This window comes from Rhipicephalus sanguineus, chromosome 7 (genome assembly GCF_013339695.2).
Source record: "Rhipicephalus sanguineus isolate Rsan-2018 chromosome 7, BIME_Rsan_1.4, whole genome shotgun sequence".
Classification (NCBI taxonomy): domain Eukaryota; kingdom Metazoa; phylum Arthropoda; class Arachnida; order Ixodida; family Ixodidae; genus Rhipicephalus; species Rhipicephalus sanguineus.
In genome coordinates, this window is record NC_051182.1 from 34063286 (window position 1) to 34205594 (window position 142309).

General features: G+C 47.2%; 1 protein-coding gene across 1 annotated transcript; it reads left to right on the top strand.

Moving 5' to 3' along the window:
* Positions 1 to 5924: 5924 nt before the first annotated feature.
* On the top strand, positions 5925 to 92887 carry LOC119399384 (sodium-coupled monocarboxylate transporter 1). The gene is made up of 17 exons (XM_037666199.2): positions 5925 to 5978; positions 10727 to 10832; positions 12419 to 12810; positions 26683 to 26748; positions 32385 to 32436; positions 40488 to 40555; positions 40685 to 40842; positions 42075 to 42215; positions 44250 to 44379; positions 56658 to 56746; positions 58082 to 58191; positions 75341 to 75408; positions 76131 to 76217; positions 82248 to 82429; positions 91364 to 91467; positions 92605 to 92705; positions 92801 to 92887. Exons 3-17 carry the CDS (start codon positions 12472 to 12474, stop codon positions 92885 to 92887), a joined length of 1782 nt encoding a protein of 593 aa, XP_037522127.1. The 5' UTR covers positions 5925 to 5978; positions 10727 to 10832; positions 12419 to 12471.
* The last annotated feature ends 49422 nt before the right edge of the window (positions 92888 to 142309 follow it).

Sequence of the window (142309 nt, forward strand, 5' to 3'; positions counted from 1 at the left end):
GTTACAGCGGGTCGAAGGCATAGGCAAACATAACGGTTACCCTTTTCCTGCCGGCTGGTGATAGGAAGCAGTGACTGCTCGTCACACCAGGTAGTAATATTTTGCTGATTCTCACTGCCTTGCATCATGCAAACCACAATTAATCTTTGCCGCGGGATATCTCGCAGCACAGACAAGCTAGAAGAACTCTTCCAAGTGGAACTGTGTAGAAACACGACTGCCTCCAACTTTTCAATACAAAGATGCCCGCTTGCTGTAGTCACTAAAAATTTAATTATTTAATCTTAGTTAATTGGGCGGCTGACAGCAGTAATGTCTTACTTTGTGTCCTCATGGACACTTAACTTACCTGCAAAGTTGGTTTTCATGTTTTTCCCAGGGCTGAATTTTAATGCAACCATAAAGCACAATCCTGAATGTGTCAATGCTGCTTCCTTAGCTTTGTATTTTGTCTTTTCAAAGTCTATTGAGTGAGCGGCTCTCTCGACTCGTGCGTCATGTTTTAATTCATATCTTATGTGCAGTTATCATTTTTAAAATTGAACTTTCAATTTTGTGATAAGGCAGTAGTGCATCAATTCACTATTTTATTTTCACTTTAATATTCACCGTACATTTTGTTGTAATATCATTTCTAATCATACATATTTCATTGTCTTCCAGAAATTCATTTCCTAAGTGCAATCATGTGATGTCCTGCTGTGATGCCTAATCATATTTAACTTTGTTAATGATAACTTACAGAAGGCATTCTGAACTATTGAAATGTAAGTCTCGGCATTGGGAGATGAATGGTGGCGACATTTTTTAAACTACACAGTTTTATCTGCTTGCTTTAGTTGTGTGAAGTATAATAATAATAAGTGTTTGGATTTAACCACAATATGATTATGAGGGACGTCGTAGTGGAGGGCTTTCACCACCTGGGTTCTATAAGGTGCACCTAAATCTAAGTAGATGAGCCTCAAGCATTTCTTCCTCGATCGAAAATGTGGCCACCACGGCCGGGATTTGATCGCGTGACCTTCGGTTCAGCAGTCAAGGGTGACTTACAGTGTACTACTTTTGTGTGGGCTATAGTTTCCTGCTTCAAATTAAGCATGCTAAGTATGGCATTTTGGTGCCAACCACGCATCTTTGGTAGTGCACTGATGTTGTGTTTGCCACATTCCTAATTTATTGCAGTATTTAATTATTTTAGCATGCATTTATTGTGAGCAGCTCTGGGTAGTGCACTGTCGTTTGTCACATTCCTCATTTATTGCAGTATTTTTTATTTGTGTATTTATTCTGAGTTTGTTGTGAAGTTATGATTGTTCCACTTCTTCCACTCTAGGAGGTTGCATACATTTGTAATTAACCCATGATGCCCAACAAGTCACTCTGATACACATAGGTGTGCAAAGCTTATCTAAGTAGCCCATAGTGTTTATAATGCCTTGGAAAGTGCCTCTTGGTCATAAATTGCTGTCATGATGAGTTTCTTAAAACATTTGTTTTTGCTTTTTCCAGAAATGAATGTACTCTTCATTACCAAAAAAGATGCAGAACAAGTTAAAACTTTTAAAATGTTAATGATGTGTTCAGGCGTTATGGGGTTAAGGCTGATCTGTTAATCTTATTTTTCTTCAACCTCCGACATATGTACATTGCCAGTTTGAATATTGTCTATGAAGTGCTCTAAACTGTACAGTGTAAATGATAATAAATTAGTAATATTGCAGAGTTTTGTATGCATGTACGTCCAGTTATAGCAGCCGTAATATGCTGCATCATACAGGCAATGAAATGGCCTCATTTCTGGTCTGCGTCAAGGGTGGCTACTTATAGGACACATACAGGACGGACACTTTGAGGAGACAGAAAGTCAGCGGCCAAATCGCGACATCTGGGAGACATAAAGGACGGTTACATATCGGATACATACAGGACGGTCACAAATGGGACACATACAGGACGGACACTTGGGGGACACAGAAAGTAAGCGGCCAAATCGCGACATCTGGGAGACATACAGGTTGTGTCCTCATGTTGCCTCGGGGAACCATACAGTACACTTCCAGGACATCACCATTTTCATGAGGGTCAAGCGTGCCTAGGCGACGCCAGCGCAGCCAGTCTAGCTCTCTGGCATCGAGACGCTTTAACCATGACCTCCGATATCGCATGCAATCTCGGAGTAAGCGCTAGTAAGTGTCGATCGTGAAGCATTACTGCTTTTCACATCTCACAGACGGCGGCACCGTCCCGCTCCGCCCGCCGCGAAAGAGAATGTGTGAAAGATATAAGGCGCGTTCGCGCCGTGTCTACCATCGCCCGAGTTAGCTTAGTCGGTAGCACGTCGGGCGCTTGCCGTCGTCGCCGCAACGTCGTGGGTTCGATTCCCAGCGGGGGTAACTTTTTCTCGGTTTTTTTCTTTCTCACCCGTTGGCGTCCATTTTATCAACGTCATATCCGTGACGGATGTACTTGGTGGACCCCGGCATAAAACACTTTCGTGTTAAAAAAACCAGCAACTCGCCAAGGGAACTTTCCCTCCCAAGGCCACCTACGCATGCGCGCGCAGAACATGCGAGCGAGGAGCGAGGGGCGTGTGCATGCGGCGGCAGACGTCGTCTGCTCATGGGCCGCTACTAGCAGTTCGTTTCAAGCGCTGTACGGCCTATAATTCCGGCAATATCGATTAGTAACTGCAGCTAAAGTATCTGTCATATCTACCTATTGATGTTACAGACGGAAATCTTAGAAATTTTATAATGTATGAGGCGCTATCACGATTTTTATGCGTCGCGCCCATAGAAGAGCATGTAAAAGATGGCAACAGGCCGAAAGCGTCATCTGTCGTGCTTCGGCGTAACCGCATTCCGCCGTGACGCTATCACGCCGCCCTCGCGCGCTGCGGCGGCCGAGAGATTCTCCTCCTCAAATACTTCTTTCTCCGTGCCCATGGCATTCGTACAGTGCAATACTGAACCGATACCGAAACACAACAATGAGCTCGTGCAGAGGGCATGGAGGAAGCCAAATTTCGGCGCAGTCGCATTTTCAGCGCAGCTTAAGAAACTAGGGTCTCTAGAATTACGTATCTATGTATCTTCTATTAAAGGAACACACCACCTAATACTTACCTAGTGATGTTGCACCTCAGATATGCGTAATGTTTGCTTTTTGATCAACAATGTACACAGTATGAACCTAGTCAGCCGTTCATGATGGCAGGCCCTTGGGCAAGTGGTTCAGCTTTGGCCGAGTGGCTGAATCGAGGTACGTGCCGACAAACAAAAAGACAGACCAAATTTTCTGCGTTTAAGTTCCCCAAGAAAGACTATCGTCTTTAAAAGACCGATACGGTGCGCCCGTGATATGTTATCCATAGGTACGCTAGGGTTAGACTGGTATTAGAATGTCTGTTATTTTTTGCTCAGATTGAGCAGCAGACTCAGTGACAATATCCGTTACACCGTAAAAAAGTACATTGTTCCTACGAGAACGATCTTCTGCATCATCCAATCGGGAGCTTAGGGCTGCAGCGTCTTTTGTGATGCCTCCAACCGCCTCGGCCTCGTCACCGAGTTCATGATGCCATTTTTTAAGATGACCGGTCTGAGTTTCTACTTCATGCGGAACAAACAAGCGCTATGGAACAGGGGCATAGACAAGAGGCACACAGGACAGGCGTTCAACTTTCTACTGGGGTTTATTGAGCCAACGTGACAAATTTATACCAGCAACCAGCAAGAGCGATAACATATGTCAATCATTTCATTTGTCAAGTTTCAACGATCGCAAGTCTTGTTTTAATTTCAGAAATCGCACCCGCCACTGATTCCTGATGTGTTTTTAGCTCAGTAATAGTGCCGAGCAATTCTTTTTGGTTATCTTCCATTCTTTTAGTTCTTTGATTCAAGTCGCGTAATGTTCTCAGAACTTCGGTTAGCGTATCCGATGGTTGTTCTTTCGGGGGCCCGGGATGGCTTTCAGCATTGCCGCACAAAAGTAATAGCAAACGACAAAAACGAGCAAGCACTGCTTCTGGGCATGGAAGCACGATTATAAGTGGATCGTCAGATTTTAGTCGTGATATATAAAGGCAACTGACCTGCGGAATGAACAAGAAAGATGTGTGAGGCCATGATTCCTGTCGTGCGTCCATACCCACTGAAGACTGCGTTCGAAGCGCCGACTTTAAGTTGATTCGCCATCAGCGCAGATGATGACGTTGTAGATGCGCAGTGGATATCAAGCGATCGGCGATCCGTGACGCGCCGTTCCCGCCAGGGGAGGGCAGCAGTACACGAAAACAAGCTAACGGGGAAGTCATCCACCATCACAGCCTTGTCGCAAGGTTCAGCCACGGCACCACCGTCGTCGAAGCACTGGTCGACAGGACGCATCCCAGCATGTGGCAAGCAGTCACCAGGCCAAGACGACGCAGGTGAGGCATAGTCATCCAGAAAGCTTGCTTCTGCAGTTGCCAAAGCGTTGCGTAGCATGCCACCGCGACGAGGGACACCATGGCAGTCCGGGCCAAAGGCCAGGGCGCCAAATAACTGTTAGCTCCGTTAAGTTTACGCGCAGGGCACGAGTAACTTAGTTTATTGTTGAGACAACTCAGCCACCAGCGATGGCGCGAGAAGGTCCGATAAGGCTTGAATAAAAGCGGACGCATTTCACTGAGAGCTGACTGGTCGACGCCCGACGTCCGCACCTGCCTCTATCAATGTACAGCGTGTACTACTTGTAATTTGGGTGTATATTGTAGTAGCCACAAGTTCGCTCATTAAAGAGCTTTTATCTGTAAAGGCTTGTGTTCTGCGTGCTTCACCGTCACAACCACGTCGCAATATGCATCCTATTCATGCCACCATCTCTCAGTCACGTCCGTCATACATTTATGCGACGCCACGCAAACTTTTTGTTTACGGGTGAACAAAACGACAACGAGAGAACCAGGACGTACGCGGCTTCATTGATTGATTGATTGATTGATTGATTGATTGATTGATTGATTGATTGATTGATTGATTGATTGATTGATTGATTGATTGATTGATTGATTGATTGATTGATTGATTGATTGATTGATAGATAGATAGATAGATAGATAGATAGATAGATAGATAGATAGATAGATAGATAGATAGATAGATAGATAGATAGATAGATAGATAGAAAGGGCCTATGGCTTTCCAGGAATTGCTTCACATTTAGAAAGAACCTGGTCACCGAGGACTAGAGGTTCTTATTAGTAAGCTGGAATGCTATGTAAGGCACAAGATCTCAGGCGAATTACTGAAGTCAATCAAAACTTTACCTACAGTGCGGTTACCTTCCGGGCAAGTTATTTTATGGGGGGGAAGTCATATCTTCCGTCATCTAGACAAATAACTTTTACGAATGCAGTGCTGCTTAGACATATTTCGTTAAACAGATTACACGCAGTTTTTTAACATTTTCTCAAAAACGAGAGCTTGCCGGTAGAGCAAACTATTATTCGTGCGGTGAATGCGTGTATGGTGCTAGAGGCCTAGTCAGGTGACGTTTCTCTCAACATCACCTTTTGCCACAAGCACCATGACAATCTTGTATTGTTGCACAAATGAAGAAATAAACAAACAAAATAAGTGAAGGAGAGGTTCATATTTGCTCTTTCACTGCGTAACACATCATGGGATTTGGAACAATGCGAAATTCATTTATTCAGGACGCATAAGCTTCAGGGCTCACAACGGAATAAAGTTTACAGCCTACGATGGGCCTGCAGCTGTGACACTGTGGTTTCGCCATCACGCACTGGATTGCCTTTCCCTACCTTTCTCTCTCTACCACTATGCTGACGAATCGCGGATGCTCGTGTGTCACACATGTGGGTCGAGCTGGGGGAGAAAACCTTGTGTTAGTTATTTTCAAATGTTCTCCTGTTCTGGCCGCAATTGGTGGATCTAAAGAAGAGAGAACTTCAGTACGACCTTACGAGGGTACGTTGCTATCTCTGAAACGGGCGAGATTGCCTTAGAAAATGGAATTATGGTGTAGTGTTCTGAATATACTGCTAGAATGAAGCTTAGTATTCCTATAGCTTGAGTGATGTTATGGAATCAGCTGGTGTGTGTGTGTGTGTGTGTGTGTGTGTGTGTGTGTGTGTGTGTGTGTGTGTGTGTGTGTGTGTGTGTGTGTGTGTGTGTGTGTGTATGTGTGTGTGTGTGTGTGTGTGTGTGTTAACGTGCTCATTCATTCAAATCAAATTGTATCACCTACCGTAGTGAACATACCGCATTATCCTTTTCCCCTCACGGACATGATGAGTTGTGGATAAGCGCTAGTTCCAGATTATCATTGCAGTCAAGGCGCGTCGCTGCCATCCCTGTTCTACTTCATACTGTCACCCTACTGCCGTGTAACTGACATCCTTATGGGGACAATGTGCGATGATGACATTTTATCAGTGACGCTTCATAAATTTTCGAAATGTGCAGAAACTTTCAGACAGAGTACTATCACAGGGCAAAAGGTTCACGTGATGATAGGAAAAAGTGTTCGTCAGTATCTACAAGAAGAGACCGAATTGGGGATATGTTGTGTGAAGCAAAAGTTTTTCCTTGATCGTCGATTGCTGAATGTTTGGCTGATTATTGCTGGATTTGTCTCACTTGCGAGTAACGACTCAGGATGTCATGATGTGCGAAAGTAGCCTAGGCTGCGGTTATAACTGCGAAAATATGGACACGGGGAACAAGAGGTCTTCTGCATGATCTCTTGGGCAAATTCTATGTATTTGCGTTTATATCTTTGAAATATACGCCTCAGTCCATGGCTCTGAGGGATCTAATCGACAGACGTGCAGCAAGAGCAAACCCGAATTAGTTTATACAAGGTCGTCTCGAGAATCTGGAAACGAGAAACAGCTGTTTCCTCCTAGCCCTAAATCGTTGCTCTCAGTCGAATGACCCTCTGGGCCTCTATGTTCCTGCGCTGATGTTAAGGTGACGTAATAAGCATAATAATAAAGCGAACCACACATTTCACAAGGATGTGGCATCCCATCGCTCTCATGATGCGATGCTTAAGGACGCTGATTATACATGAATATTTAAAGCAACCCAAAATTTTAGAAATCACGTTTCACTCATGGCAAAATTGCATTAACTTCTTTCAACTTCGGGAAGGTTGCATGGGACGCCTGGTTTTTTTTTTCTTTTCTTTCATTCATTGACGCGAAATCTTATATGTCTCATGAGTCAAGAAACTTTCGATATTGGGCTAGACCTGACGATACTTCGTGGTATTTCACGAATGCCACAAACAACTACGTAAAGTCGGTCAAAAGTAATGTGACACTTAACTGTATGCAAGTGCCGTTGTGTAACAAACTCGTATGACCACAGTGTCACATGTCATTGTGCCGTGGCGTTACAAAATGACATCGACACACGACATCATCGCTGGGTAATGGTGAGCGATCCCGATGGCGGCGCAAGGAGTAGGAGGAGGAAGAAACTTATTCAGAAAGAACAAAAAAATGCCAAGCCTGCGCTGAAACCGCAGCACAGTCACAGCGAAAGCGGGAAGAGCGCGTTTCTAGAGTAGAGTAGAGTAGAGCCTGGAAGCTGTGGCTCATACCGAGCCCGTTAAGATCTCTTGGCGGCTACAATACAAGTTACACTAGAAAGGTACCCACTACGCCATAAATCACAATTTTTGTGAAGTAGAAGCACCTACTAAGCTATATTCGTCATTCTGCGGAGAAGCGAAGGCACCAGCTACACGTCTATAAGGCATTATGTGCACTTTTGTTGACGCGAACGACTGATGACGATAAAGAATTATGGCTCAGCACTTTGGAATTGGTTGGAATCTTTAAACGGCCCACCAGTATGTTTTTTGCATTGGGTGACACCTGATCGCTATTTCCCTCTCCCGTCATGCTGTATAACATACGTTGACGTGGGAGAGAGACGGGGGAGGGAGGCGTAGAACTTTACTGAGACCCCGAGGAAATGGATCATGCGCTTATGGGCTTCCTTGGCAACCAATTTCAAGTGCACTTGCGAGGAACCCACTACGCTATAAATCATTGTAGTTTTTGAGAAGTAGGGCAGCAGGCACTGTGCCATTTTTCGTCATTCTATGGAGAGCGTTGGTACCTGCTAAAACCCATGTGAGGCATTTTGCGCACTTTGTTGATGCTGTGCCTGATGACGATGAAGAATTATGGCTGAGCCCTTTTTAATGGATTGGAAGCTTTAAACAACCCACTAGTTACCTAATTCGCATTGTGTGACGTCCGGTCGTTATTTTACCCTCCCACCACGCTTTATGACATACGTTAACGTGAGAAAGAGAGAGAGAGGGGGGAATTAACTTTATTGAGACCCTGTGGTTATGGATCATGGGATGCTTATGGGCTTCCTTGGCAACTAATAGAAGTGCACTTGCGAGGAGCCCACTACACTATTAATCCTCACATAAATGACGCTTAGAATAACAGCTGAGCTAGCTGGTACGTATTCATTCAAAAAAGATACAGGGCGTGCAAACACGGACACAAGAAAGAGGTCAGGACACCACAAACGCCGACTAACAACTGGAGAGACGCACAATGGCTGAAAAGGAAAAAGGCACGAAAACTTATCTGCGCATGCCCATGCAACCGGCGAAGCTATCGGTCCGGCACGCGTGGTGGTCTACGTGGAAGATAACTGTTAAGGCATTTGATTTCATCTTTATGCAAGTTAATCGACGGTTGGCTCGCGCATGCGCTACCACTATTCTCGATATGCCATGCTTCAATCATCAGGCGCGTTTCTTCATTTCTGTGCCGGTACAACACGCATTCATCGAATTTTGGCGTGCAGTTACAATTTCGACAATGTAAAGATAGATTAGAAGGTGAGCCTCCTGTCAGCGATCTTTTATGTTCCAACAATCTCTGGTTAATGCATCGGCCCGTCTGTCCTACGTAGAAGCGGCCGCAGCTGAAAGGGACCTTATACACCACACTCGTACGGCAATCAGTGAATTTGTTGGTGTGTTTTGCGAAACATATATCGGTCCGCTTCTTGTCTTTTGCTCGCTCATTCTTCCTCTGCACAGCGGCACACACCTTACCTAGCTTATTTGCAGCCGTGAAAACAACATTAACGCCGTATCTACTTCCTACTTTCTTTAGCCTGTGAGATATGCAATGAATGTACGGTATACCTACGACACGTTTCTTCCTATCGCTTTCTGCAACCATGCTCGGACTTAACACAATAGACTTTTTTAAACGTTCAGCGACCGAGGCCACTGCATCACGAGGATACCCTACATCTAAAAGACGGGTAACTGTGCGCTAAAGCGATCACTCATTTTGTGCTCACACGACTTGGTGAGGGCTGACTTAAGGCAAGACATGGCGATGCAGTTTTTTACAACCTTCGAGTGCTTCGACGAAAACTTTAACAGCGGTTTCGAAGATCTAGGAGAATACTGCCAGCACACATGGTTCTTCTGGAACGTTAAGGAAATGTCTAGAAATTGTATTCCATTATTCTGAAGGCACCTCTTTAGTAAAGCTCAGCCCTCCTCCATTTAATTCAAATTTTTCGCTTACGGAAGTTTACCACCTTTTCAAGGTCCTCATCGCCACGCGTGCCGGATTGATAGCATGGGCATGCGCAGATAAGTTTTCGTGCCTTCTTTCTTTTCAGCCGTTGTGCGTCTCTTCAGTTGTTAGTCGGCATTTGTGGTGTCCTGACCTCTTTCTTTTGTCCGTGTTTGCACGCCCTGTCTCTTTTTAGAATGAAATCATCACAATTTTTGTGAAGTAGGGAAGCAGTCACTATGTAATTTTTCGTCATTCTGCGGAGAACCGTGGTACCCACTAAACACATGTAAGGCATTATGTGCACTTTGTTGATGCTGTGGCTGATGACGATAAAGAATTATGCCAGAACCCTTTGAAATGGATGGGTTGGAAGCATTCAACAACCTACTCGTTGCGCAATTCGCATTGTGTGACGCCCTGTTCCAGATTTCGCGCTGTGTGGCGCCTGGTTGTTATTTTACTCCTCTACCACGCTACATTACATATGTTAATGTGGTTCCTTCCCGACGTGAATACTGTATAGGGTCTTTTTGCAAAGCAGTTTCAAGCACTGGCACGGCTCTGGGGTAGAATACAGGGCTCCCACGCAAAGGACCCAGGTTCGAACCTCGTTCCATGCCGGATATTTCTTCTTGTTTTGTTTTACAGCGAAAGCTGTTATGAGAACAACAAAAGCCGTTTTAGGGCCGTAGTCGTCCGCGCCGCTGCCGCCGGTATCCGTAACCACTATCGCGCGAAATTAAAAAAACAACTAAATGGAAAAACATGGAAAAGCTTTTTCACGTTGTAAATGAGGAATGCTGAGAGTTCAGGTTTAAACGTGCAACCGAATGTGACCTGCCACAACCAGGGAAGTTGTACATTAGTTCCCACTAAAGAAGAAGTTATATTTTGTGGCAGGGAGGAGGGAATTGCCAATACTAAGAAGAAAAGAAGAAGTTGGCTTCTCGCTTCAAGTTCTGTTAGACGAATGCATAAGGGACCGCGTTATTATATTTTTCTTTATGGAAGCACACATGTCTTCTAGTCTATGTGCGGCTGTGTCGTGTCTCTCCTGTAATTTGAGAGAGAGCACGTATAGATATGCCTTATCCGCTCTTGCTCTGAGGAAACATGTAAAATTGAACGTATTTACAGCCAACCACAAACGTTTGCGGGTCACGCGAGTGCGTGCCAAACTGCCTGTCCGTGCCACCTAGCGGTGCGCCATCTGCCGTCGACCGCAGCGCTGGACCAAAAGCAGGTATTCTTGTTATAACCTGTTATATCAATTTTCTACTGCAGCGGAGCGCATTGCTAGTTCGTTGTTTTCAGCAAAGCGCTTACCTGCGGTATGAGCGACACACTTCTACTTTGATAGTAGAATCAAAGCTACCACAGCGTGCTTTGAACGGTGTGTCGCCGTTGGGTAGACATCGCTTTGTGAGAGAGATTGTGACTGATAAGTAATGCTGATAGGCTGTCCTCGAGACAGAAGCAAGTAGCCATGACTGCCGAACAGCACGTCGCGCTTAAAACTGAAAGGTGGAAAATATTCGCGCCCAGTGACAAAATAGCCAGGCTATCGATTAAGGGCTGGATAGTTCTTGGGCATAGCGCTGCTGTCGATCGCCGCTTATGTAACGAAAATATCTCGAAGAGCCTTCTGGCCACGCGCGCGTGTGCTCTGTAAACTTTTTCGGTTGACGGTACTTTTAGGATCTACCCTTGAAATAGAAGTGGCCCCGGTCGATATGAATGTTTAGTATTGTTTGTCTTTTGCGCGCCCACCCTTCTTGCCTTCTTATGACTTATGAATCACCGGATCCTTAGAAACCATACTGATCTATGTATATGCCGCAAAATGAATGGGGAAGAGACGCTTCGGTGCCCTGATTCCATGCTTCCTTTTTTTTGCCTTTGGACAAGCCATGCTGGTATATGTCACCTGTCTGTACCCGTACTGAAATATATATGAAAGAGACGAAGAAAAGAGAGCTTCAGAATTGTCCACTTACAAATAGTGGTTAGCGAAATAAGTTGGCGACCCATATGGCGTCGTGACGCCTTCCGTTTCGTTCAAAAATTACCTGCGCCACCCCCCCTCCCTTTTAACGTGTACTACGAGATGAGTGGAGTTGAACATTACATCATATGCAAAGGAACATTTCAGATGGCGTTCGCGCGTAACATGTGGATGGCGCCGCAGCCATGTTAGACTCGACGAACAGTGATGTGACAAAATGCAGATAGTTACCTGGCAGTTTGTTGTGACACAAAGCAACAAGTAAATTGTTGACATACTCTTGAAACACTTAACATTAGTGGCGTACAAAAAGAGAAGTTAATTTCATGTCGAACAGCCACACCAAATTATTTTACTATTGTGAAAGCCTAGTTAAAGCTCATTCACACCTACCAGTAGCACTGGTCGCTCAGCCACCTGCGACTGGCGACCACAAAGCGACTCAAGCCGACCGATGTTCACCGCTGCCTGCGAACTATACCTGTCGCCGCACTGAATTCGCATCCTTAAATGTCATTGCCCCTTAAATAGACACGCCGTTTTCCCGCATCTGATTGGTTCAGAGTTTCGAGACGGTAGTCGCGCATTCAGAAACCCGAGCAACAAGCGACTGTACCAACGCAGTCGCTTTCCGACGCAGCGGACATTTTCGGCCATTTGAGACCAGGTGCCACACGACCAGTACTAGTCGCAGGTGTGAACGAACATTAAGAGATTTGAATACACTGAACGGTAATATAAATAATAGCCTCTACAACTCGAGCTGTGACTGTTGATAATTATGGTCGTCTTAAGATGATTCAGTATCCGAATGTACTTTACAGGAACGACCGGAAGGGGCTCTGAGGACGGGAAGAAAGTGAAGACTACGTTAGTTATGAACGTCATAGAATACATCCTGTTCGGAGTACTGGTCCTCGCAAATTTCTGCTTGGGTCTTTACTTTTCCTTCAAAAAACGTCGGCAACCAGCTGGTTCAAGTTCCGCTGCGATGGAAGTGTTCCTAGGAGGCCGCAGGCTCATGATGCTTCCTCTGGCCGCTTCGACGGTGGCATCAGTTTACACGTCGACGGGGCTTGTCGGCTTCCCTTCTCACTTTTACGCCTATGGATGGCACCTCTTTTGGGGGTGCACTATGCCGCTGTTTATTTTCCCGTTGGCTACGCACGTATTTGTACCTGTTCTCTACGGTCTGGGCATTACGTCGATCTTTGAGGTGAGTAGAACGTTCTTTTATAGAAATTTGCTCGTGGTTAAATCAAGCTTGTCGTGCTATAGCTCGATTTTACTTCTTTTGGGAAAGGACAAGACCATTGGTTTGGGGAAGCTTAGCTCTATTGCATACGTTTATTGCTACACTCCGTGACAAGGAATCCAAAGCGTAGCACCACAATACAGCACACTCACGCTACTTGGCGCCATCGGTGCACTCGGCGCGAACTCACAGCGAACTTGGATGCAGCCAGCGCCTCTGGCGGTAGTGGCACGAAACACTGACCTTGAGTCCTTTAGATGTAAAAATATAAGGTGATTGTCTGTGCAATAATGAAATATTTAATTACAATCTAATTACGTCAATTTACGTAAACTACCACAAAGCAACATAATACTTCATTTTCTTAGCATGTAATATAGAGTGTCTTAGAATAACGCTGCGCGAACTTGACACGTTTGCAAGCATTGCATCATAATTAGAGCCTGAAGGGAATAAGAAAAAAACCCTTCTCTTTCATGCTTGAAAGCATCATGACACTTTTTCTGAGTCTAAATGTGGCTTAGATACTTTGAGTTTTAGAAGAATAAGTAAAGTAAAATCAGCATTGCATTTTTCAGCATGCAAGGCAAGACCTAATTGCTAGTGCATTCATGTTGCGCTGTGGTATGGCAACAAAGATTTTGTAGTGCGTGGTGCGGTGTTGGGTTCACCGAGGAAATGACAACGCTTTAAACAGGAAGAGGTGTATCATGAGCAAATCGGTTAACAAAAACTGCTCGCACAACAGCAGGTTGGCATTAAATCTAGCAATGACTGCTTCTGATAGATCTGTGAAGCTCAGACAGACATGAAGCAACGATAGTGAGAAACGAGGCAAAATATGTTAAATTAATATTCAACAATAATTTATTAAACTCCAGAGTTTTTTGATAGTTTATGTTCCATCCTCTCACTGTTGCCTCATTCTACTCCTGTGCACCACTCTCTTGACATCTCCTCTACTAGGTCATGTTACTAGAAATGTCTCAGCTAGCTATGTTTTACTATTTTAATTACGGTACCCTAAGCAGCAAAACTGCTCTCCGCATGTCTAATGCGTTGATAAAAATATTCACTGGTTGTCGAGTTCCAGCCGACCCAATTAATGGCGCATTTCACGGAACGCTTATGCAACAATAACTAAACGCTTTTACATTGCTCTCCAAATATATTTATGCACATATCTTCTGATAGTTCACAAGTTAACGTTTCTCTACTTCTCCGTAAAATGCTTCTGCGTAAAGGAAAGGTCCACAAGCGCATTCATTGAAACGATACGGAAAATACGAACCTGTGCCATTTCCTAATAACAGAGCATGGTCTAGTAGGCGATTATCATTGCGATCCCAAATACATGGACACTCTCGGCTGATTTTTGCCGTCGCCATCATGCCCAAGATATGTGTATGTATGTATGTATGTATGTATGTATGTATGTATGTATGTATGTATGTATGTATGTATGTATGTATGTATGTATGTATGTATGTATGTATGTATGTATGTATGTATGTATGTATGTATGTATAAAAAGGGCACAAAGAAAATTAAATCGAAAGAAAAAAATTCCGAAGCACCCGAGCGGGGATTCGCACCATCGACCCCTCGCTCCCCAGCCCGCTGCATTAGACAACTCAACCTTGACCCATACTTTTTTTTCATGTTATTTATCCCACTGAGTATTACAGTGCACAATAATAACACAAATGCAGCAAGCAAAAGTACAATCACATAGCGACAATAAGCGCTCAAGCGTTACTAAGGACACACTCGATGGCTAACACAACGTGCAGTAGAACGGTGAGAGTTCTTCACATCGTGTTATATCGGAAACATGCGCCGGCGAAATAACGGCGACCTATTTATATTCGCATTTTCGGACAGTTTCATGATATCGATAGCAGCAGCACGTGTTACACCCCAAGAAACCTCCGGTCACCTCAGTGATCACTCTCTAACGCCGAACTAGGAAGCGTGTTTTAAGGGGCGAAGCTCCTTATGCCGTGGGTCTGTCCATCCTTCGTTTGTTTGTAGCGTTGTAGTAGCCACCTCTAGCTCGTGAGAAGCGCGCGTTCTGGTATGCAGTGGAAGAAGAATACGACGTTGACGAGTGAGACTCTCGTGCGTGTTCGCCTGTGTGGCATTCTTTCTTCTTTACTGCGCGCGTTCTGGTATGGAGTAGAAGAAGACGACGTTGACGAGTGACACTCTCGTTTTGCGTGTTCGCCTGTGGGGCGTTCTTTCTTCTTTACTACGTCTCGTGTTTTCAACGTCACCCGAAGACAACATTTCAGAAGTAACGCGCCATGAGGCTCCCTCTTGGCACGCTTTCTCTTTAGCTCGGAGTCACCAGATGGAAGACAAGGCTGCGGAACGGAGGGCACGGAAGGCGGCGGCAGCGCGCGCTCGCAGACAGAATCCTGAGGTGAAAGCCCGTGAGGTCGAAGCTGCACGTCGACGCCGCGAAGCAGGTTCCGCCGTTCGAGCTCGCGAAGCCGAAGCTGCTCGACTAGCTGCACGGCTGCGGCGAGAGGACCCCGCCATTCGAGCCCGCGAGGCCGAAGCTGCTCGACAAGCTGCACGGCGGCGGCGCGAAGACCCCACCGTTCGAGCCCGCGAGGCCGAAGCTGCTCGACAAGCTGCACGGCTCCGGCGCGAAGACCCCGCCGTTCGAGCCCGCGAGGCCGAAGCTGCACGGCTGCGGCGCGAATCGGATCTTCAAAATGTGAAGGACCGTGTAGCGGCGAGAAAGCGCGCGTACCGGCAGGCAGAGCCCGAGGCTGTGCGAGCACGTGAAGTGGATGCAAAACGCATCAGGCGGGCTCTGCCCGAAGGCGCCGACGCGCGCTTCCAGCGGGACTTCCTTGATAAGTTTAGGCCATGGTTGCGGTGTGTGCAATAGATTGTGGTTCTCAAACAGTCAATCAGTCAGTCAATGAACTTTATTTATAAATTGTCCTGAGGAGCCGATTCCCCTCAAGAGGGAGGGTCGGCTGCGGGCCGCACCCACGTGGGGACAGGAAGAGCGAGCCCCTCCGCAAATTGCGGGCCCTCTGGACAGCCCGGATTTGGACCTCCCGGTCCGAGCTGGTGATTGCCGTCCTCCAGGCGTCCTCTGTGGTGAGATTCTCGCAGTCGCGCAGCGCCGGGCATTGCCAGAGCATGTGGGCTAACGTGCATCGTCTCTCATCGCAATGAGGGCAGTGCGCCTTTATGCTGTCAATAAATTTGCTGTACACTAAAGGCGACGGGTAAGTACCCGTTTGCAGCATTCTTAATGTGACTGACTGGATCCTCGAGATTTGCGGGTGCGGGAGTGGAAAGCTACGCCTGGCCAATTGATAATGTTTGCAGATCTCATTAAAGGTGAGGAGAGAATCAAGCTGCCGGATGCCATCCCCAAAATTAGATGCCGATTGCCCGTCACGGTGGGACAGTTCGCGTGCGCGGGTATGGGCAAGCTCATTGGCATTGGGGATAACAGGATGGACATCCTTGCCCATGTGGGCAGGAAACCAGATGATGTTGGCGCCGATTTCTGTGCAATTTGGTCTTTTGGTAAGAATATGGGCCGCCTGCTCACAGATTGACCCGGTCATGAACGCTCGTGCAGCAGCCCGAGAATCAGTGAAAATGCGCGTGCGCATGGGAATCGCCACGGCCAGTGCTATAGCAGCCTGCTCTGCCCTGGCCGGAGTGGTATCTCGAAGAGATGCTGCTGTGAGGAGTTTACCGTGAAGGTCAGTGACCACAGCCATGAAATTGGCTGTGCCGGGATACTGTGCTGCGTCAACGAACGCCACAAGTTCAGGGGTGGCAGAGGCGGAACTGAGGAGCGACCTAGCTCTAGCTGCCCGGCGGCCGACATTATAGAGTGGGTGAACGTTTCTAGGAATTGGTGAGACCGTAATCTGCTTCCTCAATTTGGGTGGAAGTTGTATCTTTTTGTCTGCTACCATAGTTGGTTCGCAGCCCAGAAACTCCAGGATGCGCCTCCCAGCTTTGGAAGAGGACAGTCGTGCAGCTTGTGCTGTTTGTTGCGCTTCTGCAATCTCATTAAATGTATTATGCATACCAAGAGCCTTGAGCCTTTCCTCATTAGTGTTGTTTGGAAGACCCAATACCTTCTTAATGCACTTGCGAACAATCGCATCCAGTTTCCCTTGTTCTTTCCTTTCCCACCTATGCGCTGCGGCAATGTAATTAATGTGACTCATAAGAAAGGCATGGAAAAGCCTCATGAGGTTGGCCTCACAAAGCCCTCCACGCCTCTTAGATACCCGAAGTATAAGCTTGACCATGTTCTCCGCCTTCGCCGCAATACGGGTCAGAGTATGAGAGTTACTTCCGTGCTCATCCAGGAACATGCCTAATATCCAAATTTTATTGACTCGTGGGATGGCCTGCCCTGACCGTGTTCTCAAACAATCTAGTCACAATATCTTCCATCATGAAGGACCACGCTCGCGCCAATGCCATCGCCGTGCTGCAGCACGAGTTCGCTTCGCCCCACTCATCATCATTCACCACGTGGATATGCTGATTTTTCAGGGGCCAAGCTCCTAAAAGCGGCACCCGTTCGTCCCCGTCGTAGTGCGTAACCAGTCTTAACGCTAGTACCAGATCTTGACCTCCAAGGTGGTACTGGTGGGAGATTTCTCCTGTGCGTTGTTGAACAATAAAAAATTCGCAGCGTGCGCGTTAACTAAAAGCCGAATTCTTCTGTCTCTCATTCCCCATTAGCAGCCATTGGCATGTTCCAGTAGGAAACGTTAGTAGAAGTAGAAGTGTAAGCGTTAGCTAAAAGCCGACTTCTTCTGTCTCTCATTCCCATTAGCAGCCATTGTTTACCTCCAAGGTAGTGCCTGGTGAGATTTCTCCTGTGCGTGATTAAACAATAAAAATTTTGTTCAAAACGCCGTTGATTGAAATACACCAACGAAAGACGCCAGATGTTTTCTAAAAGCAAAACGAAAAGACTCCACCGCCGCCGCCGCCGCCGCCGGTGTCCGTAACCAGTATCGCTCGAAATAAGAAAAAAAAACGAAATAAGAAAAAAATTCCAGGATTGAACGAGGTTCGAACCTGGGTCCTCTGCGTGGGAGCCCAGTATTCAACCTCTGAGCCATGACGGTGCTTGAAACTGCTTTGCGAAAAGGTCCTATACAGGCTTCATGTCGGGAAGGAACCACATTAGCATATGCAATATAGCGTGGTAGGAGAGTAAAATAACCACCAAGCGTCGCACAACGCGAATTCTGTAACCAGGCGTCAGACAATGCGAATTGCGCAACGAATAGGTTGTTGAATGCTTCCAACCCATTGCAAAGGGCTCTGCCATAATTCTTCATCGTCATCAGGCACAGCATCAACAAAGTGCGCATAATGCCTTATATGCGTTTAGCAGGTACCAACGCTCTCCGTAGAATGACGAAAATGGCACAGTGCTTGCTGCCCTACCTCTAAAAAATTACAATGATTTACAGCGTAGTGGGTTCTTCGCAAGTGCACTTGTATTGGTTGCCAAGGAAGCCCATAAGCGCATGATCCATTTCCTCGGGGTCTCAGTAAAGTTCTTCCCCCCCCCCCCCGTATCTCTCCCGCATCAACGTATGTTATACAGCATGACGGGAGAGGGAAATAGCGACCGGGCGTCACCCAATGCAAAAACATAACTGGTGGGCCTTTTAGAGATTCCAACCCATTACAGAGGGCTGAGCCATAATTCTTCATCGTCATCAGTCGTCGCGTCAACATAGTGCACATAATGCCTTACAGACGTGTAACTGGTGCCTCGCTTCTCCGCACAATGACGTATAATGGCTTAGTAGGTAATTCCCAACTTCATAAAAATTGTGATTTATGGCGTAGTGGGTACCTTTCTAGTGTACTTGTTTTGTAGCCCCAAGAGAGCTTGACGGGCTCTAGAAACGCCGCTCTTCCAGCTTTCGCTGTGACTGTGCTGCGGTTTCAGCGCAGGCCTGGCGTTTTTTTCTTTCGCCGCTCCCTCTGTGTTAGTAATGGAGCGCGTACAGTGTGTTCCATCAACGTCCGACGGCTGTGGAGCCGGTTCGCATGGCACACCGGGCACCTTCATTGAGGGGTGCAGCGCAGGATGCTTGCGGATAGATGACAGTACGTCAACCGGCGATGGGATTAGCGACTCGGTAACACTGGGGTGCTTTTTTCTGGAGAACCTTCTCGCCAAACATCAGCGTGCTGGGCACATTGATCTTCATTCCATCGATCATTTGCAAGTCTCCCATGACGTGCTGCGGGTCCTCTTCTTTCACTGCATCTGGTCTGACCATTTGAGGCTGCTTCTCGGTCCCTTTGGGTTCGCTTGCTACATTTTCTTGCTCACTTAGCACGAGGTGGCCATCGGTGCAGGCGGCGAATGATTGCGCTTCAAGTCGCGGATGTAGCTCTGACGAGTCTTGAGAAGACATTGCTGATGGTCATGCACTCGTCCGCCTTCTGAATTGGTAACCAGTCAAGCACGAGAGGAGCCGTCACGTCCAGGTCATCAAGGGAAGATGAGCTTGAGGCACGCTTTACCAACTGCTGTGGAGGGAATGTTGTCTCGACTTCTTTTCGTGTCGGACCTGTGCCGGACATCAGCGCAATGTCACAGCACTGCCCGAGTTCAGTGTTTTTTTGGGGGAAGTGTGGGAAGCTTACTGTCGATAAGCTGCACTGCGCAGTAGCAGCCTCGAGGTGGTGCCCCTCCAGAGCTGGATCCTCGGTAGCGACGAGACGAGGTTGGAATGGGCGGTGGCAGTGAGGTCGTTGTCAATCCACGAAAAAGAAGCGATGAGCCTTGGGCTCCACTCCGCCCAGGTTTGCTGCCTCACGCCTTCGTATCCGTGTCACACCGCGGCACCATTTCGAAGGCGGTCTATTGCCACCCGCCATTTATGTTGGTCCGTCCAGGCCTCGCGAGTTCCGAGAGCGTTAATGGTGGCCACACACTTGTCGGCGTGGAACTCCGGTAATTCGCAGAAAGCCGGCGATGGTGGGGCGGCAGGCTAAAATCCGGAGTCTGGCGACGCCCAGCAGGCCAGTTGGTCTGAGAGCTGCGTGAGAGTACGCCGCAACACTCTGCGGTTCTTGGGTGGGCTGGCCTCAAGGTCTTGTGAGGTGGCTACATCCAACATCGTGCTGATGGCACTCAATGCCGGCAAGATAGCAGGAAACAGCGCAGAGCTCGACGCTGTCATGGCGTTGACCGTGACGCGGAGTCGAGCGACGGTACGGAAACGTTCGGCGGTGCTTTCGGGCGATACACACGCGGAGATAGTGGTGACGTCGGAGGGGTAGGATATGATCAGTGTACTCACCGAGCCAGTATGACCGAGGGAGATTGAACGGCACCCCTAAGCGGCTCAGGTAACGATGACGTACTGAGCGAGACGTTCTCGCAACGGGAAGCGTGAGCGGCATTCCCGGGCAACGGTAGGCCGTGCACCTTCTTGGCGGCGCCGGGGCAAGCGTGCCCTTGAGCCACCGAGGAGGCCTGGACGCCGTCCTCGGATGGTTTAATGGGTAGCTGCAGCAGTGGTCGGGCCATGGTGTCCATAAGTGAGAAAGCGTGGACGGCGTTCCCAGGGTGGAGAGACCCGCGCTACCGACGTCCCGCGATGACAGGTGGCTCCAGCCTTACGGTCCAGTTTTCGTAGACCGCGCCATTGTAAGGAACAGAGGCGGAGATGGCACCCGATCCAGGGCCAGCTGTCCTGTTGATGATAATGATGTGCCTCTACACATGGCTCATACCCACACTGGGGGATTGGCCAAGAATTGTAGATATGAATATTTAAAGTTATAACTGCCGAGTTAACACAAAATACAAGCAAACATAACAAAGAACGAGCGCAATAATTATTTCTACATTCAGCCCAAACTTCCCATCCCAACTAGAAATTAGAATAATGAAATTAATGTGGTACCGAGCGTCTTCTTTTTATTGACTTCTTTTTTATTGATTCATCGCTACTATCGGAACACGTTTGCAATTAAGAACTTAAAAACGCATTCGTTTTGTTTCATGAAGGAAAGCACTAACAGCATCAAAAACATTCCTGTGGCTGACGCCCAAATCCGAAGCACCGAAGTTGAAAATAGCGTCTATTGTTAAGATTATCCCCAGTTTAGCACATGGGGTTTCAAGAAGTCTTTTTCTTTGTAATACGTAGCGACGACACGATAAAAAATAAAGCTGTCCTGTTGTCTGCCCCTCTTCTTCCTCTGCCTGAAGCAGCTCCCCGCGCGCCCGGACCCCAATGTCCTTCTTTGTCATCACAGTATATATACATATACCCATGGGCCGTCTGCGTGGGAGCCGACCAAATTCAACCACCCCACTAAATGAGAGCCTGTTAAAAACGCCACAGGTTCTCATTTGGCCATTCATTGTCAAAGAAGTGCTTGTAAACCTTGTTTTCATAAAACGGATATCTTGCATTGCCACAGAGAACAGCGTTCACATGAAATCATGGAGGCGTTTTACATGACACTTGAAGGTGATAATTGTATCAGTCAGCCTTCTTTGGCACTAACAGATGCGGAAGTATCATACCTCACGGATAGCTTGCGTCACGTCCACGTCTTATCAGCCACATAGCCTTTTGTTGTTTGTTGTGTCACATTCAGCATGCGCGATGGTTGTTTCCTTTCTTAGGTTTTCCAGATGCTATTTATTCACCTTCTTTTCGGAATAAATTTTAGTTGCAAGTCAGCGCTGCACTCTGTCTTTTCTATTATCGTCCTCGTTTTTTGTCGCGCTAATATTCGTTCGTGATGATGGTAAGCGGCAAGCGTAGGGTTTAGACCATCTTGTCATAAATGATCCGAAGACTATAAGTGCCACATCCTTAAAGGGACTGACATCTAATTGTTATGGTACCTATTTTCTTTATTGCAACTTAAGAGTGATCATGGTTTGGTAACGTTGAAAACTACGTGAAACATTTATAATCCGAAGTTTTCGGTCTGCGGCAACTATGAAGTTGTACATACAACACATGTTGCAAACAGTGCCTGGTGAGTGCGACAGCGGTTCGTGTTCCGGCGTTGCGATTTTCTGCTCATGCGTGCACTCCGCGCGCATGTGCCGCAGCTCGACATATTGTTGCCGCGACGGCAGGCCAACCGTCACGACCAACAATGCCAAAGCCGGCACATCGCTGCGAGGCGCGGGCGCGCCGCAAAAAAGAAACACAATCTCGTGCTCCTCTCCGGGCCATGTTGGTCGGGATGTCAGCACCCGCATCTGGTCATGTTAGCAGCTGCAGGGACCTGTTTATCTGCAGCAGATATACGCGCCGTCCCTGCTCTTCCTCCTCGCACGGCGAGGAGAAGGGCCGAACTGAAGAATGTAGCGTAACGAAAGAGCGAAATGAGTGAGGGCCGCGTTTTCATCATCTAACGTGTGTAACCCCGCTATTACGGCACCATTTCAAAAAAATTCTTACGGCTACCTGTTGGTTCAGCCTCGTGCTTGACTGCAACACCACAACTGAATTTCGACCCCTGGGTGGTTTGAGGGCCCTTTAAAACCCTTTGGCTACCGTAACAGAAGAATAAAGAACGTGCTAAATGATAAAAAAATTTTATTCGCAAATATTTAGAGCATTTTTTAAACAAAACGGTACCATTCCTTCAATTCAATGGGGTTCCTTTATTTCACTTATCACATTAAAAAGATAAATTAAAGGTGGCTTCACCGCATTGGCAATAAAACGAAAGACGAGACACAAATGGCCCACCATGGACAAGTGTGGCCATCTAGCATCGAGAAGCACAAGTACGACGGGTACAGTCTTCATTGGTTTGGTGTAGGACCACTTTAACAGCGAAAGCTGTTATGCGATCACAAGGGCCGTTTTCGGCGCCGTAGTTGTCCGCCGCCGGTGTCCGTAACCACTATCGCGCCAAAAAAAAAAAATAAGAAAAAAGATTTAGGATGGAACGAGGTTCCAACGTGGGCTCTATGCGTGGGCGCCCAGCATTCACCTTCAGAGTCATGCCGGTGCTTGAAACTGCTTTGCAAAAAGACCCTATACAGGCTTCATGACGGGAAGGAACCACATGTCACTGTATGGTACGGAACCACAGAGTAAAATAAGAACCAGGCGTCACACAACGCTAATTCTGTAACCAGGCGTCTGTCACGGATTCGGGTTGTTGCGAACAATGGATTCAAGTAGGACTCTGTTAACGGCAAAACATTTAATGAACACACGCACGTCACTCTAGAATATAAAATTGTACAATACAAATAAGAATAACTGCAAATTCTAACGAAACGTACACAAAAACTACACTAAACTAAACTGTCCTAAATAAAGTCAGGCAGCTCTACAGCTTGTCAAGCGGTCTTTGGTGTTGCCCCATAGACGACGGTGCCAAGCTGCAGAGCTGCCTGACTTTATTTAGGACAGTTTAGTTTAGGCCTTCTACCTGACCCGCCGAACCTTTCCTCCGCCCAGCGACAAGCTGAACAGGAAGCAGGCGGCGGCCCTCAGACAACTGCAGACGTACACGTACCCCAACCCCGCACAGTGTAACAGGCTCTACCCGAGTACATACCCGACAAATATATGCAAGGTCTGCCACACTGAGGTCGCCACATTAAATCACATGCTCTGGGACTGAGACAAAAATCCGGAAGGTGCTAACTCCGGAACCCTTCCGCCGCGGTGGGCCGCTGCCTTGCGCAGCCCCAGCCTCGGCGACCAACTTTGGGCTGTCCAGCAGGCCCGAGAGGCGGCGGTGAGGCAAGGCCTCGACGTCCCCACGTGGGAAACCTAAAGCCCAGTCAGCGAAAGCTCTGCCGGACCATCAATAAAGTTGTTACCAACCAAAAGCTCTACAGCTCTCTAACTTTAGTGCTACTCAGGTCTGAGGTTGGCCCTCATGATGAAAACGCTGACCTTACTTCATCCCGCTGATACGCTTCCCATCAATGTCCAGGATTGGTCGCGTCGTGTCCCATTGGCTGATTTCGACGGTCTTGACGACCATCGCCGTCCTTGCCGTCGTCGTCATCACGTGACGTTGTCGCTGACGTGGCGGAGGCCTCCGAGATTAGGCCTAGCGGCGGTCGCTGATGCCCGGTGCTAAGAGCCGACGTGGCCCACCGGGGACTGTCTTCGGCGGCTTGCTTCGAAGGGGGCTTGCGCCAGGAACGTCGGTGATGGTGATAGCTGCGCGCGGTTGCTGCATCCCGAGCCGCCTCACTCGAACCGGGTCGAGGTCTCCGGCCACCTCTCAGGACATCCGCGTCACAGGCTGCCGAGTCGCACTCCTGCCGCTCCCGTCGCCAGTGCGCTTGCTGGCGAGACAACCTTCTCCTGGCAAGTCCACGTAGACAATCCCAGCGCGTCGTTGCTAGAGTCCCGATCACAGCTCGGGTCACGCGCCTCCGGCTTCTCCACGCTATGGTGAGCGCGCTCGCGCCGTTTCGAACGTTTCATCGTCTTCTTTCTTGCTAAGGGCTCTTTCTTACTCATGACAGCGTCACACAGTGCGAATTGCGCAACGAGTGGGTTGTTGAATGCTTCCAACCCATTACAAAGGCCTCTGCCATAATACTTCATCGTCATCAGCCACAGCATCAACAAAGTGCACATAATGCCTTACAGGTATTTAGCGGGTACCATGGCTTTCCGCAGAATGACGAAAAATTGCATAGTGGCTGCTTCCCTACTTCACAAAAATTATGATGATTTATAGCATACCGGCTTCCTCGCAAGTGCACTTCTATTGGTTGCCCAGGAAGCCCATAAGGCTCCCATGATCCATTACCTCAGGGTCTCAATAAAGTTAATTCCCTCTCTCCCTTTCTCACGTTAACGTATGTCATAAAGCGTGTTGGGAGGGTGAAATAACGACCGGCCGTCACACAATGCGAATTACGTAACTTGTGGGTCGTTAAAAGCTTCCAACCCATTACAAACAGCTCAGCCATAATTCTTCATCACCATGAGCCGTCGCAACAAAGTGCACATAATGCCTTACAGATGGTACCTCGCTTCTCCGCATAATGACGAATAATGTCTTGGTGGGTGCTTCCCAACTCCACAAAAATTATGATTTGTGGCGCAGTGGGTACGCTGCTAGTGTACTTGTATTAGTATCCAGAATAGAGTTTACAGCGGATTCTAGAAATGCCGCTATTCCAGCTTTTGCTGTGACTGTGCTGCGCTTTCCGCGCGGGCCTGGCGGTTTTTGTTGATGACGAGCATAGTCCATTTTTTTTTTGCAAAATCTCATGACGGCTATGCTCGCCAACGGTAGCGAAAGAGTTAAAGGTATTGTGGTCTGCGGAGGAGCTACGCAGCTTCTCGCGCCTTTGTTTTTACAATTACCACTTCATCAATCGGTTTCGTGACATTGCGTGACCGTTAGCGCAACTCAACATAATGCACTTAGAATTCAACTGCAGCACGTGATGTGTAGCTTATTTTGGTCAGCCTGACTTCCTCTTGACGTCGCCACCCACGACACTTTCAATGATCTGCACCTACAGACGTTCATCCATTGGGTTCTGGTGTGACAGTCGGGACCGTAGTGGCCCAACGCTGTGGCGGTAGACAGCATGCTATCGCATATTCGAACCACGCGCTAATCATGCCTGAGTGTACGTGTAATCTTTGGGACCGAACACAATTCCCCTGTTACATGTAACCATCGCAGCACAGATACTTTGCTCACCCTTGTGCGGGCGGCACCTCCAATACTGATGAACCACAAATACATCCGCTTGCTTGTAGACGCACCTAATAAATCTGCTCGGCTTGCGTGCTCGCCTTTACGGAAACAACAGTAAAATGTCACTGTATGGTACGAAACAATAATGATGACGCCATGCTGAATGCATTTCGAGGATGGCAGCTGGCTTCGCGGGCTGCGACGCTGTCATATTTGGTCGTTATCTGACCTTGTTTTTTGCCCCTGCTTTCTTTTATTGTTCCAGAAACAACTTTAAATATTGTGATGTCTCGTCATCGTATTCATGTTATAGAACATAACTTCTTTGGAAGTGACCCTTCGTGTATACAGCACCAAACAACGGCAGGAAATCGTGAGCACAGGAAAAAAAAAGGACGTTCCCGAAGAGTCAGTGAACTGCTTTCATAACATTAAATTTTATCATTTTTCTTGGGAAGTGGGGTGTATGACAGACATTAGAGAAAAGTGGTCCTTCCTTCTTTGCTGTTCATTCGCATAACTTCCGCCTGCATCCTTGTCGCAAAAGAAAAATCGAATATGCGCAGAGTGTCGGCGCTGACTTGCTGTGTCCTGACAATGTGTTTATTGATTTATTCCTATACGTATGCTCCGTCGTCTATAGAACACTCTCTTTAGTTGAGGGCTGATCGTTTGCCAATGCTGTGGTTACTGTCAATGCTTGTTCGCGTCATTGTGTCATTAGTCGTTGTGCGATCGGCCCTTTAAATGAAGAAAGATCTTAGGAGCCTGGTCGCGCAGCACATCAGCCCAGAAAGCCACACGAGCCCTCCTGTGGCAGTTGAAAGCAACTTCATTGAGCGACCGCCTGTGAAACACGGCACTGTGCGTGTGTCGTGAAATGTGTCTATCCTTCTCTCTCTCTCTTTTATTCCCTTATTCCCCCTCCTCATGTGTAGGGTAGCAAACTGGACGCATGGTCTAGTTAACCTCCCTACCTTTCCTACATTCCTTCTCTCTCTCTCCAGTCGTTGTGCCTGGATAGTGCATTTTACCAAACGAAGTACTAAAAAAAACACCCACTAACTGTTACTCAGTTTACAATAACGCCATTTTTACTGTACCTTTTCTTTTTCGCAGTACATACGTCGGCGCTTCAACAGTGCGATATCATTGACCGCATGTGCCATATACATCTTTTTTACGGTAAGTGCAGTGAACATTCTAGCGAGCATAATCTCACTTCGTAAGGTGAGTTCTAACGATCGAGGTGAGTTCTAACAAAATCAATGCGCGCGTGATAAAAGTGCCGACGCAGTCATGTTTTCTAGATCTTTTTCCTCATTTTCTTTCGCCTGTGAAGTTATCATGGCAAGCACTGGGCATAGCTTTCTTCAACGGTTGTCTGATTATAAGTCAGACCGCTGATACGGATATTGGGCGCATACAGGACATGACGCAAAAACGTATACAGTCTCGATTACTCAAACCAAGAGCCTGGCAAAGCTGTGCTCGTTGGAGCTGGTGTGTGTCTAAATTGTATGAGCCTCCATGTCCGTGTCTGTATTCCGCTCTGTTCTACTGACAACGAGATTCGCGCAGTCGTAAGTGCGAAAAAAAATTGTGGAAGATAATCGTACGAATTGCTCTCATGCGATGCGGTCAGCAACTATCTACCTATGTCGCATATTTTGACTTTGAGCCAAGCACAACGAGAGGGGGATTAACTCCTTCGTGTAAATTGAGTAGAAATCACATACAACGCATGCTGCCAACAGTGGCAGATGAGCGCGATAAATGGATTAAGGTGCACATTAAAGAAACCCAGGTGGTCAAAATTTTGGGAGTTCTCCACTACGGCGTCCCTCATAATCATATCGTGCTTTTGGGACGTAAACCCTAACAAGTATTAGAGTATAAATGTGTTAAGGAGACGACCACGAGATCACTCAGACGCAGGCGGCTAGATAGATAGATAGAATTTGTGGAGCATCAATATACATAGAAAGACGGATTAACAGCGAAGTTGATTGGAGTTTCTGTTGTGGACGCCTGTCCAATCGTTTCTGTGGCACGAGTGACAGCAAACAGTGAGGTTCTTCCTAGACATCGTCTTTAGACGCATTGTGTGCTTTTTCTACCATTCCTCCCCTTCCACAAATCTCATCAGTGACCATCGGTCCTGCCTTTCCATAATAAAAGAATCTATCTATCTATCTATCTATCTATCTATCTATCTATCTATCTATCTATCTATCTATCTATCTATCTATCTATCTATCTATCTATCTATCTATCTATCTATCTATCTGTCTGTCTGTCTGTCTGTCTGTCTGTCTGTCTGTCTGTCTGTCTGTCTGTCTGTCTGTCTGTCTGTCTGTCTGTCTGTCTGTCTGTCTGTCTGTCTGTCTGTCTGTCTGTCTGTCTGTCTGTCTGTCTGTCTGTCTGTCTGTCTGTCTGTCTGTCTGTCTGTCTGTCTGTCTGTCTGTCTGTCTGTCTGTCTGTCTGTCTGTCTGTCTGTCTGTCTGTCGTCTGTCTGTCTGTCTGTCTGTCTGTCTGTCTGTCTGTCTGTCTGTCTGTCTGTCTGTCTGTCTGTGCCAGTCCCGCTTTAGCTTCAGTACTCGCGTTGATCCTGTCGACGCCTCTCCGCCTTTTCAGCTTTTTTCTGCGGCGTGTACGCACTGCGCCGTATCGGTGTGTTTTTCTGTGTTCTTTTTGTCTCCCTGTGCATGGCTTGCCAGCTGTGTCGCCTCCGTTTTCTATCTACTTTTTTTGTCTACCTAAGCGCGCTCCACCACCTGCGTCGTCTTCATTTTTGTCTAAATTTGTCTGTCTGCCTGAGCACGCTCTGCCAGATGCACCGTCGTCATTTTCTAGATATCATCATCATCGTCATCAGCCTGTCTACGCCCACTGCAGGGCAAAGGCCTCTCCCATGTTCCGCCAATCAACCCGGTCCTGTGCTTTCTGCTGCCACGTAATACCTGCAAACTTCTCAATCTCATCTTCTTGATTTCAACTATGATGTCCTTAACCCCCGTTTGTTCCCTGACCCACTCTGCTCTCTTCCTGTCTCTTAAGGTTACACCTATCATTTTCCTTTCCATCGCTCGCTGCGTCGTCCTCAATTTAAGTTGAACCCTCTTTGTAAGTCTCCACGTTTCTGCTCCGTAGGTAAGTACCGGTAAGATGCAGCTGTTATATACCTTCCTCTAGATATCAATCCATCTTTATTCTTTATTTATATCTCTGGAATGAGCGAATGCGGTCCTTGGTGGAGGAATGTGTGGCCCCGGCTATCTCCACTACTTGGGGCTGATTGCCACACGGGATTCCGCCAGGCGACCCGGCGCTGAGGAACTCGGGCATCGAGGCGTTTCAAGTGGTGGTGTTTGTCTCAGGCACAGCCGTGCAAGCCGGTACACGGAAGCGACAGTGAAGTGTCGTGACGAGGCAGGATGAGTGACGAGTCGATGGTGTCCGGCATGTCGACCGGCGATGCCGGAGGTGGTTTACACAGTGCGGCTGACGCTGAAGGACAGATGATGAGATTGAGAGCAAGAACCCAAGCAATTTAATGGCGCCCCGCAACATCTTTCCGAGTAATTAAATGACACCACTATCGAAGTTTACTGCTTCACGAATCGATCGCCGCAAAGTGTTTCTCAATTCTTACAGTATGAGCGGTGTTTCGTCCCAGCGAGCATGCTGAAAGCTACACAAGGGCGGATGACAATGGGCAGGAATCTGCGTCCGTACGTCGGCGCATGTCATGGCCTTGAGCACTTTCATTTATGTTTAATTTGAACGTGCGCCTCACTTTTAGTGTGATCAGGATTTCGCTATACATCTCTGGAATGGGGAGCGCAAAAACAAGGACACGAGAAGAAGTACGACACCACAGAGCGCCAAATTGCCCAAATGTCATTTCTTCTACAGGAACTCGTTACTTTAGAGCGCGGCGCGGGAATGTCGTGGCACTACGACACGGGACCGCGGTAACCATTGTAGGGTTTCGGAGCTGGCGGCTAGCCCGGAACCCCTCAGGGAAGGCACCGAGACAGACCAGCGGCCATCTTTATGCTGCCGATGCCCGGCCGCTACTGTTCGTCAGCGACCGCTTGCTTGCTTGCTTGCTTGCTTGCTTGCTTGTACCTCTGTACTGGCTCTTACCCACTACGGGGGATTGGCCAAGAAGCCGGCGGTTATTGTAAATGAAAAATTGCTGAGCGCGAGCCGCGAGCGCGCCATCATTCCTCGTTCTCTTTTCAGTCGGCGCGCTCGTAGCCGCCGAGTGCTCCCATACTATCAAGCTCACGACGCTCAAATCAGCTGATGACCATGTGCATGTGCTTTTCAGTAAGCGATGCAGTGGATTCGATGTAAATGACATTATTTGCATAGGAAAGAGCGAGCGAATTCTACAGGGTCTGTAAAGAAGTATCGGGAACAATTTTTTCCTGACGTGACTAGACGTCGCAGTGCGCTCGCGACGCGCACGCGCTGTGATGGGATAAGTGACCTTCAATAGGCGCCAAGTGCCAGTCGCCTGTGGGTATTCAATCAGGCTAGATCGTGTCCTTAGTGGACCGTTGTCGAGTGACTCGGTGCAAGCGCATAACGCAGCAAACGATTGAACAGCGGTACGATTGAACAACTTTTGGGTTAGCCTGACGATACCTGACTACCGAACGATAAACGACATCGCGACGTTTCCCGAACGCCTTACAGCCGTTAGTTGGCACCAGCAGGCTTTTTCCTATTCCCGAAAGTGAAATCCACCCTCAAGGAACACCACCATGAGAGCTATGTGTCGTCAAGGAAGCTTGTACGTGTGCCCTTAAAAGACCTTCCGAAATCCGCCTACTGGGGAGCCTTTGAGTCGGGGAACAGCCGCCGGCAAAAGTGTGTCGATGCTGAAGGAATGCACTTTGAAGACTTCTGAGGCATTATACCAATATCTCTAATCAATTTGTTTTTCTGGAACTTCTACCGATACTCTTTTACAAACCCTGTAGCCGAGCTTGAAATTTAATTGTAAACTCCATGCCGCGTGCTGAGCTACAATATTCGGCTCACGTGTTCGCGGGAGCTTCCACTACCAAATGGCAGTGTTTGTCTGACCATATTAAAAGTGTTTCAGGGCCCCTTGAAAGTCTCCGGGAGAACGGAAATGACGACAAAAAAATTGGCCGCGTATCTGCGTGCTTCGCTGCAAATGTCGTCTAAAGACGATAGAAGAGGCGCTGCGTGAGATATGGACGCCATCTGGCAATACGTCGGAAACATGAGTGCTGTGTTGCGGGCTGGTAGTCCCGGCGCAGCAGCAGGCGAAGACCGGCGGTGACCAACGCGACCGGCGGGGACGCCAGCCAGCCCAAACACGTGGTTTGGCGCGAAGCGCTGAAGCAGAAGAAACGTCCGCACTCAACGAGTACTCTCCACACACTCTTTTATTTACACGTCGCCTGGGTAAAACAGGAATGCCAGAGCGGCGCCCCATGGCATTCGTACAGTGCAATACAGAACCGAAACCGAAACACAACAATGAGCTCGTGCAGAAGGCACGGAGGAAGGCAAGTTTCAGCGCAGCTTAAGAAACTAGGGTCTTTAGAATTATGTATGTATGCACTTTCTATTAAAGGAACGCACCACCTAATGCATACCTAGTGATGTTGCGCCTCAGATATGCGTAATGTTTGCTTTTTGATCGACAATGCACACAAGTATGAAACGAGTCACGCGTTCAAGATGGCTGGCCCTTGGGCAAGTGGTTCAACTTTGGCCGAGTGACTGAATCGAGTGACGTGCCGACAAACAGAAAGACAGACAGACCAAAATTTCTCCGTTTAAGTATCCCAAGAAAGACTATCGTCCTTAAAAACCGTTTCGTAAACCTAATCGCCATGGAGGAAGCCAGAGAAGGAGCAGTAAAGGAATGAGACGAGTGGCAATGGGAAGGAGGAGGGAGGCATCGGCAGAAGTGGGCCGGTCGATAATGACGAAGGAGAAGGATTCGTACGGTGACAGTCGGGTGAAGGCAGATGGAGTTTAAGAGACGCAACGGATGTCGAGGACGAGGAAGGGACGAACACTGTTTGAGAGTTTGAGAATTGGGGACCCAAGACGCTGGGCCCCCAAGCTGCGTTGGGCAGCCTGCTCTTGCGTTCGGATGATCAGCAGAGTTTGAGAATTGGGGCCAACGCAGGCTGCGTTGGGTCAAGCGCACGGAGCGCCACGCGTGACGAAATTTAAAATCATGGGAGACGCGGGCCATACTGCGCCGTGGCCCGCGCTGCGTCTGTGTCTTCTCGCTGGTGACCCAAGACGCCTTGGGGCCGCACGCTAGTTTTCAATTTTTGCGTCTCGGGTTAACGCGAGCGCAAGAGCCCAAGAGTGGCTTGGGTTCTGCGCATGCGCCCGCGTGGCTCGCAAGCTTCTTGGGCCCCCAGCTCCTTGGGGCCCCAATTCTCAAGGAGTGATGGCTGGAAGTTGCACGAAATAGGCATGTCTGTCGGTCTAGTCCTATGGTAGTAGCATCGAGCTGCTGTGTTGGACAGATATTTGATTCTTTTATCCGATACTGTGGTGGCACTTTCTGTGATATTATGACCGTTCAGCGTCACCAGCAGCGGCGACTGTCATGAAAACCCGACGGTTCTCACAAATAAAAATCCGCTTTTAAGATATACCACGCGTCCTCAGGTGTTAGCAATGTAATGCTGTGAACAGAAAACGTTCCGTTTAATTAATGATCGTGTGTACCCAAGAAGTGGTTGTCGGTGCCTTTGCCACATAGGCTTGTTAGATATGTGACAAGTGCGTGTTTGTGCTTCCTGCAGCAAAGCATCGGTGCAATCTCTATTTACGCAGCATCATTGGTACTTGAAACAGGTATAGTAAAAAAATTTTCTTGACTATGTAGATTGCAAACGATGTAGCTTATAAGAGAGGAGCTGAAAAATTACTCTTAAACAAATAAGGCATGGAAGTGGTCCCGCACACAGTTGGCCTACCAAAAACTGTGTAGAAAAAGAACGCTTTCATATATTCGAAGTCTATAAGCACTCCATATTAACGATACAATGTAATTTTATTTCATTATCTCCACTGCACGACACAAGTAATCGAGTGAGCGAAGAAAAGGAAAGTATGGTGAATGCCATAAGTGCTATGTACGTTCAGTAAAATGAATTATAATCTAGACATACGGAAGTCTGAATAACAGTGACGATAGAAATATAGGCTAGCGATGCCCTTCTCTTATTCACTTGTGTATAGAACATTCGGAATATGATGTTGGGTGACCAGACCGAACGCCACATGAGCAATATTTAAAAAAAAAGCGGCAAACAACACGCAATAGACCTCATTTATTGGAACCAATTTTCGGAAAAACTAGTGCATTTAAATATAGTTTTTGCCCCAGAACTATAGGGGACTGGAATACACTTCCAGATTCAGTAAAAAATGTCGTCAAATTTCGTCCACTCTGGAAGAGCATATTAGATGCGAAGTATCTTAAGGTGGAGCTCAATCCGGTGGTGGTGGTGGTGGTGTGCGGCGTGACCGCCCTTACTGCGCATGCGCATACCCTCTCCACACACCTCCTCTCCCCTCCCCATCTCCATTCACCCTCTCCCCTTCCCCTCTCCACATACCCTCTCCCCTCCCCCTCTCCCTTACCGCTCTCCACTTCCCCTCTCCCCTCCCCCTTTCCACTCTTCCTCTGAAACGCGGGCTGGACATACCGAAATTCTCTCCTGCGCATCGCCGCGATGAGCTCGAGCGCATGCGCTCCCCTCCCCTTCTCTCTCCTCTCCTACGCTGCCCCCCTCTCGCCCGCCTGTCGACCGCGTTCCCCGCTCGCCCTGTAAGAATTAACGGCCAGGCTAGATGGAAGATACGACACGCGTAGCGTGCCTCTTCGCGTTCCACGACGCGAGGTCGGTAGCATGCTCAATGAACGCCAACGGAACGCGATCGTGCAAGTGCTCCGGCTTCGCATCACCTCATGGTCCCCTTTAGCGGGAGATGGTGTAATTTTTATTTGTTAGGTTGGAGGTTTTTTTCCTGCTGAGATTGTTTCGTTTTGCTATAGGGAGTGTCATTATTATTACACCGCCATTGTGTTTTGTTGATGTTATTGTTCAGCCTTTATTGCATTGTATAATACGGCAATGCTATCAATTAGTCATTGACTGCTCCATTGCATGCGCTAAACTGTGCTTGTATTTTTTATGTGTACTGCCCCTCCTCCTTGGGCCGAATTGACCTGCAGTATATTTAAATAAATAAATAAATAAATAAATAAATAAATAAATAAATAAAAATTCCTGTTTATTTCTGGCACAAGTCTGCATTCTCATGCAGTCTTAAAGGCACAACAAAATCATTTAAAAACTGTGGTACCATGCACCGCAGTATAGACTATATTTTAATAAAAGCATCCGGTGCGTTTGCTACGCCTCAAATGTGCTCAATGTACTAAAAGCCACAGAGTAATGGCTCACGATCGATGCCGTAGAATTGTATATCCTGGCTACAATAACTCGCATAAAAACTGCGCTTGTTCTGTTGGGTCAGCATATCCAGTCGTATTGACACGCTACAGAAATAAGAAATCAGGTACGATTAAGTTCTCATCTTTCAAGAGCACTCCTGTTGAAAGGAAAAGTCGCAGCTTCAGAAATTGCAGCTTTGTGTTTATCCGCTGACGACGCGTGGTGTTAACCGCTCCCAAGTTCCACGTGGTGATTTTTCTGCGCAACACAGGTTGAGGCGCTGTTCGGCGCCCCACCCCCTTCCTTTTTTTTTTGCTCTACATAGCAAGTATGTATTTTAATCAATTGCATTCGAATAAATTGCAAACATTGTATTTATGTTTTTTCTTCGCGCGTTTTTCGGAGGTTGAAATGCTAATACCCGGTTATCACCAACAATAGCTTGTTGTTACCTGTGATGGCCATGATTAGAAAGCAATCGAAGGAAATGCATTATACGCGGCCTTTGATGAAACATTGAGTCAGTGTTATATGTTTCTGTTACTGCATTTTCTTCTACAAGTGTAAAAGAACTAATCCTTTTACTTTCAAACTTATCAACCTTCGACACTCAATAGCTTACAAAAGCTGTTCAAATATCTTAGTCAAATGGTAAAACGCTCAAAGAAAGAAGTTTGTTACTATGTCGAGCTGACCGCTATCGAGCTGCGATCAGGTTATTATTGTAGCGGTCAGATACTGTAATTCGGCGGAACCAGAGATGTTTCCTACAATGAAATAATGCAGTTATAATGCGACTCACCGCTTCGACAAGCGGCTGTCGCTCATGCACGCCATCTGCTAAAGCCTCGTGATAAGGCACATAGATGCTAGTGTGTTTCACATTCAGAAGGATTTGTGCTAACTGACTTAAAAAACTACATTTATTTCAATGATAAAATAATCTAAACTGATCACTGTTCATGGGCATAATGCTTCTTTTCCGCATTTTAACACGTTCTGTCAATTAGCTGGGCTTAGTTCTTGCTGGTCTGATAATATAGCTACGTAGCATTGTGGTGGAGGCGCTGGTTGTTCCCTGTACCCATCACGAAGCTCCGCAACGGCCGTATCGTCGCGGGTCCGACCATGTCACAAGCTGAGGGAACATCGTCTTCACCGCCTGCCCCTCCCGTGGCTTCTACCTACGTAGTCCTACCTCCTGCTCGTGATCCTGGCGTATTTTCCGAACAGGATGGCGTTGACATTGACAAATGGATCAACCTGTATGAACGGATCAGCGCCAGCTATAGGTGGGACCCGACCCTAATGCTCGCCAACGTACTTTTCTACCTTGATGGCCCACCGCGGGTGTGGTTCGAGACGCACGAAGCAGACATTACGAGCTGGGAATCTTTCAAAGAGAAGATCCGCGACCTTTTTGGCAACACCGCTGGACGGCAGATGGCTGCGCGGAATCAACTGGCAACTCGAGCACAGACCTCTACCGAATCGTACGTCGCGTACATTCACGACGTCATCGCCCTTTGTCGCCAGGTTGATGAGCACATGCCTGAGTCGGAGAAGGTATCGCATGTGCTGAAAGGCATCGCAGACGATGCCTTCAACCTGCTTGTTTACACCAACGTTGCCACCGTCGACTCAATCATCAAAGAGTGCCGACGGTTTGAACAAGCCAAGAGCCGCCGTATAACTCAGAGATTTACGCGGCTTCCCAACACGGCCGCAACCTCATCTTGTGAAGCCGCTCGCCAGCCGCCCACCTATGACAACGTCACACGCATTGTTCGTCGGGAGATTGAAGCTGCCTGTCCTGCTCCCTTCCAACCACCAGTTTTCACAACACCCACCACTGAACCTTCACAGCCATCGGTGGCCTTCATTCAAGCTGTGGTCAGGCAGGAGTTTGCGAACCTCGGTCTTCCATCCGCATGTCCCCTGACTCGCCCTGCAGTACGGCCTTACTCCCCAGGCAACGCTCGCCGATCCTCTCCTACATTGCCCTTCCGCAACCCTACAGAATGGCGAACACCCGATGACCAGCCTATCTGCTTTTCCTGTCACCAGCCAGGGCACGTTTCTCGCTATTGCCGTCGCCGTTGGTCAATCCCACCACGCCAGACCTATCCTATCTACATGCGCCCTACCACTTCTATACGTTCAGCCGCTGCACCCTCCAATGTCTACTCGTCCTCTCACGAACCTCTCACCAATGACGCCACTTCGCCCGTTCGCCGCTACTCCCGCTCGCCGTCACCGCAACGCCGCCAATCCCGCTCTCCGCAGCCTCGACGCTTTTCCTCGGCGACTTTCTCTGGACGCTCGCAGCAGGAAAACTAGGTATTGCAGCTTATGGAGGTGAAGCTGCAATACCATCGACGCCTGCAAATCCTCTACTGACGCCCCTCCACACACCACAGCCTGCTTGAAGTAAAAGTCGACAATGTTCCTGTGACGGTCCTTGTTGACACAGGCGCGCACCTGTCTATTATGAGCGCCCCTCTACGTCGCCGTTTGCAGAAGATTATGACGCCGTCCACGACACAGGCAATACGTGTTGCCGATGGCGGTACTGTGGAAGTCATCGGAATGTGCACTGCTCGTGTCAGCATTGCCGGTCGTCACACCGTCGTCCTTTTCGCCGTTCTAGCTCGTTGCCCCATGGCCTCATACTTGGCCTTGATTTCCTTTCGGCACACTCGGCCTTAATTGATTGTTCTTCTGGCACACTCAGTCTCGATCTTCCTCTTCTCGCCGATACCTGTGAAAAGCCCGTCAGCCGCTTAAGCCCAACCACTTTTGTTCGCCTGCCACCTAGAGCAGTGACGCACGTTTGTTTGTCATCGACCCCTCCAGTTCCCGACGGCGACTACATCGTTACACCTATAACTGACGCACGACTGACGTGCAATATTACTGGGCCGCATACCATCGCCACTATAGTGGACAACTCCGTCTTCCTTCCGCTCCTCAATTTTGGCCTCATTCCCCAAGTGTTGCCCTACCAGATGTCGCTAGCCCAACTCACTGCTATAACCGACGACGATGACATCAACGTTGTCACCGTAACTGCTCCGGACCAAGCTGAAGTCTCACGGTTACCCGGTTCTGACGACGCCATTTTTCGAAACATGATTGGATCAGACCTTTCGGCTGATCAGGCCGACGCTCTCACCCAGGTTTTGGCCTCCTATAGTGACATTTTCGATATCCATGATCGTCCCTTGGGCCAGACTAAGATTGTCACTCACCGAATTAACACAGGTGACTCTGCGCCCATCCACCGTCGGCCTTACCGCGTGTCTGCATCAGAGCGAGCAGTGATTCAAAAAGAAGTGGCCAAAATGCTAGCGAAAAACATAATCGAACCATCGTCTAGCCCTTGGGCCTCCCCCGTGGTATTAGTAAAGAAGAAAGACGGCTCCTGGCGTTTCTGCATTGATTATCGGCACCTCAACAAAATTACCAAGAAAGACGTGTATCCTCTTCCACGTATTGACGACGCACTCGACTGTCTCCATGGCGCCACCTTCTTTTCATCTCTCGACCTCCGATCTGGCTACTGGCAAATTGCTGTAGACGACATGGATCGTGAGAAGACCGCCTTCGTTACCCCTGACGGCCTTTACCAATTCAAGGTCATGCCCTTCGGTCTTTGCAACGCTCCAGCAACCTTCGAGAGAATGATGGACACGCTGCTTCAAGGATTTAAATGGTCGACGTGCTTGTGTTACTTGGACGACGTGATCATCTTCCCACCCACCTTCGCCACACTCCTTGAACGCCTTTCGACCATTCTATCAATATTCCGACAAGCTGGCCTCCAGCTCAATTCCTCGAAGTGCCACTTCGGTCTTCGTCAAATTACTGTGTTGGGCCACCTCGTTGACGCTTCCGGTGTACGACCAGACCGGGCCAAAGTCCGCGCTGTAACGAACTTCCCCGTTCCTCGCTCTGTCCATGACGTTCGCAGTTTTGTGGGCCTGTGCTCGTACTTCCGCCGTTTCGTGAAAAACTTTGCGGCACTCGCACGCCCACTCACTGACCTTCTCAAACAAGACGTCCCGTTTTGTTGGGGTCCTCTCCAAGCTGACGCCTTTTCTCAGCTAATCACCGCTCTAACGACACCACCTATTCTTGCACATTTTGACCCAGACGCTCCTACAGAAGTGCGCACAGACGCTAGTGGTCACGGCATCGGTGCAGTATTGGCCCAAACTCAGCGGGGCACTGATCGTGTTATTGCGTACGCAAGTCGGCTCCTCTCGAAGTCTGAACGCAACTACTCTATAACAGAACGGGAATGCCTTGCCCTTGTCTGGGCGGTTTCAAAATTCCGCCCTTACTTATATGGCCGCCCATTCCGTGTCGTAACAGATCATCACGCGCTCTGTTGGCTTTCTTCACTGAAGTACCCTACTGGACGACTTGGCCGGTGGGCGCTGCGTCATCAGGAGTACTCCTACTCAGTTGCCTACAAGTCTGGACGCCTCCATCTGGACGCCGATTGCTTGTCTCGTTACCCTGTTGAAAAGCCAGACGGATCGGTCATCCAGCCTAGCCCCAGCGTCATGTCCATGTCTCAGTTTCTTCAGATTGGTGAAGAACAACGTCGCGATGCTTCCTTGCGATCACTCATTAGCCGTCTCGAATCTGCCCCTAACGACGCGTCACTCCGCATGTTCGTCCTCTTGAATGGCACATTGTACCGTCGTAGCGTTCTGCCCGATGGCCCCGAGTTACTTCTCGTCGTGCCTAAACATTTGCGTTCAGCGGTCCTGCATGAGCTTCACGACGAGCCCACTGCCGGCCACCTGGGCATATCTCGCACCTACGACCGTGTCCGGCGCCGCTTCTTTTGGCGCGGTCTCGCCCGGTCCGTTCGACGTTACGTGGCCTCCTGCGATAAATGCCAACGTCGGAAGCGACCTGCCGCACCCCCTGCTGGACTCCTTCACCCGATCTCCATCCCTACCGAACCTTTCTTCCGTGTTGGTGTAGACCTTCTCGGCCCTTTTCCTGAGTCCAACTCTGGCAACAAGTGGGTCGCCGTTGCTATAGACCATGCGACCAGGTACGCCATCACTCGAGCGCTCCCCACCAGCACTGCTACTGACGTTGCCGACTTTCTGCTCCACGACGTAATTCTACACCATGGCGCTCCTCGTCAACTGCTCACCGATCGTGGCCGTGCATTTTTGTCACGAGTCATTGACGATCTTTTACGCTCTTCCTCAACGCAGCACAAGTTGACCACTTCCTACCATCCCCAAACAAATGGCCTCACCGAGCACCTAAATTGCACTCTCACGGACATGCTCTCCATGTATGTCTCATCTGACCACCATGACTGGGACCTGGCGCTACCTCACGTGACCTTCGCTTACAATTCATCGCGTCATGATACCGCCGGTTGGTTGGTAACAACTTTATTGATGGTCCGGCAGAGCTTTCGCCGACTGGGCTTTAGGTCTCCCACGTGGGGACGTCGAGGCCTTGCCTCACCGCCGCCTCGCGGGCCTGCTGGACAGCCCAAAGTTGGTCGCCGAGGCTGGGGTCACCCTTTTATATGCTCTATGGCCGTGATCCGACGTTACCACTGGACACCCTACTTCCGGCTACTACATCTCCGCCGAGCGAATACGCACGGGATGCTATCGCTCGTGCCGACCACGCGCGTCAGATCGCCTGCTCAAGGCTGTCGGCTTCACAAGCAGCCCAGAAGACCCTCTACGACAGCAGGCATGTCGACGTTCGTTTCTCGCCTGGTTCCCTAGTTCTCCTGTGGTGCCCGGTTCGTCGTGTTGGCCTGTCCGAGAAGTTGTTATCCCGCTACATGGGTCCATACCGTATCGTCCGCCAGGTAACGGACGTCACCTACGAGATCGTTCCCGTCTCCGAGACTAACCCGCCTGCGAACACGCCCAGTGACGTAGTGCACGTCAGTCGGCTAAAACAATACCGCCCTCCTTCTGAAGAGCATGGTTAAAGCGCACCGAGACGGCGCTTTTACCGCCGGGGGTAATGCTACGTAGCTAACCCATCAAGAGCCAGACATTCTGCGTACAGAAGACGACAAAGAGGACTGGCCTGTCTGTCTGCTGTGGGTGCTGTCCTCCATCTTGATCGATGCTGTGCACATCAGTGTAAATACACTTGTAAATAGTCACGCCTCGTGTCATTTTACGTAACAATATTATTAAACTCCTTCGACGCTTATGTTTAAATATCGCAGTTTAATGTTTTGACATCGTATTGTCCTTAGAATTTATAACCCTAATGACTTCTATTTGCTAACCACTCGATTTTGTAACATGCGGCTGAAGCTAAAGTCAGGCCGATTTCATTGTTACGAGGCTAATTCAAAGTGGTGGTTATAATCTTGGTCCCTCAGCATAACAGTAACTTTGTACACTAAATTACATCCCAAATTCTTTCCAGTGTTCCACTTGCCTCTCCTCTGGTGCAACATTGTGATCGGATTGTCGGGAACTGTTTATACAGCACTGGTAAGGCACTAATGGGATTTTTCTGCCAGTGCATTTCGGTCATCTGGGCGGCGTCTTCTGCCTTCCTTGCCCCCAACTATAAGTACCTTGAAACCAAACATCATCTGTCCGTTCCACAATTTGTTTAAGGGTGGACTTCGAGGAGTCGTTTGGACGGACTGTGTGCAGTTCGTGATCATAATTTGTGCCCCAGCCGCCATCGTCACCAAGGTAATAATCGATTCTACCGCACCTGACTCCACAGTTCGTCCTCTCCGTGACCTCGAAATCGGTGATTACATCGCAAAGTAAGTGCTTAAGGAATTGAGAATAGACCTTCATGTATTCCCTAATTTGCCTGCCACTGTCTGTAAATCACGGTCAACGTGCGCTAGTTTGATATAATAACAAGCTTGCATAAAAAATTAACACTTCAGTGGCTCATCAAACAAAACTCCATAGAGAAAAGTAATTGGTGAGCATATTCAATCCGGCGACGTATCAGAGGGTTTAAGTGTGTCCGTATGTACTTCTCAACGTTACCGTGTTACCGGAATACTGAATTTCGTTGGCCGCGTTACCGGAACGCGTGTTTTAGGAAAGTTTTAGCTCCCCATGCATAAACATTTATGTACGAACGTAAACGTCTACGTTTGCGCAAACCGCTAAATAATAACTGCACTTAAACTATATTTAATTTAGATATGATTGAATCCTCGCTGCAGCGAAATGTTTTTAGCGTGCATGGTACTCCGGTGCACTCAAAGGGGTGTAGGAATACCGGGTTACCGGACGATGGTAACGACAGCTGTGTGCAACTGTAATTATAGACACGTTTGTTTTCGCCTGCTGTCGTTTATGGAAAGGAAGATTAAAAATGCGGCCCATAACCAATTACTCAGCTGCAAGGAATACACACGAGCAGAGAAGTAGAATACACGATGTTTCTGCAACAAGAACTCTGTGCTTGATTAGTTCATCTCGCCCCCGCCAGATTGCACCGCCTATCCGGCCTCTCACGTTTATCACTGCGGTTACCCGGCTCAAAAAACGTGGTCGCAAACTCTCGCAATTAGCGCTTGTACTTTGCCTTGTTTTCATTCTGCGGCTAGAGCCTCCTAAAGCGAATCTCGCTGGCCCACGAACGACACGAATTCACGAGGTAAGGTCGTAAACGAAAAGCGTATCCAGCGAGTAGCTTACGTTCCCTGAAAGTAAGTTTACGTTCCGTAAAGGCGCGTGCATGCGCAGATTTCATCCGATATTCCGAGAACACGGTAATGTGAAAAGTGCACGGACAAACTAAAAACCTTTATTCACTCACGCACGTAGACCGGGATAATTTGAAGTAACGTTACCGTAGTGACTTCGCTATATCTGATCTAAACTGCAGAAGGGTCGAAAGGAGGAAGTCTCCATTGCATGCGTCAATTGCTAAAGACATCGCCTCTTCAAAAGCTGTTTCCTTAAGGATGGCTTGAGTATTGGCACTAAAAAATAATTCAACGGCATCATCTAAAACATCCCATCGCCCTGACAGGTATAGATTGGACTTTACCAGCGAGGAAAATATGTGGAGTTGCTTCTTCGGTTCGGCTGCTCCAGCAATGTTCCGTTTATGCTTTGACCAAGTCGTGACACAAAGGTTGCTGGCGTCTCGAACACAAAGAGATGCCAAAAGGTAAGCTCCGTAGGTGATGTGTTCCTTACGTTAAATTATGAGACATTCACGCGGAATTGTGTGTGCACAACCGATTTTAATTCGTGTGCTTACAATGACATAAAAAGTTATTGATGTACACTGCAACAGCTGAAATGAATTTTTCGTAGGCCGTTTGATTTATTAACAAACGTATGCGAACGCGCATCTTGTTGGCGCTGAAAAAAAAAGTTTTATCGGCAATCACAACAACGGATGATGCGTTTCGAGAGCGGAATGTTGTCCGCTGAAAAGAAAAACGGCAGGCCTGCGCTGAAACCGCAGCACAGTCACAGCGAAAGCTGGAAGAGCGGCGTTTCTAGAGCCACTTGTAAGCTTTCTTGGGGCTACAATACAAGTACACGAGAAAGGTACCCACTACGCCATAAATCACAATTTTTGTGAAGTTGGGAAGCATCTACTAAGCGATAATTCGTCATTCTGCGGAGAAGCGAGACACCAGCTACACGTCTGTAAGGCATTATGTGCAATTGTTGACGCGACGACTGATGACGATGAAGAATTATGGCTCAGCCCTTTGTAATGGATTGGAAGCTTTAAACGGCCCACCAGTTATGTAATATGCATTGGGTGAGGCCCGGTCGCTATTTCCCTCTCCCGTCATGCTGTATAACATACGTTGACGTGGGAGAGAGACGGGGGGGGGAGCGAAGAACTTTACTGAGATCCCGAGGAAATGGATCATGCGCTTATGGGCTTCCTTGGCAACCAATACAAGTGCACTTGCGAGGAACCCACTACGCTATAAATCATTGTAATTTTTAAGAAGTAGGGCAGCAGGCACTGTGCCATTTTTCGTCATTCTACGGAAAGCGTTGGTACCTGCTAAACGCATGTAAGGCATTATGCGCACTTTGTTGATGCTGTGCCTGATGACGATGAAGAATTATGGCAGAGCCCTTTGTAATGGGTTGGAAGCATTCAACAACTTACTCGTTGCGCAATTCGCATTGTGTGACGCCTGGTTACAGAATTCGCGTTGTGCGACGCTTGGTGCTTATTTTACTCTTCTACCACGCTATATTGCATGTGCTGATGTGGTTCATTCCCGACATGAAGCCTGTATAGGACCTTTTTGCAAAGCAGTTTCAAGCACCGGCATGGCTCAGAGGTTGAATTCTGGGCTCCCACGCAGAGGGCCCAGGTTCGAACCTCGTTCCATCCTGGAATTTTTTTCTTATTTCGTTTTTTTTTTCTTATTTCGAGCGATACTGGTTACGGACACCGGCGGCGGCGGACAACTACGGCGCCAAAAACGGCCGGTGAAATGATCTCATAACAGCTTTCGCTGTAAGAACACTTTCGGTTTCGATATCGAGGGGGCGGCTTCTCAGTGACGTGTCATCGCAGGGTGACGTCACGGGGCGACAGCCACTCGCGACGTACTAGCGGCAGCTCTGTCATCTGCTCATGGTGCACGTAAAGAACGATGAGTGAATTATAACCCAGTGACTCCGACAACGATTTCTGTGATTTAGGCTGTATGCAGGACGCAGAGTTTGCAAACTCAGTGGAACTGTGTTGACGCGTCGTGATAATGTTCATTCTGATGGGGCTGGCTTGCAGATGGTCAGCGACAAAGTTTCAAAATCAAAGTAACATATTTGATACGTGCTGTCTGACTCCGGTGTATGGAGAGCGTTAGCCCTGCATACCATACAAACGAAAGACGTCCCTTTTACGATGTCTCAAAACCTGGTCAGTACTCATTTAGGAAAAGTACGCCTACCTTATCGCCGACGTTGTGGAAGGGTGGAAACTTCAGACAAGCGAGCAAACACTAAAAATTGAAAATGAAATATATTCAATTCATTTCTTGGATCAAGGAACATATAAACTGGTCAATTATTAGTGTCGTACTGTTCGTAGAAGTACAATTATCGTAGTTTTAGCAGGTTTCCGTGACTCCGGTCTGCGATTGTAACTTTCTACACGCTATCTGAGAACTAAATCTGATAGAAGATAAAACGCTGAAGCTTCTCTCAATTTTTGCAGGACTGTGGTTACCGGTTCCGTACTTCTAGTTTGCGTTTATACAACGATGTTATCAATGGGCGTGGCACTTACAACCTGGTTCCGAGGTTGCGACCCATTGTTATCGGGCGCGGTCGATCGTGTGGACCAGGTGAGTGTTCTCCCCATTGTCTTCAAAAATATTGTAACGAGATTTTTATAGTGATGAACGTAGCAATCGAACCGGTGAAAAGTGAGCTATTTGTTGGGCGAATAGGTGCCGAACAAATGCTAACTTTCCAATGTTAGCGTCGGTCGTCGAGGACTTGAATCTTCGGCGAAACGCTTCGGCCTCTCAGAATCCGCCTTTTTCACGTCGACCCCGCGCATGCGCTCTCCCCTAGCGGAAAAGTCGCTAAACGTCTCATTCTCTCAGAGCTTTTGCTTCTGGCAATACCGGTTGTCCCGGCCCCTACCAAACCCCTACCAAAACGGCAGAGGGCAGCACAAGAAAATGATAACAGCGGATTGCACATTCCAAGTTATCGCTCGCGTTGTCTCAAGCTCCATGCTGTACTAAAGTACTCGTGTCGTTTGCGTAATAGGCAGAACATTTCAAAATGCTGGAGAATGTTCTGAGGCGCCACCTGCGTTGGGTGATGAGAAGCGTAGCAATCTTAGCCAGTGAAGTTCGGTCACAATGAAAAAGTAAAACAATGTGTCAGTATTTCCGTTACTGGCTAGATTAGTTTCATACCTCCATGACCATGCGTACTGACCATGTGTCAGTGTTACACGTCTTCGTACGGGAACATGTGATGCGATATGTAGGGTCCCCTAAAGATCTCACATTTGAACACCTGACATGATGCTTCAGGATATATTCACGCAATATAGCAATAGCCCTATTGAAAATTTATCCACCATGTGGAATGGTGGATTCCACCATCCATCATTATGGTGGATTATGGTGCTGAAAGATGGTGGCTTATGGTGTATGCTGGATGCTGGCGTATGATGGATGCTGGAGAATGACGGAGCGTAAACCGGCTTTACAGCGTCAGGACCATCGAATCTAGTTGTCACACATAAATAATTGTATAGAGCTCGATGTAGAAAGGCTTAGTACAAAAAGAAAGAGAAAGAAAGCGGTATGCAAAAAAAAAAAAGATGGCTGATCTCTCCGTCATAGGAATCGGTATAACACGAAAGTGAGACGTGTCGTCACAGAAGTAGTTTATTGTTAATAGTGCTTTGGTATATGAGAACTTGTACAATGTCTACTGTTGTTGGACAGATGCAGCACCGCTTGATGTGGACGCACCGCACCCACGTTGACGCCTAGTGGCACGTCTCCGTACCAACGACAAACGCCCATGATCATGATTTAACCCTTGCGGTAGCTGAAGTTCTTAACATATGTACGTAGACAGCGCATATGGTGAATCCCGCGCAAAGATGGCATCAACAAGCACGTAATAAACACTGATTGTCGATATACATTCCTTCAAAGCGTCGTGAAATGCGAAAAGAAACGCTACGCGCGTCGTGTCTTCCCTCTAGCCTGGCCGTTACTTCTCACAAGGCGAGCGGGGAACGCGGTGCGACAGCCAGGCGAGCATCGGAGACCTATTTTTCGATATGGATGGCTGGTATTAGCGAGGCTTTAAAAAACGAGGCTTGGGCTAAAAACGCCACCTGGCGGTGTGTTAAGTGTTGACGAAATTATACTTGTAATGGAAACGCGCCGAATGGGACGGTCGTAGCAACGGCGCGTTTTTTTTTTTTTTCCGAGCCTGGTGCCACACGTGTCACCACCCCATTATAAGGGGACGCTCATAGCACCCATCTATCCATCCAAGAGCACTGTGAGAGGAAAGTGCGAAAGATAAAAGGCGCGTTCACGTAGCCTCCGTAATATGTTTGGCGGTAGCTCAGTGGGTTAAACGCCCGCAGACCATCGTCGTGGGCCGAGAGCTCATGGGTTCGACTCCCGTCAATGGAACTTTTTCTTAGTCTTTTTTCTTTGCCATCTGATGGCGTTCATTTTGCTGACGTACTTCCATGACGGAAATACGCCATGAAAGTCTTGGTAGACCCCGGCATAAAACACTTTCGTGTTAAAAAAATTGGCCGCGTATCTGCGTGCTTCTCTGCAAATGTCGTCGAAAGACGATAGTCTTCTGCCGGCCGTACTAGATGAGTCCTCCTCCTCTATGTTGAATCGCCGCATCTGGCTCATAGTGCCTCATTTGCAGCGCAGCCCAAAAAAACACTAGCATTTTCAGCGCAGCCTAAGAAACAATAGGGTCTTTAGAATTGCGTATCTATGTATTTTCTAGTAAAGGAACACATCACCTAATACTGACGCGTTGATGTTGCGTCTCAGATATGCGTAACATTTGCTTTTTGATCGACAATGTTCACAGTATGAACGGCGCTACCAGTTCAAGATGGCTGAGCGTTCAGCAAGTGGTTAAACTTTGGCCGGGGGGCTGAATCGGGTGACAGACAAACTGAAAGACATGCATGCAGACAGACAGACCAAGATTTCTGCGTTTAATTCCGCAGGAAAGACTATCGTCTTTAAAAAAAGACTTTCCCCAATGGGTGTCGAACTTGCCACCTTCGCATCCCGAGCCGAGTATTTTAGCACTACGCCACACTGTGTGTTTTTTTTATTTCATGGTATTTATTCAACATACACATGGCACTTGAACGCGATTCACTACAGACAAAGAACTAATATGTTATTATGCTCTTATCGCGACACAATGACTAACAGACGGCACTTTAGAAATCGCAATCATCTCGATAGCGAATACATCAAGTAACGCTATAGTAAAGGCCTTTCCAATTGTATGCTAGAACAGTGGTTAGGATATGCACCTTACCAATGCCGCATACCATTCTGGCTGGCTTTCGATTTGCTCGTAAACAGGATGGTCACTCAGCTCTTAGCTGAGTGACCATCCTAATGAAGTGGGGTGTTGAGGAAATTATCGGCTCTGCGTTTCTCTGCAACATGCGCGTCTTCCACAGGCTACGCATTCCAGTGAGAAGAAGCATGTCGAATGGTACGTCATTACAACTCGCTGGCAAGAGATAGCGCACGGAATGTGAATTTAGCACAAAGTCTTTTTGAAGAGTTCGTTGGAGCACATCTCAAAATAAGATTGCATCTCTGCAGCTTATAAAACAATGTTCAATTGTTTCTGGCACATCACACAGAGGGCAATCAATGGACGACACAAAAATATCTCTTGAACGAAGCCAAGTCTTGACAGGCAAGGTCCCTGAATGTAATTTAAAAAAAGACGTTTTTGTCGATGGCGTCAGCGGCATTTTACGTGCTCGATCTAAGACATCATGTCCTGGCAGTCCCAAGTATTTTGCACGATAAAGTGGCGGTGGAAACAGCATTGTTAATAAATCTCTGTACAGGTGTTTGCGTGACACACAGTACAAATATTCATTTCAAAACCTAAGTATTAAAAAACGAACAGAGAAATAAACTTCTCGCATAAATGCCCACAGAGATGGTCGTGGAGAAGAATCGGACGAAACTACTAGATCAAGTAGCACATTTACCAGGTTTACCTGCAAGAAAGCTCGAATAATAGGATGAGAAACGTCGCGGAAAAAGAAGTAGCGAGATACAATTTGCCACACGTACAGGTGTACTAGACCTAGCCCACCTGCACTAACTGGTCTGAATAGATTGTCTCGTCTCATGGATTCATACGTTGATGACCATATAAATGTTGCAAATTTACGGTGAAAGCTCTGAATATGCGATCTAGCACAATGCAACACTTGTAGTACATAGAAAAATTTTGTAGCCAAAAACTTTTGCACGTTTCCGCTTTACCGAAGATTGAAAGGTTATGTGGTATAAAAAATTTAGCATAACGCTCAAGGCGTGCCACCCTATTTTTCCAGTAGTGTGCGCTTGACTTGTGTGCACTTAGTCGAACACCGAGATATTTTGGTGGCACCACAGACCACTTGTAATGTCGATTGTTGTTGGACCCCATCAAACATGGGGACTGAAACGCCATTCTATACAAACTAACATCCACATCGCTCGAACTATTCTAGATTTTTGCTCGAATTCTTTTGACCAACTTGCATTACTGCAAGTTCACCTCGCAGAAGCATTTGATCGTGTCTCTCACTCGTTTCTGTTTTCCCTTTTACAGCAAGCTAATGTCGGCTCAACATTGTTAAAATGCGTGAAACTTTGTTATAATCGTTGTGCTACCCGCCTAACAGTATACGGTCACCTCTCGCAGCCTATATCTATCAGCTCTTCTGTTAAGCAGGGATGTCCTATGTCGCCCCTCCCTTTTTCTCTATACTTAGAACCGATGTGCTTGCGTATTATTCAGTCCGAAAATATTCATGGCTTCAGACTGCTAGAGAATGAAGTTAAAGTTTTAGCATATGCAAATTACATTGCCTTTTTTGTACTGACAAACCCAGCATTGAAAGGATTGCTGATGTAGTAGAGCAATTTGGTAGCGTCTCGGGCGCACAGGTGAACTATTCTAAGAGTTCAGGTTTGTGGTTTGGGTCATGGGGATCTACACCTGATCAGTTTGCCACTACGCCACACTGTCACACCCTTTACTTTCTGTAGAATGGCTAGTCGACATACTAGTACACCATTTGGCTTCAGCTTTGTATGCCTCATACTCGAAACAGACGCAATCTTCACCTCCTACTAAAATTTGCATAGTTATTAAACGCAAACAAACTGCTGCCGGTTACAAATGGCACGTCGATAATGGCCACAGCGCTAGCTTTCTTTTACAGTTCGCAACGTAACTCCAAAAAAATACCAAGTGGACCGCGGAGCGCGTATAGTTTACCGGCTGTTACTGCCAAGTTTAAGAGCCGTTTCTCGCTTTTTCAAAAGGCCGTCATGTGCAGAGGCTTTATGTCGACTCTAATCTCATTCGATAAATACGCGTGTACAATTGATTGAGTATTGTGATGTTTTTTTTTTTTTTTTCGCGCAACGTACAGCGCGGCCGCGCCAGCGCACTGATCCCTGACGTTGTATCATTAGCTACAACCGCATAACAGACGGGCGAAAAACGAGTGCAGTGCGCGGGAAAAATATGCCATTTGTTCAGTAAGGCGTACGAATTCACAAGTCTATGTTCTCGCATACGAGTTAGAGATGTGCCGGCGAGTACGACTGGCGGTGGTCGGTGACCGGAGGCGTTTGTTAGAAGCGCGCCGCATCGATGCCCATCGCTTCATGCGCGGACACCGTACACAAGAAAAATGCTTCATTTAGGTTAGCCGATGCCACAGCTGCGCTGTAAAGTCACTAGTACTCATCGGAATCGTGTATCCTGAAAACCAGAAGCGCCGATGACACATAGACGGACTCGGTCGCTACGCTATGCCTAACCTTTGGTGGAAATCATGGTGGTAGAATATGATGCTGACAGTCATACCTGGTGGGGCTTATCTCGACGCAGGCCGAAGTTTCGCATGCATTTTCACTGTTACCTTAAAGTGCCGCTGAGGTAAATGAGTATGCAAGAAACGCCAGAGTTGCGTTTCTAGCGTGGCGGTATCAAGCGGCGGCTGTTTTCTGGTCTACCCCCGGGAAAGGATAATTGCGCAGCCAGAGCTGAATTACTTCTCGACAGCTGAGCAGCGATGTAACACAGTTACTGTCGCTGTTCACACCGACACCTCTAGACTTGTAAATATCACAATACAGAAACACATCGCGGATGTAAACCTGATAAGTACGTGCGTAAAATGTAAACATTCACGGCTGCTGTGCTCCACAAAACTTGAGGCGGTTATTGATGCCGCATGAATAAAAAATCGTGCTATTAAATTAATGATCGGCGTTGACTTCTTTGAACTGCAAACATATTTTTGCGCACATTCAACAGGAAAACATTAGAAATGACAGTGCTTGATTTCACATACTGCCACGTGCACTTCCATCATGCCACCATCATCCACCATGCTTCCATCATACCACCGTCATCCAGCTTGTTCACCAAGCTATACACCAAAACATGTTTTGCATCGCCACCATCAGCCAGCATCTTCCACTTAACACCAAAAGAAGCTCGCCACCACCACCACCATCTGCCACCATTTTTTCCACTCTCGCCATCATCAGTCGTTATGACCACCACAGCTTCCACCAAGTCCACTATTCCTTCCACCTTGTCCACTATTATTTCCACCATATCCACCGATAATTCCAGCATGCACCAACCCACGATTTTCAATAAGGAGTGCTTATAATTATTTTTGCGATATGAGAACCACTTCGGCAATATAGCCAATCCACGTGTCAGAATGCATATTTTGCTTTACGAGTTCTATCGGAGTAGCTTTTCTGGCATTCAGTACCTTTCCTGGCTCAATTCCATAGCTTTTCTGGCATTCAGTGACGTGTGAAGACATTCCATTGAGAGAAGTTCACAAGTTTCTGGATCCCCGTTAGAGCGGACACGTGCCTCTCACTGTCTGTATTTGCTCGGTGTGTTTTATAGCGGTAGCTCTAATCGTCCCATTACAAACCCATAAAATGCCCCCATGGATGCATCTGACTTTCAAGCTCAGCCAAGGTCAACGCCAGCGAAACACTACCGCGAAATACTACTGCGACGCGCTCGCTAAAACAAACAGCGGCTGAAGGTGAGCCTTTCGCGCCGCCACCGCCTGAGGCGCTGCTTGTATCGAACTTAAGGAGGGAGGCAATGAAATAAGGAGGGAGGCATTTTACGACAATTCAATGGGAAGCGCTTTACTGTTTGAAGCGAGATCGGGTTGCCTTAGAACAGGTAGTTATAAAGCGAGATTCAGTAAAGAAGAAGAACAATGCACGTGCTGCGGGGAAGATCAGGAAACTGCGGAGCATGTTCTGATTGAATGTGGAGACATCCACCCAGGTGCACGTTTGGGCACGAGCCTACATGACGCCTTGGGTTTTAGAGACAATGGAAAGCTGAACACACCCGCGATTGAAATAAGTAAGAGACGGTTAGAGTATTGGTGGCAGAAAACTAGAGAGAAATGACAAAAATAAATAATGGAAAAAAAAAAATAAGGACATTCTGCCGTAAAGGGCACAGAACGGAGCTGAAAACTTAAGGTTTTTTTTTTCTTCTGGAGTAAAATAGTTTTAATTGAAGTAAAGACACTAGGCCAACGCTAAAAAAAAAGAAAAAGAGTAAAGGTTTTTTTTTTTCGAGCCTGGTGGCACATTTGTCACCGCCCCGTTATAAAGGGGACGCTCATAGCATCCATCCATCCATTGTACCTCTGATGAAGTCAGAGGTACAATCAGGAATGGATGTAAATCAAAGGACGGTGGGCCACCTCGCGTTGGGCGCTCACGGGAAGACGACAATTGAGGCTGTAAAGGGTGATATGGGATGGACAGGCTTTGAAGTGAGGGAAGCTCAGAGCAAAATGAGATTCGAAGAGAGGCTGAGGAAAATGAAGAAGAGTAGATGGGCAGAGAAGGTTTTGAGGTATTTGTATAGAAAAAGCGTTGGCACGCAGTGGAGAAAAAGAACTAGGAGGCTTACCAGTAAATATATGGCTAGCAGTGCGGGCGATATGGCAACAAGGAGCATTAAGCGGAAGGTCAGAGCGGCGCAGAGGACCTGTTGGATAGCAGCAATGGAAAAGAAGCCGGCTCTGAGTAACTACCGAAAGGGAAAAAGCTAAATAAGGAGGGAAAGATTTCATGATAATTCAAGGGAAAGCGCTTTGCTGTTTGAAGCAGGGTCGGGCTGCTGCCTTAGAACGCGTAGTTATAAAGCGAGATTCAGTAACGAAGAAGAACAATGTACGTGCTGCGGGGGAACTAAGGAAACGATGGAACATGTACTGATTGAATGTGGCGATATTCACCCAGGTATACGTGTGGGCACAAGTCTATAGGAAGCCTTGGGTTTTAGGGACAACAATGGAAAGCTGAACACGTCCGCGATAGAAATAAGTAAGAGACGGTTAGAGTATTGGTGGCAGAAATGTAGAGATAAAGTACAAAAATAAATAATGGGGAAAAATAAGGTCATTCTGCCTTAAGAGGCAGAGAGATGGACCGTGAATTTATAATTTTTTGGTATAATAACATAGATTTAATCAGTGTAGATAAGGTATTAAGCAAACTTGAAAGAAGGTAGTTTTTTTTTTCTTTTTTTTTCTTCGAGCCTGGTGGCAGACATGTCACCGCCCCGTTATAAAGGGGGCGCTCATAGCATCCATCCATCCATTGACCACGCGTTCGCGCCTAGAGAGCCGACGGCGCCAACCAGTGTCTGTGTGTTGTCTTGTAGTGCAACAAGTTAGCTCTCTTGCCGCGGCGTGTAGTCGCTGCGTGTAGACTTCTCGTCGTCCTTGCTTGAGCCAACATCACCAGATGGCGCAAAAGTCTCGCCGATAAGTTCTCACCAAGGTTTCACCGCAGTACGAGCTCGCTGATCACGCGCTTCGTTTCACGCGCATCGCTGCCACGACAGCAAAGAGGCTGTCTGGCAGCCGCTTATGGATGTTCTCTGGGCGTTTCAGCACTACCAGGCCAGCATGGAGGAAGAAGACGGCGCAGGCGCGAGGCTGTCGAGCAGTGAGCCGCAAGCTATCACTGGACAAACTTCGTTTAATCGCATTCAACCACAATTTTTAAAGACGATAGTCTTTCTTGGGGAACTTAAACGCAGAAATTTTGGTCTGTCTTTCTGTCTGTCTGTCTTTCTGTTTGTCGGCACGTCCCTCGATTCAGCCACTCGGCCAAAGTTGAACCACTTGCCCAAGGGCCAGCCGTCTTGAACTGGTACGGCTGTATATACTTGTGAACGTTGTCGATCAAAAAGTAAATATCATGCATATCTGAGGTGCAACATCACTAGGTAAGTATTAGGTGGCGTGTTCCTTTAATAGAAAATGCATACATATGTAATTTTAAGGACCCTAGTTTCTTAAGCTGCGCTGAAAATGCGTAAGAATGGAAGCTTGAGCGAGTTGGTATGCGTTCATCTTTGTTGAAACAGCGCTCACTAGACGACGACGAAGTAAAAGAAGGCACAGGACAGGCGCTGCCTGTCGTGTGCCTTCTTTTACTTCGTCGTCGTCTAGTGAGCGCTGTTTCAACAAAGATGAAAATGCGACTGCGCTGAAATTTGCCTTCCTCCGTGCCCTTCGCACGAACTCATTGTTGTGTTTCGGTTTCGGTTCTGTATTGCACTGTACGAATGCCATGGGTTGGTGTTGAAAAACTTTAGTTTTGAGAAGGCCAAGAAGGTGAAAAAAAATATTTAAAAAATGAAAAAGCAGCGTTGTGGGCGGCCTTCAGGCTGCCGGTTGTGGGCGCCGCTCTGGCGTTCCTGTTTTACCTAGGCGACGTGTAAATAAAAGAGTGTGTGGAGAGTACTCGTTGAGTGCGGACGTTTCTCTGCTTCAGCGCTTCGCGCCAAACCGCGTTTTCGGGCTGGCTGGCGTCCCCGCCGGTCGCGTTGGTCACCGCCGGTCTTCGCCTGCTGCTGCGCCGGGACTACCAGCACGCAACACAGCACTCATGTTTCCCGACGTATTGCCAGATGGCGTCCATATCTCACACAGCGCCTCTTCTATCGTCTTTACACGACATTTGCAGCGAAGCACGCAGATACGCGGCCAATTTTTACATCAATGGTTCTTTTTATTACAGCACAGCTGTTATGGTCGAGGTTTGCCGTGTGCCGTAGATAGAAAATTATAATCATGAACCGACACGCGCTCATTGACAGCCCAGGCATTCTGTACAGATGTTTAACAAGATAAGTTGAAACCTGGCCACCAGCTCTGCTGGGACCCAGCATTTCGCGACTTAGTGAAAGCTGCGCTCATTCTCTCTAACCTATATTCATGCAGTATAAACTGTGCTTTACGTTACTTTGTATGAATGCTAATTTTCTATTTATTCTTTCAATTAGATCCAACTGACTCGCCAGATGTCGTGACCTTTTCCTCTATTGTATCCATGATTTTGTGGCAGAGATATTAATGCGATAGCGTTAGAGAGCTCGTTTCGCAGAAATTCCGATGTCGGCGTCGGTGACGGCGTCCCTTGTAAGCGAAAAATCGAGAAAAATGCAAATAACCAATAAAAATCTTCGGTCCCATTGAGGATCGAACCCGCACCGTTTGCGTGGCAAGCAGATGTCCTACCACAAAGCCACGATGTTACTTGCAGCTGCTTCGAGAAAAAACACTACATAAATGCCATGTGGTGGAAGGAGTCTCCTTAATGCACTTTGTTCGGCAGGTGTTACGACAAAAATGAGCCCATTCGGCGATTTGTAGGCGCATTGGCGAGGCCATCAAACTACGTGTTTTGCTCGACGCCATGCGTCGAAAAAAGCCGGGATGGTGCACCAATCGCCGCTAAAAACACACCCAAACTTGCAAACAGCCCCAAAAATGGACAACTATGTCCATCTAGCGGAAAACATATCAAGCAAACATTAGATAATTTGCTGCCATCTGTGAAGCATTGTGAGAAACATGTCTCGACTCTAACACAGGAAAGTGCCTTAGATCGAAAACCTGTACCATTACTATAGATACATCGCGCGCGCGTGTGTGTGTGTCTGTGTGCGCGTGCGTGTGTGTGTAACGACATACATTAATAAGTATGCACTTAGCGGTTGAAGTGCGCACTAGGGGCCGGATTTCGCTATCGCGTTCAACTCTTAAAGGCGAAGCTTAAGGGTCCCCTAATTTTTTGTGTGGTTTCGCGCTCTATTTATTTTCATCCACGTTAATGAGTTCTTCTCCATATCTAAGTTCGCTCTGCATTCCTCTCACATTAAGGGAAGCTCAGACAGCATCCTCCTTCAATGTTTCGTCTTTTTCCTGTGCCTGTAGGGCAAATGTGCCCACGGGCCCAGAAAAAAAAAAGAGCTGACGGGCTCTTCTTCTATAGGCGCACTTACCTGGAGGATAGGAGGGTCTGTCAAAATCCAGATGGCTAAGTGCGAAAGATTGGATATATATTCGTAGACCTTCACAATATTGCATCCCGCTCAGCAGTTCCCGTAAAATTAGATCGACTGAATTGGCTCTTCACGCCTAGAAATTGTGTATAACAGAAAACTTGGAAAGCCAGACAATATGGTGCTCGGCTTATTCATAAGCTATTCTAAAACATTTCTTCTTGTGAAACACAAGTTTGGTTAAAAAGTTATAATTTATGGTATTAGAAGGATCGAGCAGATTCTCCAAACTCATCGTATTTTCAACATCGAAGTTCGCGGTAGAAATAAATAAGATAGAGAAGGGAAAGGATGGTACAAAAAATAACAAATCAGCTAAAATGAAATAAGGTATACGCAAACCTGAAGACGTAGAAAAGTGTATACAGTACTAATTACGGTGAACAAAACCTGCCATTTTGCTACAGACTTTAATAAAGGCATTTCTTAATCAGCTTCGTTATATTTACGAAATGTCATAGAATTATACACAAAATGTACCGCTGGGAGGACCGCATTTAACATAAACCTATTTATGTTTATATTTACTTTTGTAGCTCGTGTATAAAACGTTTGCTGGATACATCATTTACAACTATATTGCACATACCTACACAGTATCACAGTGTGTACAATGTAAATCTCAGCGTACTTTTTATGTTGTCCTTGTTAAACACTGCTGTGCCGTTCTCTGTGTACGCCAGCATAGCCATATGCACACTTATAACGTGATGGTTTGGCTGGTACGCCATTGCACAAGAAGTTAAGAGAGCTTAAAATAGCTGCAGGACAGAGCCATGGGACACAGACAAGCGCGGTTGTTGAGTCAGTCAGCGCTTGGCCGTGTCCCCTCGCGTTGTACATGGTTCGTTTTTTTTTTTCGCGCATTTAATGTCTTGTCCATATAAACACATGGAGGTGGGGTACATGCATAAAACAATAACAAGCATTACCAGGAATTTATGCAATTCGAGCGATGACTCAGTAAACATAATCGATAATAAAGCAATGACAAGAATAATTTGCACGAATAACAAAAAACTTCGTCTCTATAACAATAATAATGCCCTCAATAAACGAAACAAAGTACCCTAATGTTTACAGCTGTGCTTAATTGGCATTGTTTCAAGGAAGTAATTTCACAAAATACAGAAAACGCTTCTTATGCAAGCGCGTTTTGATATCTTCTCCTACTATTCGCTAGAATAAATTGTTATATATTGTACCATGCTTATATTTTGTTATACTGCTTGTATAGTGCGTAAATGAGTAGGAAACGAATATAATAACACTTCCGAAGCAGTGATATCGTCAGTGGTACTCGTGTATGAACGTTAGGTTAATGAAGAAACACAGGTGCGTTCTGTTGGCTTCATTTAAAGGAATCAGCTACAGAAAGTGAAATGCTGTTCCTTCTTTTGTTTTGTGCGCCCATCTTCAGATTTTGCCTCACTACATCAACACTCGCCTCGTGCAAGTTCCTGGATTTGTCGGACTTTATCTCGCAGGTGTCGTCTGTGCCGCAACGAGGTAACAGCGAAAATTCTTTGTGTGGAAGAATGCGCTACATTTCTTAGCATGCTCGAGCTATAGACAGCTAGGAGACAGATAAACAGCGTTGCGGGTGCAATTACTACGGGAGATACGGGAACAGTATAGCGGCTATCGCAGATATTATTTTCAGACGTTCTTGTACACATTCCTTGCTGTCATATCCGGTGCCAACATCCACAGTTGGGTGCTTTCAAGGCACCTTCACTGCATTTATGGTGAGTATTTTGCAAAATTTATCACAGTGGCGGTCCTGATTATTAAGGTGGTCATATACTCCACTTCTGTGGTAACGTGAGTGAGTGACAATCATTATTTTGCAATTACACGCACGGAATGAATTCCGCTCATGAAACTCCTGTTATGCCTAATGGATTTCACCTAGGGGATACAATACAAAACAGTAAATACGCGTACCACAATGCAGCATCAAAATTAAGCATACGCACTGCAAACCGGTATTTGCCAGTTGAGTAATTTGTAGGTACCTCTCAAGATAAGGGACGTCGTTTGGTTTTAGACGGCCAATGACTTGTCGCGGGAGCATGTCAGAAATATTGTTTAGCTTGAGTACTAAAGACAGCCATTTTCATACCAATAACGCGTTTTAGCGTAGATTGCGAAGCATTTCGCTGTGCATGCTTAACATTGAACATAAAGCAGGCCGGAACTAGTTTTGTATTATGAAACTCTCATATGTTTAAAGCTTTAGGTTTCTCACTTTCTGTTATGTGACGTGTTTGCCCCAGGATTGAAGAGAAGAGGTTGAAAGCAATTCTACTTATCCGTGGTAAATGTCACACAGAGTGGAAAAGCTTGAAAAACTCTGCGCACGGCTGTAATACTTCTACCAGCTTCCACCTCATGTAGCGTGGTTGTTCTCAGAGTGATGCTTACGTGCATTTCTCACACAAAGCTGAACGTATAAGCTGGCATAATATTTGCAATATTATGAGCCGTTTGCAAGTTTCCTTTTTTGGTTACTGTAATGACGCAAAAGAACTAGGCTGTCGATTCAAAACATGCAAGCTTATCACCTCGACTACGATACAGAACACACATGGCGAAACATGAGTTGTGCGAGTGTCAGGAATTTTCGGCAATGCCTTAGGTAGCGTCTTATGCAAGGGTTACCAGCTAATATATTTACCGAGGATACTTGTGTGTTCCACATTACGTTAGCGACTATACAACTCGACTAAGACAACACAATCTGAATGGGACAGTCGAAGAGTGACTTTTCATTATTTAAAGTGCAATATATTGAGCACATTACGCGCTTTTGAAAGACGCTTTTTCTCTCTTGTTTTCCAGCACAACGTCATCCACGATCAATTCGCAAGCAGCTATCTTATATGTTGACGTCATTACGCCTTGCTGGAAGAATGCCACACGACACGTATTGTGGATTACGCGTTGCACAGGTAACAATAGTTATGCACACGACTCACTGTAACCCATTGGGATGCTAACGAATTCCAATTTATGTGAATGTTTTATACAACGTGTGGAAAATACCTGAGAAGAATCCTTTCATATTTGTCTACAGGGGTCTCAAACTCACCTCAGCTAGCGGGCCGCAGTCACGAGATTTAGTCCCGCGAGGGCAGGGACAGTGTAGTAGGTAGGACGGAGGGAGGGGGGAGAGGTGAGAGGTGCTTGATGAAAATGTCAACTAACGTTGCCATGTCGAAAGGCCTTTTTCTGATCACATGTATGCACAGGTCGGCAAACAGTCTCTAGAGTCGACTCACTCGGACTCAGATCTAGCTGTTAGTCTGAGTCTAAGTGAGTCTGGTTGAGGAAAATTTTGGTGAGTCTGAGTCCGAGTGAGTCCAGTTGAGGTGCTTTTCGCAGAGCAGTAATTTGCGTTGGAAAACGAACATGCCCCAAAACATGCGTCAGCTTGTGCAATGTCAGCTTCTGCAGCGCCTAGTAAGTAGACATGTCATATTGTCTCCGGAATTGGCATACTGTATGACACTGGCTGCAGGATTAGCACCCCCGCTAGATTTGGCGGTCCAAGAGATAGTGGAAGATATTGTCACGGGGTCATGACGTCGACAAAGGCAGCAGTCGGAGTATACAAGATGAAATCCATTATTTGGCCGAACTTGTGGACGGGAAACGAAAATCGAACTACAGCAATACATACTGTACGCTGATAGCGGCGAACAGAGCGTCGGCCGTCGATAAACTGCTCTGCGATAAGGCTGTTACGACCAGGGTTCGTGTTATCCCACCGCTTTCATCAGACTGGTTCACTCGGGTCACGTCAATGGTAGCTGGCCCCCGCCGGTGTGCCCGTTAGCCCATCAGAGAGGAAGGCGCGTCCGTACTAGAGAGAACAGAGGTTTATTTACAGATGCATCAAGAGAGAAAGATTGACACCAAGTGTCCGGCTTATAAAGCCCAAAGTCAGACAACCTTGAGGCACTCAAAACCGGTGTCCGTAGCTTCCGCCAATCCGGCGACTTGCCATCTCGGTGTCCGGCCTCCCGAAAGGAGGTAATGAGTCACACAATACACAGAAGCCACACCCCAACGACCACAGGGTGAGGATGAGAGTCCGAAAGGGCAGAAGGGAAACAAGTGTCGCTGACCTCCAGAAAGGGAGACGACGGCTTCCCCGAACCAGCGCACTCCTTTATGTCTGCGCTCGCGAAAGCAGGAATGCAGCGGTTTGGTGAGAAACCCGAGGTAGACGCTTTCCCATGCCAACTGCACCCGCCAGCAAGAGTCGTCCGATGCTTTCCCTTTTGTTCCAGTCAGAACCTGACTGCAGCTGCACTGCACGCCTGCCTGCCCTCGCGGGCATAAGATCCCAAAACATGCCGCGTTCAGTGTCTTCTTCCAAGAACCAGCCTAAGGGGAAACATTAAGTGACAAGCGTGACTGACATCAGCGCCCATCATGGCGCCGGCCACGTCGCGTCCAAATGCCGATCGTAACAAGGCGCGTCAGCATTTATACATGCAGCATCGAACATTCGAGCCTTATCGCTGGTGGCCGCGTTAGTTCGAGAATAATCTCAAGTGTTCGCGTTTGCGCGCTCAAGCCATAAGAAGATTCTGAGATAATCTCGACGGTTCCCAGACATAAGGGCACGGCTTGCGCAAGGCGGCGGCTACGCATGCAACGGACTATAGTCCGTTACATAAAAGTGACAAAAAGAAGCGCGCGTGGCATTGCCCCCCTCTTATAAAGCATCGTCCCGATGCTCGTAATTGAACATGGGAGGGGGAAAATAAGTGCATACACAAAGAAAGTACAATAAAGGAAAAAAACAGCCCTATGGTTCGCTAACGCGCATAAAATGGCTTAAGGCGCATGAAAAAATCCGTAAAACAGGGGGTGGGTGCTCGAGCCAACGTTTCGACAAGTGGACTTGTCTTCTTCAAGGCTGGAACTGATTTCCTTAGCTATCGTGTGTATATGCTTCGTGTCCTCTCCAAAAGAAGGGAGAAGGGGTCGTGAGGGGGGGGGGGAGGCCACCGCGACGACTGGGTGAGTCATAAGGAACGAGAAAACAAAACAAAAAAAAGCGGGGACGGGAGGGGGACGGGAGGGTGTACGTTTCACTGAATGATTGTCAATGGAAGCACGTGGCATTTTAACAATAGTAGGTTCGAAATGCCTAGAAGGGATTAACTCTCATTCGTTTTCGTTGTGTATGTACCATATCGAATAGATTCGAGAGCCCCCTTAGAAACGTTAATGCCTGCTGGCTGGAGTGTATTGAACTTGTGAATAAGGTATGACTCTGTATATTTTCTGTCTCTTGGGGACCGGAAGTTTGACTGAAGTATGTAAAGTTTGAGATCTTCGAAGTTGTGACCTGCTACATTAAAATGCTGTGCCACTGCTTTGGGTAACTTCTTCGCCGTGTCCGTGTGATGCCCGTTTAATCTAACATTAACAGGTTGTCCCGTTTCGCCAATGTACCGTTTTTGACAATATGAACATTCGATCATGTAGATAACGTTTGAACTAGTGCAGGTAAAACTAGATTTTATATGATGGACGTAATCACTTCCGGTGCTTTTAACTATAACGTCATCTTGAAGGTGCTTACAAGTCTTACATCTTGGACGAGAACAAGGTGTTATGTGGGCAGTAGAAAGAGGGTTTACTTTTGCGTGCACTAACATGTCCTTAAAATTTTTATTGCGGCGATACACGACCTTTGGTACTTCGGGAAACGCTTTTCTAAGGCGCTCGTTGCTTGCCAGTATTGGGTAATACTTACGGAGGATATTATTTATGTTTGGTAGCGCATTTGAGTATTTGGTTATAAATGCTGGCGGCTGGTTAGGCTGTGCTACGGGGGCCCTTTGAGCTAGTGATGTTTTCCTATCTAGTTGACATGCTTCGTTGAAGACCTTGTTTTGAGCATCATGCGGGTAATTTCTTTTAACTAATGTTTCCTTTAGGTTGCTTAAGTGGTGAACGTAGTCGCTGTCATCGCTACAGATCCTTCTTAGACGCCTCGCCTGTCCTACAAATATCCCTTGTTTGCAGTGTCGCGGGTGATGACTAGTGTAATCTAGGTATTACTGGCTGTCTATTGGTTTTCTGTAAAGCGTCGTCTTTAATTTTCCTGCTTAATAGATACCGTCGTGTCTAGGAAGTTAATTTCACTGGAAGAATGGTGCATGGTGAATTTAATACTAGAGTGAAACTTGTTACAGTGGTCAATTAATGCGTTTGGTGTAATTACGCCATGTTCCCATATGATAAATATGTCGTCTATGTAACGGAGATAGGTGGAAGGCTTCACTGGACATGACTCCAACAGCTCCGAGTCTAAGTGTCCCATAAAAATGTTGGCGTATGTCGGCGCAAAAGGGGTTCCCATACTAGTGCCGAAAGTTTGCAGGTAGTAGGACGAATCAAATTCCCAGACATAAGGGCACGGCTTGCGCAAGGCGGCGGCTACGCATGCAACGGACTATAGTCCGTTACATAAAAGTGACAAAAAGAAGCGCGCGTGGCATTGCCCCCCTCTGATAAAGCATCGTCCCGATGCTCGTAACTGAACACGACTTCGGGTCGTGCGCGGCACCGCTGAGAGTTTGTAATGCCTTTCAGGATGACCTCGTAGTCTAGAGCGCCGAGACGTCGAAGAACCCTGAATGGTCCGAAATATCGCCGAAGAAGTTTTTCACTAAGTCCACGTCGGCGTATCGGTGTCCGGAACCAAGCACGGTCGCCGGGCTGGTATTCCATGAAGCGTCGTTGAAGATTGTAACGGTGGCTGTCGGTCGCCTGCTGATTCTTGATGCGTAGGTGGGCGAGCTGTCGAGCTTCTTCGGCGCTCTGAAGGTAGACAGTCATGTCGAAATTTTCTCCGTCGATGCTCGACTGCATACTTTCGGAACAACGGCGGTCGTGCTCTTGAGGTATTCCACAAGGCCCCTGAGTTCCGGGTCGGCTTGCTGTCGTTCAGCGAAGTCGTCGGCACTTATGGTACCCAAGAAGCAGTCATCATGGTGGTTGTCCTGTGGCGGAGCATTGACGGGGGCACGAGACAGGCAGTCAGTGTCGGAGTGTTTTCTTCCGGTCTTGTAAACGACGCGGTGATATCAAATTCTTGAAGTCTTAGGCTCCACCGTGCGAGGCGACCTGAAGGGTCCTTCAAGTTAGCTAGCCAACACAAGGCGTGATGGTCGCTAACAACCCTGAAGGGCGAAACTTGGATGTAGCCCAGACGATGGCAAGGCACTCCTTTTCTGTTGTAGAATAGTTGGCATCCGCCTTGGATAGCGACCGCCTAGCATAACGGATAACCCTTTCCAGTTCGTCGGTCATCTGCACAAGGACGGCGCCGAGTCCTTCCTACGCTGCTTACGTCGGTATGGATTTCCATATCGGCGTACTCATCCAAATGCGCAAGTTTCGGAGGCGTCTGCAGGCGCCGTTTCAGTTCTTGAAATGCCTCGACTTGCGCCATTCCCCACTTGAACTCCACGTCGGCCTTCGTGAGTTGCGTCAGTGGCTCGGCGATCCGTGAAAATTCCTTGACGAAGCGTCTGTAATAGGCACACAAGCCGAGAAATTGGCATACGACCTTCTTGTCGGTGAGCGGCGGGAAGGCTGCGATGGCAGCTGTTTTCCGCGGGTCTGGACGAACTCCAGATCTGCTAATGACATGGCCCGAGAAGAAGAGTTAGTCGTACGCAAAGCGGCACATTTCGTGCTTTATGGTGAGTCTGGAGGTCTTCATTGCTTAAAGTACAACTTCAAGGCGCCGGAGGTGTTCGTCGAAGTTTGAGACAAACACAACGACGTCGTCGAAGTACGCAAGGCACGTCTACCACTTCATGCCAGCCAGCACTGTATCCATAACGCGTTGGAAAGTCGCGGGTGCCGAGCAAAGGCCAAAAGGCATGACCTTGAACTCGAACAGACCGTCCGGTGTTACAAAGGCAGTCTTTTCTCTGTCTCTCTCGTCGACTTCGATTTGCCAGTAGCCGGTCTTGTGGTCCATCGACGAAAAGTACTTCGCGTTGTGGAGTCGATCCAAGGCGTCGTCTATCCGTGAGAGAGGGTACACGTCCCTCTTTGTGATTTTGTTCAGGCGACAATAATCGACGCAGAAACGTAGGGTACCATCCTTCTTCTTCACTAACACCACGGGAGACGCCCACGGACTCTTGGACGGCTGGATGTTGTCGTCGCGTAGCATTTCGTCGACTTGTTATTTAACGGCCTCCCGTTCCCGCGTCGAAACCCGGTAAGGACTTTGACGGAGAGGTCGAGCGTTTTCTTCCGTTATAATGCGGTGCTTAGCAAGAGGCGTTTGTCGGACCCACAATGACGACGAGAAACAGTCCTTGTATTCCTGCAGAAGGCATCGAAGCTGTTGCTGCTGGCGAGCGGAAAGACTTGGGTTTACGTCGAAGGGTGGCTCAGGTATTGGGGTCGTCGTCGTAGCTTCGTAAGAATCTGAAAAGGCAAACGTATCGCTGGCGGCCAAGATGTCTTCGATGTATACAATCGTCGTGCGCCTGCTCAGGTGTCTGTATTCTTGGCTGAAGTTCGTGAGCATCACGCTTCCTTTTCCTTCATGCAACCGAGCAATGCCTCTTGCGACGCAAATGCCACGGTCTAGCAGCAAAGGTTGATCGCTCTCGATAACACCTTCTATGTTTTCAGCTTTTTCGGTGCTGACGGGAATTATGACGCTGGAGTGAGGCGGAATGGTAACTTGATCCTCGAACACGTTCATGGCATGTTGACATGGATTCGTATCAGGCGGTGTCGTTTTGTCCGATGATAGGGTTATCGACTTGGTTCTTAAGTCGATGACGGCGCCGTGATGGTTTAAGAAGTCCATGCGAAGTATATGACATCCCTGGAGCAGTGTTGCAAGATTACGAAACTCGCAGGATATGTACGATTATTGATTGCGACTCTTGCTGGGCAGACTACCAATGGCGTTATTAGATGGCCGCCAGTGTACTGATTTCTGGGCCTTCCCAAGCAGTCTTGACTTACTTCAACTTCGCGGCGAAGGGCCCACTGACGACGGAATAGTCGGCTCCATTATCGACGAGAGCTGTGTCGCTGTGGCCGTCGATAAGAACGTCGAGGTCCCTAGTTCGTCGTCCTGTGTTGCGGTTAGGTCGTGGCGTCGGATCACGGCTGCGTCGGTTTCTTCCGCTGCTTCCACGTTGCTTCGTCAGATCTTCGTCGGTGCGCAAGTTTTCGTCGTCAGGAGTTTCGTTCTGCAGGTTTCGTTGAGGCGTTGTCGTCTTCGTCGGCGGCGGAGGATCTTCGGTAGGTCGTCGCACAGCAATCGCACCTCCATCGGTTGCTGCCCTTAGTTTTCCGGATATGAGCTTATGGAACGGCGCCGAGTAGGACCAGTGTACTGGCGGCGCTGCAGTGACATGTAGCGGGCTGGCGATGGCAATCGGGAAGGTTGTCGGGGTGTCCATTGCGCTCCTGCGAGGTAGTCAGCGATGTCGTGTGGTCGTTCACCCCGCTGTGGACACGGTGCGCTCACGGCGAAACCGCGTAGCCCTATCTGTCGGTACTGGCAGCGGCGGTAGTGTGGCCGGCTTCCCCGCAGTGGTAGCAGTGCGGGCAGTTGTCAGAGGCACGCCAAACGTCCGTCTTCCTCGGTGGGTAGCGCTGGCCGACAGGTGGGCGAGGAGGGGTCGGGGGCTCCTGACGCGGGCGCGGCGTGCGGCACTGGCGTAGCTCATCGTTTCTAGCTGAGCCTGCGTTGTCTCAGGAATTCCAAGTGATTGCCGGGCTTCCTCGCGGACAACGAAGGCAATTAATCCACTTCATCTTGCGGCGAAAGCAACAGCTTGCCCAGCACCTCCCGCACAATCCCTCTGTTGGTTTCGCGCAAGTCGTCGGTAGCCAGCGAGTGCACTTCGCAATAGGCTGCAGACTGCGGAGGAGAGCGGTTGTATTGTTTCGTCCACATGTCAAGCGTCTTTTCGATAGTTGTAGTCTCGGTGAGGAATTCGGCGACCGCATAAGCAAGCGAACTTTTTGTCTTCGGGCATCGCAGCGTCGGCCGGGCGGAAAAGTCGAGCCATCTCTTCCGTGAAGATGGCGACGTTTTCGTTTGGTAGCTGCACCCGGTGTTACAAAGCAGATGCGAGGGTCCTGGGCCAGCTGTCCCCAAGCTAGTCTTCCCGCTTCTTGGACCCCCCCCCTCATTTCGGAGAACGAATTTGTCACCTACACCTGCCGTCTTTTCCCTGAACTGGGCGTTTGGCTGGAAGGTGGCAGCTACGCGCAGGTCATCTCCATGGAACACGTGTTTGCAACGAGTTTGTTTTTGGTGAAAGCTGGTGCCTTTGTTCGTAAAAGGCTTTTCAGTTCCCCGAAGTGACATTGCCCCCCCCTCCTTTCTTCTGAACTGGTCGGACGTGGAGAGTGTGAGTGCAGTGGTCCCTGGCATTGCTATCCTGCGGGCGGTGATCTATGTGTCGAAGAGACGGACCCTCCAAAAGCATGCACGTTTGTGATTGGACATTTGCCGATTAAGGAGTTTTGCCATCTTGGGAATGAAGTGTATTTAAGGAGCAGCAGAGCGTCTGCTCGGGACGGATCGATCGGACTAGATGTCGTTCTGATGATCCTGTCCTCTATGATGTAAATAAACGTCTGTTAAGTTTTCCTCAACGCCGGTATCTCTGCCTCGGCTTCCTGCTGTTCTGGACATCCCTGGGTCTGCGGTACGACTCCCGCCGCTCAGCTCCACGCTACCCCCTGAGTCCGCGTCGGCCAACGACGCCGCTCGTAACACCGGGTCTCCAGCAAAGAAGCGGTCCTTTCTTTGCGGACGACTCTTGTGAACGTGTGCAGGAATGCGCTACGGAAAAGGTCCCAGGTTTGAAGTGAGGACTCCGGATTCTCAAACCAGGTTCTTGCCGCGTCTTCCAGGTAGAAGTAGATGTGGCACAGCTTGTCTTCGGTGCTCCAATTGTTAAAGGCGGTGACAAGGTCGTATGTTTCAATCCAGGTAACCGGGTCCTCGAATGATGAACCGCGGAACGTTGGCGGCTCTCTGGGTTGCTGGAGCAGAATCGGTGCAGGCGGCAGAGTGGCTGTCATCGTCGCTGTGGTCGAGGTCAGGATCTTGGTTTGCCGGCTCTTCTCAGGTAGACCTCCGCGGACTGTGGCGGTAGACCTTGTTGCCTGCGGCTTGCTCGCGGCTCGACGTTGGCGTCAATGTCTTCTTTGCGACTTCGGCTGGATTCACGGCTTAACGGGGGCGTCCGAAACATGGACGAACAGCACTTCCACAAGATGTCACGGGGTCGTGACGTCGACGAAGGCTGCAGTCGGAATGTCCAAGATGAAACTCTTCATTTGGCCGAACTTATGGTCGGGAAACGAAAATCAAACTACAGCAATACATACTGTACGCTGATAGCGGTGGACAGAGCGTCGGCCGTCGATAAACTGCTCTGCGGTAAGGCGCGTCGGCATTTATACATTCAGCATCGAACATTCCAGCCTTATGGCTAATGGCCGCGTTAGTTCGAGAATAATCTCAATTGTGCGTGTTTGCGCGCTCAAGCCATAAGAAGATTCTAAGATAATCTGGAAGGTCCCCAGACATAAGCGCGCGGCGTGCGCAAGGCGGCGGCTACGCGTGCAACGGACTAGTTACATGAAAGTGACAAAAAGAAGCGCGCGTGGCATTATGAAGTGAAAAAAAAATAGTGCCCACAAGCAAGAAGGAGCCCTTCCCCATCCCCTCTCCCGCCCAATAAAAGCTGAACACTCTGCTTAAACAGCGCCAGCAGTGGGACAACAGAAACACAGAAAAAGGCGCTGATGATCAGCTGCTCGGCAAAGTCACTCATGTGTCGACTTACTCAGATTGACTCACTCAGATAGATAGATAGATAGATAGATAGATAGATAGATAGATAGATAGATAGATAGATAGATAGATAGATAGATAGATACGATAGATAGATAGATAGATAGATAGATAGATAGATAGATAGATAGATAGATAGATAGATAGATAGATAGATAGATAGATAGATAGATAGATAGATAGATAGATAGATAGATAGATAGATAGATAGATAGATAGATAGATAGATAGATAGATAGATAGATAGATAGATAGATAGATAGATAGATAGATAGATAGATAGATAGATAGATAGATAGATAGATAGATAGATAGATAGATAGATAGATCCATGAATCTGAGTCTGAGTCAAGCTGAACGAAATTTTGGTGAGTCTGAGCCCGAGCGAGTCTGGTTGAGGACACCTTTGGTGAGTATAAATCCAGTGAGCCCTAGGCGAGAAATGTATTTGTTGAGTCAGTCTGAGCGAGCTGAATTTCTTTTGCCGACCTGTGCTCAAATCAAATAAAATCGAATCAAATGAAGTTTAGTTTTCGTTCTTTCTTACAGAAAGAAAGGACTGTGAAAAAGAAAGCAGTCTATGAAATAGCTTGACTTCTTCACAGCGCCAGAAAAAAAAAAAAAAGGTCGGAGCGTTAGCAGCACCATGGTAAATATAGCAATAGGACACTTCACGGGAAGTGTACTACAGCAGGGCGAACACATGGACATTATGATTCTTATATATATATATATATATATATATATATATATATATATATATATATATATATATATATATCATAAAAAATTATAACAGTGTATAAAAAACTCACATGATTACGTGATTACCATCCAGAAACAAAGATACGGGACACGATACACTGCATACAAAAAGGACATTATTGAGGTGGCCGTCTTACAAGTAGCTGCATGCAAGTGAAAAAAACCAATTACATTTAAGAGTTTTGTTTTGACACTGAAAACAAGCTTGATATTAGCAGTGGAGCAAGTCTAAATTGTTCAGGTCATGGTGATTCAGAAGAGATGAGAGAGGGTAGGACAAGCGCTGTTTGCTGGAGTTTATTCGTGTGACGTCTACCTCCCACTTTCCTCCAATACGGGCATCGATGGGTAATTTCTGAAAATAATTTGGCATCAGGATTCGAGAAACATCTATAGAGATCTCCGAGATGCCTAAAATTTGATGCGAATCATGAAATATAGAGTTTTAAAGTGAACGCTTTAACTGGTCTAGTCGAGCGAGTTTTGTTGTGTGCGACTATTTGTTGGTTGTGTTGTTGGCATGTGTTCGTCATGTGCGACCATGAAGTCACGAATTGATACCACGTGACTCGCCGCCGCCTCTCCAGCTGGGCCCACGTGACTAACGACGGGACTAACCGATTGCTCTAAAGGGAGATGGCGCCCCTTTCTCGGCCGCCGTTGTGCGATGGGAGGGAGCGAGGACGCCGGCCCATCTGTGCAGAAGTTCTCTGTGCGGTTCTAGTGGCGAAAGCGGCAAGCTGCGTCGGACCAGGGGGCGCTGCAAGCGCGCGATGATGTAGGACGTGCTGCGCTTAGGCTCCGCTGAGTTTCGGCTGGAACCACGGGCAACTTCACGGTACCCCGTCAAGACCAGCATCAATCGTTTCGGCGACTCACAGGTAACACGTGGATACCAGAGTCATCCAGGTGGACCGGTTTTTAACAACTTTACGGCCGATCATCACCCGACCACGTACGCGACGCCGTTAAGCCAAACGGCGACGCCGACGCCCGGCGGCGTGGGGCCGGCTTTCCGAAGCAACATGGACGCTACGCTCACCCAGTGTGGATAGGACCCCCATGCCATGACGTGGCAGACGGTTACGACTTCCGAAACGCCAAATTCTGCTTGTTCACCGAGGTTTCGGAGCCAAGCTCTCAACGACGCGGTTGAACGCCGCTCGCAAGCCAACGCCAAGAAGGCGGCGTCCGCCGCTGCCCCGGCATCCGCCACGCCAGTTGACAAGACGCAGCCTCCCGCTTCGCACCCTGTGGGACGCAAGGGCAAGGTTCTCACTGAATGGAAGCCTCGCCCGTTTTCAAAACCGAATCCGGACGATTATGTAATTGTCGTAAAGCCACGAGAGTGCATCTCATTGCATGATGCTTTCTCAGAGAACTGGTACGGGACTGCGTTTAAGGCATACCTCGGGCCCGAGCGAGCTGAGACATGACAGTTATTCCATCGAGAGCAAAATCTGATCGTAATTCACACCCAGGACCCTGACACGGCGGAAAAAATCATCGGGGACTTTGCGGTAAACATCGAGCACATGCAAGTTCTGCTCAACGGGTACCTGCGACAAGATGGTAGCAATGTCTGCCATGGAGTCATCGTAGTCCGCAACACAGACATGACGGAGACGCTCCGAGAGAGCGTACGCTGGAGGTCAGACACCATCGTCGAGGTGCGTAAATTTGGAACGTCGAACAAGCCGCGTGTAATTTTCGCTGGCAAGGAGAAGCCACGCTCGGTTCACTACGACACAATGCTGATCCCCGTCAAACCCTACTACCGGACCATCCCGGCCTGCGGAAAGTGCGGTGTCGTCGGCCATCGGATGGACACTTGTCACAACCCAAGACCGGATACATGTGGCCTGTGTGGACAGCAGGTTCCGCTTGTGGAGGAGGGGGTGCGGGCCCCTCATGAATGTGTACCCGTATGTTCTGTGTGTGGTGGAGCACACGCCACGAACTCTCGTGCGTGTACGGCCAAGTACCATAATTCCAAGGTGGCCGCACAACAGGGCGGAAAGTACAAGAGGGCGTCCAAGAAACAACGCAAACATAAGACTCCCAGTGAGCCACCACGCCGGGAGGTCGCCAAGACAGACAAGCCTGCTTCTCCTACTGGATGAAACGGGAAGCAGCCGTCGACCCGACCGCATGGCGGAACCGGGATGCAGCCGACGGCGCAACCATGCGGCGAGGCCGGGTCATGGTCCAACGCCGTCAAAAACGGAAACCAGGTGGGTGGTACGGGTAGAGCTGGCTCCGCATCCCCCCCTATCATCCCATCTTCATCACCTAACGCCGACCAAAATTATTTGCCATGCTCTAGGCTCAAATCGAAGCGTTACAGAAAAGACTAGCGGCAGCCGAGGCCAAACAGACCCAACTAGTCTCCCCTCCCCCTCCCCCCGCAGTAGAGGTAATGGAGAGTGAGACCGGGGCGGCGGCAGCGGACGCGGTAGCCGCACTCGAGGCTCGTGTGAGCACCCTTGAGGTCCGTATGGACAGCCGTATAACTGTCCTCGAAACTCAAATCTCAGGGGCTGTAAATGCCGCCATTGCTAAAATGACAGAGACCATCCCAACCCTGATAACCCAACAAGTTGCGCGTTTCACCAAACGAGCCGGCCCAATTAAGGACGTGTCCGGCCGGTACCTTAAAACGCCTCGACGACAGATCGAATTTGAGGATTATGACAGCTGCTCCATCTCCGGATTTGAGGACACCCCCCTCCCCGCGAGTGCTGGCTCGGGAGCGCCGCCACCACAATCGCTCGTTAACTCCACTGACCATGGCGGGCACCCTTAGAATTCGGAAATCCTCGCGATCCAATACGGCCACTCCCATCGAAATCACCCAGTGGAATTGTCGGGGCTTTAAGGCTCACACCAAGCGGGCCAACCTCCGGCTTTTCCTCGCAGCATTTCAAAACCTTCCTGCTATGGTAGCCCTCCAGGAGCCAGGGAGTGCTGCCGCACTCACAAACTATACTACGTTTCAGCAGGACCCTTTATCCTGCATCTGCGTGCACAAAAATAATACGGCCAACCTAGTTGATCTAGACCTTAAACCAGATTTCTCGTACGTGATCGTGACACTCCTTCCGCTGCGTAAACAGGACCCGCCACTGCACGTGCTAAACATTTATTGCTCACCGAGACTAACCAACATCACATTCGCAGACCTTTTTACCCGCGCCTTAAAGGCTGCAGGCAGGGACCCTCTGGTGATCGTGGGTGATTTTAATGCCCCCAGTACACTTTGGGGGTATGCGCGTGAGGAGAAACGTGGACGTAAGTTGGCGGAACTTATGTCCACGCTGGGCCTAACTCTTCACACTGACCGTGCCATACCCAACCCGCGTGGGTAACTCCGTGACCCGGGACACCTGTCCGGACCTTACCCTCACAAAACACATCCAGTATGCGGATTGGGTCAACACCGAGGAAACCCTCGGCAGCGACCACTGCATACTCAACACCACCATTCGCACCCATCCTTTAGCAAGACCCTATGGAGAGGCAAAATTACCCGATTACCCGAAGTTTCGGCAAATATACGTCAATTTGACACCCATTGAGGAGCAAGGATACCATGCTTGGTCCCAGCAACTGGTTTCCACCCTTCGCTCCACAGAAACACGGATTAAACACTCGGAGGCGACTCAGGCGGTGGATAACCACTTCCTTCACCTCTGGGCGGCCCGGCGCAGCCTCGTCCGCCGATGGCGCCGGCAAGAACACAATCGGAAGCTCAAAATTCGCATCGCTGAGCTCACCCAGCGAGCTGCAGAGTACGCGGCCCAGCTCGCTGACTCTAACCGGGTGGACCGTTGCAACGCGGCCGCTCGACAAATGTCCAGCCGGAGTACCTGGCGCCTCTTCCGCGCCTTAATTGATCCGACCCAAACTCGAACAGAGACACAAAAGCATCTGCAACGAGCGTTTCACAGCTTCGACGGAGACACGGCAAAATTGGCATGTAAACTCCGAGACCAATATCTATGCACACAGGAAGACTCGCGAGGGCCGGCGTACTCGTATGCAGGTACCGAGAACGCGGAGCTGGATCAACTGTTCCAATTACATGACCTGAAGGCGGCCCTAGCAAAAATGGGGCAAGGACGGGATAAAATTACCGTGAAATTACTTGCCAATCTTCCTGACTCGGCCTACACCATGCTCCTTGCCTACATCAACTCCATTTGGATCGGGGAAACAACCCTACCAATTGAGTGGAAGGCCGTCCTGGTCACCTTCATACCCAAAGCGGGCAAAGCCATTAACACAGACAACCTCCACCGCATCTCTCTTACTTCTTGTGTGGGAAAATTAATGGAGACGATGGTGCGCGACAGGTTATCCGCGTTCCTGGAGACCAAAAATGCATTTGCGGACACCATGTTCGGGTTCTGCCCGCACCGGTCCGCGCAGGATGTCTTGCTTCAGCTCGGTCATGAAATCCTCGATCCAGTCGAGTATCCCCTGAATGACAAAATTGTGCTTGCTTTGGATCTGAAGGGGGCCTTTGATAACGTGACCCACGAAATTGTTCTAGCACATCTCTCACAGGTGGATTGCGGCCACAACACTTTAAACTATATTAAACAATTCCTCCACTGACCGACAATCATACATTCGGATTCAGGACATTGAACACGGCCCTTACCGATTAGGCAGGAGAGGGACCCCGCAGGGAGCCGTCCTCTCGCCCCTCTTATTCAATCTGGCAATGATGAGACTCCCCGCTCAGCTATCGAAAGTCGAAGGCATACAGCATGCGCTCTATGCCGACGACATCACCATATGCGCGTCACACGGCTCGGCAGGAGACATGGAGGCAAGACTGCAGCAAGCGGCGGACATCGTGAATGACTATGCCCGTCGCTGCGGCCTTCAGTGCTCCCCGTCCAAATCGGAATTTGTGCACATACGCCCATCGCCAAAGTGCACCACAAAACTTGACCTCTCCCTTCAGAGCGGACCCATACCCGAACACGACGAGATTAGAATACTGGGGCTCTTTATACATAAAAATCGCAGAGCAGACACAACATTGGCCAAATTGCGTAAGGTGGGGGACCAGGTGGGCCGGATGGTCCGCCGGGTTCCCAACAAGCGCGGGGGGTTACGATGCAAAGACGCCTTGCGGCTGGCGCATGCATTCGTAACCAGCCGAGTCCTGTACTCGGCTCCATACCTCCACCTACGCTAATTCGACGAGAATGCACTCGAAGTCATTCTCCGCAAAATCTAAAGCGCGCCCTCGACCTTCCTTTCAGCACCTATAACCGGCGCCTTCTAAGCCTGGGAATGGTGAACACCTTCAAGGAGCTGCTAGAGGCGCACTTGACTAACCAATATACTACTCTCTCTAAAACACCGTCGGGTCGCCGCCTCCTTACCCGACTACGCATCAATCATTCAATATATACGGAAGAGCGCGTACAGATTCCAGAAATTTGGCGATGCTCCCTGCACGTGCGCCCTCTTCCGGCTAACATGACCCGAGACGACCACACTGGCCGACGCCTCGCCGACGCCACAAATTCGGAGTATTCTACGTGGACGCCTCCAGCCCGCACCACGGGGGTTGGTATACGGCTGCGGGCGTCCACCAAAACACCGCTGTAAACGGACTCACCTTCCGTGCACATAACATTACGCACGCGGAGGAGATCGCCATCACACTAGCCGCCGCAGATCAGGACTCAAGGGTCATCACCGACTCAAGGGGTGCCTGTCGCAATATAGAACAGGGATACATTCCGTACCTTGCCTATAAAATTTTGCGGAACAGCAGCTACCTAGGTACCCCCGCGCACCGAACGATCATATGGGCTCCGGCTCACACGGGCCTCGATGGTAATGAGACGGCCGATGCCGCTGCCCGCGCGCTCACTCTCCGGGCACCATCCTCGTCCCCTGCCGATCCGGACCTCGAACCCCATCCCGCTTACACCTTTAAAGAGGTCACACAATTTTATCAATCCGGCCATAATATCTATCCAAATCCCTGTAAAGGCCTCACGAAGGCGGAGGAGCGAATCCTCCTTCGCCTTTATACCAAAACTTTATTGTGCCCGGCAATTATAAAACACTGTGACCCCACTTGCTCGGGGAAGTGCCCGCATTGTGAGGAAAATTTCTGTGACATTTTCCACATGGTGTGGGCATGCCAAAAAACCCGAAACCTTACCCCACTACCCCAACCCTTCGCCGGAGGACTGGGAGGTAGCCCTGCTCGGCTGCTCTGACCTGACGGCCCAACGGGCCTTGGTTGAGCGGGCCCGGTCTGCGGCCATCACCAATGGGCTCCCGTAAGAGGGAGCCCACCTAGTGTTTGTACGGGGCCGTCCCTTAAGGACCGCTCCCACCCTCCCTGGTAAATAACACCTGTAAATAAATGTTTTTCAGCAGCAGCAGCAGCGTCGGACCATCCTGCAGAAGTTGCTCTGCTTGCTAATGAGTTAAAGCGGAAACGTGAGTACGAGCGCGCAAAACGGCAGGCTGAAACGAGTGAAGAATTGGAACTGCAGAAGGACGACAGAGGCGACTTCTAGCGGCGAAAAATGGACGCTTCGACTTCGACGACGCCTTCGGAAACTGACGACGACAGTAATAAGTGCTCGCAGTAACGAACGTTTGTGTGGCCATATCGCTCGTAGAGTTGGTGATGGACTCGGACGTTGCTAATACACAGTGGGGAACTGCTATAGACCTGGTGTTCCAGAGCGAGTCGTTGGGCTCGGCTTACTCTGTGGCCTAGATTGAAACAGAGGCAAGCTGCTTCGCCCACCATCGAACAGTATTTGCTGCCATACAACGAAATTGTGAATAAAAGATGCAAACGACGCAAAACAAGTCTTTGTCAATACTTTCGCTTGCATATCCGGGCCTAGCCGAGCTAAGCCGAAGCCACTTTTTGTTCCATGGTTGTTTCAACATATGGTGACCACATCGGGCGTGATTTTATTATTTAACAAGATATATATATATATATATATATATATATATATATATATATATATATATATATATATATATATATATATGACGAAGACAGTCATATGCGGGTTGGGCCGCTAAAGGTCCGTTCGATACCCCTGGTCAACACTGATGCCAGCCGAAAAAGTTAACTTGATTCAGTGTGTTTTTTTCCCAGTGGTGAATAAATTGGGATATTTATATAGATTGAAGTGCTAGATTAGGTAGCGTCAAAATGAACAAGCATCCACTTAATTAATGCGCCTTCGCTCAATTTGTTAATGAAGTTACAGTAGACTTGCTGTACTTATTATGCTTTTTCTGGCAACACTGGTATTATATGACGTTACTTACATTATTTCTGTATTAATTTATAATATAAAATCGCTTCAAAGCTTTTCATCTTTCGGAAATACAGAACGCACGTGTAATGAATCGTCACAGTTTGGAATTTATTCTTTCAGCGCTGGCTTTGGGCGTTATTATGACGGTCTACAGCACACTATGCGTGCACATGGGATCTTTGACTAGGGTGAGTACGCTTAGAATCCTTGATGAAAATTGTCTGGTTTCCTGGATTTCTCTTGCATGAAACGATCTAGCGTGAACGCGTGAAACAAAAACCAACGAAGGTTATATTCTTTGTGTAAATTTTGACTTTTGTCTTACTAGAAATAGTCGCATTATCCTACAAATGTTTTCTAGAGGTCCCTCATACGGCTAATGCTCAATGCAATTATTACGCTCGCCCATTGCCATGAGCCACGTGGCGACCATTTTCGCCTGTTGTGATTCCTCCCCACGCAATTCTTGTAAACGAATGTGTTTAAGGAACGAACATTAAGGAACCTCTTTCATTGAACCATAAGAATTCTTGTTATCACTCGCTTTATTTTATTGAAACGCTGTATACTGTTGCCGCGGCGCATTTTATGAGCTAGGAACACTATGGCGCTCTTTACCATCGAGCATAATTTTCTTGATGTTTAGAAATACTTCTAACATCTATGAATGCCAGTACATTACGGCTAAACACTACATCTTGGTAAGCACACACGGGAAGCAACCTTGCAGGCATACATGAAAAATTCGGAGTTCAAACCAGGTCGCATGAAGTGCACTGGAAAGATCAGGAGCGTTACAAATGTGTGCTTCGCACAAAAGGCTTTCTCAAAAAACGTAATGCATTAGAAGTATATTATTAAACCGCATTCCTCATGGTGACGTAATGGTGTGCGTCTTTCTTCACAACAGGTATTTGTGATGGTATTCTCATGCCTGACATCGCCTTACGTAGGGTTATGTGTTCTCGCCATCCTATTTCCTTTTGTTCACTCAAAGGTAAGCAGCTAATTTTGATACATAACACCGAAGAATTATTATCGGCGCCTGATGCAATTACATCAGTTGGAGTGAAACATAAAGATGTGGTTTTCTGTTTCAAGAAACGATGGAGAGTGCGTAAGCTTTGGTACCTTTATAATCTTATGGCCCTAACAAGAAAGCGCAGTTTTGCACAAAAAAAAAACTGTTTGCGCACTTTAAAGTCTTTCTTCTCTTTCATGACGCGAAAGCACAGGACGTTATTGCACGGAAAGGCACAGTGCATATGAGTATTGTTGTGGGAAAAAATGAATTCCATTGCGCAGGTTCTGTTATAAGGTAGATGTGCTTGGGAAAGCGTGAAATAACTGCATTGAGGTGGAAGGATGACTCTCGGGTAATAAAAGGATATAACATGCAGGTTAGACTCTTCCCAGTGAAATAGGCAGGCCGCCTCAGTAAAAAGTGATAGAAAACATTGTCACGGGGTCGTGACGTCGACGAAAGCAGCAGTTGGCGTGTCCAAGATGAAACTCTTTACTGAGCCGAACTTGTGGCCGGGAAAATGAAGGTCAAACTACAGCAATACACACTGTACACTGATAGCTGGGACGCGCCGTCTTTTATGCATAACGCACCTTATCACTGGTGGTCGCGAAAGCTCTGGAATAATCTTGACTATTCGCGTCATGTGCGCAATCTTAACAAAATTATCTGGTATGTTCCCAGACATTCTCGCGCGGCTTGCGCAATGCAGCAGTAATCAGTTTTACAAAAGCAGTCTGTTCTCATAACACAGGCATACGCGAAAATGCGGGTATTTGGTTGCAAGTGCCTTCAATTTTTCGCTACACAGTAGCCGACAGCTCGTGCAAAAGACGTAAAATTTTCTCAATCACGGACGCAGTATTTTGTTTGTGAAAAAAGATGACTGACTACTACAACTTTTACTTACACAACAGTCATAGAGAGAGTCTATCCACGAGCACAGTAACTTTGCCATTTTTCCTACTAACGTGACTTATAACGAAGCTACGCCCATTTTTAACGTGATAGCGTTAAAGAGCTCGTATCGCAGAAATTCCGCCGTCGGTGGCGGTGTCGGCACCGTTGGTTGTGAGCGAAAAATCATCATATTGTCCGTGACTGAAAAATCGAAAAAGCTGCAAATAAAATAAACAATAAAACTATTGGGTCCGAGTAAGAATCGAACCCAGGCCGTCTGTGTGGCAAGCAGGTGTTCTACCACACAGTCACGCCTCTGCTTGGAGCTGCACTGAAAGTAACTTTCATGCTTCCCAAAAATACGCGTCCTGTATAAAGGTGTCACAGTATGAGATGTAATATCGCAGTAATATTGCGTGGTACAAGCGTACATTGCCATCGGGCGTCACACCATGTCAATATCATAACGACTTGGTGGTTTAAAGACAGCCACCCATTACAAAAGGCACACACATTACTGCGCGTATTCCCTTAAGACCACGCAGTGGGTGCAGCGCAACTTTGAAAACGTTTCTCGCGCATAATTGCTCCTGGTTTAAAGCATGCTACCCATTACATAAAGCACACACCTTATGGCGAATTCCACTGGTCGAGCCGGAGCAAGTTTTCTTGCTCCGCGTTCGAGAATCTGCGTTCCACTGGTCGATTCGGAGCAAGTTCGCGTTTTCCAATGGCAGATTCGGAGCAACCCACTCTGCGACGGAGCGTTCCGAGTTGCTCCGTCTTGCAGAGGGGGATTTCGCCGGAACGTCGGCAACGCGGTGACGTCATTTCCGGTACAGTCGGGCAACTCGGTTGTCTTCAGCGTGTGCGGGGTCTGATCACCTTGTGCACTTGTTTGCATTCCTAAAATGGCGTTGTTTGATTCTGCTGGGGGGGGTTTGCTTCTTGCTCTGAGCGACAGCGAGAGCACGAGTTCTGACGGTAGTAGCACCAGCGATGACGACGAACCGTACGTGCTCTACGAAATGATGCTTAAAGAAATGTTCCCTGACCCGCTGTTCGCACGCCCGAAGATCATCGGGTACATCGAAGAAGAGATTTCCATGTGCTCGTCCATATTTGTCAGCGCAACACAAGAAAATGGCACGCGTGCTTTAGCCACCACGGGGCCGAAATGCGCGCTTTGCAGCGGCGACCCATGGAAACGCACAGAGCGGAAGCAGAAATAGTTCCCGGAGCCAATTTACGTGACGTATGCGTAAACAACTTCCGGAGCGACCTCAGGCGGAGCATTCACGTGTTCCCCTGGCAGATTTGGCTTGGTACAATCCGAGTGCTCGCTCCAGGATTTCGGCGGCTGCTCCGGATCTCCCAGTGGAATTCGCCATTAGTGTGCGCATTCTCTTAAACACTCGTAATGTTGGAAGTGCGCACTAGGGGCAGGATATCGCTATCGCGTTCAACTCTCAAAGGCGAAGCTTAAGTGTCCCCCAAATTTTCATTAAGTAATGCAATCATTATAATATATATCTACAGTCCACAAAGCTGCAGTGTTGCGGGGATGGTTCCGGGACTAACTTTTAAAGACGATAGTCTTTCTTGGGGAACTTAGACGCAGAATTTTTGGTCTGTCTGTCTGTCAAAGTTTAACCACTTTCTGAACGCCCAGCCATCGTGCACTGGTATCGCCGTTCCTACTTGGGAACATTGCCGATCAAAAACCAAATGTTACGCGTACCTGTGGCGCAACATCAATACATAAGTATTAGGTGGTGTGTTCCTTTACTAGAAAATACATAGATGCGTAAGCCTAAAGACCTTAGTGTTTCTTGCGCTGCGCTGAAAATGCTATTGTTTTTTGGGCCGCGCTGCAAATGCGACGCTAGGAGCCAGATGCTGCGATTCAACATAGAGGATAAGGACTCATGTAGTACGGCCGGCAGAAGACTATCGTCTTTCGACGACATTTGCAGGCAAGCACGCTTTTTAATTGTTTACTGTTGGCGCAAATTCATACCTAGTGCGAACAGTAAGCACCAATTACTTGTGCCACAACTTCGATACACCCTGATAAAAACAAACCTACACTCGCGGCGGTGGTCTAGATGTCATGGTGCTTGACTGGTGACTTAAATGAAGTGCGATCGAATTCCGGCCCCGCCAGCCGCAGGAAGGCCGCAGCACCCGGAATTTTATGAAGGCGAAAAGCTAGGGCTTCATTTGTTCACATTCAGGTGCAAGTTAAAAAACTCCAGGCAGCGAAAATTTCCGGGCCCTCCACTACGGCGTCTCCCGAAATCATGTCGTGGCTTTGAGACGTAAAACGCCAACAACAATTATTATTAACAAAAACAAAACATTCAAGTTGAAAGGAGCGAAGTTCATTGAGGCCTTGGCGGCAAGTTTTTGCAGCTGGAAGAACACCCATCTTGGCGGTCCGTCTTGCTTTGCTTCCTCAGTCAGCTAGCCCGTAGCACATGGGCGCGAGCTCTAATCGTTTACTGCGACCATCCACTGATATTTAGTGCTGCTGACGAGCATCAAAGCAAGATTCACGGAAGCGCTGTACAATTTTTCATGCATCAGACGCTCCCCCCCGTCCTTCGAGTACTCTCTTTAGAAGAGGACAAAATCCCGCAAAACCAATTTCCCACCTAGGCGACAACATCGATCCAAAGCCTCCACCATTCTAGAATATGTTTACACCAAGTAAAATCAGTAACGAAAGTCATGGAATGTGTTAAGGAAGGCAAACTTCATTTACTGTTATTCGAAGATACAGGATCTTTTTGATAATATAGGGTACAAAGTTCCAGCACATGGCTTATATAGTGTCTCATATAGTTATTTCAGGAATCAGTGATATTGTTGCAGTGCTGTCCTGCACTTTGTCCTGTGGTTATGCGTGTAACGGAGCGGTTACGCAAACAAAAAAAAAAGAAGCACGGAGGACAATGCCATAAACTCGGAGCTAGTTTTATTCTTGAGTGAGACTGTGAAATTATTCCAACCAAGCAGTGTAATTTTAAATGACAAATGAGGTGAGAAATTCTGTAAACACCTTCGTTTTAAAGCAAGAGCGTCAAGTTAGTTCTACGCTTTAATGTAAGTTGTGTAGTAGCCATTGTCTCAGCATTGTTGAAGATCATTGCCATCCAACAGTTTACTCTCATAATTGGAAGATGTCGGGCACCGGGAACGTTAAAAAAATCACAGCATATCCACGGAGTGAATGATGATGAGTGGGCGAAGCTGCGGAGGTTCATCGGTAAACCGTGAATCTTCCGTGAATTCTGCCCAGTACATCATCATCGACGTGAGATCGGGCGCGTTTATACTAAAGGTTCGATGAGTTATGACGACTTGCAGCTCACTTTAATTTTGCATGTACGCTGTGAATTTTCATTGTTTAGAAAACCATTGCTTTAGAAAACATCTGGCGTCTTTCGTTAAGCAGCTGGCGTCTTTTCGTTTTGCTTTAGAAACATCTGGCGTTCTTTCGTTTTGCTTTTACAAAGCATCTGGCGTCTTTCGTTGGTTTATTTCATCAATCAACGGCGTTTTGAACAAAATTTTTATTGTTTAATCACGCACAGGAGAAATCTCACCAGGCACTACCTTGGAGGTAAAGAATGGCTGCTAATGGGAATGAGAGACAGAAGAAGTCGGCTTTTAGCTAACGCTGCGAATTTTTTATTGTTCAACAACGCACAGGAAAAATCTCCCACCGGCACCACCTTGGAGGTCAAAGCGTAAGACTGGTTACGCACTACGACTACGACTACGAGGGACGAACGGGTGCCGCCTTAAGGAGCTTCGCCCCTAAAACTCGGCATATTGCTTTACATCTAGGTAGCTTGTCAATACGCGTAATAGCCCGTTTTCAATAGCACTCCATTTACCCTTATGCTCACTTTGCGAATCATGCCGTATGGTTTTCTGATAACTATCTTATTGTCTCCAAGCTCAAAGAATATTTCATTTGTACTGTAGTGGAATGCTAGAGGCCGACACACAATAGTGTCGGAAATATCGTCAATGTTTTGCGGAACCTGTCATATGCCTCTAAAAATAATAATTGTTACGGTTTTACGTCCCAAAACCACCATATGATTATGAGGCACGCCGTAGTGGAGGTCTCCAGAAATTTCGGCCACCAGGAGTTTCTTAACGTGTAGCTAAGTTTAACCACCCGGACCTTTAGTATTTCGCAGCCAGCGAAATACGATCGCTGAGGCCGTGATTCGATCCAGAGACCTTTGGGGCAGAACTCAAGCACCATATCCACTGGACCACCACGGCGGTAGTCCTTTTCCTGTTTTGTCGACTGTGCCGCAAGTAGTGATTGTAATAAAGCTGCCGGAGAAGAAAAGGAGAAAAAGAAAAGGACACCGTTGGTATAGAACGGCGACTAATCTAGATCATTTGGGTATATGAAGCTGGTGCCAGCAGTGGCGTAGCCAGGAGCGGCACACCGCGCCCGTGCCCTCCCCCCCTCTCGGAATTTTTTTCTGCCGTGGGATACAGAGCACGAGCTCACACTCGACTACATCTGCTTAGCCAGCCCCCACATCGGATCCAGGAACCCCTCCCCCCCGAAACAACTTTCTGCCTACGCCCCTAAGTGCCAGAACCATTATCGAATGTCATGGCTTACTAGTCTTATTCACACACATGGCCTTATTCATGCTTACGTGTTTAATTTCTGTTTCATTTGCATCGTTTTGTGCAATTAAGAATTCTCCGCGTATGCGGCAGATTCAACTGCCCACTTTGTTCGCAATTCATGTTTATAATTAGACTCATGTTGTTGCCTTTGTCTCAATAGGTGTGTCAGTATGGTTCAGTTGCGATTATAGCAAACCGCAGAGCTAAATTCGCCTTAACACACGCTTAAATAACGAAGGAGATTCTGAGTCTCTTTTGTGTTGCATATTTCTCTTCATGAAAGCTAATGTTCTGTCACGTCTCTGTGTTCGTCGAAAAATTTTGCGGTAGATAACGTTGATGACGAAAGAGAAACTTTCACTTAGAGGTCTTTCGATATATTCCACACGCATCTGTGACCTGCTAAATTACGCCCCCTTTTCTTACTTTCAGGGTGTAGGCGTAGCCACGGTTGTCACGATTACCTTCCAACTTTGGCATGTGGCAAATTCGATAAAGAATCATACAACCCCACCCAGGATGCCACAGTCTTTGGATTACTGCCCTGTAAACACTTCTTTCCGTGTTTCAGTGTCGGATGGAGTCAACCATACCAGTTCGTTCGAAGCTCCAAGGTAACGTAATTATTGCTTATTAGGGAACTGCTTCTGGATAACATTTTGTGTTAAGGAATCTCGTAATTTTTATCATGTTCACTGCTGATGTGGCAAACAAAATCAGCGTTGCTGCAGCACATCTTTCCATGGACTGATTTGTCTATCAGAGCTCCCGCGTATACTTCAAAGTTGACTTAATATTGTGTTCATAGAAAGTTCACTTTTATTAAGATAACTATTGCAGGGCCCCTCCAGGCAAACACGCATCGCCATTGACGAAGGCGATGCTGTTTGACTAGGCTGTAAATAATCTTTGTCACACCTGTGACGTATGGTATGTGCATATCTTGCGGTATGACTTCGTGCAAACCGCCCGCTGTGTAAATGACTGTGCAGTGAACACGACCTGCTTGTATAATAGTAGGATGGAGTGGGTTTGCCAACGAATTGTGAATCGTAGGTTTCTACAAAAATTACTAAAAGGAAATGTGGTGCTAGTGTCAATGGATCGAAGTTGCAAGTAACCATGGGAAAAATAGGTAGGTATTACATGGATCTCCTTCAGAGAGATGGTACTGGGGGAGCCGAACTGGAAAAGCTGCAACGAACAGTTCAGCAAATAACGCATCTTATCAAGCGAGTTGCAAGCAAACGCCAAGGACTCAAAGAGGAGGACTGCATCGCCATGATTCAAGCGTTGCTCACAAGCACCATAACCTACGGGACTCCATACGTGGACATGAAGAATGGCCAGCGACAGAAGGTGAACATCCTCATCCGCAAAGCTTATAAAATTGCCATGGGACTCTCACCAACCACATCCACGAGGAAACTCCTCCAGATGGGGGTACACAATACCTGGGAAGAGTTAACTGAAGCGCAAAGGGTTAACCAGTTGGAAAGACTAAAACTTATAAAAACGGGGCAGGCACTTTTAAAGAATCTTGGCTATACAGTGGAAAAAGCAGCACACCTGCCTCAGTGTATTCCCCAAGAAATCAAAGATAAAATATTTGTGTGTCAACTACCCAGGAACATGCACCCGGAATACGACAAGGGAAGACGACAAGCACGAGCACGATTGTTACAGCAGAGGCTCGCGAACTATAGCAACAAAGAGAGCGTGCGTTACACGGATGCTGCTAAGTATCGAGGGGTAAATAAATGTGTAGCTAGCGTGGTGGATGAAACAGGTAGGGAACTCGCTGCCGCTTCGACACATGCAAATGACGCAACTACCGCGGAAGAACTTGGCATTGCGTTAGCAATAAGCACAAGTTCTTCTTCAGTAACCATAGTGACGGATTCGCAAGAAGCATGTCGAAGATTTCAAAAAGGATCAATAAGTAAATCAACCCTTCAAATCCTCCTAAAGTGCGACTTCGAAGATGCAAGTATCCTCTGGACGCCGGGGCACGAATCCCTAGCGGGGAACCGAGCGGCACATGCCGCAGCCCGAGAGCATACACACCGGGCTACTCCGCAGCGATATTCGGACTCCGAAAACGAAGAGGAGCCAATACCAAGAAAGTACTCCGACATACTCGCGCACTACAGGAAGCAACGACGCCACTATCCAGCGGCTCATAAAAGGCTTACTAGAGAGGAAGCAGTGACTTGGAGAAGGCTACAGGCGGGTACCTACCCGCACGGTACACTACTCCACGCAATGTACCCCGGCAACTTTAACAGGCACTGTACATACTGCCCGGCCTCTGCTTACACCCTGTACCACATGGTATGGGGATGTCGCAACAACCCAAGTATCCCGCCCATAGACGAACTGAACGTGGACGAAAATCCGGAAGACCAGTGGGAGGCGCTGCTGACGTCCGCGAACCCTGAGGACCAGCTCCAGTTGGTGGACAGAGCTCGAGCGTCAGCTGCAAGCCATGGCTACCTGGAATGAGGAAGTCACCCACCTCTGGGTGAAGAGCACGCGCGCCTGGTCCCTCAATAAAGTTTAATTCTCTCTCTCTCCATGTATGTAGCTCTTCTGTCTACATCTGGCTTTTTGATGTTAGAAACGAGTAAGTTACTACAAAATAGTGCGCTATAAACACGACAATTTTCATAATAATGCAATAAATACTACATGTGAACTATGAGTCGTCATCGCTATAGTAAACCTTTCCTCCAACCGTGAGAAATACGCCGACAACCGCTGTTTAAGATATGCACACCATCTCACTTTAGCCTGCTGTTCGTTTCCATAAACCTGGCATCTGAGCTTTAATTTGAGCTCCTAGGTTACGTTGGACCATAAGATACCGTTAGGGCGAGAGTGTAGTAACCGTGCCTGGTAAGGTCGCGATATAGCCATAACTACTGAAAGTGCATAAAGACGTCGGTGAACCTCGCAACGCTTGGCTGAAAGCAATAAAAAAATTAGCTCAGCTTGCACTAAGTCACTAAAGGCAGGGTCACAGCAGACCTACTCGACACCTAGCTGGACCTGGCTTGGCTAGTATTTTACCCTCTCAGCTGCCTCTTTCCTACCCATTTGCTATGCTATACAAGACACGGCTATGACTGGTCTCCCCTGTAGCAATGCGCCGCAGAAATTGGGCAAAAACCCAGTGCTGACCACACTGGTCCAATAAAACTATAGGGAACACACGGGTGGCAAACACCGCTGAGAGGCCGCGCGTTTGAGCTTTTCTTGTTAAGCATCTGTACCGAGTGCTTGGGTGGTGATTGGTTGCGCGCCGGTTAATGATGATGATAATTTTCTGTCTACGACACACGGAAACCTCGACCATAACAGCTTTGCTGTAAACTGCGGTATAGGCCGCTATTTGCCTATTCCTTCGTTCACGGCATGGATTCCCGAATGTATGGGATGTGCCGGTGTTTTGAAGAGCGGGGCTGTTTATGGCAGCCGTTAGTGGTAGTTCATCAACAAAAAACTATCATCATCATGAACCAGCACGCGCTAGGTTCGCCCTCTTCTTCCACTACGTCATTGTCCGGCGTGGGATGTGATAATTACGATGGGTGAGAGAACGAGTACAGAGAGAGAAAAAAAGATAGAAACAAAGAGAAAGAGAGAAATTCTTGCTGGACAAGACTTATTCACGAAGCGGGATTCGAACCCGTGTACCCACGATTCGAAGGCCAGTATCGTAAGCACTCGTCTATCCAGGCACGCTAGCACAGCAACACATAGCCTTGTATAATAGTGTAGTATATTAAAAGAGTGGGACAGGAACTTAGGGTCAATGGAAGAGAAGTGAGAAGAGGGTGAGGAGGAGGGGAGAGAATAATGCATAGCGCATGAAGAAAGAGAGGAATAAAGAGAAACAAAGTCAAGAAAAACAGAAAGAGAAAGAAAGACGGAAAGACAGAGAATCAAAGAGAGACAAATATATAGACAGAAAGAGGAAGCGAGGAACAGAGGGAGAGAAAAAGGGAAGAAATGAAAGGAGAAAGATAGAAAGAACGAGAGACAGAAAGAACTATATAGAGATAGGCGGAAAAAAAGAAAAGAGGAAGAAGTAGAGAGAGAGAGAAAGAAGGAGAAAGAAAAATCACACCATCTCCGCTAAAGGGGACCATGAGGCGATGCGAAGCAGCCTTTCGGCATGTCGAGCCCGCGTTTCAGAGGGGGAGTGGAGAAGGGGAGGGGAAGTGGAAACGGAGAAAGTGGGGAAGGGGAGAGGGGGAGAGGGGAAGTAGGGAGGGGAGAGTGCGAAGTGACAGAGGGAGGGGGTAAGGGGAGAGGGGGAAGTTGGAGAGGGGTAAAGTGGGAGAGGAGGTATGTGGGGAGGGGTAAAGTGGGAGAGGATGGTGGCTAGAGGGGGAAGTGTGAAGGGCGAGAGCGAAGGGCTGTACGAATTCCCAATGAAAGATGGCGGTAACACCAGGTGGCGCTACCTGCGCCGTAGGTGCTTGCGGCGGCATTTGCCTGCTTTGCGTTTGGCCGCTAGACGTTAGTTTCACTTGTTTCTAATAATCGCTTATACCCCGCGCCCGTGCTGTTAAAAGCACTAGGTTTTGGTTTCGCTAAGAAGCATGTGTTCAAGTTCATAGCGGTGTTAAGCAAGAGGGGAAAAAACAGAAAACCAAGAATGCTTTTAAATCAGACCGAACTGGCGTGCCTCCAGGTTTTCATATTTATCGGTTTGCTTTGGCATGTTTAATCTGCAACAGTGTGCAAAAACTGGGCTAGTTGGTTGATTTTCGTGGTAAAAGCAGCGCAAAAAGTCGGCAACACGAGAAGAAAAACGATACAGTACAGGCGCTGAACTGTTCAGCGCTAGTACTGTGTCTTCCTATTATCGTATTCCTTTTGCACTGCTTTTAGCATATTCATAGGCTGTTTCAGTTGAACTAAACCACTTGCTCGGCTGCATGGCTCAGCTGACTTTAAAGTGTTTTTTCCTCTTGGTGAAATGTAAACTGTTTACAATCGTTCATAGCGAGTATATTGGCTGCAGTGCAGTGCGTTTTTTTTTTCTCTCTTAGTCCGCACGCACCTCCCCCCTTCATTTCCTCTGCATTGTAGGGGGTTCTATTGAGCGCGAAATGTTCAAAGCATTTACATTTTCCGGCTCCTTTTCCTTGAAAAAAATTGAAGTGGGGATCGGAATGCTGCAGCTGGAGGCTCTTTGATACTGAACATTTTATTTTATTATTTTAGCGATAGTTCTATCTATACAAGGACCAATGATTTTTGTTAACTTTAGATGAATACTAAATACATGCAACGGAAATGGTAAAGCATGTTTATTTATCACACATTTGTCATCCCATACTTATCTCAGACATTTGTTATCACATATACTTGCCTATCACGTCAAGAGGTCAAATTACTTGACCCTCCTCAACTTCAAGTGGTTTTGGCGCGCTTCCTTTGGACACTCCTGTCTGCTTTTCTTTTTTATTTTTTTGGTAAAGTACTTCGGTGCATCCGGGAACACCGTAGGCACAGCGTCTTCTGACAAACGCGGGGTGTCTCAACATCACCGTTTATATTGTGTTGGCATATTCTTTCAATGAAACTCACGTTGAAGTGCCGCTCGCAAACAACGATGTCCCTCGTCAGCTCTTTGTCAGTCCGCTTAATATTTCGAGCTCATTGCTCTCGCCTCGAGAGATTTTTCGGGACTTTAAAGACCGAAAGCTTCTCCGAGCACGATCTCGGAGAAGGGACGAAGTATGTACTTGCGCGATTTGACGGCATGGTTCGCAGAACACGTGGGTAAACAAACGACGACAGCGAAGGCGAGGCATCCGAACATGGTGACGGCACAGCACAGTGAAAGAGCGAGCCTAAGCCTAAGCAAGCGCGGCGAGCACCTACTACTACACCAGCGCCCCTTGCGGCGGCGAGAACATTCATTGCGTTTCGCGCAACCCTCTCCCACGGCGGGGATGCAGCGCCCGTCAGACTTCCCCCTCTAGCCACCATAGTTCGCGCATGCGCAGTAAGGGTGGTCACGCCGCACACCACCACCGCCACCGGATTGAACTCCGCCATAAGATGCTTCGCATCTAAAAAAATCACACCATCTCCCGCTAAAGGGGACCATGAGGCGATGCGAAGTAGCGTTTCGGCATGTCGAGCCCGCGTTTCAGAGTGAAAGTATGAGAGGGGAGTGGAGAGGGGAGGGGTAGTGCGAGCGGGGAGGGGGCATGGAGAGGGGAAATGGGTAGAGGGAAAGGGATTGCGCACGCGCATTAGGGGTGGTCACGCCGCACACCACCGGTTTGAACTCCGCCATAAGATGCTTCGCATCTAAAATAGGAGGAGCGAGAAATAGAAAAAATATATAGAGAGAGGAAGAAGAAATAGAAATAAGCAGAGACATAAAGAACACATAGAAAAACAAATGTCAGAAAAAAAGACAGAAGAAGATGAAGAAAGAAAGAGAAAAAGTGATAGAAAGAAGCTCGCGCAGCTCCACTCTTTCTTGAGGCTTGGCACGGCTATTGCGAAACGGACTTATGTTATAGCGCAAATATTATTTCGTCTTGAACGTGCTAAACAATGAAGATTTAAAAGTATAAAATATAAATGTAACTTTCGGATTAAAATCGAAGTTTTGTTCTCAAGGGTGGTGACATAGCCTAAGCTAGAGTTACTAGTACACTCTACGTAAACTGCGTTGAGAACTGCGGCTGAAGCCATTATTTCAACGTTTTCGGCATGTGTGTTTCGTCCGGTCGGTGTCTGCCTGGCCCGACACCTCAGCGCCTGCTGGGCACGTTAGCTCGGGGTGTAGTTTATCAGATAGCGCTAGAGAAGTACTTTACGAGCGGTATAGTGGTCGTGAAAGAAGCCGCGCGCGTAAAGTTCATTCCGCATTCGGTGCGATAAAAGAAATAAAATGAAGAAAAAATAGGCGAAAGCTCAACGCTAACTATTGGGAAGTGAACGAAAATATGCCTAAAGGTAGGACCAACAACACTGCAAAATATCTCTATCGCCTAAGACTGTGTACAAGACGCAAATAAAACATTAAAAAAAACCTGATCGTTGCAAAACGACGAGACGCCCATGCTTTACCAGCAGAATTCACGCTAACAATGATCACTGCTTTCATCGCGTAACGAAAAAGTGTAGTAATCTCACTCGCGCAACTGAAGCTGTAAAACAGGTGTAAACAAAGCCAACAGAATGCCTGAAGCCGCAAGCAGAAGGACTAGACAAATCCATGTACTACTCATCATTCTCGTGCTAGCTGAGTGGCTGAGTAGCTGAGGAGCTAGCTGGCGAAAGCTTCCTCTAGAAATTGTGGTAATAAACTTTATGATTCCATCACTAATGTTTTGAACCACCCCTTGGCCAGAAGGGCACGGCTGAACTTGAATTGATAGAGGCCCTCCATATAAGAAAAATACGCTTCCTGCCTTTATCAGCAACGCCCCAGTGGCCCCTCGCTATTCGGAGAGTGTGATATTATAGAAAGTTTGATGTGGGTGTTGCAGTGTGAGTTTCAAGGTTTTCGCTGCATTCGAAAGTTGACCGCTCACCAACAACATAGGAGTTACGCAGACAGCGCAGTGCACAGGGCAGCATAGATGGAAAGATCATTTTTAGCATAGTCAGCGGCAGACACTGTCTAAAGCGTTGTATATATTTATATTTAGATAACTTCAGGTGTCACATTTGTTTTGTCAGATCAGCTGTTAGTCATATGTATATGGTTCAAGGCGCCTCACATTGCAGTGATAGATTGGTTTGGAACAAATCAGATATCATCATATCACCTTGGCAATATTGTCTGTTAGTGCTCATTAATACTGTGTATAACAAAGACAACAAACCCTTAAAATTAACACTTCATTCCTTCATTCATAGCGAGGGTCTCGTTCTGGCAGACTTGATGCTTTCAGGTAGTATGCGAGGGATTATTGGTCAGCTGCCATGGCTCGTAATAGGTTCACGTAGTACGTGGCGCCAACAGGCAGAAAAGGAGTGTTACACACTCGCCGTTATGGCTACTGGCGGCGCTGACTGACGCTCCCGCGTTTAAATGTACATATATACCCTATAAAGTGGACGGGAGGGATGGCCGCCGTGTTAGCTCAGTTGGTAGAGCATCGGACGCGTCATTATCGAAGGTCGCAGGTTCGGTCCCTGCCCGCGGCAAGCAATCTTTTCGTCCACTTTTCTTTCTTCACATTTACCATACATTTATTACTAAAAACATCCCCTATACTTCCTTTGGCATTATTGTCGGTTAGTGCTCATTAATATTGTGTATAGCAAAGAAAACGAACCCTTAAAATTAACACTTCTTTCCTTCATTGACGGGGTACATTATTCAACGCATATAAGCATCTAGAATATGACTGCACCGAAATGTACACTTTGCGCTATGTTTTAAAAGCACCAGACCAGCTTCTGCCGGTACTTTTCGGCCTAGTTTCATTGAAATTGCTATTACATCTCAGGGGCGTCGGCACGAAGCAGGAATTGTTGGGTTAGCAGGCGGTGAGAACCTCTCGGTCCTGCAGCATGCTCATTTTGCTTGCAGTGGCATTCCAGACTTAAAAGATTAGATACCACGCAGTATCAGCTTAGAAATAGAGTTAAGCTACTAAGAGAAAGGGGCGGATTCCATTATTAGCCACAGCAACCACATTTTAAAGGGGGCGATATACAAAAATGCCTTTTTACATTGATTTATGTACGCGGGCGTCAAAATTATGGTGGAGCCCTACAAGTACGTGTCCCCGGTGTGCAGCTTAGGAAAATAAGCCGCCTGTGAACGGAAACAAACTGCGGTAATAAAACCACGGCGAAAGAATCACCCCAGTGCCTGGTCTCTTGTGCTTTCGCCGTCTTTTCTTTAGCTCTGTTTGTTCCCGTCCAAATGACGTACCGACCAGCCCAGGTAGGAGCACTCTTCAAGATAAACAGTTCCAACAAGCAAGTTAGAAGTGCCGTGCAGTCAACAATGACATAAGGCTGGGTGTACCAGCAAGCTGTGTAGAAAGGAAAACATCGGATCAAATATCTGAGTGGAAGGAGCCATGCTTGAATATGTAACAGGAGCTCGTACATATTTATGATCCGTTTCTTGAACACATCCCACTTTACCTAAAAAGACGATATTGCATTATAAATTTGAAGATTACGTGGCAGCTCATCGTTCAACGTCACTTCTCAGAGTGCAACTAGCGGGCAAAGATTGTGCCTCTGTGTAGCTGGTCAAATTACAAGTATACCCCGTAAATGAAGAACGTTTGGCACCATTGTAGTGAAAAAGTTGGGCTAATGCTGCAATGCAGCGCGACACATGGTAAATAAAGTTTTGCACACCACCTAAAAACTTGGTGCTGGTTTCCAGGTTCAAAAGATTACATTTGAGGCAAGCCTCGCCACACAGTAAAACGCTAGCCAATATGTGCAAAGGAAAACGGGCTTTTATAAACTCATTGCGCAGCCTATTCTCGCCTGCTAGAAGCTATGTTATTTTTACGTTTCACTCTTTCTTTTAGATCAGAAGAATCGCTTTACCTGTTTCGCATATCGTACCTCTGGATCAGTTTCTTTGGCATTTTTATAACAATTGCAATAGGTGTATTGGTCAGCGCACTCACAGGTAATGATTGCAACCATTTCTTGTCTATGAGTCAATAAGTGTCATTTTTCGCAGAGAAAGAAATTGAGTTCGTCGTCGTGTTTCTTGTCTGTTCAAGTAAACGAAGAGTTATGCTATACTCTTGTGAGAAACGCTGAAGTCGAATTGCAACTTTGTGCGAAAGGAAACTGACGCGATGAACCTGCAGGGTGCGCTCATGCAGGGTAATGTATATCCCTATGTGCAAGAAATTCGTGGAGTCATCTGAAATACAGAACGCTTATATGGATAAACCACCATAATAGCTTAGCGGCTTATGTCACGCGCTCAACGTCAAGCGATTACCTGGGTCAAGCCTCTACGATGACCACATGAAAAAAGACACCCGATTAACTCAATTAAGCTACATGTAAGACAACCTAAGCTGGTCAAAATTAATGCAGGGGTCAGTATCAGGGCGTGCCTAATATTCATATCATACATATGGCACATAAAGACGCAAAATTAATATATTACTAGTGATAGCGATGTGCACATGCACAATTAGTGTATAGTAATATCGATAGAGTATCGTACACGTTAAAGTGGAGTGTGCACTAAGGCCTATCTACCAGATAGCTTCCATGCAATCGTCTTCTTGCCAAAAGCTGTGCTGAACCCTTTGCATTCCGCCTGCGCAAGATCTGCAGAGGGTACATTCGTTTTACCTAATGCATAAGACGCAGACCTAGACCTTCATTTGTGTGATGTTTGCAGGTGCGAGTTCTTGTTTTTTTTTTGTCATTATTACGAGTACTGATAGAGATAAGCTAAGCCATCATTTGCTGTGTGTCTTGAAGATGTTCATTCCGTAACTTTTTCCTATTTATGATTACATGAAACAATAAACTTCGAAGTCCAAATAGAGATTAGAAAATGTTCGCATGCTTTCTCAGGAGTTCTTATAAAATGGCGTCGAAGATGTTGCACCGAAAACAAAACTAAGCTCGCTGGCAATAAGTAGAACAAGCACATCCACTGCTTAACCTCTTCTATTCATTGTTATTTTGTCGAAGTCAAATATGCGATTTGCACATGACTGTAAAGGTGTCGTAAAACTTTCTTGAACTGCTTAACATAGCGTTCAAATGATCGGGTAGGAAACCTACTTTATTCTAGGAGAGATGTGGAGCAAAGAAGAGCAACCCGAGTTAAGCAGTGACTTACTTGTCAGAATATGGAGGAAACGAACGCATAATCGGGACGAATCGCAACTCCAGGTGAATATTTCAACATGAATAACTTGAATTTGGAAGACACAAGCTGTATTTACGTTTATCAAATTAATTTACCTAATAACGGTTTGCGCTTTCAGGCAATGAAGACATCAAAGAACGACGGGCACGGAGGTGGTACAGAAGATCAAGACCTTCTGAACCTTGGAGCACATAGTCATGTGTAAAATCGGCTATATTGAAATATGTTGAGGAGGACGTGTAATAACATTAGTATCTATGCGTTCGGATAAAGGATTTTTGCCGAAACATTTATTATTATTATTAACAACATTGAGAATGGAGTGTCCTTCCTTCTAACATGACGAATCGCCATCGACACCTTGAGTTTCAAAGGTTTCAAATTTACCATTAAAGACTATCTCACAAGTCACTCCACTTAGCAGTACTGACACGACACAAATATCTGAAAGTGAGAGAACTTGTAGGATAGATATGTGTGCACACACACGCATCATCTACGAAATATCAACGTGTAATAATAATAATAATAATAATAATAATAATAATAATAATAATAATAATAATAATAATAATAATAATAATAATAATAATGATGATGATAATGATCACAATATTAATGAGTTTATTTGCCGACTAGCGCAACCCTTTGTATTTGGCATTGAGGCAATATTGCATATATATATATATATATATATATATATATATATATATATATATATATATATATATATATATATATATATATATATATTGTCACGTGGTCGTGACGTCGACGAACACAGCAGTCGGCGTTTGTAGGATGAAACTGTTTATTTGGCCGAACTTGTGGCCGGAAAATGAGAACTAGAACTACAGCAATGCACGCTGTACAATGATAGCGGCGAACAGGGCGTCGTCCGTCGATCAACTGACAAGCGGTGAAGCGCGTCGGCATTTAAACATGTGCCGTCGAATATTCCAGCGTTATCGCTGGCTGTCGTGCAAATTCTAGAATAAGCTCGAGTGTGCGCGTCTTGCGCGCAATCTTAACAAAATGATCTACAATGATCGCGAAGGTTCTCGAACAACGAGGCGCGGTTCGCGCTGAGCGTTGCTGACAGTCTTTGTGGCCGAAAACCGAATACAGCAAAAGTGATAAAGAAACGCACGTGGCAATGCCCCCCTCTGAAAAAGCATCGTCCCGATGCTTAAAACAGAACAGGCCAATGCATGCAACAATAAATAACAAGAATAAAGCGACAAAGTACAATAAACAATAAGCACAAGAAAGAAAGCACAATAATAAAGCAAAATGACAGTCCTCAGATTCGCTAACGTGCGTAATATGGTTTGAGGCGCACGACATGGACGACTTCAGGTCGTGCACGGCGCCGCTGAGAGTTCGTAATGCCATCAGGGACAACCTCGTAGTCGAGTGCGCCGAGGCGTCGAAGTACCCTGTACGGTCCGAAGTATCGTCGAAGAAGCTTCTCACTGAGTCCCCGTCGGCGTATTGGCGTCCATACCCATACACGGTCACCGGGTTGGTATTCCATGTGGCGTCGTCGAAGGTTGTAGCGGCGGCTGTCAGTCGTCTGCTGGTTCTTGATCCGTAGGCGGGCGAGCTGTCGTGCTTCTTCGGCGCGCTGTAAGTAAGCGGCGGCGTCGAGATTTTCTTCGTCGGTGACGTTGGGTAGCATGGCGTCGAGCGTCGTCGCCGGGCTTCTTCCGTAGACCAACTTGTACGGCGTCATCTGCGTCGTTTCTTGGACGGCCGTGTTGTAAGCGAAGGTCACGTACGGAAGGATGGCGTCCCACGTCTTGTGCTCAACGTCGACGTACATGGCCAGCATGTCGGCGATGGTCTTATTTAGACGCTCGGTGAGGCCATTGGTCTGTGGGTGGTAGGCGGTGGTGCGGCGGTGGCTCGTCTCGCTGTATTTGAAGATCGCCTGAGTTAGGTCCGCCGTAAAGGCGGTACCTCTGTCTGTTATGAGGACCTCTGGGGCGCCATGACGCAAGACGATGTGCTCCACGAAGAACTTGGCTACCTCGGCGGCACTGCCTTTGGGCAAGGCCTTTGTCTCGGCGTAACGGGTGAGGTAGTCAGTTGCTACGACGATCCACTTGTTGCCGGAAGTCGACGTCGGGAACGGCCCCAGTAGGTCCATCCCGATTTGCTGGAACGGCCGGTGAGGTGGTTCGATTGGCTGCAGAAGCCCCGCTGGCCTAGTCGGCGGTGTCTTCCGTCGCTGGCAATCTCGGCAAGTCTTAACGTAGTGGGCGACGTCGGCAGGAAGGCGTGGCCAGTAGTATTTTTCCTGTATCCTCGCGAGCGTGCGGGAAAAGCCGAGGTGGCCCGCCGCCGGGTCGTCGTGCAGGGCCTGCAGAACCTCTGGTCGCAGTGCCGAAGGTACAACGATGAGGTAGTCGGCCCGGGCCGGAGAGAAGTTCTTCTTTACGAGGACGTCGTTTTTCAAGAGAAATGACGCCAATCCCCGCCTGAATACTTTTGGAACAACGGTGGTCCTGCCCTTGAGGTATTCCACAAGGCCCCTGAGTTCCGGGTCGGCTTGCTGTCGTTCAGCGAAGTCGTCGGCACTTATGGTTCCCAAGAAGCAGTCATCATCGTGGTCGTCCTGCGGCGGTGCGTCGACGGGGGCACGAGACAAGCAGTCGGCGTCGGAGTGTTTTCTTCCGGACTTGTAAACGACTGTAACGTCGAATTCTTGAAGTCTTAGGCTCCACCGTGCGAGGCGACCTGAAGGGTCCTTCAAGTTGGCTAGCCAACACAAGGCGTGGTGGTCGCTCACAACTTTGAAGGGCCGGCCGTAGATGTAGGGGCGAAACTTTGATGTAGCCCAGATGATGGCCAGACACTCCTTTTCTGTTGTGGAATAGTTGATTTCTGCCTTTGATAGCGACCGGCTAGCATAACTGATGACCCTTTCCAATCCGTCGGTCTTCTGCACAAGGACGGCGCCGAGTCCTACGCTGCTTGCGTCGGTGTGGATTTCCGTATCGGCGTGCTCGTCGAAATGCGCAAGTATCGGAGGCGTCTGCAGGCGTCGTTTCAATTCTTGAAATGCCTGAACTTGCGACGTTTCCCACCTGAATTCGACGTCGGCCTTCGTGAGTTGCGTCAGTGGCTCGGCGATCCGTGAAAATTCCTTGACGAAACGTCTGTAATAGGCGCACAAGCCGAGAAAACGGCGTACGGCCTTCTTGTCGGTGGGCGTCGGGAAGTCAGCGATGGCAGCTGTTTTCCGCGGGTCCGGGCGAACACCATCCTTGCTGATCACATGACCCAAGAACAAGAGCTCCTCGTACGCGAAGCGGCACTTTTCAGGCTTCAAAGTGAGTCCGGAGGTCTTGATTGCTTGAAGTACAGCTTCAAGGCGCCGAAGGTGTTCGTCGAAGTTTGAGGAAAACACAACGACGTCGTCCAAGTACACGAGGCACGTCTGCCACTTCAAGCCGGCCAGTACTGTATCCATAACCCGTTGAAAAGTCGCAGGTGCCGAGCAAAGACCAAAAGGCATGACCTTGAACTCAAACAGGCCGTCTGGCGTTATAAAGGCAGTCTTTTCTCGGTCTCTCTCGTCGACTTCTATTTGCCAGTAACCGGTCTTGAGGTCCATCGACGAAAAGTACTTTGCGTTGTGTAATCGATCCAGGGTGTCGTCATCCGGGGAAGGGGATACACGTCCTTCTTCGTGACTTTGTTCAGGCGACGATAATCGACGCAAAAACGGAGAGTCCCATCCTTCTTCACCTAGCACCACGGGGGAATGCCCACGGACTCTTCGACGGCTGAATGATGTCGTCGCGTAGCATTTCGTCGACCTGTTTCTTCACGGCGTCCCGTTCCCGCGTCGAAACCCGGTAGGGACTCTGACGGAGTGGTCGAGCATTTTCTTCTGTTATAATGCGGTGCTTAGCAAGGGGCGTTTGTCGGACCCGCGATGACGACGAGAAACAGTCCTTGTTTTTCTGCAGAAGGCATCGAAGCTGTTGCTGTTGGCGAGCGGGAAGATTTGGGTTTACGTCGAAGGGTGGCTCAGCTGTTGGGGTAGTCGTCGTAGCTTCGTCGTAATCCGAAAAGGCAAATGCATCGCTGACGGCCAAGATTTCTTCGATGTATGCAATCGTCGTGCCCCTGCTCAGGTGTCTGTATTCTTGGCTGAAGTTCGTTAGCATCACGCTTCCTTTTCCTTCGTGCAACCGAGCAATGCCCCTTGCAACGCAGATGTCACGGTCTAGTAGCAAACGCTGATCGCTCTCGATGACACCTTCGATGTCTTCAGCTTTTTCGGTGCTGACGGGAATTATGACGCTGGAGCGAGGCGGGATGGTAACTTGATCCTCGAGCACGTTCAGGGCATGGTGACATGGATTCGTATCCGGCGGTGTCGTTTTGTCCGACGATAGGGTTATCGACTTGGTTCTTAAGTCAATGACGGCGCCATGATGGTTTAAGAAATCCATGCCAAGTATGACGTCCCTGGAGCAGTGTTGCAAGATTACGAAACTCGCAGGATACGTGCGATTATTGATTGTTACTCTTGCTGTGCAGACTCCAGACGGCGTTATTAGATGGCCTCTAGCGGTACGGATTTCGGGGCCTTCCCAAGCCGTTTTAACTTTCTTCAACTTCGTGGCGAAAGGCCCACTGATGACGCAATAGTCGGCTCCAGTGTCGACAAGAGCGGTGACGTTGTGGCCGTCAATGAGAACGTCGAGGTCGCTAGTTCGTCGTCTTGCGTTGCGGTTGGGTCGCGGCGTCGGGTCACGGCTGCGTCGGTTTGTTCCGCTGCTTCGACGTGGCGTCGTCAGGTCTTCCTCAGGCCGTGAAGTTTCGACGTTAGGGCTTCGTTCGGTCGTCGTCGGCGGAGGATCTTCGGTAGTTCGTCGTACATCAACCGCACCTCCATCGATTGCTGCCCTTAGTTTCCCGGATACGGGCTAGGCGACCGGCCCCGATTTGAGCCAGTGTATTGCCGGCGGTGCGGTGACATGTAGCGGCCCGGCGAAGGCGAGCGGGAAGGTCGTCGTTCTTGCCACTGTGTTCCGGTGAGGTAGTCGTCGATGTCGCGAGGCCGTTCGCCTTGCTGTGGGCGCGGCGCGTTGACGGCGAATCCTCGAAGCCCCATCTGTCGGTACTGACAGCGGCGGTACGTGTGGCCGGCCTCCCCGCAGTGGTAGCAGAGCGGGCGGTTGTCAGGGGCGCGCCAAACGTCGGTCTTCCTTAGCGTGTATCGCTGGCCGGCTGGTGGGCGGTATGACGTCGGTGGCGGCGGCGGTGGTGCCTGACGGCGGGACTGCTGGGGCGGCGCGGCGTCGTGACGTGGGCGAGGAGGGGGGGCGTTGCGTCGGGCTGCAGCAGCGTAGTTCATGGCTTGCGGCTGGGGCAGTGGTGGTTCAAGGTTGCCCAGCAACTGCTGGATTTCTGATCGAACGACCTCTGCGATCGAGTCCACTTGAGGCTGTGGTGAGGGTAATAGCTTGCGCAGTTCCTCCCGAACGATCGCTCGGATCGTTTCGCGCAGGTCGTCGGAGGCGAGGGCATGAACAGCTGGGCTGTCTTCAATCGTACGGCTATTGTACTGGCGGGTTCGTATTTCCATCGTCTTCTCAATCGTCGTCGCTTCTGAGATGAATTCTTGGACTGTCGAAGGTGGGTTCCGCATCAGACCAGCGAAGAGTTCTTGCTTTACCCCTCGCATGAGGAAGCGGACTTTCTTGTCCTCGGGCATGGCAGGGTCAGCGTGGCGAAATAGCCGGGTCATTTCCTCTGCAAATGTGGCCACGCTTTCATTTGGAAGTTGGAGCCGTGTCTCCAGCAAGGCTGCGGCCCTTTCCTTTCGGACGACGCTTGCGAACGTCTCCAGGAAAGCGCTGCGAAAGGCGTCGCAGGTTCGAAGAGTGGACTCCCGATTCTCGAACCAGGTCCTTGCTGCATCTTCCAGGTAAAAGTAGACGTGGCGCAGCTTGTCCTCGGAGTCCCAGTTGTTGAACGCTGAGACCCTTTCGAAGGTCTCGAGCCAGGTTTCCGGGTCTTCGAATGACGACCCGCGGAAAGTTGGCGGCTCCTTGGGCTGCTGGAGAAGTATCGGCGCAGGCTGCACGGGGTCGGTCATCGTCGCTGCGGTCGGTGTTGGGACCTGGGGCTGCCTGATGTTTTCGGGAAGGAGCCCGTACTCTGGCTGCAGTCCCTTCTGCCTGCGGCTTGTTCGACGATCCGGGTTTTCTTTTCCGTCGTCCTCCTCGCGGCTTGGGCTTGGGTCAGCGCTTCGCGGGGGCGTCCGGATCATGGAAGAAGCAGCACCTCCACCAGATGTCACGTGGTCGTGACGTCGACGAACACAGCAGTCGGCGTTTGTAGGATGAAACTGTTTATTTGGCCGAACTTGTGGCCGGAAAATGATAACTAGAACTACAGCAATGCACGCTGTACAATGATAGCGGCGAACAGGGCGTCGTCCGTCGATCAACTGACAAGCGGTGAAGCGCGTCGGCATTTTAAACATGTGCCGTCGAATATTCCAGCGTTATCGCTGGCTGTCGTGCAAATTCTAGAATAAGCTCGAGTGTGCGCGTCTTGCGCGCAATCTTAACAAAATGATCTACAATGATCGCGAAGGTTCTCGAACAACGAGGCGCGGTTCGCGCTGAGCGTTGCTGACAGTCTTTGTGGCCGAAAACCGAATACAGCAAAAGTGATAAAGAAACGCACGTGGCAATATATATATATATATATATATATATATATATATATATATATATATATATATATATATATATATATATATATATATATATAGTTTAAAAAATAAAGCACGTAGGAAAAATTGTTCAGTAAAGGATTCATTCTAAAAAGACAGGGCGTGCAAACAAGCACACAAGAAAGAAGTCAGGACACCACAAACACCGACTAACAACTGAAGAGACGCACAACGGCTGAAAAGGAAAGAAGGCACGAAAATTTATCTGCGCATGCCCATGCAACAGGCGAACCTATCAATCCGGCACGCGTGGCGGTCTACGTTGAAGATAACTGTTAAGGCATTTGATTTCATCTTTATGCAAGTTAATCGACGGTTGGCTCACGCATGCGCTACCACTATTCTCGATATGCCATGCTTCAATCATCAGGCGCGTTTCTTCATTTCTATGACGGTACAACACTGCGCATTCATCGAATTTTGGCGTGCACTTGCAATCTCGTCAATGTAAAGATAGATTAGAAGGTGAGCCTCCTGTTAGCGATCTCTTATGTTCCAACAATCTCTGGTTAATGCATCGGCCCGTTTGTCCTACGTAGAAGCGACCGCAGCTGAAAGGGACCTTATACACCACACTCGTACGGCAATCAGTGAATTTGTTGGTGTGTTTTACGAAACAAATATCGGTCCGCTTCTTGTCTTTTACTCGCTCATTCTTCCTCTGCACAGCGGCACAAATCTTACCTAGCTTAGGCAGCCGTGAAAACAACATTAACGCCGTATCTAGTTCCTACTTTCTTTAGCCTGCGAGACACGCAATGAATGTACGGTATCCCTACGACACGTTTCTTCCTATCGCTTTCTGCAACCATGCTCGGACGTAACATAATAGACTTCTTTAAACGTTCAGCGACCCTGGCCACTGCATCACGAGGATACCCTACATCTAAAAGATGTGTAACCTGTGCGTTAAAGCTATCACTCATTTCGTGCTCACACGACTTGGTGAGGGCTGATTTAAGGTAAGACATGGCGATACCGTTTTTTACAACCTTCGAGTGCTTCGACGAAAAATTTAACAGCGGTTTCGAAGATCTAGGAGAATACTGCCAGCACACGTGGTTCTTCTGGAACGTTATGGAAATGTCTAGAAATTGTATTCCATTATTCTGAGGCACCTCTTTAGTAAAGCTCAGCCCACCTCCATTAATTTCAAATTTTTTCGCTCACGGAAGTTACCACCCTTTCAAAGTCCTCACCACTACAAAAGATCAAGTAATCGTCCACATAACGAAAAACCTTAATAACCGAATTACCTAAGGCGCCTTCCAAAAGATTGTCAATCTTGCTAAGGTATAAATCACTAAGGACCGGAGCAACCTTAGAACCAATACAAATCCCTGATTTCTGCACATAAACGCCTTCCTTCCAACCTACAAGCGTCGACTTTAAATACATGGAAAGGATTTCTAGAAATGCCCCGGTAGAAACACCACATATATCGGTGAAAACCGTCTGGTGCGCTTGTTCGTTAATACATTCAATGACACCATTTGACAAGTCCTCATGCGGCAAAGAATAATACAGGTCTTCAATATCCATACTAAAAGCTTTACAACAGCCGGGGTTCTCCTCTGAGAGGAACTGAACTAGCGCCTGAGAATTACGCATACGAAAAGGGTCTGAAAAACTCAGAGGTTAAGCAGTTCTGCAAATAACTAGATACAGCGACTTGCCAGGTGCCTTGCTCTGAAACGATTGCTCGAAATGGGATCTCGTTCTTATGTGTTTTGGCTGAAAAGACAATTCTAAAGTAAGTGATTTAGCCTTCTTGACATTACAAGCTACTCTCTCAAGGTCATGTCTTAACAAAAGGTCGACAGCACGTTGCCTGACTACCGATGGCTTAAGTTTTACCGTCCTAAAATTCTTTTCTATGGCTGTTAATGCTTTTTCTGAGAACAACCTGTCCGGCATAATTACAAAATATCCTTCCTTATCTGAAATTACTGGCCTGAGTTTCTTTTCGACACAGTAATTAACCAAAGGCCGGACAGGATCAGACCACTCGAGATGCATATTACAACCCTTGATGCTAGCAACGCAGTCTGAAATGCAGTGGGAACGCTCTTCTTCAGGAACAAGTCTAGTGATTGTACGCGGCAAACTTAAAACGTCTATTGGTTTCAGGTTCGGCTTAAAGCAGTATTTAGGACCTATTGCTAGGGTTTTGCAGTGACTGTCATCTAAGGCAGCTCCTCCAAGGACTAGCAAGTTATTTTGCGGTGAAACAGTAGAAATAATCTTCCTCTTACATGGTTGAAGTTCTCGAAGTTTTACCCTCCATATGAATTCCGCATGCTGGTTAGCTACCCTCATCCAGTCGGCGTACGTCTGCTTCTGGCGGCGATCGTCACGCGAAGTCGAGCAACGGATGCGCAGATAAGTTTTCGTGCCTTCTTTCCTTTTCAGCCGTTGGGCGTCTCTTCAGTTGTTAGTCGGTGTTTGTGGTGTCCTGACTTCTTTCTTGTGTCCTTGTTTGCACGCCCTGTCTTTTTAGAATGAATACTTACCAACTAGCTCAGCTCTCTGTTATTCTAAGCTTCAGTAAAGGACTGACGTTTCGGCCGCGGAACTGGCCTTCGTCGGAGTCGGAGTGACTTTTTTTGAACTTTTACTTCCGGGTCCTTTGTTAGCACTTCATTGTTATATATATATATATATATATATATATATATATATATATATATATATATATATATATATATATATATATATATATTATATATATATATATATATATATATATATATATATATATATATACTCGATGTGCAGCATCGTTGCACCTGTGGCACCTGTTCCTATTGTTATTCACAGTGTCGAGCGCCCATCACCTGTCTGTTGCTCTCGAAGCGTAGCACTTTTGACTGTGTTGTACATATTATTCACTTGTTGCATTGTTATTCTGCACCACGATGTGTAGCCACACACTTATAAATAGTGTCTGTCACGGGCAGTACATTCATTCTGACGAAGGCTGGCTTACCAGCCGAAACGTTAATAAAACTACATTTCGTACGCGAGTCCTTCTTTTCACCCATCTATCGTACCGGACCCATCGATCTTCATACCGAAAGTGTATATATATATATATATATATATATATATATTCTAACCATCTTTCTCATTCGACGCACTCTGTGCCTAAACAACATTTATAAAAAGTTAGCTCAATCGTTACGGAGCCGTTTATTTCACTTCCCTCTATCACATACCTTCAGCGTCGTAGATAACGTCTTCCCAGCTGTATCATCTCGACCTTTACCTCAGCGTTTCAGCAGTCAGGAAACGTGAGGTGCGGCATGACTAAGCCATAAGTGGCCAAAGCTGCCCAATTGATGTTTTGTCAGCACTTTGCTAAAGTGCTTTCCCACGTCGAGAATAGCAGAGGTCACTGGTGGCGCCAGACTGACATTATCCTTAGTTTGGCAACGAGCGTGACCTACAAATTATCACAGCCCAAAGCGCTCAGACACTCTTGGTTATGAAATGTGAAACCGTGAGCAGTTCTGGAAACTCATTCATGACAGCTGCGAAGAAGTGACATAATGTGTGCGGCGCCGTTCATTATAAACGTTTCGATTTGGTCTAGCTGTTCACTACATGCGATGCGTGCGGCCCATGGCTACGTCCGAGTATTCTGTGCCAATTATTTACGCGTTCACAAAAAGAAGATTGCTGAGAAAAACATTTTCATTGCGCAATTTTTTTCCTTGCTCTTTTTGTTGTTATCTACCTCCCGAAGCTACTGTCATAGGCTGAGGATCTTCGCGACACCTGCGAGGTCTGCTAGCATTACTTTACGCGCATCAAGAAAAACCTGTCTACATCTAACCGTGATGAGGTAGACGAAGCATTTCTGAAGGAAGAAGAAGCGACTGATATCTTGAATAGGCGCGCCCACCTTTCCTCTGATGCTTGCAGACAAGGTTGTAGGCTGCAAAATGAGTACGCGTTAGCCCTTTAGGGGGCGGCAGCAGCCTACTTTCGCACACGCTAGACACAAATAAAATCTGAGAACACATTTTTCTTGACGAAAAGCCACCAGAGCAAGGTTTTGCTCCAGCAGGGGATAATTAAAACTGAGCTGGTAACAACCATCAGTTGCACTGAATTGAGCACACACAGCAAGGGTCATTTTGGCCCGTTATATCTCGTGAACAAAGCAAATGAAGACATATGATATTAAAACCGTGTGTTTACTGACATAAGCGCTCTTCTATAAAAAATTGTCGTCAATAGTGAGACCGTAGTTTATTTTATTTTATTTTTGAAAATGAACTTTTTTGGAAAAAATCGCTTCTTTAACTATTTTTTTTCTTTTTTTTTACGCTGCCGTAGGAGAATTATCTTCCGTGTAAATGTTGCAAAGGCTCTTATCTATATTTTACACTGTTTTGAAGTTTCTGTTTGAAATAGAAAAGGCGTCAAGGCGTCTCAAACTTAGCACACTTTTTTTTTATTTCGGCCGTGTTTGCCATTTTTTTACATTTTCTTCCTTTTGAGGACGGCATAAAAAAGGATGGCTGTAATTCACAGTAATGCGAATTAAAAGCATCAAAAATGTTTTCGACACATCATTTATAGTTCGCGTTAAATTCGGCCGTGAAATCCGAAAACATTGCAGTGAGCAAAAACAGGAGGCCCGCATCGCCACCTTCAAGTATTTTTTTTTCTTTTTTTGCGCGCTGGGAGCGTTTCTAGGAAATAAAATTTTCGGTTCCGTGCACTTTGAATGTGCCCACATAACATATAAAAAACCAGGCAAAACAAAAATATCTACCGGACAGGCATGTTCGATCTCTCGTGGAATCGCCCTTGATGTGGTGATATTGGTCCCACGATATCAATGGCCACCTTTCGAAAGGGCATGTCCACCATGTGCATATTCCCTAACGGAGCTCTGCCTACTTTCCCTTTTGGTACTGTGCGCTAACACAAATCACAAGACTTCACATATCTTGTAACTTCTGACTGAATCCCAGGCCAAAATAATTCTGTAATTCTAGTAAGCGTGTAAAGGGACACCAAAGAGCAAAACGATTTTTCTCATATTAGTAAAGCAGTCTTTCACGACACCGAAAACACCACGCTTGCTGCGAGAAGACGCTTAGTAAGCGAGAAAACGTGCGAGAACAAAATGTGGGTGGCGACGCCACCTTGAAGTTTCCGCACCATTCGCCGTCACGTCACATGTTTTGACGGCGCCTACTGGGGTCTACGTAGTTCTTAATCGGTAAAAATGAAGTACATTGTCCTCTGAGGAGGCCATAGGCTTAAGATACCAAGTTTGGGGTAATTCTGTTGAGCCAGTGGCGCCAAAATACGATACACTTTGAAATCCTTGACATCGCGCGGGGAGATTTCGGCGCGGAATTTTAAAATGAAACTTTGAACTTGATTTCCTCCTCTCTCAATAAACCTATGATGGCGAAATTAACGACATTAGAGTTCTCAGAGCACAATTTATCGATCTAAACCGATCCATTTTTTCTCTTTAGTGTCCCTTTAACTCCCTGATGCCCTGCCATGACACTGTCATGTCCCAAGATAAGTACGAGGACGCAGGAACACAGTACACTGGACGAGCACTGATATACTGTGTTCTAGTGTACTTTGTTACTGCGTCCTTTATTGCGCTGTTTTTCCCCAGCTAAGCATGTACCAACTCGCCCAAATCAAAGTCTTGCTCGAGAAAAAAACACGACTGCTGTTTATTTGTTTCCAATGTAATTTCAGAGCAACATAAAAGCCACATTGCTAAAATTTGTGGAAACGAAGATGCTTACACACACACACACACACACACACACACACACACACACACACACACACACACACACACACACACACACACACACACACACACACACACACACACACACACACACACACACACACACACACACACACACACACACACACACACACACACACACACACACACACACACACACACACACACACACACACACACACGCTGTTTCGGCTAGCAGCACTTGAGCGAATGGTAACATTTTGTGCTGCTTTGCCTCAGAAACGCGGGCGAGATTGTTTCGTAACCAATTACAATGGCTTTGTACACAGTAGTCAATGTCTAGAAAGAACGGAACGCTGCAATATCCCTTACACCAATATGTCCTCTTTACGCGTTTGACATAATTAAAAAAGGAAAAGTTAAGTAGCTTGAGCGCGCGCTCTTGCGATGCACAAACATGTTTGACATCATATAGTGGATGAACGACATATATAAAACGACCAGAAATGGTCTTTGTTTTGGTGAGTACTGATCACACAAGGACTTTTGATACAAGCTAGGACTTTGATACAATGATACAAGGACTTTCAAAGGCTTATCGGAATAAACTAGTCGAGTTAGTAATGATAAAAATACAATAGCTATTTGTCCATTTATGTGATGAATTTACAATACTCTGCGAGCCCGGCTTGCAGGCCCCAAGTAGGGTTATCCGAGGGCAGCAGTGCAGATACGCAATCGCGATCACTGTGTTGAACATTTCGCGGTACGCGCAGTACCACAACGGGTTTTCACATCAGCTGATGTTTCAGTGTGCTCTTCCTGAAGGTAGTGAATGGGCGCGACGATACGAGAGCAGTCGACTAAACTTTATTGCTGTATGCGTAAGGACCACTCGGTCTGCCGTACGACAATGATCAAAATAAGGCGCGCAAAATAAATGACGATTTGAATTTGCGTACGTACAGCTTGCGTTTGTTTTGCCTGTGCCCCTGAATATGCAGTTTCACAGTTCAATTCACTGCTTATAATCAAGGCTGACGCGGCTCAGCGGGGCATAATAATGGTGCGTACCGGCAGCACGCGCTTACCGCCGAAAACGCGCGCGCGCCAGTCCGCGGGCGAGCCGACGACCTTCGACGTTTTCAGCGGCCCACCCGGGGAGCATCCGGCGCTGGCGTCGCGCGCGCACACTTTAGGTTGCCTCGTCTAATCGCAAGAACACGATCACCGCGCAATCGGTAACAAGTAACGCGCGTCGCAGAAGTGCACGTGGTTCCTCCCCGATCACAGAGAACAACAGGCACATTGAAGCAGCGAAGAGCTTGGCCTCGAATCGGAAGTACCGTAGCAGACGAAGCGCCGTTTCGCTATGCCGCGCGCGCCCGTCGCTGCGCGCTGGCGGCGGCCGCGCGAGACGGAAAAACGCGGGCGCGCGAATGGAAGTGTAGAAGTGCCTACCTTCAAAAATGAATGAATTTTTATTGCGAATTGGAATACGTGGCGCCATCTCTTACACTACGTCACGTTATTTATTGCCTCAGAAACGACAAACGCAAAAGCCGCGCGTTTGCAATCTCGGAGGCCATGCGTTATTTGATTTCACGACGCCGCCGCTGCGCTTTTGTACAGCGGAATGCATGACACGCGGATCAACGCGGTGGTCACGCGACCGCGGAGTTTTGAAGCCGAAACTATATCGAAAGCGCTCCTTGTGACTTCAGAACAGGCGACGCAACGCTTAATTTCATTATTTTAGGCTTTGTTATTCTGGCTGCTGAACGGTGTGGGCGCTGTCACGTTCACCTTCAACCTTAAAGATGCCGACGCAAAGGGTAAGTTGCTAAGCGATCGCTTTTGTGCTACGAGTTTGCATGCGTTTCTACGTGTGCGTTTCTTTGTCCGTGTGTGTTTGCGTGTACTTGCTGCGTGCGATTGAAGTGAGCGCCCGTTGTGACGTTCTTGCATTTCTTAGTATCAAATGAGTGTTGCACAGGGCGCTTCCGATCGTGATCGAGCTCGATCTGGTTTCTTCACCGCGATTGGGCAAAACGTGGAAGCGTACCCATCACGGTCGAGGAAGTCGATCCATGTGGAGTCTTGACTGCGATCGAAAGTACCCGTGTGGTGCCTGCAGGTTCGGTTCCTACCGAGGGCAAGTTGTTTGTTTGGCCTTTTTAATTCTTTGCCACTGATGTCTCAATTGCTGCACTACGGCTAATGTCATCTACGCCTTCCTTGGCATCATGTCTGTTTCAATTCACTGGGTTGTGTCTAACAAAGAATTGAGACTTTTGTCTTTTTCCCCTTCTTTCGTTGTGTTAGAGAGTGGACGATTGCGCTCGACATTAATGTGTCAGGCTTTTATGGAATAAAAAAAAAGATAAAGGCATGTATGGGCCCCAAATACTGTAGTGTGAATGATTGGTTTTATTAACAGTAAGGATTCGGTGCATTACATTTCACATGAAAACAGTTTGAACGGCTGCCATGGCTCGGCTTCATTGATCATCCTAGTTGTCAGTCTATTTAGTTGCAGACGCAGCTGCCGGACTGTTCAGGTAGAGCAGGCTCATATGTCTACCTCACTGCAATTCCAAGTCCTTTTGGAAGACAGACACTTCTGGTCAGATAAGTCGTAGTCCAGGAGACAGGGCATGGTACGGCGACGCTGTGGCCTTTGGTTCTGCTGGCTGTTTCAGGGTTCAGGCTCGGCTATTTAGGAATGAGTGGCTGGTTCTTTCGCCTCAAGCACTTGTGATGGATGTGCTTAGTCTTCATGAGGAACTGCGACAGAACAGGATCTAAATACAGAGGCTGATACTTTTTTCACTTGGCTTGCGTGAACTACTGGAGTTGCCATAACGGAGCTCAGTGAGTTTGTGTTACGGCGAACCTCGTATGTCACTGGTGTCTTCTCCCGAGTTGATATATGCCTTTAAGCTTTGGCGCGAGCTTATCACTAGCATGAAATATAGGCTCCTATTTTTTGATCCATACAATATCACTGGCATAGGTCGGCAAAAAATGTCAAGCTCACTCAGACTCACCAAAATTTTCGCCAACCGGACTCACTCGGGCTCAAACTCACTAAAATTTTTCTCAACCGGTCTCACTTGCACTCAAACTTGTCAAAATATTACTCACTCAGACACGACTCAATCTGAGTCTGAGTGAGTTGACTCAAGAGTCTGTTCGCTTTTTCGATCATTGTCTCAATGCACTTTAACTCAGACACGACTCAATCTGAGTCTGAGTGAGTTGACTCAAGAGTCTGTTCGCTTTTTCGATCATTGTCTCAATGCACTTTAACGCCAATATTTCACATAATCGGTGCTCTACGATGCGCATTTTAATCTCATACCTTCAAATACTAGTTATCAGTAGTTGCAATCCAGTAAGCACATTTTTATTGAAAGATATCACTCACATAAGATATTTTTATTATCCACTTCTTGTGAAAGAGTTTCCGGGATGGGGTAAAAGCACCTTTTTCTTCGTTCAGCGAGCTGGGAGCGCAGAAAAAAACACAAAGGACGAAGCGAGGAACCACATAAGACGAGCGCGAATTGAATTACCAACTGGCCCACCTTTTGATCCTCCTGCAATGTTAAAGCACCTACCCCTATAACTCAGGCCTCTAATCAATAAATATTGAGCTGGCATATGAACGCTAGTTCGTTGAGTCATAGGTCGGCAAAAAAATGTGAAGCTCACTCAGACTCACTCAAGAAATATATTTTGTGCCTAGGGCTCACTCAGACTTGGGACTCACTAAAATTTCCCGCCATCGGACTCAGTCAGACTCTCACTCACGGCTCACTCTGAGTCTGAGTGAGTCGACTCATGAGTGAGTTTGCCGACCAATGATCACTGGTACTGCAAGCGACATTGCAGTGAGTTCGACTATAAATTACCTGCCTGTCTCCATGGGCTTGCTCTGAAATACTTGCAGCTTCTTCGTAGGTTTGATGGAGCTTGGAGCCTCTGTTGTCAGGAGCTTGCAGTGAGCTGACATTCTGGTGTGGTATCTTGGGATGGTGTCCAGATAACAGAGATGAAAAACCAGTGCTATTGGCAGTAGCACTGGTTTTCAACATCACGCGTCACATGACGGGTGATGTTGACAGCAAAGGCGACTTACTGCAGTTTAGTCACCCTTAGTGACTGGTGCCATTACACATCCTCCTAGCACTTTCACTAGTGCGCCATTGGCTCACTCGACAAGCCCATTGCTAGTGGCATGATATGCAACAGAAAAATGCAGATTCACACCATGCATGAAATTTTTGAACGGAGTGGAGAAGAGCTATAAGGTGGGCTAGTTGGTGTTGATTCATCTTCCAAGGTGCGCTTAGTGAACACAAACAGCACAAACGAAAAAAGTTGCGCTCGTTGCCTTATGTCCTGTACTTTTTTCGTTTGTGCTGTTTGTGTTCACTAAGCGCACCTTGGAAGATGAACGGAGTGGATTTAATGATTTAGCATGATCACACAAGTCATCTGGTGCTCTAAATCTAAAAAAACACTGAGTGCAAATGCTGCAACACATCTCTCGTTAATGTTAACACAGCAGCTACCACAATATATTTGGTCATGACGTCAATGACATTCAAAATATATCTCTCTTCCCTAGCTGCCTTAATTGTTAGGTGATCAAGCCTCGTCATGTTGAAAGGGATTGCTCTTGTTGGCACGATGCACTTGAGGCCAACTGGCTGCGTTGTGGGCCACTTGTATGCTTGACAGACTTGGTAAGGTCAAACACTCGAACGAGTGGTAAGCTGGAATAGTTGGTATGGATGCATAGTAATGAACGGCATGAGTAAAACGAGAGACAAAAGAAACAACAATGGCCGGCACTGACTGTCCACTGAAAAATTTACTGCACGAAACCTTGCCCAAATAACATTAGCTGCACACAACGTGCACATGAATTCTTTAGCTGACAGTCTGCGCTCATTTCGTGTTCTTCCTTTCGTCTCTCATTTTTACTTTGCACTGTTCATTACTATGCAAACATACTCTGTTGCTGTAAGTGGCCATTTTAGGCCACCAATAGCGGTTCTTCAGCTTACTGAGTGTACGTAACATGTCTATGACCGCTGGATAGTGAGTCAGCTTGAGGACTTGCTGTTGCATTTTGGCCAGGACAACACTTGTGTGAAGCTCATAAGTGAGAAAGTTGCTGAAAACTCTTGTAGAACTCGTTGACCTAGTGTGTTATGCATACTTGTTATCCATCATAACAATCATTGATGATACCCATGTTACTTGTCATCCAGGATTACAAAGTCCTGAGTGCCTTGTCTTAAGTCAAGTGTGGATGGCTGTGCACGTCTGTCATCTTCAGCTTGCATATAACTACACTGTAGCACATGAGTAATGCAATAGCATGACAGCTACATAGTTTTGCCGTCCTGGTCAATGCTTGACAGAGAAGTCTAACTTTATTAAGGAGCACTTTTGTAAGTTGCCGGAAAGACCTGTAATTCATGGTTAGAGAAGTCGTCAACCAATTATCAGTCAGCGGATGAAAGCAATGACCCAGGAGGTAGCGCCTGAGCGTTTCTGTAGTAGCCCAATGCACGGCCAAAGCCTCCCAAACATTTGCTGTGCAGGTTCTGCTCCATTTCTGTGGTCGCTTGGCTAGCATGCTCTATGATGAAGTCCTTTCTGTTTTGCCTCGGAGTAAGCACAGTTCCAAGCGCTTTTGCTGAAGTGTCGGCAGTGATTGTAGTAAGTGCTTCAAAATCAAAGTGGCTCATTATTGGGGCTGACATGAAGACGTGTTGGCACTCGCTTGTCAGCTCACGGTCAGTCACAATGCAATCTTCAAGACGTTCAAGATGAAAAATAAAAGTTTGCAGTTTAGAAGCAATGTAAAGGCGCTTTGGCGATTGTACAATCGGTATAGCCACGGGCACTACTTTTTTGCATTTTCATGCGAGCAACCTGTTGCACGTGGCCGTGCCACGATGTTTGGAAAACTTCGCGATTGTTTCTAGGTCTTCTGTTGAGATTATGCACACATTGCTAGTAGTCATACACAAGCAATAGTGATAACGCTGGAAGGTTCGGTCAGGCATATATGGAAGCCAACGCATTTCACGGACTGTCAGATTAATGACGACCGATGACTGTTATCGCAGCTATCATTGTACAGCGTGTATCGCTTATACTTTGACTTTTCATTTCCTGGACACAAGTTTGCCCAATAAAGAGTGAAGTCTTTAACAGCCCAACTGTCATCTTCTTCAATGTGACAATATGCAAGATAGGTCCTAGTTTCAACGGGTCCGGCCGCTTACCTTGAGAGATGAGAAATCCAAGGAACTTCACAGATGAAATGGAAAACTTGCACTTTTGCACAGAGACCTCAAAGCCAGCATGCTTCAAGAGAGTTGTTTCATCAAAAATGTTGATAAACCGCACAGAGTTGTCAGCAAATATGTAGCAGTATACACATGCTTCACTGACATGTTTCTCACACTTTCCTCACAGTGTCAGTGAAAAGAATGCAATGATAAAAGATACCTAACACACCAGATACAAATGTGCTGCAGATACGTAAGTGATCCTGATGTTATTTCTGTTATTTATTGGCATATTCTTATCATTATTATTTACATAGTTTTTTTATTTACATCGAAGCCAGATACATCAGTCTGAGTTCCTTGGAAGATGACTCTTTTAAAAAGATCAAATCGGGCTGCATTGCAATAGTTTAACAGAGTTGGTATTATGTATTTAAGGCATTGTTTCCCACGGTTTGAATGTGGCGTTTCTAGTAAGCTATTCTCAAAATGTCTTATATTGTAATCTGGAGCTTTTCCCTGAAGAGTACAGTCGAACCCACATGTATCGAACGTGTTAAGAAACGGGAGTTAGTTTGATGTATCATTTAACTCGATATAAAAGTCTGAAAGAATTTACAATATTTTCAGTGTGAATTTCATGCACAAGTTGGCGTTATGGCACTGATTGATGATATTTAAAGGGGTCATGTACCACTTTTCCAAGTAATGATCTAATGACCTCAGTATCGCAGTTTACTGCCTCCCGAATCGATTGCCGCAAAAATTTCTCGAATCCGTCAAGAATCAGCGGACTTACGGGGGTTAGGCGCACGCTTCCAGCGCTTTCTCTCTTTTCTCGTGCCAACCAGCGCACTGGAAGCTAGACAGGGAGGGATGGCACGGGGGAAAGAAGTTACGTCAGTGCGTGTCATGAAACGCGATTGCTCTCCCGCTGTGATTCGCTTGCGCGAGTGCGGCTACTGTGTACTGAGGAGTGCGGCGCCGGCAAGTGGCGGCACCCCGCAGAAAGAAGCGCATCTGATCCGAACGCCGCTCTCGATTTACGTCGGCTATCGGCCGATAAGCATGCTATGTCTCTTGCGACGTCAACGTGCAGACGCGCCGCCCACCGACGAGAGTGAGAACCGGCCTCTGTTTGAAAAGAGGGCGCCTGAGGAAACTGCAACTTCGCGCTCCACTTGCGGCCTTTACGCAGCGCGCACGACTGTAATATTTGGCAGAGCAGTTCATAGCCGTGTCAGCTTTCCGCAGGATGGGTTTTTTCTACAAACCCAAGGGGTGCTTCATGACCCCTTTAAAAGCAGGCGGCTTACGGCAATACAAGGGTATTTTTTTTTAGTTTTTATTTTGCCATGTTTTATAGTTGGGGATGCGGTTATATGCAGGCACGAGTTACAGGCGAGAAAATACGGTACCAATGTAAATAGCGACTCAGCAGCTTAATACGCGGCTGTACATGCTCGTCGGGCACTTCAAGCCTGTAGTCTACGTTGGCCTTAAAGGGGTCATGAACCACTTTTCCAAGTAATGATCTAATGGCCTCAGTATCGGAGTGTACTGCCTCCCGAATCGATTGCCGCAAACATTTCTCGAATCCGTCAAGAATCAGCGGAGTTACGGGGGTTTGGCGCACGCTCCCAGCGCTTTCTCTCTTTTCTCGTGCCAGCGAGCGCACTGGAAGCTAGGCAGGGAGGGATTGCATGGGGGAAGGAAGTTACGCCAGCGCGCGTCATGAAACGCGATCGCTCTCCCGCTGTGATTCGCTTGCGCGAGTGCGGCTACCGTGTAAAATTAGCAGACTGAGGAGTGCGGCGCGGGCAAGTGGCGGCACCCCGTGGCAAGAAGCGCATCTCATCCGGCTATCGGCCAATAAGCATGCTATGTCTCCGCGACGTACAGCGGACAGACGCCCCGCCCACCGACGAGAGTGAGAACCGGCCTCTGTTTGAAAAGAGGGTGCCTGGGGAAACGGCAACTTCGCGCTCCGCTTGTGGCCATTACGCGGCGCGCACGACTGTAATATTTGGCAGAGCAGTTCATAGCCGTGTCAGCTTTCCGCAGGATGTGTTTTTTCAATCAGCCCAAGGGGTGCTTCATGACCCCTTTAATGTTGGCGGTGTTTTTCAGTATCATACGCAGCATGCTTCTTGGGATGATGTACACAGTGGCGACTTCTTTTCTCTACGTTCTACTGTGTTGATTATCACCAGCTTTGTGGGAAACAACCAGGTTCTTTCGTTTTATGGCAGCCATTGCATTGACAAAGGGAGCCGAGAAATGAATGGGGACCCCACACGACTGCCGCGACAAGGAATCATGGGAAAGAGCATGATGGCAAGCGATAGATTCCAATTGCTCTGCATGGTGCCCTCCTAATCCCACCACCCTCTCCCAAATGCGTGCGGGAAAGTCCCCTTCCGTGAGAAAAAGCCAACTTCTTGGGAAGGCAAGTCACTTTCTTGGGGCATATCGCAATGCCCGATGTTCATATATCAAGTGTTGTGGCAGTTTTTGTTCGATGTAGTCGTGAATTGTCCTATGCACCGACGTTAAAGGGACTGACAGCCGATTTTTCTTGACCCAGTTTTTTTACCGTGCAACGAAAAGCTCCACCTCAATACTGGTTAAACCTGCACCGGTTGATTCCAAAAGCACGTGGCTATTTTGTAAGAAAAATTTTTCCATCTGAGAAGCCACTAAAAAAGTATGAGTGCATACTCCAGCAACACTAATAATTGATAGCAATTCCGACAGCCCTCCTTGCGAACTTTTCATTAAGGTCAACATTCTACTTTCACAGGAGTGAGTGAAACTGTGGTTAACCACCTTCATTTTGCCATTTTCAAACGTTTTTTAATATGAAAGGCTGGTAGAATAAGTTTTCCGAATGCCTGTTGTCAAGTGAAATCCCTTTACTGCCTCGTAGGCCAGGCACTCATGCTGCCTTTCATGCTGCTTGTTGCCTCTGCGATTAGTGCCGTTGCCCTGAACTAATCGTGGAGGCCACGTGCTGCCATTGACGAGCATTGGATCATATGTCAAGCGAAGGTGCCACTGTTCTGTTCACTATGAACGAAGTTGCATCAGCACCTTTTAGGTTAGAAAAGATTATAATATAAAAAGTGCACTGTATTTTGACACTGACATAGAGACCATTAACGGGGCACTGACATCAAATTTATGCATGTCAAGATTTTTGCATCCATGAGTAGTTATCTACCCCCTAGTAGCGATTCGCCACCGAAAATACAACTGAGGGACGAATAGCTATCTGTTTTATTGATTTATATCACCGGTATTTAACACGATTCAAAACGGCCTGCAAGCCCGCCATTTTTTAGCGCTGGCAGCACTCCCTCGCGGTCAACTCCAGACCGCGCCCCAGTTTACCACTTGTCCACAGAAAGGAGTGACGTGAGGATCAGCTGCTCAGCTAACATTTCATCTGCTAGGCGCGCACTTCAGTCATGTCTTGTCATCAGCGTCGCCGTCGTCACCGTCAAAAGTATCAACTTGTGTTGAAGACGACATTCTGGAACTTAGAATCACTGCAATATGTGACGTCGCGCATCATTTTCGCTTCGACCCTTTGCAAAACAGTGATTCCGAAATGGACGCCGTTCCAAGCAGCAACAAGGAGGTGCCCGGGGATGCACGCTTGGGCCATACTCGCTGGTGTGCCTCAATTAGCTATATCAGAGAATTTTAGCGTGCACGGCATTCCGGTATACGCAAAGGGGTCTATGTAATATCGGCATAGCGAATGCACACCAGCGGAGAAATAGAATACGATAGGTTTGTACAATAACAATTCTGTGCTTGCCAGGTTCTTCTTTGCGCCGCCAGATGGCCCCACCTCTCCGGCCTCTCACGGTTACGGCTGCAGTAACCCGGTATTACGCTAGCGCAAGGAAGTCCACGGACGAACTAACATTCACTATAAACGCTACATGCGTGTTACTTGTAAGCGATGTTATTTATCTATAGGCTAGTCCACTCTGATAGCTTGTGGTCGTGTTGGCGTGTACCATACTTGCTTCGACGAGCAGGTCCGCACTACGCAGCGATTCCCCGACATGCTGGCACATAATCACTCCGATTGATCGCACTCGCGCTGTGGAGCACATGACAAATTAGTCGATGCGACACGATGAATCGCAAGCACGGATCGGGACAGCAAGGAGAGCCACTGGCTGGGAGTGAGAGCGTTGCCTGGCGTCGGCGCCACAATAAATACACTCAGATCGGCGACGTCACTGTTACAAGCATATCGTCACTCAGGATGGTATTTGTGGAATGTATCAGACCTTACACATAGCACTAGTGTCGATGTCGCAGCGTGATCAATCTTCCGTTCAGCTTTTGTATGCTGTTTGCCCTCGAAATAAAATTACTTCCACGCGACGGACGCCATTCAAATTTGGCCAAGAAGACCTATGCATACCGAGCAATCGAATGAATGGCACATCTCGACTTTAAAATTTGATGTCAGTGCTCCTTTAACTGTGTGCACTAGTAAAAGGTCACAGGATCACAATTATACGCTTCTTCACTTTCTTGCCACGTGAGGTGCGAAAAGTGACTTTAGTGAAGAAATAAAAATATAAATTTGTGTCTAATGAGCAAAACGGCTCATTTTAGCCAATACGATATACAATCTTTCCATTAGTGGGGTTATCTAAATTTGAGTTCTGAGCGGTTGTCTGTCCCTTCAAAGCATCGTCATGTTCGGAAATAGTTCGATTTAAAGGATAATTCGATTTACCCGTGTTCTATATAGTTGGTTTTAACTGTACGCAGGTTGGTACTATTTTAATAGATTTCCAGTTTGTATACATGAATCAAGCGATATCTGCACAGATAATGAGCTAGGACCATGCCGTAATTATTAAGGGAAGTTATTGTCAATACTGTGTAGGAAATGTTATATGCATTCTACCTCTTCTGTAACAAGTGAATATGGTCTAGATTGGTAGATGTTGTGTCACCCCATACTAATTGGCACTGTGATTAAAAAAATGAATAGTACAATAAGAGTTTAATACACGTGGAGAAAATGTATATTATACCTCCTATTACACTAGTTTATTCTGCTTATTTTGCTTAGGACGTACTTGACGTGATTGTCCCACGACATGTTTGCTGAAAAGACTACCCAGACATTTGACGTTCCTGACTGTTACAATACTTCGTCAGTTTAACACGATGCCTTGATGGGGACGTTTGCGCTTGTTTTTTGGTTTGAGTGTAACTGCTTTTGTCTTGTCAGCCTTAATCTTCATTAAGTTCACTCTTGACCGCTCCTCCAAGGATTTTACTGTACTACTGCATTGTCCCGTGATAATAAGAGTATCATTACCGGAGAAGAATATGCTTATGTCATCTTCGCAAATAGCAAACCTCACCTGAGAGTTCACACTGACGATGTCAGTAAGGTAAATGTTAAAAAGTAGAGGTCCTAGAATACCTCCCTGAGGCGCTGCACAGTGGTTTGATCTAGCCATAAAAGGAGTGTAGGTGTTGATTTTCACAACCTGTGTTCTATTAGATAAGTAGGGCTTGAGATGGCATCATGGCTGTCCTTGGAAATACTATGAATGACAACAACAAAAGCCATAAAAAGCCTTTCAAAATACCAATTAGCTACTTTGTTTTTGAACTCTGTTAATACATATTCTTTCCGGTCTATTAACACTAACTCGGCTGATTTATTCTGACAACAACCATATTGGTGTGGTGTGAACAGGTTATGTTTTTCGATAAACTTTCTTATCTTTAAATGCAAAATTGTTTCAAATGCCTTAATTTCCCAAATCGTTACGATCTCATTTTTTATATATATAAAATGGGAAGTTTCATTGGCTGCACTTTTGCAAGAAAAGTTGCAGATTCGAGACTCGCGTTAAAAAATATGGTTTGTTATTGGGGCAATAACTTCAACTACATATTTCATTGGGCACACTTGAAAACCGCCACTGTCATAACTGCTGTTTCTAGGGTTTTATAACTGATACAACTTTATCCGCTGTGATGGGCTGAAGGTGTGTTGTTTTGTCAATGTGAGTGAAGATATAATTCTAGCACAAGAGAACGTCGCGCAAGTATTAGCCATATCTGAGAGGAAATTATTAAATGCATTAGCTAGTTCTATGGCTGATAGCTTTTTGTCATTAACTTGTAACTGTGATAAGCAGAGGCCGGATTTTTAGGCACTAAAGAAGCGCATTTTAGGCGCCAAAAATAGGCAGGCAAATATGTTTTAGGCCTACAACGTCACAAGTGTAGGCACCATAAATTTTTACATAAATGCGAAGAATTTCAAAATAATATGTGCGTGACCTGTATCTACGACAGGAAAGCAAAAAGTCATTGTATGAAGCCACAAAGGTGCCAAAAGATGAACATAGCCGTGCAATTGTTCTTTGCCCCGCACGGTTAGCAGAAAGCGGTCTCTCCTTTTATTCTCTAGCATAGTGAGTTTAGCGTACACTGCCGAGTAAACACACTCCTGGGTCCCTTTCTTTTTGGCATGGCTGAGAAGGGCAGCACAAAAGCAGATAGCCAGACCGCTAAAAGACTAGACGATAGGGATGCCTCGTATTGGCCGGTTCTAATTGCATGCGGTCAAGTTCTCGCATGTTGGTGAGCATCTTAAGGAGTAAATTGCGTACAAAACCGGGTGCACTTTACATTTTTCTTTCTTTTGATCTTCACTGTTTCTCCTGACGACTCTCCTTGATTTCACATTCGCCCGCCGCTCGCACCATGTTAGCGCAGCGGCATGTGGTGGCTGGCACGTCCCATTTCACCGCTGCTAGCGGTTGTTTTCCAGAAGTTGGTTGAACTAAAGCCCCTCTATCTCTCAAAAGTAGCGAAAGGTTTTGATCCAGCCGCTGTGCCCTGCGATAGGCCGGTTGGCGACGTGACCGTTCCACCTTCGTGCCCCACACTAAGGGTCCAGCGGCGGCGGCCCTACGCCGGTGTTAGGTACAGATGTCTGTGTTTTCATGCATGGAGTTGGACCATTTTAGTAAGCAGGGAGTACTTCACACGCCTCTCCCATTTGTTGTTGCAAACTGGAAGTCCCTATCTACCTGATGCTTGAGTGGACGCAGGAATTTTGTGTTTGCATTAAATGCTTGGAGTGTGACGTGCTTATGTGCAGGGCTTTGGTTGCCTCACTGTGCAGAGGACGGAAATTTTTTTTTTTTCATTCCTCGTGGTGACAACAATATCTGCTGAGGGAAGGTATGGCTCCACAAAATTAGGCGCAAGGAATTTGTGCCCACGTAAAACACCCGGTTGTGTGAAGCAAGTGATTTTGCAATGTTTATAACTTCAAGCTGTCTTTCACCTGGCTGGCGTGCTTCTGTTCGTGCATATGCATGAGCATTATCTCAGCAATGCTATTATTGCTTCGGCATTCTTTGTGCTGTAATTTGTGCATAGTAATTATCGTAGAGTCACACCCCGTATTTCTCACAATAAACGGCTTGGGACCCCAATACAGCTGTGTTTATCTCACTGGGGTGACTTCAACACCGAAAGCTCACCAGGAAAGGACCATTTTGGACTACTTTGTTGCCATACCTTGCCGTGTTTCGCCGCACTGCTATGCGCGAGGTCGATCAGGGCTCCTTCGTTGACGCATTCCGTGTGATCTCCGTAACTGTGGGCCTCGAGCTATGCAGTGCTCTTCTTTTACCCTTTAGTTCATGCCACTGAAACAGAACATAAAAGCAATAAACTATGGAAAGCTGTAACCCAGTGAAAAAGCACAGCAAATGACCTGGCTCGCACGCCGTGAGCCCCGTGATATCCTTTTTTGTTCGCCCTGCAGCTTGTGTGTGCATGCATAGACATGATGCATAGTGTGGCCAATAATTTGGGAAAGCAAAGTGGGCGGTTCAAGGTAATCATAATCAGTAAGTTTGTTTGTGAGAAATCAGCATATTTCTCAATCCTCTCATTTTCCATAAATGATGGAAGTTTGCATGCAGACGTACCCAGCAAGTTTAATTGATACCCATTGACTTCGATAGGTTGTCAGAGTTGAGCTTTCAGCGATTAACCGGGGCTGTGCGTGTGCATTGGAATGTATGCCCAGTCATAAAGGACTTCTTTCCACTGTGCCAATGTTCAGGAAAAGAGAAGAATGTGGAGGAGGGTCAAGATACATTGCCCATTCAGAACCCGCTGTTCTAGATGAAGAAAAGACATTCTTGTGTACTTTGGGACCCTCGTCTGTATATTTTACTCCATGTAATATTCTTTTATATCATGATAATAAACTTATTGATTGATTGAAAAAAGACAAGAAAGCATTGCAGCTTCTATATCACATGGCTTAATTTAAAAAAAAAAGGCACACTTCTGCACTTTTTGTGCACTGTTTTAGATGACACCCTATAAGTTGCCCTGTACTGCGACTAGGTCATAAGTACATTTTTGTTCACATACCTCTACCTTTTAGGAAGGATGAAAATTTAATTTAATGCTGTTTTTTTTTTCATTTCTGCCCAGATTTGGGATATTCAACAGTGACCCCGCAGCCTCTGTGATGGAGCAGGACTCCACACGTGCTCTTGTTCAAATAGGGCCCATTACAGAAAATGACACCACATTGGTTTCCACCTTGTACTCCATTGGAGTTGGGACCACATGGGAAGAGGCCAGTGTGCAGTATTCATCAACAGGCAGCTGGAGTACTGCATGCAGTTGTGCCTTCCATGCAGAGATGAAAGGCAAGTTCAGTGTTTTAATTGCAGAGGCATTTACGTGTGCATTTTGCTTGAGCAACCTTTCAAAATCATGCAGCTGTCTGGCAACTAAGCAGTCATATTTTTATTTCCCATATGGTTCTTTCAGGTCAAGTCAAACGACGATTGGCTTGTCAGCTTCCTTGATTCTCTCAAAGTTTTCATATCTGTAGGCATTTATGCTTTCTTCTGCTAATACAGACAAACGCGCGACCTTGCAGAAGCGAGTGGAATGGCAGGCCAGTGAGGAGCAGTGGAGGCTCTCATTATGTTACTGAACGCTTCAGTGCTTTTGTATATACAATAGTGTGCAGTTGAGTACGCATAGTTCTGCGACCTCCCTGTGAAGTCAAAAAAAGGTTATTTTGCTGTAAATGATTGCAAACAGCGTCGCCTACCACTTGCTTACGTGCATGCAGCTGCAGCTAGGCACCATTCGGCTCAACATAGCTCTTTGCAGAGCGCAGCGTTGCCATCCATGCTGTATTGAGGACAGTGAATTCATGCTCAGGCAAACAACACTACAAGATGTTGCAACTTGCTAACAGGACTGCAGTCATTCTAATTACCGTATGTACTCACTGAGGGATCACACTGTTTTTCTTGAGAAACTGATGCAAATTTGGGGGTTCAATCATTGTGCAAGGCAAACATCTTCAGGAGAATATTCAGAGTACTGAGAATTCAAACAAGCTGCCACGCAGAATGGTTGCGATGACTAATGTGAGCATGTATGCTGGGTTGAAACAATTCAGTTAAAATTCACTGTGCCTGATAATTTAGCCCGTGGGCGCATAATGTTGCCATGATGCGAACTCCAAAGTGGCATGTTTTAGTGCACTAAGGTGCGATATCTTTGGAGCTTAACTTAAGTGGGGGAGCCTGCTCTTTGAAATTACCGTATATTGCCGATTATAAGTCGGCGTTTTTTATTTTTTCATAAAATGACCTTCCAAAGTTCAGGGGTCGACCTATACGCGGAATCGTAAAGTCGACTTATCTGTGGGGTCCGACGAAAGGTCGTCGTCCTCGGATTCCCTGCTATTCGACGCATCGATAACATCAGCCGGTGAGGCAGCGGAGTCGCGGCAACTGCTATCTCCCAACGCGCACGCGCCGCTTCCAGAGCCGGACATTTTTGCGATCTACCAGGACGATCGCGAAACTATAGCGAAACCACACGAGGCGGAAGTGGCGAAACTACGGAGCACATTTAAAAATCGCCGTGTGGCATTAATGCGAACTGCTTGGGAAACACGGTCTCGAAAGCAGCATTTCAAACCTTTGATAGAGGGCGAACGATGCGCTATGAAAAAAAAGAGGAATTTATCTTGCGATGAGCCCTGCAGTTTTGTTTTCATACAATAGAAACGATTCGTTGACAAACCATCGGCGTTCCACAGAAAAGCTGGCAGCGTCGTGTGGGCTGCCAACAACACTTCGCGGGGCGCTAAGCCACATGACCAGTCACATGCGCCCACAAGCATCTTCGCGTTCTTTTGCACTCACGCCTATTCGCCATTTCTGCATTTCGTTTCGCTTGCGAGCAGTGGTGTGCGCGATTTGTGACGCTGCCAAACGGACGCCAAGATACCACCGCTATGCCGGCAACAGTACAGCGCTGCTTTCAAGCGGCAAGCGGTCCTCTACCAGAGTCAGAAAACAGCGTTCAAGCAGGGTGCAAGTTCGATGTGTCAGAAAAGTACGTGAGAAAATGGAGAAAACAAAGGACCAAGATCTTCGCATGTGCTGCTACATGCCGTTCCTTTCGCGGACTGAAGTCGGGACGATACCCTGCCGTTCCTTTCACGGACTGAAGTCTGGACAATACCCTGCCGTTGAGGAGGCAGTTCGAGATTGGGTTCACGACCAGAGAAGCAAGAGCTTGAGTGTTTGCTACGATGATATTGAAGCAAAAGCACGTACTGTCGCGAAGGATATGTGCATCCCGCAAACCGAGTTCAAAGTATCCAAGAAATGGGTCATGAACTTTGTGAAACAGAACGGCCTGAGCCTAAGACGACGCACAAGTGTATGCCAAAGGTTGCCCAAAGCCTACGAAGAAAAACAGTGCGCGTTTCTTCGCTATGCGAGTGACCTGAAGGCAAAGCATTCATTCCTGCTGGGTCAAATCGGCAATGCCGACCAGACCCCTGTATGGTTTGATATGCCTAGCAAGAGGACCGTGTCCAGAAAAGGGGAGCGCCAGGTTCACCTGCTGACTACGGGCAACATGCACCTGCTGCACATGCACCAGGTTCACCTGCTGACTATGGGCAACATGCACAACCGTTTCACTGTCATGTTGGGCTGTACGGCTGATGGGCACAAGCTACCGCCATTTCTTCTGTTGAAAAGGAAAACAGTGCCAAAGGAAGAAAAGTTTCCGCCGAAAGTTATCGTGCTGGTGAACGAAAAGGGCTTTTTTAACGATGAAACTGTCCTCGAATGGTTTCATCTCGTGTGGTGCAGGCGCCCGGGTGCACTGCTAGCCCCGCAGCGTGCTCATCCTGGACTCCTTCCGCGGCCACATCACAGATCGAGTGAAGAAAGCGGTAGTGGACTCTGAGTGTGAGCTGGTCATCATTCCGGGCGGACTGACGCCTATTCTCCAGCCACTTGACGTGGCGCTCAATAAGCCATTCAAAGACCGCATGTGTGCGTTCTACAGTGAATGGCTCCAGCAAGAAAACCTGAAGACACCAACAGGGAAGCTGAAGAGCGCTTTTTTGAGTGAAGTGGCGCATTGGGTCAACAATGCCTGGTATGGATTGCCAACCGACATGGTCCGTGCGGCGTTTTCCACGTGCGGCATCTCAGTACCACCGGCACCCCTTTCGGCGGCGAGCAGCAGCAGTGGCTTATACGATGGCAGTGACCGTGACTACTGCGTCCTTCTCTCAAGCGACGAGTCGTAAGCAATGTTTCACGGGCAAATAAATGTTTCTTTGCATCACTCTCTCTTCTGAAAAACTTATTGGTGAGCTATGGCCGCAGCACGAGGCTGTGTTCGGAGTCAACTTTTTTTCCCTAGAAGGGGTTGCAAGTTGGGGGGGCGACTTATAATCGGAGTCAACTTATAATTGGCAATATACGGTATTTTTTATCTCTTGATCAAGTTTGCAAAACCTGCTGACTTTATGTATACAATAAAAGCTGGTTCATTCGGATTTCATGGGACCGGAAAAAATGTCCGAATTAACCGAATTATAGAAAGTATCGAAAAAACAATAAATAAATGTCTGTTACGTCAAGAGATTTTCGTTTTCTTGATGAATACGTAAATAACATACTTATTTTGCGTACGAACGGTGTAGAAGCCACAAATTTTAGTCATTCGCGACTTTGTTCACAATGTGACCCAAAATTCCCGTGTCTTAAGCCAAAACGTGTCTGCACTTATGCCTTTTTACATACCGCCATCACCAACACCACCACACTCATGTGACAACAATTTTTTCACCGGAAAAATGGCCGGCAACAGATCATCTATCACAATGTAGCGAGCAAGTTTCATGCGAGCATGCTGACCGCGGCTGAAGCTGTTCATCTTTAACAGCTTACCATGTGTGAGTTTTGTGACATTGTGCGTGCAATGCCCGAAGTCAAAATGAAGCTACTGAGCGCCGCGATTGCTGTGGACGAAACCCTGGTCGCTAAAGACACGATCATAGCATCCACACAGTTTTGAGGGAATGCGTGCGGCCTACAACTAGAGTCAAAACGAAACTGCTGAGCACATCTGCTGCTGAATAAACCTTGCTTACTAAAGTACAATCATGGATGGCGTCTTCATATGCAGTTCTGAAGGCATGCAACCAGAAACGAAACTACTGTAACTGGAATATAGGTCGAATTTCTTTTTCAAAAAACAGCCCTATAAGGTTGACCCCGTCTTGTACAATGGTCATTCAAAGAAAAACTTCGCATGTCTGGCCACTATGGGCAACTGAAGTCAACTGCCTCCATCGCCATCGCAATCATTGGCGTCGCTTTGTTTCATCTTCGTTTACCACTACCAGCCTTCTGCCATGGGCAGCCCCATTTTGCACTTTTGTTGTTGTCTTGTGAATCAATTTGGGCTCCGAGGTGACTTTTTACTTGTTCTCAACCGGTGGCCGACGACAGTTCAACGTAGCGTTCAAGAAAACAGTGATCGAGTTCGCGAAGGCACAAACAAACCTGGTGTGAAGTGTGTAGAAGGTGTGTTGGGATCACAGTTGCCACTGACATTCAAGTAAATGTCGCCAAGCGATGAGCAAAAAGTCACCAAAAGTCGCCATTTTTTTACAAATTTCGCCAGAAAAGTCGCCATTCTAGATATGTGCGGCATACCTATTAATAAAAATTTCCACTCACGTATAGCCCCATAGAATACAGTGCCATCCAAGACCCTTGAATTATATTGACGTTTCTCAATGGCAGTCGTATCGCCCGCTTCACCATGGGAGTGCTGGTGCACCATGCATGGTGCTGCTTCTCCGACTAGCCGCAAGATATGCGTGGTGGCGCAAGGGTGAATGAATGAACTGCTCATGATATCCTTCCATCCCTGTCCGCTTGTTTCAAAGGTAAAAGTGTGGTAAACCTTGGGCGAAAACCTTGAAACCATTGTTTGTAGACAGCTTTACGCACCCTTATATGAATTAAAAGGATTCAAAGGTTTATTGAAGGTAGCACAACAGAATTTGACAGGAACTGATCATTAGGAGTCTTACATCTTTTCAGTGTGAGCTAAGTCGAACCCACTGATAACGATGCCATATATAACGATCTATCGGTTATAACGACCATATTTGGGTGCACTCCATTGAAGCTGCATCCACATATAGTGAACATTTTTCAAAGCCTGCTACTTTTACAACGAACACTTCAGACATGGCCACGGTAAAAATATGGCGCATATGAAGCGAAAAAAAGTTAAAACATGCCTTCTAAAGCGTGACGGGGGCGCGCACTCGTGCGTGCCTCGCTCCAGTTTACTCGCGACTAAGATCTCCCAGATCGGCGAGCACCGCACGCAGATTTCGGACGCTGCGAGCGAGGTTGCTCACTTTCCAGGCGTTTCTTCAGTGGCAGAATGGCAGTGAGGAAAAAAAAATAGTAGGCAGCATGAAGCCTTGCTGTCAGCTTTTGCACGGTAACCTTTCCTGACGCCGTTCTCTGCAGCTACGACCGCATGCGATGAACCAAACAATGCCTTGGAACGCAAGAATGCATAAATGCAAGAATTGATAACCGCGATAACTTTCCATCACATAAAGGTTTACTGCGTCCCTAAACTCGTCGACGCCACAATGTGCCGCAAAAGGTTGTCCGTCTTTTCGGTAACGGCAGAGACCGGTCGATCGGTGATTACAACTTCCACGTGATTGCAGCGATGTCTTCGTGGATAAGCATCAGGAAAGAGTGAAGGCGAGGTGGCGGTTGTCGATGAACATGCCATTATGACTTATAGCCGACAACCTTATCACAGCCATCTGTAGATATGTGCTCGGCTGCACGTGTGGCGTATGCCGTACAATGCGGATTGACGGCGGTACGAGCGCGCCATGCTGCCATTCGCAAGTTCACCGCCACCGCGTCGTGCGAGACCACTTTAAAGTGCGCATCGCTTTGTAGAAACGAAAGTAGCTCGCTGTTGTTGAGCGGCACGGGCACCGAGCAACGTCGATGCACTGACAGCGAGTGTATACTGCGTGTCTGACTAGGTGACAACTCAAGTGCGCCACGCATCATTGTGCAGGGCCGCGAGAGCATCGCGGAGACATAGAGTGCGCATTGCTTGCAAAATGCTTGTTTTCGCCGCGTTGAACGAAGAGGCTGCAGTCGCTGCACTCCTGCACGGTCCGGAGTGAAGCAAGCACAAAGAATAAACAAATGCACGTATACGGCATACAGCAAGAGGCCCAGCAGTAACTGCGAGCCGAGTAGGCAACGCGCTGCACGCAACTAGCCAGGGATGATCGGCTCCACGTCGCAGTAACGTGCTTCAGTGAAACGGTTTCGGCTCATTGCAAAGGCGGTTAATTCACTCGTGAGCATGCAGTGGGCATCGCTTCACGATGCGAAAAGGCTTAGCTTGTCACCGAAGGGGTTGTTAGCGCTTTAATAAAAGTGCAAAGAAAAAAAAAACTGCTTGGCCGCTAAGCGCACGTTTTTAAGGGAAAGTCTATATACTACGAACTACTGATATAACGACCACTTTTCGGGACACTTTCGAATTCGTTATAAATGGGTTCGACTGTAATATGATACCGGACGCTACCGACCCTTTCTTATAGTCACTTATATCTACACGCGTCAATCTGATGCATTATTAATGAGCAGGTAGACAATTTAAAATGTTGTATAGCAATTGTTTTCGCTGCACACGTTCACCGAGGACAGTGGAAAATGCCTCAATAAATAATTTTTTTATTGCGCAAATAGTCGCGTATCCGCCTCTCTTCACTATTCCAAAACAGTCTTTACGAGCTCAATTCGGGGCACTGCAACAGTGAATAAGTCGCCAAGCTATTCAGAACAGTTGGAGCTTTGGCGGAACAAATGGTCGGAACACATGGCCAACCAGTCGTCTGGCCCCTTCAGAAGCGAACCTTTAGAGAAGCTGAAAGCACCGAAAGCCATAAACTTATAGTCAAACACTGCCGCCTTGAGATACGCAAGGCAGTCCTCTGACTTGCATTTTGCTAGAATGTCGCGAGGGGATGCTCCAGTACTTCCTGCATCTAGATGAGTTGAGGAGATACACACGAGTTACAGGACGGACATACGGAATGACGCGTATTGTGCACATTCTACTCGTGGGTCCAAAACCAAGAAAAATACAGAGATTGTTGCCGCTCTTTCGTTGGGAAGACACTGAGCTTAGGATGTATAACTCAGTGGAGACCTAAGCCAAAAATTGCCAGAAATTTGCCATGTCACCATTCATAATTTTAGGTCACCATGGGCCTCTCAAGTTCGCTAATTTGGTGGACAGTAGCCACCATTGGCAACCCTGGTGGGGATGCTAGCGCATGTGAACCTGAGCGGGAGCCGTGAGTCAACAATAACTGAAGGTTTATATTCGCACGTGTGTTCTCCCTGCTCCAATCTTGCCGGATACTCTTTCAGCATCGGCAGCTCTGGTTACAGCGGAACGGCACATATGGCTATGATCAGCGGGCAGATCAAGTGCACCACATAAGCATTCGCTACTGGCGGACGCTGAAGGATCACATTACGACATGCAGCAATCAGAAGAAAACTTTGTTTCGTTGCCAGACCACAGCGCATCTAGAGTTGGAGACGAAGGTTGCACAGTTTAACCGGGAGCCGTGCTCACATTTTGAGTGCTACCGGGGAAATCAAAGGGCATCAAAATTTGTGCTGTCAAGGCGGTTGTGATTTTTTACGAAGATAACACTTGAGCTCATCTTTTGGCTCTTTGCCATGTGGAACTTACATGTAAACACATGTATAAATAAGTGGCATTTTCACTATGCACCATTTGAAATTGCGTTTGTTTCATGGTAAAGGCGCCTTCTGATACTTTGTCCGTTCTATGTGCTTTTTTTTTTATTTTCAGTAGTTAGAAGTGGGGGGTCGACCTATATTCCGGTCCGACTTATATTTCGGATTTTACGGTACTACTTGTTGCAGTTTTGACGCTATCGCTATCGATGTGATCATAGAATAGCGCCCAAGAAGTTCGCGTGAGCCGAATAAAGTTGAACACGAAACAAGTTTTGCCGCAGCCACTGAAGCCTTGGTCGCCAACACCACAATTGTGGTAAGATTGTGGATGATTATCAAGCCCTTTCGAAGGCCCGCGGCTGTTTCGGTTGTCCGCGAACGCGTCTTCGCTTCTTTGCGTTGCACATTTGCGGTACTTTGTTCTTGGCGGGCTTTGAGGATCGTCTGAATTAACCGGGTTGCGGCCAAATATGACTGAATAAACGAGAGTTTAATGCCATTAAACAAGACATATGCTTGCCGGGGCCAGAAAAGATGTCCGAATTATCTGATTTTCTGAATTAACAGGGGTGGAATGAGCGAGCTTTTACTGTATTTGTGTGGTGGTGTGAAATATGCAATTAATTTTTAGTGCGATATTGTAACAGTGATGAACAACAGTGTTGCATGTGAGAAAAAAAAATGAAGAGGAAGGCAAGAACTGGGATAGACTGGGCAGTAGGTGGGAAACATACTACTGTTTGTTGCTAAATGCAGGGATTCCACACTTGCACCAACTGCGCCAAAGCGTGCCAAATTTGATTTACTGCGCCATCCTGATAATGTTGACGGAAATTGCGCCAGACTGCGCCATTGTCTCGAGTTTGGGGGCATTTATCACCATCAATCGCTCCTCCGGTTCGTCAAAACATGTGCAGCTTGCTCTTGGGGCTGTCAAAGCCACAACTGCAGACCAAGAATTATTCTGCTGGACAAACAGCACATCGCGCGTGCATTCCAAGCGCGTATTTCTTACACCGTGGTCCCAAGTAAACCACTGTGCCGATGCAGCTTCTGTTGTGCAAGTCGGCTCGATGGCAAAACACGCTCTGTACAGAGGCTTGGGACGTGTAGGCCAATTGGTAGCGAGAAAGCGTGGCGGCGATTCGTTGGTGGGCGTCGTCTGTTCCAGAAATGCTGCTGGTAGCTCGTTTAAAGTGCCACACGGTGTGCACTTATAGCAATGTTCACTAATAACTACACACATGCCGCTAAAATGTCTGTCAGGTCTGTTTCCGGACATCGCAGAATGAAATACGCTAGCAATAGAGATATGGAACAATATGGAATTTTCCGTGCTTCGTGTCCGTGGAAGGGTACGTGAATGATAAGAACGCGTTGGCTCTTTTCCTCAAATATTACTTTATCCATGGATCTTTATCCAGAAGAGCTTTTTCATAATTCCTTCCACCAGATCCGGGTTTGTAATTGCTCTTGCGGTAAATACGCCCTAAAAGGTATTGGCCTTTCGAGCTCGTCAGTGCTAGGGTCCCAATTAAATTTTATGCTTGCTTTCTTTGAAAACGTCACGTCGTAAATGAAACGGTAAATCGTACTTCCTGGTCGGAGCAGCTGCAATTTGGTTTTAATATGCGCAGCTGTCAGAAGCGGGCCGAGTCGCTGACAGCCCTGGTGTCGGAAGGCCCACTGTGAAGCGGCTATGTCATATGTTACACATCTGCCCCTCGATTTCCAGGTTCAATAGCTGACGATTAAAAAAAATCACGGTTTCGCTTACAGTTGCCCTGCAACACTTTTCCAAGTAACCATCGAATGGCTTCACTAATGGTGTTCATTGCCTCATGAATCGACCGCCGCAAAGATTTTTAGAATCTGTCAAGTACGAGCGGAGTTACAGAGATTTGTTGCACGCTGTAATTGCTTCCTCTCTTGGCTCGTTTCGACAAATGTGCTGGAAGCTAAGCAGGGAGGGATGGCACGGGGGAAAGATGCTATGTCATGTGCGCATCAAGACCTTAAGCACTTCTGCCTTTTTTTTTTTCTTCGAACACGTGGCTTTCAGTGAGATCGCGAGCGCGGGCACATGGCGGCCTCTCGTGGCGGGCGAAGTAACTATGCAGCTCACGATGCTCAAATCAGCCAAAGGCCGTGAATTTGGGTATATGGTGCGGTCGTTTGAGTATGTGTCACCATTTTTAGAGAGAAGAGGGAGCGATTTTTAGCTGACTGAGAATTCATTGTAAATTTCAGGCCACGTACTGCGTTATAATGTTTGGCTCGCGTGTTCTCAGGAGCATTGACTACTGATTGGCAGCGTTTTCTGACCATGCTGAAAAAGTGTTGCGGGGCCCTTTTAAGGGTGAAGCAATAAATGCGATACCAACAAATTGTATTTGTATACGAAGTAACGCTAGCAGCTAACTCTTTTGGATCCAGTCTTGCGTAACTCAATGAAATGCTGGTTTAAGGGAATATGGCTGCTCCAGTGATAGAAGTGGTTTTTGTGCTATCAGTTCTATAAGTGCGAAGTAAATGTTAAGAGCACAGGCAAGTATGCTCCATCACCAACTGGCCCTCACCTCGAATCTGCTAAAGCACAGCAAGTTTACGAGCCGTCTCCTGATGCGTCGCAACCCCCTATCCTCCCCTCCCCTGGTGTCCCTTCATGCTCCTTATGAAAAGGGGTACTGACACGAATATTTTCAGTTGTCGTTTTTTTGCGTCAAATGAAAGGTGAAGCCCTCAAGAGCCTAGAAAAGGTAGTGCTAAGCGCGAGTGCGCCCTGAAAAAGTAATTACAGTACGTTTTTAAAAGCTAGTTTCGGTTCCTACTGTACCCTGACGTCACAACACGGTATGAACTTCTCGTCACGTGCTCGCACAATATATAGTGACGTTTCCACGCACAAGCGGCCATTTTGGAAGTTTTGATGACGTACAAGCGGCCATCTTGGAAGTTTTGGTACCTAACGTCATCACAACAAGCCAGACTGCTGCGTGAAGTCACCAGAATTTGTACTGTAGCCTGACGTCAAGCTAATGTCGATGTCAGTAGGTGAGCCATGGAAAAATTGACTTTAATATCAAATTAAAATATCTTATCAGCATTTGCTGAGCTTCACACTTGCTCAGAGCCGTCTCTGCATACAGGAGATATGTATGGCAGAGTAAATTCGCCTTCGAAAAAAGGTGTCAGCACCCCTTTAAGACTGGCAGGGCGTTTCCTCTCTGATGAGCTGTCGATGGCAGACCTCGGACGCAGGGTGATGTTATGGCATGTGCCCTCCGTGCGATAAAGATGGCCGGCTCGTTTCATCTTCGCTCAAGGCGCGTTCGTCACTAGCGCTCGTGAATTTTTACTCACAGGTAGAATATACAATGTGCGAGGTGATGTTATCAATTTGTCTTCCATACAGAAAATGACGGCAATCATGATGGCAAAACCCCATTGAGAGTGTCCATATAACGCAATAAAAATATAAAAAAACATGGTTGATTCCTCCGTCACTGGAATTGGTATATGGCGAAAGTGAAACATGTCCTCGCAGATGTAGTTGAATGTTTATTATACATTGTTATACGAGAGCTTGCACGATGTCAGTTGGTGTTCGGCAGCTATAGCACCGCTTGATGGCACCGCTTATGGGCACGTTCTCTGGTGCTGGCCAGCGTATGCATTGTTTAATGGCATCAAACTCGTTAATTCGGTCATATTTGGCCACAACCCCTTTAATTCGGACGATCCTCGGAGTACGCCGAGCACAAAGCGGCGCAAATGTGCGATGCAAAGGGTCAAAAATGGAGTTCGTGGACAGCCGAAATGGCTGCGGGCTTTCAGAAAGGCATGGTCGCCACCCACGGTCGCGTTGTTGCTCGGTGATAAGGTATGGGTTGAGAGCAGGTTCCGGATTAAGACGCAGGGGTCCTGAGGCGTGTTCACGTTGTGAAGGAAGTCCCAAATGACAAAAATGGTGGTATTGCACTGCTCTTATGCAAAATAATTACTGGATTTACGTATTCCTCAAGAAAATGAAAGTGCATTGAAGTAATAGACATTTATTTAGTGTTTCCTCCATACTTTTGACAGCTTTTCCAGTGCCGTGAAAATCTGAATTAACGAGCTTTGACTGTATACCGCTCAATAGCTGTAACAGAAGAGAATGGAGAAAATAAAATAAATGTCTTGCTGTTCGGTTGCATATGTGAGTGCGTTGTCTTGTGCTGCCTAAAATTCGCTTAAAGGTTTCAGACCATATTGGTGGTAATGTCGGTGGATGTTTCGAGGGGGCCACAAATAGTGACCCTCTCGGAACCTTAGCACACTTTTCCACGTGACACCAGTGTACCGAGGCAAAAGTGACATAAGCATTCCACACGGGGTAGGCAAAGGCCAGACAGTCTCGTTTTTTAACACGAAAGTGTTTTATGCCGGGGTCCACCACGGCTCTACTAACGTATTTCCGTCACGGATATGACATTTTAAAATATAAAGACTAACAGTTGGCAAAGAAAACAGCCAGAAGAAAAAGTTACGTCACTGGCAGTCGAACTTACGACCCCTCGCTCTGCAGCGCCGAGCACGAAACAATTCGGCCACAGACGGCACGTTCTTTGCCATGCTAACGGCGAGCTATTTGTATACACAATTTACCGATGGCGACACTCAGAGATCGGTGGCACTTCAGCCTGTTTTTGTTATCACTAGTGAGATGGCGCGAAGGGCTCAAAGAGTGCGCTCAAAGAGGTCGTCAGAGTTCAAAGGGCTCAAAGAGGTCGTCGCCCCACGCAGATCAGCGCGTGCCTCTACAGGGCGTGGTCGCTCGTTTGCGGGCTTATCTCGTGATGGTGGTGGTGTGTACGTCTTGCGCTCTCACCGCAAGTTTGCGTTGAGTGCACGAAGGTCCCTTCACTCACCGCAGCGGACACTTTTGCGAAAGGAGCCTGCTGCTCACACAGAAATAAGTTACAACTGTGACAGTTCGCACTCAGCCTGTATATGTTCGTTCGGTGCGCCCTTTCTGCTTGAGCAGCGCGTTGCAAGTTTCGAGCTGCTTGCCGTTCTTTGCGGGACATTACAATTTGTTGGTGTAGCATTCATTTCCTCATGCTTGGGGTGAAAGAATGCACAACAAACGCTCAACTACATCTGTGAAGACACGTTTCACTTTCGTGTTATACCGATTCCTATGACAGAGGGATCAGCCATTTTTTTTTTCCTTTCTGCCTCAATGGGCACGCCATTGTTGACGCACATGGCTTGACTAGTTTTACCACTTAGATATGTGTAGGCAGGCAATTGGCTTTATTTGAAACTGTCAGTGATTAAGGAAAGGAAATTTTCAGGTAAAAGCGCCAAAAGGCAGCAGATATCTTTCAGCGCAGGCAGTCAAAAAAGTATTGTCAAACCAAATCAGGGGTCAGACAGCTGTGCATATTGCGCATTTTTGATACAATTCCGTTTTCCTGCGCCAAGCTGCTCCAAAAGCGTAAAAATTGCAAAAATTGTGCTGGACTCCTCCAAAGCAGCCTCAAAAGCAAAAATTTTGATGCCCACGTGAAATTCAGTGGGAAAAAAAGGCTGAGTTGACAATATGATTTTCGAAGCAGCGCCAGGAATACCAAGAAAATAAGACATTCGTAGAGCACGCACTCAAGCGTGCTCTACGTGCTCCTCCCTTCTCGTTTTTGACCAGTGCTTGTCCTGTGTGGTCCTCCATCTCGTGTCTTCATCTTTTTGCGCTGTTTTACAATGATATTAGGGGTTCTGTGGCACTCTGGAAAAGCCGTTGGGATTACCCTAGGCCAGAACATTTGAGAACCCCTGCTCTGGCAGTTTCGCACGAGAAGGTGGCAGCAAAATGACGCGAAGCGCATTTGTGTCGTCCCTAAATAAAAGCTTATAGTACGGTTACAACAGTGCTACTCTTGCAGTACCATATGCATGCGTTTGGCGCGATAGTGCGGCGAGGTTTCTTGGCTCCCACGCCGAACTCTTGAATGTGGTCCCGCACGAGGTGGCAGCAAACGGTGGTGCAGCGCGCTTTTGTTGTCGTCTGTTAAAAGTGCACAGTACACTTGACGCTGTGCCAAGCACGCAACCGAGCAGATAGCTAAAGGGTGCTTATTGTGATGTTCTCCTGACAAAGAGTAACACTGACCTACAGGAAGCTCTCGCAAAGTTTGAAAAGCTAAATAAGCAGACGAGAGCAGTAATATGCTGAATCATATCACTGACCTTAAGCAGAGGTCTGCTGCAGTGTAACTACAATTTTTGTGTAGTCACAATTTTGTAACACGAAAGTGTTTTATGCTGGGGCACACTGAGACTTTAGTGACATATTTCCGTCACGGAAATGACGTCGAAAAAATTTACACGATCAGATGGCAAAGAAAAAAAGGTTCCATCAACGGGCATCGAACCCACGATTGCTCGGTCTGCAACAACAGATGCCGGGCACGCTATCCACTGCGCCTTTTATATCTACCACTCTCCCAGTCGGCGGGGTGGTGTTGTCCTCTGCGAGCGGTAAGGTAAAAGTAATTCGTCATTACTGTGGCCTCCGCGATTAGCACCTGCAACGCGTTACAGGTCCGTCCCATTCGGTGCGTTTTCAATAGAAGTTCAATTTTGTCAATGTGTTATACCGTGAGGTGGCGACCTTAGCCCAAGCATTGTAAAAGCGTCGGCCTTGCTCATAGCATCACGCTAATCCAAACCAAAAATAGCTCTGCGACGCGCGCCTGCCTCACCTGGCTGTAACACCGCGTTCCCCGCTCATACGCTTGCCCCGAGAAAAATCGCGGCCGGGCTACCGGGGTGGCACGACGCGCTTTGCGTTTCCCTCTAGTCCGGCCATGGTGCTCAATCACATTTTAACATGCCGCAGAATGGCGACCAAGTTCTGCGTCCAATATGCGACGCTCTTCTGGCTATCACACCTTGTTCTCCGATTACGCTTTCACCGTTAACGACTACAGCTACCACAAGGGTTTGTTTAATCATTTAACATGGACGTTAGTCGTCGGGAAGGAGATGTACCACCAATCATCAAAGTGAATGCATACACGTTAAACGGTGCCATTAGCTGCCAGACATCAATATACATTGTACAAGCTCTCTTATATCAATGGACAGTAAACATTCAGTTACTTCTGTAAGGGCACGCTTTACTTTCGTGTTATTCCGATTCCTATGACGGAGGGATCAACCATGTTTTTTTTTTTTAATTCTTGATAAGTGTGATGCTTTCTCGTTTTTTTTTTGTTTTCTTTTTTTCCAAATGTTTGAGGTGAACCTAGTTTCCAGAATCTTCTTTCACTTATTTCATATGCTTGTGGCACGGGCTAGATAGGTCGCGGGGTATGTAAAGTGGTAATGTAGTTCAATCTTCACGATAGACTGTCAAAAAAACTTTATCCAAAGGCTGGTTTAGTGTTAGGTGTATTCTAAGACAAATAAAATATGTACTTGTCCCCCAAGTTGCTAAAAATTTGTTTTTTCATGTTCCTAGGATGACATATTAAATGCCGCTAACTGCTTCAAATCAAGGTTCTTCTGCTCCGTAATCAAAATTTTGCTGCTCCAAAAACTGCTCCCAATTCAGTTTCAACCATCTGACCCCTGCCAAATTGAAACAGTGGAGCACTTTGAATTAAGAGACTTTAAAATGCATTTTAAACACAGTGGGCGGACAAAGAATTTGAAATTTGTCTTAATTATGTGACTGAATTACCGTGATTCTATAGTGGGTGGCTGCTGTTATCACTCATGGAAAGAGTATGTTCCAGGTGGAACAATTAGTTGGGAGAACAAAATATTTCGTGGTGACGTTGTTTTGAGAGTCACAGGATCGAGGAGTGCAATTACATTCCGGAGTGTGATTGTGTTCTGGAGTCAATCATTATGCGAGTAATTACGGTACATATTCTTTTTCAGGCCTCACAAGTGCGGTCACAACTGGTGTGCAGTGCAGCTTGTCTATGGCTGACATGTCTGTCGGGTGCTCCTACACAGCAGAGTCGAGGAGTGCTCAGACTGATCCACAGTTTGTGGATCGGGCATGTGCAACTGAAGGTAGGCACTGAACAGCTCGGCAAGTTTATGCACTGCAGTTGTTTTACTTTTGTCTGTTGCGTTATTAGTACGCTAGTATCAGATGGCCAAACGTGGTACAACCTGCTGAATGGCTAGGACATTGCTATGTATTTTAGTTCACATGTGCATCTTCAGCAGGTGCACAGGAACCCCACTGATATGTTTTTGAAGGGACCGTAAGAAATAAACGTAAGAGACGGGAAACGCAAGAGCCGAGAAACGGGAAAAACAACAAAATATTTAGTGGTACAGAATTTTATTTCAATGCTTACGTGTGAAAAAACCGTGCAACGTTGCCTGGTGCTTTTACTCATGTCTGAGCAGAACGAAAAGTTTTTCGAGCACCTGCAGTCTCGCATCCTTTTCATAAATCTAGTACCACCACGGCCTACACCTGACAAGCGATTACTTATGGCGATACCTTCGCGAGATTGTCGCCGGTTGCGTCGGCGTCTCCGAGCGATACTGTAGGACCATTGGCGTAGTGTCGGATGGCCATTTGCTGTTCAGATGGTCAGACCACCGTGGTTTGTAGTAAACAGTCGAATGCATTGCGAAAGTAGAAGTACCCCCGAAAGCGGTCATCGAAGAAAAGGACCACTGCTCCACCAACTCCTGAATTTCATCACTGGTGCACACATTGACACACTTGGCCACGGCCTAGCTGACGGATAAAAACGTGGAGCTGGGGACGGCGACATCCACAGAAATGTAGTCAATGTATATGATGTTTTTTAGCACCAACAGCTGTAGGCGTGAAAGAACTAAGCACACGCAATCACGACCAGCGCGGCCAGTCCAACCACGAACCGCGCACACGACCACGTGAACTCCAACGAGCTCGAACTCCTCCCACAAAGAACGATGATGATGAGTCTACGCCCATGCGGTTGGCAGAAGTAATTGCCAATCTGGAAGGCCTTGCTTTCGCAAGCAATTACGTCATAGACGCCATTTTTGCAATACAAATCTCAAAGGCTATGCTTTTGTCATAAGTAAATGCCGATCGCGAAGGCCTTGCCTTTGCGAGCAATTACGTCACAGATGCCATTTTTGCAATACGGATCTCGGAGGCTACGCTTTTGTTTGCGTCAACCGAAAGTACCTGTCGCTTGCGCCTCTCATGCAGCTAATGTTACGGTCAAACCAGGCCAAGCTGCGTGAAAAGTCACCATGACCGCTCTCTTCTGTACTCACTCGGTCGGCCCGGAGTGCACTTCGCGACGTATCATACGGGAATGGTCCCACAGTTACGACGTAACAGCGAAGATCACAATACATTGTACCCTATGGGAGCTGTGCCGGGACGGCGGAAAACAACGTAACAGCTGGGAAAACGCTCTTTCGTTCCTTGTCTACCTTTCATAAGATGTCTGATTGCGAGGACATTGCCTGCATCGATGAAGCAGGCACGTGCATGGTGCGTACAAGTCCTTGAAGACCTCGAAAACCCTTGAATTTGAAATATGTTTTCAAGGCTCTGGAAAGTCCTGGAGTTTTACAGTGAAAGCTGTTATGAGATCACAACAAGGGCCGTTTTTGGCGCCGTAGTTGTCCGCCGGCGCCGGTGTTCATAACCACTATACTCGAAATAAGAAAGAAAAACGAAATGAGAAAAAATTTCCAGGATGGAACGAGGTTCGAACCTAGGCCCTCTGCGTGGGAGCCCAGTATCCTACCTCAGAGCCACGCCGATGCTTGAAACTGCTTTACAAAAAGACCCTGTACAGGCTTCATGTTGGGAAGGAACCACATTAACATATGTAATGTAGCGTGGTAGAAGAGTGAAATAACAACCAAGTGTCACCCAATGCGAATTCTGTAACCAGGCATCACACAATGCGAATTGCGCAACGAGTGAGTTGTTGAATGCTTCCAACCCATTACAAAGGGCTCTGCCATAATTCTTCGTCATTAGGCACAGCATCAACAAAGTGCACATAATGCCTTACAGGTGTTTAGCAGGTACCACGGTGCAGCGCAGAATGACGAAAAATTGCGTAGTGGCTGCCTCCTTACTTCACAAAAATTATGATTTATAGCGTAGTGGGCTCCTCGCAAGTGCTCTTCTATTGGTTGCCAAGGAAGCCCATAAGGCTTCCATGATCCATTTCCTCAGGGTCTCAATAAAGTTAATTTGCTCTCTCTCTCTCTTTCTCAGGTTAACGTATGTTATAAAGCGTGGCGGGAGAGTTCAATAACGACTAGGCATCGCACAATGCGAATTACGTAACTGGTAGGTCTTTTAAAGGTTCCAACCCATTACAAAGGGCTCAGCCATAATTCTTCATCATCATCAACCGCCGCATCAACAAAGTGCTCATGATGCCTTACAGATGGTACCTCGCTTCTCCACAGAATGACGAGTAATGTCATGGTGGGTGCTTCCCAACTTCACAAAAATTATGATTTGTGGCGTAGTGGGTACGTTGCTGGTGTAGTTGTATTAGTAGCCACAAGAGAGTTTATAATGGGCTCTAGAAATACCACTCTTCGAGCTTTCGCTGTGACTGTGCTGCGCTTTCCGCGCAGGCCTGTTTTCAAGGCCCTGGAAAGTCCTGGAATTTTTTCCTATTCTTGAAAATCCTTGAATTTCCTGAGCAGTGCACTCTCATATTGGCATTGCGACCTCTTTAATGTGGTAGATCGGCGTCGACCTCACAAACTCATTTCAGAAACAGTAATTCGGCGTGAGGACACGTGGTTCTGTTTTGCAGAACTGCACTGGAAAAAAAAAAGTCACAGTTTTGTGGCGAGGGCGAAGCAATGAATGCGATAGCAAAGAATTAGAATGTCACAAGAAGAATGGCAAGCAACTCTATACTTGCTGCGTGCTGCTCAAGCGCAAAGGACGCACGAAAAGAACACACACAGGACGATTGCGAACAAACAACTGTCATAGCTCAACACTTGCAGCACGCTGTTTAAACGATAAGAAGGTCGCTTGAAAAGATTGCACAGGTATAGACAGGATGAGCAAGAACTAACAACTGTCACAGTTGTTACTTCCAATAATAGCTGCTTTTAAAGTCAACAATAATATCCATCTTCTGTTCTAAAGTAAGCGAACGTTGTGCATGCTTCTGTGCCACCATTAAAACAGTGGAGGCTATGCCATGTAACTTCACCTGTTTTCACTAGCCACTGAAATAAGACATGAATGTGGCAGTAGCGCACAGAATAAAATTGCCATGGCATGAATGAATCCTTGTAATTTCACCAACTTGCGCCAGTGATGATAACAGGAACTGAACAATCAGGACAAGGACTGCACTCGCTGTGCTGACATGGCTGACATTGATGAGGCTAAAGCAAAGAGAGACGGGGACAGAGCCTAGCCAGAACCAGAAAAAAACTAATGTTCATGACAATGGATCTGATGAGAAGTTGACGAGTGGTACTATTTACAAAATGTTTATAGTAGAGCTGTGCGCATAGCAAAATTTTGGGTGCGAAGCGAATTCAAATATTGAAGTGTGAGTGCGAATCAAATTGAATAGTTTTCGAATATTTCTAGAATATTTTTCTAATACTTTGAAGCTAAATTGTAGAAAAAAGTTGGAGAGGATTTCTAAGCATATTCTTATGAGATAGCAACATGAAAGTGTTTCTTTTCGTTAGGTCGAAGCACAATGAAGAGGAGGAATTCTATTTATGTACATGATTTGGTGCAACCAAAGTGTTGCCGACAACACTTTACACGTGGTAGGCAAAGATGCCATTTCCTCAGCCTCTCCTCCTCTTTCAACTTCTGTTGAAGCCCAACTGATGTGGCGGACAAGGGTCGGCTCCCTTCAAGTCTGGAGTTCCAAATCTGCCTCTGAGACATCGATATATAATAACATCTGAAATTTTGAATGCTAAAAAGCTTCGGCATCCGATTTTTCAGACCTCCTGTCCAAATTTCTGGTCCAAAACAGCATTAATTGAGCCCCCACCTCTGCTACATCTTTTCTTGAGTTTTCTTGAGTTAATACACTTGCGACCGTAGCGGAGCCTGAAATGCAGCTTTGCCACAATGCGGGGGTGTGATGAGGTGAAGCATATTGAAAATCTAGGGACCACTGCTAATCGGACGTTGACTGTGCCTTGGCTATGTTCAACTGTAACGGAGCTTGAAAGGCAGCTTTGCCGCAATACGGGGGTGTGATGAGGTGAAGCATATTGAAAATCTAGGGGCCACTTCTAATTGGAAGTTAAAGGGACACTAAAGAGAAACGATGAATTGGTTTAGATTGATAAAGTGTGCTCAGAGAACTCTTGTGTAGTTTATTTCACCACCATAGGTTTATTATTAGAGGAGAAAACCAAGTTCAAAGTATCATTTTTAAATTTCGCGCCGAACTTTGGAATTCGTGACGTAAAAGGTTTCGAAGAGCATTTAACGTATTTTGGCGCCACTGGTTCAACTAAATTTCCACAAACTCGTTATGTCAAGTCTCTGGCCCCCTCAGAGGACAATGTACTTCGATTTAACCGATTAGGAACTACGTAGGCCCAAGCAGGCGCCGTCAAAAATATGTGATGTCATGGCAAATGGTGCGGGAATTCCAAGGTGGCGCGGCGCCACCTGTATTTTCTTTTTGCGCGTTTTCTCACTTATTAAGCGTCTTCTCGCAGCAAGCATGCTGTTTTTGGTATCGTGGAAGACTACTTTACTAATGCGAGAAAAATAGTTTTGCTCTTTAGTGTCCCTTTAACTGTGTCTTGGCTATGCTCGACCGTAACGGAGCTTCAAAGGCAGCTTTGCCGCAATACGAGAGTGTAATAAGGTGAAGCATACCAAAAATCTGAAGGTGTCACTTTCATTCGGACGTTGACTGTATTTGTCTTTGGGAAGTTCGAATAGTTTGAATAGTAAAATTCCAGTGCAAATCGAATCGAATAGCAAAGACTATTCGAAAAATATTTGAAATTTCGGATATTCGAACACCCATAGTTTATAGTTCTATTTTGAGTTGTGCTTACACTGTGATGCGGAAATTTTGGTTCCGATTACTGAACGATTTTTTTTTACATTATCTAAATACGAAACCAACCAACTTAGAGGTGGCTATCCTCTTTAAGCAGCAATTCTGTGTTGACCATTTCGGTTTTGTGAGATTCTATTGTAGGCTGTTTTAGTAGGTCAGGAGTACACTTTTGCTCATTTACCTCTTGCTGTCGGAGAGAATAAAAAGTTAATTGAATATTTTTATTTTCATTTCTGCCCAGAGTCGGGAGATTCAGCAGTGACCGCGCAGCCTGCGGCCTCTGTGATGGAACAGGATTCTACACACAGTCTTGTTCGAATAAGGCCAGTTACAAGGAGCAGTACCAAGTTTATTGCTACATTGTGCTCCATTGGAGTTGGGACCAGAGGTAAAGAAGCCGGCGTGCAAAATACATCGACAGGCACCTGCATTACTGCCTTTAGTGTTGCCTCCGATGCGGAAGAGAAAGGTGAGTTCAATCTTCTAATTGCAGAAGCATCTAAAGGTGCATTCTCTGTAGCTGCATCTTGCTTGAGCAGCCTTCCATGCTCATGCAGCGGCCTTATGCTTGCTACACAAGCTGGCTTTTAAGTAGGCATGTGTTACGTAGGGTGATCCCAGATAAAAAAAAGCTAGTCTGGCCAGCCTTCAGTGTACTTTCAGTTTTCATAAGTGTTGGCCTTTACTCTTTATTCTGCTCATGCAGACAATCGATGTTGAGCTTGCGAAAACAAGGAGAAAGACATTCATTGCATGGCTGCACACATAAAAAAAAAAGAAGAGGATGGCCTTCTTTTTAGTTGTGGTGCTCCTGTGGCTCCAATTTCCTACACCAGGGGTCTCAAACATGTGCTCCATGGACCTATTGATAGTGACCTGGCCCACACATGACTCTCTTCGTCCCGTATGTTTTTTTTTTATTTTCTTAATGAGTATGTTCATAGCCTTCAGCTAGCAATCATCAGCTGTCTTAAACGGAAAGGAACTTAAGAGGCAAGGCCGATGAACGGGTTGTCCTTTAAATGTTTTTGACTGAAGGCGTGATTTTGTAGTGGCCTAAGGTTGCCAAAGGTGATGTTGCTCGCCGCAAGAAGGGACTCTACCTGTCGTCTTGCTGCCTTCTCCTCCGAAATGGTCACCATGTGTCACCATGGTGACATGGCATTCACAGTGTGTTGAAACATAACTGTGGAAGAAAAACTCTATATTTCAGGATCAACGTCCAGGTTTTAGTTATTCTGGAGATCGGTGTCGATATGTTCCTCAAATTCGACGCCAAATCGCATTCAGAAATGGCCCATATGTGAGATATGGGAAAGGCTTTCTTTCAAATGGCAAGTTTACCTGACACTTTGCCTTGCTTTCAGTGGGGCTTTGTATGCCACTTCGTCCGCTGTCGGTAGTGGAGCAAAAAAATAATCGCGAAGTACTCCCGGAATGAGCGTACGTTTATTTGAAGGCCGTGATCTGGCACCAGATCGGTGCAGCTCAGC

Excerpts from the sequence above, each read along its gene's own strand:
- LOC119399384 (XM_037666199.2), top strand. The coding sequence starts at position 12,472 with ATGAACGTCATAGAATACATCCTGTTCGGAGTACTGGTCCTCGCAAAT. Across the intron at positions 26,749-32,384 it reads CCATATACATCTTTTTTACG|CAAAGCATCGGTGCAATCTC; the intron begins GTAAGTGCAGTG and ends TGCTTCCTGCAG. Across the intron at positions 56,747-58,081 it reads GTCGTCTGTGCCGCAACGAG|CACAACGTCATCCACGATCA; the intron begins GTAACAGCGAAA and ends CTTGTTTTCCAG.